Below are 144,179 nucleotides of genomic sequence, written 5' to 3'. Positions count from 1 at the left end.
AAACGCACATTGGAATTTAAATTCAATAAGTTAGTTTGCCTAAGATAGGGTTGGTCCGGTAACTGAAAACGCACATTGGAATTTAAATTTAATAAGTTGGTTTGCCTAAGATAGGGTTGGTCCGGTAACTGAAAACACACATTTCTATATGCGTAATGGGTGTATAAAAAAGGTCATATATTATGAGGATTAAACATTGTTTTTATTCAGTTTGTGAGCGGACAGTCCAATTAAAAAATAAACAACAACATACCGTTTAATCCTTATAATTCTATCTTTTGGAATATTGCGAGACTTCCGTATAGAAATGTTTAAAATTACACAGAATAAGTCAATAATAGTTATATAAATTATGTGTAAAGGAGCTACCATCATTTTAGCATGACTTTTTTTACATAAATTGTCATCCTGCCTTTTATTTTTTGCCCAAGTTGCTCATCATGCCTTTTTTTACTCAAAACTCCTGTTCTGTATATTTGTTTCAAATTTCAATCTATATTCCCCCCCCCCCCCCCAACATAAATTCAAATGGTAACTCCCTAATTTCAATCAGTCCTGTCTGTCTTAAAAGTCCGTCTGATGACGGAAACAATATCCGGACGCCTTTTTTTTCGTTTTTCTCACAAAATAACCCAAACGGAATATTCATATCCGAGGATGACAAATGCGACTATGCATGGTACCTATAGGACACAGAGGCATGACGATTAATTTATCGTGGAAGGAAGAGAAGCGACACACAAAATGAGGTCTTCTCATTTAATAGTATAGATTACTAGTATAAAATAGATTAAGTTAGCACTATGGTAAATTTAAATGGGTAATTATGGATGCAAACTCCATTAGAAATTTGAATTGAGATTATGACCATATCTTGAGGGAAAGAATTTTTTTGGGGAAAAAGGGGGGGGGGGGGGATAAAAAGAAATTGTGGGGGGTCAATTTTTTCTCATTTCAGATTTCAGAAATTAAAAAGAATTATTCTTCAAAAAATTTTTTTTTTTCAAATTTCAAAAATTGAAAAATTTCAAGAAGTAATCTTTAATTGCACAGTATGGCGCATTAGATTTGTAAAATCTTTGACCACATTTATTTATTTCTTATGCCGAATCTGACCGTGTATTTAGATTTTTAATTTTGGGTCCAGTTTTCAAATTGGTCTACATTAAGGTCCAAAGGGTCCAAAATTAAACTTTGCTTGATTTCATCAAAAATTGAATTATTGGGGTTCTTTGATATGCCAAATCTAACCATGTATTTTAGATTTTTAATTTTGGGTCCAGTTTTTTTAAATTGGTCTACATTAAGGTCCAAAGGGTCCAAAATTAAACTTAGTTTGATTTTAACAAAAATTGAATTCTTGGGGTTCTTTGATATGCTGAATCTAAACATGTGTTTAGATTTTTGATTATGGGCCCAGTTTTCAAGTTGGTCCAAGTTGGGGTCCAAAATTAAACTTTGTTTGATTTCAACAAACATTGAATATATGGGGTTTGATATGCTGAATCTAACCATGTATTTTGATTTTTTGGCCCCGTTATCAAATTGGTCCACATTGAGGTCAAAAGGGTCCAAAATTAAACTTTGTTTGATTTCATCAAAAATTGAATTCTTTGGATCTTTGATATGCTGAATCTAACCATGTATTTAGATTTTGGACATTGGACCATAATAGGTAAATTAAGAATTTTTAAGTTCTTAGACCACATTCATTCTGTGTCAGAAACCTATGCTGTGTCAAATATTTAATCACAATCCAAATTCAGAGCTGTATCAAGCTTGATTGTTGTGTCCATACTTGCCCCAACTGTTCAGGGTTCGACCTCTGCGTTCGTATCAAGATGCGCCCAGCCATTTTATTGTACATGTTATAACATGTACAGAATCGCAACTTGTACACGACATATATATATATATCTATATAGTTTTAAAATTATGTAAAATATTGTATATAATAAATTATTTAATAGTCTCTTATGGAACGCCATAGCTGCCTTATATGTACTTATTTCTATATATGCACACACTTGTCTATATATGCACATACTTTTTCTATATATGCACATACTTTTTCTATATATGCACATTCTTTTTCTATATATGCACATATTTTTTCTATATATGCACATACTTGTCTATATATGTACATACTTTATCTATATATGCACATACTTGTCTATATATGCACATACTTGTCTATATATGCACATACTTTTTCTATATATGCACATACTTTGTCTATATATGCACATACTTTGTCTATATATGCACATTCTTTATCTTTATACTTTGTCTATATATGCACATACTTTGTCTATATATGTACATACTTTGTCTATATATGCACATACTTTGTCTATATATGCACATACTTTTTCTTTATACTTTTTCTATATATACACATACTTTTCCTTTATACTTTTTCTTCATTCTTTTTCTACAACCGTTTTCTTATCGAGGGGGGGGGGGGGGGGCTGGGATTTTCAATGTGCTCTTAATTTTTTTTCGAAACCTTCCTTCGACAAAATATTTGCTTTCCTATGAGAAGGAAATCAAAAATTGTGTGTGTGTTTGATTTAAGCCTTTAATATCTCTACCTGTCAAATTGGTTAGCAGGACTTGGATCTTCATCATCATCATAATAATCGTAATCTTTATCTGTATCCTATGAAATACATACACTTGTGTTTTAAACACATAGGACCTTCCTCATTTCAGGAAAGCAGTATAGTATATCATTTTTTTTTAAATTGTATAGAGATTTTGACTGCCGAAACGCAGATTACGCGTTATCTATAGACATAAAAACTGCTTTTGAAGGTACATATAAATATCTAACTCATATGATTTATTATTATTAAGGCATTTACCAAAAATATACCCATCATTTATTCATTGAATAATAAGAAGATGTGGTATGTTTGCCAATGAGAAAACTCTCCACCAGAGATCAAATGACATAGAAGTTAACAACTATAGGTTACCGTACGACCTTCAACAATGAGCAAAACCCATACTGCACAGTAAGCTATAAAAGGCACCGAAATGACAATTGTAAAACAATTCAAACGAGAAAACTAACGGCCTGGTTTAAAAAAACAAATATGATATACACCAACAAACGACGACCACTAAATTACAGGCTCCTGACTTGGGAAGGCACGTGCAGAATGTGGTGGGGTTAAACATGTTTGCTGGCGCCAAACCTTCCCCTAACCCTTGGCAGTGGTGCAACAGTATGACATAAGAACAAACTATAAAAATCAGTTGTTGAAAAGGGCTTAGGTCATCAGATCAATACAAGGACATAAAGACCCTAACAAAAACACAAAAGACACAAAGTACAGATCTGAGAGACTCAGTACTCGCAGTTTCTGAAAGCTAGTTCAAAGCCAATAATAATACTAATAATCAAAGTACTGAAGTACTGAACATCGGATGACCGCAAGTTCTTGTGGATGGTCACAAGCACTTGTCTCAGAAAAAAAAATCACATCTCTATACCTGAAAGTGAGGTTACAGAGATATAATTTTTTCTGAGACAAGTTCGTGCGTGGATGATGAATAAGTGCATGACAGGGAATTCAACCTCACCGTAATAACTATTATATTGTAGTGATACAAATCAGCATACACTGGTTTGTTGTTGTATATTATACTCACATTTGTATATAACAGTTACATGTATGTATAATTTTCATCCATTTGTATATCATTCTATTGCAGTGCAAGTGCATGGTGGACACTCTTCTGTAATAATTCGATTTTTCTAATAGATTGGATTTGAGTAGGCATTCATATTTTCCCGCAAAACGTTCTTAAGATATTCTTCCGCATGCGTTAACACAATTTTTCTGTACGTGTGCATAGATATTAATGATGTTTTTACTTATATATATATTTCTAACGACAAACATTTTCATATTATTAATTTATGTTCTAAAAATATATATTTTTATGAGTATTCATTGAAGAAATGAATTTATAACAAGCGATAAGGAATGTTATTTTGCTCTCGATAATGTCCGCGTATTTATACGATCGGTTGCCAGTCAAAATTGAAAGTCAAATTTATGTGGCAACAATTCATCGGAATGCCATCACGGTCATCGTGATGTAAAAATCATGTGTCTAAGACTAAAATATCAATCAAAACCCAGGTGTACTTCTTAAGACAACAACGGGAACTGCAATCTTAAATAAAATCAGGAGCCTGCAATTCAGTGGTTGTCGTAGGTTGCTGTCGGTCATATTTGTTTTTCTAATCTTATGTATCTACTTTTTCTGATTGATAAATAACGATTATATACAATTTGAGTTTTAAATTGATAGGTGCATAATTAACCGTATTTGATGATATATTTTTGCATTACAATATTTGATAGGTATGTGCAAGATAATTTCAATGACATCAGTATTCACTGAGATTTTGTATTCACAGGAAGTGATAATTTGAAATCTCAAAACTGTTTAATTTGAAACATATTTGTGAATTTTGAAAGTCTAGATTTGGAGAACATCGTTTATATCAATCATAGAGATGTGAGTATTAGAAACAAGACAAGGGACTAACAATCTCCCACATCCCGCCCCGTATATTTTTTCTCTCTCAAAACGTATGTGTACCTGTGATTTACTTCGCTAATGTTACGGGCTATATAAAGCAATCCATGGAGTCGGAAAATGGGGTCCACGTTGTTCAATTATCTCTATATTATTAACTTCGACTCGTTTAGAACTTATGTTGTATGTTTCTTATGTACATGTAATGTTTTCATTTTAACCCGTCAGGGTTTTACTTTTTGCAATAAAAGCTTAAGGCCTGTTTGGTTTCCCTTTCAATAAATCTGTGTTCTACTTTTAATTATTATTTTGCAACTGAAACAAATCTAGGAAGTTCTCGGTAATTGTTAGTATATTAAAAAGTGATTTGAAGGAGTGAGGGTAATATACAACGTTATCATCATGCTTAAGTATTTAAGTAATTATTATTTAGTTTTGTAAATTTTTGAAATTATAATGACCTTCTGTTATAAATGTAACTATACCAAAATAAAACAGAGCTGGTTCTAGTTTATAGCCATAGATGGTATCACTTTTAACACTCTTACAATCTGGCAGTAACTGTATGAAGAATCTTCATGAACCTTTAGAACAGTTTCTAATAAATTAATCCTGTTCTACCCAAGTACTCTTTTTGACAGTTCTATCCTGAACTAATTTGACAGGTTTATCCTAAACTCTTAAGAAGTAAAATAACAAAAGTACCGAACTCCGAGGAAAATTCAAAACGGATAGTCCGTACTCAAATGGCAAAATAAAAAGCTCAAACATATCAAACGAATGGATAACAACTGTCATATTTAAACAAGTTTTGACAGTTCTACACTAGAATTAATCTGACTGTTTACCATAGACCCTAAAACAGATTCTGGTAGTTCTACACTAGAACTTATATGACAGGTTTACCATAGACCCTAAAACAGATTCTGACAGTTCTTCACTAGAACTAATCTGACAGGTGTACCCTCGGCCATAAAACAGATTCTGGTAGTTTTACCCCAGAAATAACCTAACAGGTTTACCCTCGACCATAAAATAGATACATATAGTTCTACCCTAGAACTAATCTGACATGTTTACCCTAAACCCCAAACCAGATTCTGACAGTTCTATCCTAGATCTTATCTGACAGCTCTACTCTAGACCCTAAAACAGATTCTGATAGTTCTACCCTAGAACTATTCTGACTGTTTACCCTAGACTAATATAAAACAGATTCTGATAGTTCTATCCTAACACAGGTTGAAATAGAACTGTTTTTGGCAGCTCTCCCAAGTTACAAACGAAGCGGTTTGGAGAATAATGATATGTTTCAAGACACATTTATGTATTCATTGATTGATTGGTTGATTGATTGATTGATTTATTATAATATATTCTAGGATATCGTAATTATTTTTTGTATGATAGATAAGTAAACTCACTACGAACAATATTTGATCATTGTGTAATACAAATATGCCATCTGTATAAGAAATTGCAAATAAAATTAGTTTGATAAAAAATCCGTATTACACTTTGAGAATTAATAGAACTAGCATACGTCATTCCGAGTCTTACACTGTTAAGTCCAATGAAAGCATTTTTAAACATTTTTATCTACTCTAGAACAGATCTCGACAGTTCTGCCCTAGAACAGATCTTGACAGTTCTGGCCTAGACCATATATCGACAGTTCTACCCTAAAACATAATTCGACAGTTCTACCCTAGACCAGATCTCGACAGTTCCACCATGGAGCAGATCTCGACAGTTTTGCCCTAGAACAGATCTCGACAGTTCTACCCTAGACCAGATATCGACAGTTCTATCCTAGAACATATCTCGACAGTTCTACCCTACAACAGATCTCGACAGTCCTACCCTAGACCAGATCTCGACAGTTCTATCCTAGAACATATCTCGACAGTTCTACCCTAAAACAGATCTTGACAGTTCTACCCTAAAACAGATCGCGACAGTTCTATAATAGAACATATCTCGACAGTTCTGCCCTAAAACAGATTTCGACAGTACTACCCTATAACAAATCTCTATAGTTCTACCCGAGAACAGATCTCGACAGGTCTACCCTAGAAATATTGTTTTATTTGCTATCTCTCCATCGTGTCAGTTAACTTAAAGATTTATAGCCGTAAAAACTCTCGAAATTTAATATTTGTGCTATAGATATTTTTTTCAATTATTGTCGAAAACCAATATTTAAAAGTATACCACATTATAATCGATATCTGGGTGACTGGTTTCCACTCCGTCGTCTACAACAGCTATGACCACTCCGTTTCCATTATATCCTGCTGACCATGCTCTGATATCTGGGTGACTGGTTTCCACTCCGTCGTCTACAACAGCTATGACCACTCCGTTTCCATTATATCCTGCTGACCATGCTATCGATATCTGGGAGACTGGTTTCCATTCCGTCATGTACAACAGCTATAACCACTCCGTCTCCATTATATCCTGCTGACCATGCTTTCGATATCCTCATCGATGGCACTCTCTCGTTATTCTGTCTAAAATTGAATAATCACATTACATGTATGTTTCACCAGAATCCGTAATTTTGATAGGCAGACAACAATTGTGAGACATTCCAAAATTCTTTCAAAATAGATGAACATTTGTGTAGAAAGCTCATCAAACCAGCGAAAAACGTTCTTAAATTTGTCTTAAAATCATTAAATCTCCAATTTCAAATCCCTTACTTAGAACATGATTTATATTCATTCTTTACTATCAAGGAACATCAAGTCCTATAATTTCATTGGTCGAGAGCACTTTGCTATATTCTAAAAAAATATAATTGCATCAGTTGTGTACTCTGGATTGACTCTGTAATCATGTATATTAAAAGGCTAGTAAGCTGGTCCTCGGCTGACTACTACATTTTGTTCATAGACAGCCGGTACGGCCCAATGTGGGAGGCAAAATTATGCCCTCAGGATTTTAACGAGATTTGACGTTTCGTTGTTACATGGCAACGCATCGGTGTAAATGGCGCCATTGAACATTCGGCTCTCATTGTGAAGTAATAAAATAAGCATTGTGACATTGAAAAAATTTGGGAAATGAACGAATGTGAAAGTTATGTATTTCTCCTTGTTAAGTACGCGTAATTTGATTGGACAAATATGTATCTGGATGTATTCTTCACCTCTAATATAGGAGATTGAAAACAAGTCTCTTGACTAATCAGATTCTACAATAGAACGGCTCTGACCGGCTGTCTATGAACAAAGTGTAGTAGTCAGTCGAGGACCAGCTTGATTAACTAGGTGTTCATTAAATATTGATAAGATAATAATATAGTGTTTACTATATTATTTCCGAATAATATTCAACATTCATGACTGTAGGTTGATCCCATGAAAACATAACAACAATGTATAGGAAAACAAAATAGTAATTCATAAAAATTTAATTATAAGAATTGAATGGCATGCTTCTATTTGTAATGGTATATTCTTGTTGCAAAGGCGTTGATCGTGCGCACATTTTTAGTATGAAGCACTTTCGTGTATAATACAAAATATACTTCGGTCAATGCTTTTACACCCTTAAAAAATTACAAAAAGAAGCATTCAATTCTTAAATAAAACTTTGACGTAGCGGATTTTGAGCTCCAGTTCTTATAGCGAAGCAATTTTTGTTAATTTAAGATATAATAGATATTAACTATCGATTTCTCCTTAAAGTTTATTTAATTTTGAATCCACTACAGATGTGTACAGACTGAGTATATTTTTACGAGACGATCTATTATTATTTATAGTATTTATATGTAAAATAAAGACGATGTCCACATAACATTTAGCAAATCTGTATTAAGAGGTCAATACTTAAAAACTCAAAATTTTTTTTTTCATTCTGCTTTTAAACTGGTGCGCATGACTTTGAAACTCGTGCAAATCTCTTTCATTCTATGCGGACGACTCCAAAAATAGCGCGAACAACTCTGAAACCCGTGCGCATTTCTTTTGACCTAATGCGCACGATTTTATATCTGGTGAGCATGAATTTCAATCTGGTGAGCAAACCATTTAAACTGGTATGCACGACTTTCAAACTCTCCCCATAACTTTTAATCCGGTTCAACAACATTTCAGACTTGTGCGCACGAGTGCAACTTTAAAACTTGAAAGAGCAATTTTCAATCTGGTCGTGTACACTAGTTTGAAAGGATTATGCATGAGTTTAAGTCAAATAAATAAAGATATTTATTTTTCATGGCACTAAACGGGCTCCGCTGCGTCCATTTTATAAACCATTACAGACGTAGGCATTTCTCCATTGAATAAAACAAAAATAAAAAAATGAGTAAGAAACAGTGTATGATTTTGTTTCAATGATTCGTGTATTGACCACCAGTAAGCGTTATTTGATTATGAAAAATAGATACTTTACATTAATCATTAAGCGATTAAGCAATTAAAGTGACAAAAAACAACAAAAAAAGAGACAATGGTGATACAAATCTAATTGTATAACATACAAACCGAATTAAGAAATACAATCTTCTTTTTACAATGTAGTTCAAAGTTCTTTTTTACCATTATGTAATATTTTCTAACTAGAAATCAAATATAGTATGATATTTTGACGTATAACTGAGTATAGTATGTTTCGGAGTTTAGTGTGACGTCCATTTTTGCTGAACTAGAATACATTATTGTTTAGAGGCCAGCTGAAGCCTGCCTCCGGGTGCGGGATTTTCTCGCTGTGTTGAAGACCCATTGGTGGTCTTGGGCTTTTTCAACTCTTTGGTCGTGTTGTTGTTTCTTTGACACATTTCCCGTTTCTATTCTAAATTGAATAACCAATTTTTAAGATAAAATTTGCATATGTATACTTTAAAGTATTTATGTAATTACAAATTATTTGTTTACAGTTAATGTGAAATTATAAATAAACCAAAAGCGTTTGAACAGTCTTTACAGTGGACAATTTTTCTTTGAATTCTAAGTTTGTACAGTCAAAAATATTTCTACATACTAAATGCCATGAACTGTTCCACTCTGGGTCATTACTCCTCTTAACTCTATCACGTCTGATTTGTTGTTCAATAGAAATAACCTGTCTGATATGATATGAAAAAATGCATTGAATACGTGAATCAAATCGGCACTAAAAATACAGAAGAACAGTTAACAAAATCAAAGAGGAAGTGCCCCGGGACAAAGTGGCGGGATTATAACATGCTTGCGAGTGAAAAAAAAAGGTGCTAACTTAATTAGTAAAAATCATTCTTTCTTCCAATAGTCTGTTGATTTTAAATACTGCATGACTGGTCTCTCTTTGAATTTATGAGGAAACTTCATTAAAACTGTTAAAGGCATTGCTTTTCATTAAACGTCAGTATTCAATCAACAGCCGTGGCTACCTTAATTAGTTTCCTATCTTTAGCGATAACATTTAGACCATGAAATCTGAATTATGGAAGTTGACCTGACTGGGATATATTTAAATACTATGGTAAATACTAACACCCCTGTACTTCTACATCCCGGAAGTACATGTAAAACCCGTGCTAAAATAGGGCATCGGTTTGGCTATACGCATGATGTATAGAGGGAGCCACGTCTCGTCGGAATAGGGAGTGTACGAAATAATACTTTGCCAATAAATCCTTAAATGTGTGATCAAATTTTGGAAGAGTAATCTTTTTGTACAATGTAATAATGATTTTTGATATGTCTTTGATCTTATCGTCCATTTATTTAATTATATTATATGAACTTGAAGTGAAATATATTTAGATGCACAAACCAATAAATCCTCCGTATATACACGTCAAGTTCTAAATCAAGTCATTCAATATCAAAATATGTGTTGGCGTTATCTTCTTGAGTCGTACTTTGATGGTGTTAATGGACATATTTTTTTTTCATTTACTAATATTTAGACTAAGAAATGTTTTTTTTATGTAAAAAGTACTTTACACCTTCAGATTTCTCAATGACTAAACGTGTGTAGGATCGTTTTTATATAATTATAGTAATACTTACATTTTTATCATTCTTTAAGCTTTTAAATGACTCCAATTGCCATAATGGCGTCTCCATACTTTGTACTTTTCTTTTTGTTAAAATATAGAACTGTTCATGGTTTATCTGAAACTGAACAAAACTAATCATTATACTTTGATCTGAAAAGTACTTTTATTGGAGTTCATACTGCAATGGTTTTAGTTGCACTGCTACCTGTTACTTACATTCATTGTGATTATTTATGCCGTAAAAGTAGTCCCGGGACTGATGTTGTCTTATGATTTTCCTGCATTGCATTTGTAGCTGTAAAACTCATAAAAAATACCAACTGACTTGAATTAGTAAAATAAGATGCAGATATAGCGTGCGCACTATACTTATCACAAATCTATATCGTAGTATCGACAAATATTTCATTCAGTGATAGTTGATCGCTAGCTAATTAATTTTCGAATTTGTTGCCGAAGTTTACCGGATCGTGACATTGATAAACAATCAATACAGAGCACGTGGAGCACGTGACAAATACGTTGATAGAGCCATGATATTTTGTTTTTTTTATTTTTTCCATGCGTTCCTATTTGTTAATTAAACTTTCCATTAACAGTGTTATATGATTTTTTTTTTAAATTAAATTTGTTCTTTAAGAATCAACTTCCAGTGCACGTTTGTTTACAGTCTTTCATCACGGTTTTCCCTCGATGTTGCTACTCTTGTTATTGACTTTTTTGTCAAATATTCGGAATCCTCTTGTTTTATCCATCTAGTGCCAATACAAATTTTGCCCGCTAACCCCTACTTTTCTTTTCATAATCTTATTACATATAGTTTAAAAAGCCATTTTTGAAAATCTTATAAAATCCTTGTTATTTTTTAGTAGTTTCTGAAAGAAAAGAAGGTCTCAATGTTTAATGTATGACAAATCTAGAGAGAATTATTTCCCGCTAAATTTTCAATTAACTATATGTAAAAAACAAGGGCGTAACCTTTCATTTTTTTCCCTACTTTTTAAGTTCCGTTATTTATATACTGTCAACTTATAACAGTCTTTTAAAAATCTTGTAATTGGTATTTTGAAACAGAGGAGCGAACTTCCCTAAGGTCACTTGCATACAGAAAAATATCGGCGAATTAGTGTACAGGAAGACAATAATTCCATAGCAGTACATTTATGAAGATTTTTATAATATATAGGATTTTCGTTTACAAGAAAGTTCAAGTACACTTGTTTATACTAAAACTTAGCCATTCAAGTATATATTTTTAAATACATTTTTTTTTTTAATTTGAAGTTTTGATATGACTTTAAACATTGTAAGAAAAAAAGTTACTACGCGCAACCAAATCTATATTACAGTTTTGTCTTATTTAGACGTAGGGAGTTAGTAATGAAATTCGTTAAATTCGGACGAGCATGGCGAGGGAGAATATTACTGATATAATCTGTGATTTTTGACGTAAATGGGGACTTAATAAAAATTAAATAACTTAAAATAAAATCATCAAATGACAACTTTTCAAAATCTCCATGGGGGATTTTAAGCACAAGAGGGCCTAATGCATACCTATAAATGTCATAAGTGTACTTAATTAGAACATCTATGGTTTTGAATGTGTTTAAATGTATTGTTTACTCCTCTGAATGCCTTTTTAAAAGTATTTATTCTAGATAATTGAGTTTTATAAGGGTCAGATAGGTCAACACCTCTCATGGGGGATATCCTCAATAAAGCTGACAGGTTTGTATTGTATATTATGTATCATTTTCTGAATGAGCTTCATGTATTAATATATGTTAGAATTTGTCAGGATGATGAAAGACAATTATAGAATACACACAAAAAAAATTACACAGAGGTAAAGCAAATCCCGTTCAGAACCCCATAATGTAAGTCACATTTTTTGCAATTACTTAGTCTAGTATTAAAAATTTTATAATATTAAGATACCGGTGTTTTCTTCTTTCTTTCTATTGTATTTGATTTTGAATTAAAATTTTAAATGTCAACGAATAAGGGAGAACGATGATTCTATTAACTTTATTTAATATATCAGGCAAAACTATGTGTTATCTTGAACAATCTTTTGTAGGTATAAATTATGAATTAGAATCGCATGATTAGTGAATAAAAACTATATTGGAGATGTCTATTGATATGTTGTATAAAGTGAAAATAACTCCATAGCTTTTGCTAGTCGAGTGATACATTGCTTCTCGAGCTTAAGCGAAGGTTCAATAACTCGGCAGATAATTTTATGATTAAAATATGTTTTTTAACTGCATTTTTATGCCCCCGCCGCAACGGTGTCGGCATTAAGTGTTACCCTTGTCCGTCTTTACGTCCGTCCGTCCGTACGTCCGTTCGTCTAAAAATTAGTTTCCGTTCTCTAACTTAAGTTTGTCTCAACCAAATGTTATGAAACTTATACACAATGCTTATTACCACAAAACACAAATCAAGTTGGAATTTGGGTTGCGTCACTCTTACAGTTCTTGAGTTATGTCCCTCTATAACGTTATATGCAAGCGGGGGCATCATCTGTGTCCAATGGACACATTCTCCATTTATTAATATAATATGTAGCCTATGTCAAAACATCCATTTAACAAACAAAAAAAATGTTATTTTAAGATTTCCAATACACTGTGAAATATAATTTTTATTACACCTATATTATGAGACAGCAAACCAGTAAAACAAAAAGCCAAAAGACAAGTACATGGTATAATTGAAGGGCAGTATAATCCTTAACTCATGGCGGGATGTCAAAAACTTAACTTCATCATTAATCAAAACATCACATTTTCTTAAAACCATTTTTGCACCTTGACGCATCAGTTTCTTAATGTTACATTATGAAAGAAATGCACAAGGCAAATATTATGCAATGTTTTTTAATAATTTAAAACATAAAACATGTGATTGTTCACCCGTAATACGTTTTACGGACGTGGTACCAAACTCCGTACAGTGATCGTTTCCGATCCGGAACTATTGTTCTGTGTAGAGTAGTATGCAGCCCGGACCTGGAACTGCCGGGGAGTTTGGTATTATACGTCAGTAAAACGTCCGTGATATGGATGTTTTACGGAAGTATTGTTCAACGTCCGTAGCTATTTTACCTGTGTATGCTCATTTGGTCTCTGATGGATAGTGGTCTCATTGGTAATCATACCACATTTTGTTATTTTTATGTCAATCCGATAACGGTATACGTTAATATTTTCCTTGATAAGTTCAATACTAACATTTATTTCCATGTTTACATGACATACATAAACATCACTTTCAAAACTTTTTAAATTCAAATGAAACTAGTTTCTTGTAATTTTAATGTTTTCGAAATTATTGAACCAATGCATGCATATATACTTAACTAAGTCCTGTATGCACGTTTTTTTTTTTTATTTATTACGAATCTATAACGTAATATAAATAACACTCCATTCAGTGAATGTTGATCGCAAGCTAATTAACTTTCGAGTTTGTTTCCGAAGTTTACCGGATTGCGACATTGATAAACAATCATCACAGAGCACGTGGAACATGTGAAAAATAAGTGAACTGATAGAGCCATGATTTTTTTATATATTCCATGCGTTCCCATTTGTGAATTTAACTTTAAATTTCCTTACAGTTGTTAAATGATTTGGTGTATTTAATTTGTCTTTTAAGAATCAGTTATTACTATATACTTTCCAGTTCACGTTTGTTTACATTCTGTCATGCCTGTTTTCCCCTCGCACTTTCGCTGTGCGATGGCTGTAGTTTTAATGAGAGGTCACGTAATTTTTTAAGGTCACTGCATATGGGAAATTATCGGCGAATTAGAGTACATTAAATGTTTTTTCCGGATGAGAATGGTATTACGGTATGTACTAAAAGGATGATTGATCTAACAGGGCTCTCTGTTTGTTGTCAATAAATGATTTAACATTAAGAATATACACTGGAGAGAATACTATGACCTAGAAATTACAATTGGGCTATTGATAACTTTAAGAAGGATACAGACAATGGTCAAAAGAAGAGAAAAAAGGTAAAAGGAAAACAAGTCAACAATATAAACATAAGAAGATGTGGTATTATTGCCAATGAGACAACTCTCCACCAGAGACATAGACGTTAACAACAATAGGTCACCGTTCGGCCTTCAACAATGGGCAAAACCCATACCGCATAGTCAGCCACAAGAAAATATACAGATAATTAGACATTTTACAAGAACAACCCAAACCCACTAAAACACGGGACATCGGGATGTTCTACGGAAAGGTGAGCAGTTTCTGCTCCACCAGAAACACCTGTCGTGTTGTGCAACATGACCCCAATGGAATCACTTACTTTAAACAGATTTTAACCTTCGTATATGTTTTTTCTTATTTTCAGTCTATTTTTTACCAATTTATTACGGTACCTCTCCTCGTTTATTATTAACGTGTAGTATACTTTCCACACCCATTTATCAAACAATTCGTTGGATTTTCATTTAACTGGATGGGGATAGTACACTGAAAGTAAACGTGTATATCTACAGAGACAATTGCCCCTGATGCAAAGTCGTATATTCGATAATGTATCTTCTTTTCCAGAGAGCGCTTAAAAGATAATTCGTGTCAGATACCGACAACTTAGATAAGTACCAAACTAGTATTTGGCAAGATGGAGCTACGGGATACATATAGCATAGTCATCGCCCGATACATAGATAAATGATTAACTTTTCTTTTAATTAAGTCAGTCGTTAATTCCGCTTGGATATACAATTTTTTGTGTGTATAGATTAACATGCAAACGTACCTACACCCAAACTCTCGTGTAATGCTTTGTATTCACGATTTACCATATATAGCAATACTTTTCATAGATAGATTTTTAATGGTTATATTAGGAACTTCTCGTATTTGGACACAAACGAACAAGCCATCCATGTTGATTTCACACATCTTTATGCTTTGATGATACATTTACATCGTTTTAATTGAAGATCACTGATGAAATATTGGCATCAGAATGAAAAGAATAAAATATTTACCCGAAAAAAAAAAAATTGAAGGATTAACCGATAAGATAAATGAAATGAACAAAATGAAAATTTATAGATATATTAGACACATAAACAGTCACAGCTATAAAAAAAACTTGAATGACAAATATTATAATTTGCGGTGACATTTTACAAATTCATTGATAAACATGAAAAGTAAAAGACTTTAAGTTAGCAGAATATATCAACTTACCACTAAGAATAAACCCCCTTCTATTCACATAAGATATACGTTAATAAGTAAATTCGATATGTGTACGTATAGGGTAAGCGTTTTTTTTTTTTTTATCAAACATTCATATACATTATGGAAAGTTATATTTTATATGCAAGTTGCCCGAGTAGTCTATGGCGCTGGGCTCAGTGCAGGTGGTATTGCCACGTGTTCAATCCCTAAGACGAAAGGTCAAACATTTTGCAATTTATAAATGCTGATCTATCATTTTTGGTGTTTAGTGTGATACTTGTAAAAAATCAATATATTTATCATATATGAAGCTCCGTAAGGGGGCGCAGGTCCCCTGCCCCCTAGATCCGCCCCTGGTTAGTATTTATAAAGATAAGAAGATGTTGTGTGATTGCCAATGAGACAAAGACAACTCCCCACAAGAGACCAAATGTCATAAATTATACCTACATGTATATAACCCTGGATTATCCGATCGATTACGTCTGTCGTCACTTATTTTGATATATATATATGTAGATATATATATTGTATGCATGATAAAAATGTCGTAAACATATTTAACCCCGCCACAGTCTGTATGTGCCTGTCCCAAGTCAGGAGTCTGTAATTCAATGGTTGTCGTTTGTTGCTGTATATCATATTTGTTTTTCGTTTATTGTTTTGTTCATAAATCAAGCCGTTTGTTTTCTCGTTTGAATTGTTTGATATTGTCAGTTCGGGGCCTTTTATAGCTTACTATACTGTATGGTTATCTATATAGTTGTTAACTTCTACGTCATTTGTTTTCCGGTTTCATTGACAATCATCCTACAACATCTTACTTCTATATGTACCACACAGACAGAAATTCTCCCTCGAAAACAGAAAAAAGACTAGTTAAAAAAAGTATTTCAAGAAATATCGAACTCAAAGATAAATTTAAAAAGGGGAAATCCATAAAACCTGACAAAATGAAACGCTCGACTACATCAATGGTAAACAACTATTCTTGCCTTCGTATAGGAATTCATGTGGAATTTGGCGAAGAAAATGGTGGGTTAAACCTGGTTTTATGGCTAGCTAAATCTACCACTTGTACATGTATGACAGTTGTTTATAGTTCCGTTATCTTCAAAAAGTTTGGTGAGTAACCAAAACAAGTGATACCAATCGGCCAATTAAATTGCCGTCTGTTATAGCTTGCTATACGGTATGAGTTTTTGCTCATTGTTGAAGGCCGTACGACGACCTATAATTGCCAATTTATTAGGGTACCGTTACTATCAAATTCTATAGGTTTAGGATAAAATGTAAATTAATAAAAATACCGAAAAATTCAAAACGGAAAGTCCCTTAAAAAAGGGCAAAATAAAAAGCTCAAACAAACCAAACGAATGGAAAACAACTGTCATATTCCTGACTTGGTACAGGCATTTCCTTATGTAGAAAATGGTAGATTAAACCCGGTTTTATAGCTAGCTAAACCTCTCACTTGTATGACAGTCGCATAGAATTCCATTATATTGACAACAATGTGTGAGCAAAACAAACAGACATACTTTGACCTATAATGGTTTACTTTTACAAATTGTGACTTGGATGGAGAGTTTTCTCATTGGCACTCATACCACATTTTCTTCTATCTATATAATAGGTAAATATGTCAAAAATTGGGGTACAGCAGTCAATATTGTTTAATAAACTTAATCACTATAAAAAACAACGTTCGTTTTATTTTCCACACCTATTTATCTAAAAACTCGTTGGTTTTTCATATAACTGGATGTGGATAGTACATAGTATACACTGAAAGTAAACGTGTATTTCTAAAGAGACAAATGCCCCTGATGCAAAGTCGTATATTCGATCATGTACGTATCTTCTTTTCCATACAGCGCTCATAAAGATAATTCGTGTCAGATACTGACTTTTAGATCGGACTTAGTACCAAACTAGTATTTGGCTAGATACAGTGTAGAGCTATGAATAGTGACGGGGGCCACCAATTCACCCACTCCAATTTAGAACGTATGTAAAAGTAGCCCTTCCCTGACAAAAATAGTACTTTTGTTTTCATTGTTAACTTAAACTAACCAACAAATTTACAGAAATGAAACTGTTGGTGAAAGAGAATTATATTTAGACCATTTTGAGCCCAAATTTACTTGTCTATGAGTTTGCATGAAACATTGAGGATTAATACTCTCCATAGTATACTTATTTAAGATTTCCAGAAAACCTGGTGTTAATTTTAGTAGTAGTTACTTTCGGAACATTGGTATTTTGCTACAAGACTTTTAACATTGGTTGAAAATTGGCTTACAGGAAAGTGATACATGCACAATTCAGGATATACCTGGTTTCTATGAAGTTAAATTTAAGGTAAAATATTTAGAAAGCTGTGCAAATTGAAACATTTGGTTGAATAGATAGGGATTTTGAATTCAATTTGGTGGTCTCACACCATATAGCAGTCATCGCCTGATACATGGATAACTGATGATCTTTTCTTAAGTCGGTCGTTCGTTAATTCCACATGGGTAATCATGCAATTCTTTGTTTGTATAATAGATTAACATGCAAACCTACCTACACCTTTTTTATGCTCCGTATCATTTTGAATTCACGACGTAAAAATAAAACATGTAGGTAGTCATTTTGTAAGGACATTAAATAAAACATCATTAGTTCCAAGCTTACAGTCACGAACTTCTCTTTTGTAACTCAGCTGGGTTAAGTTATTAACATTCTCTCTTTTCATTCCTATAAAACAGCGCCCACGTGTAATGATATGAACACTGCGATTAGAAATTTCGAGTGTCACTTCAATGGGTTTAATGGCATATCAAAGTCAATTTAGTATTGACATGATTATTGAATATTTTTAATAGATATAACTGTACTGTACTTTTAGAGGATACCCTCTATAAGGCTGGTAGTCAAGTATAATAGGGATCAAATTTACTCATTATAAATGTCATATGTGAATTTATTTTTAATGTACTAATAAGTGGTGGAATATATATTGTTTTCCTTTTGTGAAGTAGTGTTTTTACTATATGTTTAAAATAAGCCAGTCATTATTAAAAAAAAATTATATAATTGCCTCAGAGCGAGTTTTAAGTGGTCTGGTGTATACGTTAATGAGACAGCATTCCAACAAAACAAAAAAAAACATTACATGCATTACGTAGCGAATTTTGCAATTTGTCCAGAATATATTTTCTGCACTGTAATAAACTTCTAAAAGAACCTTATAATTACATTAACCCAAAACGTTGAAGAGCATATGCCGTAAGAGAGCTTGTTTGGTAATTTATATAGCAAATACACTATGGTAACGCTTCAGATTTTTAAAACTTAAAATGCCGAAAGTTTTTACTGTTGGCGATGTTCAAAAGAAGACAAAAAAATGAATCAATATATATTTGTTTACGAAATTAGATACAGAGTTTCAACGGTTTAACGGAGTTTGGTTTGTAGTACATTGGAAATTATAGTATACCTTATTACTCCTCTTAATTATATTTCAAATATCTGGCAATATTTCCGTGGAAAGGAGACATACCTCTTATCAAATCAACATTTAAAAGTCAAATGTTAGAGAATGATCACACGATTCTCTCCTGTGTTTTAATGCCCCACCTACGATAGTAGAGGGGCAATATGTTTTTCGGTCTGTCCGTCCGTCCGTCCGTCTGTCCCGCTTCAGGTTAAAGTTTTTGGTCAAGGTAGTTTCTGATGAAGTTGAAGTCCAATCAACTTGAAACTTAATACACATGTTCCCTATGATAAAAAATTATAATCTTTCTAATTTTAATGCCAAATTAGAGTTTTGACCCCAATTTCACGGTCCAATGAACATAGAAAATGATAGTGTGAGTGGGCATCCATGTACTATGGACACATTCTTGTTTTAAATCTGTTCTTCCCAGATGGACAGCATATTCTATTCCAAAATCTAAACACATGGGAGAGATGAACCATGAGACGGAAATTAACACATGAAATCAAATAAAACATCATGGATAGATAATTCCTCGTGGCTAGTGAATTCTTTATCACTAATTAGATTTTTATGACTTTTGTCAGTATAATATAATAGCATAACATTAGAGAAAATAATATGATATAAGAATCGAAGTGCATTTATGAGTCGACTTTAAAAGGAATATTAAAAAAATATCAGAAGAATTATAAATAACTTTAAAAGAAATTTGATTAAATCAGAAAGTCATTTTGCCTTTTGTTCTTTTTTACGGTATTGAACATTTTAAACAAAAGCTTTCTCGAATCTGATAAACCACGTTTGCAAAAATGTCTGAAAATGAGAAGAAAAAAAAATGAATCAATGAAAATATATCAGTGCACAAAAATAATGAGAGAGTCGTATGCTATTTCAATAGATAATATGTCCTTAAGATAGGGTAACCAAGCTCTGGTATTATGTGTCTCTGGTTTAAGAAATATTTTACTAAACAATAACCATGGCCACTTCAATGAAATTTGTTTTTATTTCTTCCACCATACTTAGACTTAATACGAGCTGTTCGAACAAATGATTAGTGCGCTGTGCATAAACAGACGGGCATGAGATATTGGCTAAATTAAAAAAAAAATCATTTTTGGTGAAAAGGGGGGAAAAAATCAAATTTGATAATTTGCTCTTTAAAAGAGTCGAGGGAAGGACAAACAGGGTATTGAAGTATTCTGTACGATCGTGCTTACCCTGGTTGTTGTTTGAATTCGTATTTATCAATCTTTAATATTCTGTACAATCGTGTTCCTCCCGGTTTTTTTTGAATTCGCAATTATCAATTTTTAGTATTTTGTACACACGTGTTTACCTTTGTTGTTGGTTGAAGTCGTATTTATTTATCTTTGTTCACTCATGTTTACCCTTGTTGTTGTTTGAATTCGTATTTATCAATCTTTAGTATTTAGTACACTCGTGTTTATCGAAGTTATTGGTTGAATTCGTATTTATCAGTCTTTAGTATTCTGTACAATCGTGTTTACGCTTGTTGTTGGTTGAAGTCGTATTTATCAATCTTTAGTATTCTGTACACTCTTGTTCACCCTGGATGTTGATTGAAGTCGTATTTATTTATCGTTAGTATTCTGTACACTCGTGTTTACCCTAATTGTTGGTTGAATTCGTATTTATCAATCTTTAGTATTTTGTACATTCGTGTTTACCCTGGTTGTTGGTTGAATTCGTATTTATTTATATTTAGTACTCTGTACACTCTTGTTCAACCAGGTTGTTGGTTGAATTCGTATTTATTTATCTTTAGTACTCTGTACACTCGTGTTTATCCTTGTTGGTGGTTGAAGTCGTATTTATTTATCTTTAGTACTCTGTACTTTCGTGTTTACCCTGGTTGTTTGTTGAATTCGTATTTATTTACTCGTGTTTACCCTGATTGTTGGTTGAATTCGTATTTATTTATCTGTAGTACTCTGTACACTCTGTTTACCCTGGTTGTTTGTTGAATTCGTATTTATTTACTCCTGTTTACCCTGATTGTTGGTTGAATTCGTATTTATTTATCTGTAGTACTCTGTACACTCTGTTTACCCATGTTGTTGGTTGAAGTCGTATTTATTTATCTTTAGTACACTGTACACTCTTGTTTACCCCTGTCGTTGGTTGAATTCGTATTTATTTATCTTTAGTACTCTGTACACTCGTGTTTACCCTGGTTGTTGGTTGAATTCGTATTTATCAATTTTTAGTATTTTGTACACTCGTTTTCACCCCGGTTGTTGGTTGAAATAGTATTTATTGATAGTATTCTGTTAAGTGTTTTGTCGATTGTTATTTGTATGTTCGTCTGTTTATATGTGGCCACAGCGTTGTTTGTGTTTGATTGCTGTCTTTGCATCTTCTTCCCCTATTAAAGCTTAAATCCAGGAAACTCTTTGAACGCAATGTATGTTTGATACGGAGTAGAAGAAATGTGTAGGGTGTACATGTGTACGTCAATGAGACAGCAATCAAACGACACAAATAACTAAATTATTGTATAGTGTCAGTGGTCAACACTGTCTTACACAAACAAAACAATTGTGCATAACACATACAAATTGAAACTCTAAAATTGTTCCGAGTCTTTAAAAGATGTGAACAAATTTAACAGACAATGAAATACCAATTTCCTCAAAAAATTTAAAAAAAGAGAGGAAAAGAACACATAAAAAACCCATAAGACATACAAGGGACAACCACTGACTTAAATCAGCTATATTGTGCATATTATATGGTTAGGTTAGATAAGTCATTTTTTTTTATAGTTCTCAATCATCCCCTTTCTTGAAAACTATTTGAGTAGATTAACAATAAAGGTATAGTATACATGTATGTTTTCTCTATTTGTTTTTGTTGGTTTATAGTTGTAGCATATATTTTTCCCTTTTGAATTGTTTCAGATTCTGGTTAGTATTTGTCTTATTGGCAATCCTACTACGTCTCCTTGATTTTACATAAAATATCATGCATTGTTTCGGTACATGCAGTAAAAACACATTACTCCTAAATAACGGTTTTATAAATTAACAAAAATATTTGTTCAAGTTAAAACAATGACGTATTACAGAACACTAACAGCTAATGAAAGAAAGACCAAAGTACTTATCCATTTGAAATCATGCCGTCATACACTCTGAACACTTATAAAATACTGTGAAACTGTTTACTCTCGTAGTGGTATTAACCATATGTGGATTCTAAAAACTCTAAAGAACTTCTGGATAATTTTTAAATCTCGATCTTCCTCTAAAATTAATTCTATCAAAACTTTTGATTTTTCAACCCTGTATACCCTCCAATCCCAATGTGAAATTGAAAAATCGTCTAAAAGAAATAATCTATAATGCTTTTCAATATAAAAATGGTAGCATACGCTATAAATTGTTGCTTTGGGATACCGTACGGCATATTTTGTTAATAGTGAACAAAAAGGTAAAACATGCTACACAGAGGAACAAGTGATCAATATAATGGAGTTTCTTATTAACAACATATTTGTTGAATTTGGAGGGAGACTTTTTGAACAAATTGTTGGCATTCCTATAGGAACGAACTGTGCGCCTCTCCTTGTCGACCTCTTCTTATTTTCAAATGAGTCGGAGTTCCTCCAGACACTAGTCAAAAACAAGAAGATCAAAGAGGCCAGATCATTTAATTTCACATTCAGATATATTGATGATGTTCTTTCCATTAACAATCCAAACTTTTCTGATTGGGTTCCATTAATATCCTCCAGAACTAGAAATAAAAGAAACAACAGACACGGCTTCCTCCGCCTCATTTTTTAAACTTATACCTCGAATTTGACATAAGCGTTCATCTCAGTACCAGAACCTATGACAAACGAGACGATTTTAATTTTGAAATTAAAAATTTCCCCCACCTTAGCAGCAATATACAAACTTCACCTGCACATGAGATATACATTTCCCAACTCACTCGGTATTCAAGAGCATGCAGCTGCTACTCAGACTTTATAAAACGTCACCAGTGTCTGAGCAGAAAGTTGATGAACCAGGGTTATATCAAAAAAACGCTCGTCCTTTATCTAAAAAAATCATCAAATACATGATGGTCTTGAAGTATACTAGATTCTAGGTACTGACGTTGTTTATCATCTTAATTTAAGAAATAATTCCTTCATGTCATGCTCTATGCTCATTTTAACATTGGCAGGCATTATATTTGTCGATATTTTACACTGAGCGTTAGCGAGGTGTAAAATATGGTCAAATATAATGCCTACCCATGTTAAAATGAGCATAGAGCATGACAAGAAGGAATTTTTTCGATTCTTAAGTGAGAGGTTTAGCTAGTTATGAAACTAGGTTTAATCCACCATTTTCTACATAAGGAAATGCCTGTACCAAGTCAGGAATATTACAGTTGTTTGATGTGTTTGAGCTTTTGATTGTGCATTTAGATTAATGACTTTTTATTTTGAATTTTCCTTGGAGTTCGGTATTTGCTATTTTACCGTTTTTTCACAGCTACTGAAAGATAGACCAAAGTACTTAACTTGCTCATTTGGCAGCTAATGAAAAAAAAAGACCAAAGTACTTAATATATGAAAATAAGGAGATATGGTATGATTAGCCTGCTGAAATCATGCCGTCCTAATGTCGCACACTTTATTGTCATATAATTGTAATATTATGCAATACTTTGTTTTCTAAAAACCAATAAAATCAAAGGTACAGAGAGTCGACTACATGGATGTCCAAATAGCAGCAAGTCCGTCCAATTATATCATTTTATGTCGCAGCCATCTTTGCTAAATAATGAACCAATGAGTATTAGGAATAGAACCACATTGATTAGACCTAACACTTAATGCACATATGAATAAATTTACGAGGGCCCATCATAGAATACCTGCCCAAACACCGTGTACGGTTTACTTATGCTATACTTATGATGGCAAAAAATATAATTTTAGATTTATAACTTAATCATTGAGCAAGATCTTTTTTCTTGACGTAGTTGTATGAAATAAACTCAGAAGTATGTTAAGCGGCCGATATTATAATATTAAAGAGTAGGACATTAGCAGGTAATTACTTTGAATGAGCTTTTTATTATAGTAACTACATACTTTTAATTGATTAAATGTAACGTTTAAGTAATAGCTTTTTTTTTGCCTAGTGTAGAGATATTAATATATCAACTGTCTTTTTGTGTTTGATCTGACTTTTATTGTTTTCTTTTTATTTCTCCTTTGTTATTGTATATACTAATTTAAAACATATTATTCTATAGTATATATAAGAATATTGAATTTGAACATCGACTTTTATTCATGATCCTAAGGAATAGGAATAGACAATATCAGAAACTTCGGTGTACCTAAAAGAAATTGAACATGACCCGGTCAATTTTTAACAAAAAATCGAACTATCGTCTATTTATATTTCTGGCTTGTTATGTGCACTTTCAATATGAGGGTAGCAGAACTTTTATTTAGACAGTCATGTTTGTTCCATACTTTCAGATACATCATATTCAACAAAATAACCCGCCAAAATCAGAGTCCCCGGTTTGCTAAGAGTAGTATTATAAACGGTTCACTGCTTCGTAGTCAAATTAATCTAGTTCAACATATATCATATGCACGACATTTATAATGTTTTGAACCCCTTGTTTCCGTTTTTTCATGAGCAGAAAGACAGCTTGAAATGTGGTCAATATTTTACAATTGCCTTGGTCAATATCTATTTAGATACGACAGTTTTTTACTCGGATAGCCGGTTTTGTCTCGCCTGCGACGAAATTTACAGAATGCGAGACATAGGGATGTTAATCTTGCGGCGGCGGCAACATAAACTATTTATATAAAGCTTTACATTTCAGAAGGTCGAAGACTTGGACGCTTCATATATTGTATACAGATGCCCTATTTTACGACATTTCCGTTGTCATGTGTCCATTAACCTTGACCCAATTTTCATGATTCAGCTAAAAAAAACAATATATTTTTTTGAAATATGATTTTCTCACTTATGAGTAATTGGATACATGTAACTATTCATATATTTTGTATGTGCGATCATTGAAAATTCTACATGTCCGTCAGACAGTTTTCTTCTGACCTCGATCTCATTTCATGGATCATTGATCTAGGTTAAAGTTTCATGATAGGGTCTGTTTCTCAAATACTTACTTAAAGTAGGTCGACTATATTTGGTGTATAGAATGACCTTCTGTTTTTTTTCTATAGATAAAAAATTATTTTCGACTAAAATTAAAACCAAACTATTTTTTTCAATTACGTACAGGAACAAGAATTTTATAGGAAACTCAATATTGTTTTTCTTTTTCCTATTTTTTATTAGTGAAAACAAACTATTTTTTTCACTTCCCTTCTGAAACAAATGATTTTTTTCAAGAAATTTATAATCAAACAATTTATTTAAACAAAAAACCATGCCTCCCCCCTCCCCCTCCCCCCCCCCCCCCCCCCCCCCCCGCACACACACAAAAGATATGAATGGTCGGTGCCTAATGAACATTTGTACGAAGTTTCAAATTGATGTGATGATATATCTTCATTTTGAAAAATATGCCAAAAAACATTAACCTGCTGCGGGACGGACGAACACACAGGCCAGAAAACACTAAATCCCCTTTAATCGTAATAAGGGGGGGGGGGATGATATAAGAAAAAACAATCTATTCTTAATTAACATTATATCACTATAAAAAAATGTATGATTGAATACAGGAAAGGTCAGTCGGAAAAAAATTTAGGAATAAAGTTATAGAATTACTGAATCTTGTCGATTGTATGGCAAATCCAATACAATTGAAACTGTTTAGGAATATGTTCTAAGAACATCAGTTTCTGGTTTGCTAGTAGTCTACTTTTTCTTTTATTCCTCTGAGAGTTGTTTATACCGCCTCGGTAGTCCCATAGAAGCGATCTCGTCGTGAGTGCGGGAGGTTGTTCGTTTATCCTATTCAGAGTCAAACAAGATTTGAAAAATAGCTGTTTAGTGCTTTTCACTCACAAGGTCAACACCTAAAAGTTGTCAAATTCTACTGGTAATTGAGTATTAAAGAGTCTATGCATATATCTAAATTTTTGCTTCACAAGTTCACATATTTCCATAAAATCAAAACGCCCTACATGCTGCTGAACAAGGCATTTTCATTACAAAATTGAATATTTACATGTTTTTGAAAATAAATACTTATTTTGCGCCATTTTTCAGGTAAAATAAATGTCGATTAAAGTTTCAATGTTAGTTGTGTCTTAAATTAAAAACAAGGCTCGTATAAGAAATTTTGTTAAAGTTTTCCTTGAGTTTTTATGCGAGTTCATAATCATTTCTCATACATTACTGAAAGTTACTTAGGTATAGAATTGAATAGTGTTCACATTCATTTTCGGTGTGACAAGATGGACATAATTCAATCTGAATCAAACAGAGAAAATAAGTCCGTTTATATGACAACACATACAGATTATCCAATGTATAGATGACTAGCTGTCAATAACTGCGAGTACTCTCAGAACTGTACTTTGTGTCTTTTTTTGTTGTGAGGGATGAATAAATACCCTGTCTGTGTTTTTGTTAGATGTTTTTCTGCTTTGTATCGATCAGATGAGTTAAGCCCTTTTCAACTGATTTTTATAATTTGTTCTTAATATGTTGTGCTGTTACACCGTTGTCCCAGGTTGGGGGAGGGTTGGCGCCTTCAAACATGTTTAACCCCGCCACATTCTTAATGTGCCTGTCCCAAGTCAGGAGCCTGTAGTTCAGTGGTTGTCGTTGGTTCCTGTCTGTCATATTTGTTTTTCGTAATTGTTTTGTTATAAATTAAGTCGTTAGTTTTCTCACTTGAATTGTTTCATATTTTTCATGTCGGGGCCTTTTATAGCCGACTTTACAATATGGGTTTTTCTCATTGTTGAAGGCCGTACGGTTGCCTATAATTGCTTACATCCACTTCATTTGAACTTTGCTGGATAGTTGTCTCATTGGCAATCATACCACATCACCTTATTTTTATAGTATAGATGCAAAAAAGAATTCTTGCGACAACAGATTAAGACGCACATAGTTTTATCATGCAAAAATAGCTGTAGATATTGTGTTTTAACTCACTATTTAAATTTTTTAGCACCTTATCCTGCTCCATACCCTACTTCTAACTACAGGTGGTGACGAGGGGTAGCATATAATGCGTGCGAACGGACGAGATTAATACAAGTAAATGATATAAACCGAATAGTAAAAATATTTTACTATTATTTATGCTATTTACCTGTTTTATTGTCACCAATGAATTTTATTTTTATTTTGGCGCAAATAAAATATGGTTTGTGGCGCGAATGAAATGCCGATTGAAGCAAATGCAAAGCGCCGATCGAAAGACATCCCTATCCATAACACATTTATTTGTATCCGAAAGACAATATATACCTTTACTTTCAACATATTTTTAGTATTGGTTAACATTTAAACATTTTATGGAAAAAAAAATACTAAAACTTTTTCTAAAATCTCTCAAATTTCGGTTTTAGGCCATCTCTGGCGTCTTGATGCCCGTTTTGGAATAAGCAATAACAGTGTAAGAACCTTAAAGTGCATACATTGGACTATGATTCTATGAATTTAGGTGAAGATTGAAAGACTTTTTGAAAATGGCAGTTGTGTTAATAATCTCAGGGGAATTTAGCCCTACTCCTTAAGAATATATTCTGTTGATTTACGCAATTAAACGAGTCTTATACAATACTTATTATAATAACGAGGTGTGTGGGAAGGGAAACCTGCCTGTAAATTTTTGGCACTGGACATTAAACACTTAAAGGGATATTGTCTATCAAAATTGTATTTTTTAAACATTGAAAACTGATGGGTATTGACTTAGATAAGAGTATAATAATGCTTCCAAATCGAAAAAATTAATAATATTGTGTAAAATCGGCGTTTTTGTCAAAAAAGATGGTGTTGTTATGCCAGTGGGATCTTATTAATTATGCACTGACCCAGATTCCGATGACGCTTCCGATAACTGCCGAATGTATTTAAAGACGCTGACCCAGATTCTAATCATGGATGCTGAGGTAGGTACTGTGTGACTATTGATTAAAATATCTGAATTATTTCTGCTAAAATATTATTCATTCTATATAAAAGTTAAGCTGTATGAAATTTATATGCATATCATGTGAAATGCCAATTTATTCTATGAATTTATATTTTATGGTAACATTCACTCTGATCAGTTTCATGCCTCACATATATAAACGAGGGTTCTCAAAAGCACGGCATTGGTTACTTTTACTTGAGTTTCTTTTTTAATATAGTTTTTTTTTTTAGAAAACATGTATGCAAATACATTACAGGAAGATTGCAACGTCTTTATAGTTTTAAAGATTATGCAAAAACGATATATACTTTTTTGTTTGTGTTTGATTATGTTTGTAAATTTAATGTAACAGGTGACCTTTCATATCTTTAAATAGGACGACAAACAACTAATTTTGAAAGTTAAGGAAAAATTATCATAATTTTTGCAATTTCTTTGCATATATAGTATACGAATGCAAACTTATCATCGCCGCATTTTTGCGCCTGTCCCAAGTCAGGAGCTTCTGGCCATTGTTAGTCTTGTATCATTTTTAATTTTAGTTTCTTGTGTATAATTTGGAGTTTAGTATGACGTCCATTATCACTGAACTAGTATACATATTTGTTTAGGGGCCAGCTGAAGGACGCCTCCGGGTGCGGGAGTTTCTCGCTGCATTGAAGACCCATTGGTGGCCTTCGGCTGTTGTCTGCTCTATGGTCGGGTTGTTGTCTCTTTGACACATTCCCCATTTCCATTCTCAATTTTATTATCATGAATTTATTCACCAAATAATGGGTATTGAGATATATGGTGCAGCAAGTTGCCTATCTTTGCTTTGCCTTTATATACACGAGTGAAAGAAATGCAAATCAACCTTTTCGTGCAGTGCTACACTCTATTTGGGTGTATTTCCACGTACATGTATTGCCATAAAAGCAACATCATATAAACGGAAAATAAGTTAGACACCATCTTGTGCAATGACCATGAAAAAATAAACGAATCGTTTTAATATTGCTTCAAACCATAAATAAGTTGATTTGATTACATTTTATGTAGATACATATACATCTACGACTATTGAACTAAAAAAAAAGTTTTAAAATTCACCAGCCAATGACACGGTAAAGTTTCTGAAGTGTATCAACAATATATATAGATATAAACTATTGATAAGATTAAAAAAAATTCTGGTCAAAGTAACACGTAGCTGTATTAATATTTTCAACGTGACATCTTCTGAAAAATATAGATTTATTAAATCACTAGCCTTTTGAATTGAAAAAAAAATGAAAGTTTATTTTGCGCTTTTTAGTTTATACTTGATCCATTCGGTTTTTGGTTTTAGAAGATCAGATGTCAGAGATGGAGAATTTACTGATAGGATAGTATTCACAACATCAAGAGAAGACGATCCAAAAATATGGTTTAATAAGGAACATCCGGGATTTGAGTATATTGAGCAGGTAGGATACTATAACTGTTAGACGAAGAACAACAATAAAAGCGTTTTTCCTTTTTTTTTGGGTTTTGTCAAGTGGGTGAAGGAGGACTTTTATGTTAGGAATGAATTGTCCATATCATGATAATTAAGATGAAATTATTTTATAGTAATTATTTATGTTTAACTTTCATCGTAGGTTATACAAATGTATTGAAAATTTTGAAGCATATAAGAGCAAAGAAATATTTTATAAACATATTCAACATATTACCCGATGTAATATTAGCTGTAAAGGGGACTCATATATAAAAAGGTTTAAGAAAAAATCTGCTAAGAATTAATAAACTATATTTTTCCATTGTTGAATTAAAATAAATAAATATCAAGGTTTTTGAAATGCTACATTCAATTAATATGAATGATATTGGACTTTTTGTTATTTGAATTTAAATTTGTTCATCTACTTTTGTTGCGGGAGGGGGAGGCATGTTTTTTTTTCAAAAAATAAATTCAGAGGTAAAATGAAAAAAATAGTTTTGTTTCCATTGAAATTGATAAAACAACATTGAGTTAAAAAAAACAAAAACTTCTTGTTCCTATATGTTATTGAAAAAAATAGTTTGTTTTTTATTAAAATCTTCCCGAGATAAAAAAAAACAAAACAAACAAAAACAAAAACAAAACAGAACAAAAACCGAACAAAAAACGCAATGACCCACACAAAGGATGAATGGTAGGTGCCTTAATAAGAAAGCATACAATTTAAAAAACAAATCAAACAGAATTAGTGTGAATTCGCTGTATATACGATTTATCAGTGATCAATCGAAAGCTATATATCTATCCACTCAAGTAAAGGGCAAGTTTGCCAACAAATAGTCGGCGGAAATTTTCCATTGAGGAAACCCTTTTCTGGCAGGGGGGGGGGGGGGGGGGGGGGCGTCATTTCCCTCGAACAAGAAAAAAATGTTTTAACGAAATTTATTGTTGAAGTTATAATTTTTGAAAAGGGAGTAAAGTGAAATTAGAGGTAGGTCTAGATACAATCTTATTTAAATCAGATATTTTCTTTTGTCCTGTTAGATTTGTGTGTCGTTCGGATACAAACGAATCTAACAGGGCAAAGTGAATTATCTGATTTTAATAAGACGGTCTAGATACACAGGTTTTTAAATGTTTCGGGTATCTGTTCCTTATTTTGTCAAGCTATTCTACACAATGTATGTAAGAATATTCAGTGTTTTATGATATACATTGAATGTCCTTAACTAATACTTATCAATAATAAATGTTTAAGCTATATCAAATGGAAATGGAACAAACTTGATAGATAGTAAGAATACTTGTATGGTCTCTATTAAAATTGCATGATACGCCAACCAGACTTCCGATGCGCTTTAGAGTTTTTACTTTTTTTTATTTATATTCATTATGATCATAGCCAAGGTTGGTGATCGTCTGCTGACCGAGTAAAATGTTGGGATATATTTAAAGGGAACTTTAAGTAGAGGCTCGTTTGACCTTAAATTGCTCATATGGCCAAACTACTTTATTATTCGAGGGAGATATATATATATATAAGTACGTCTGAACCAGCCTTGGTTTTAGCCCACGACCTCCCGCACTGGTGGCGAACACACTACCACGAGACCACCACCGAAGCAGTTGTTTCATCAGAGAAGATTTAATAAAAAAATGGCCAATCAGAATCCAAGAATGCCTTTGTTTGCCATCTTCTTCGTCCGATGGAAATAATTCAAAATAAATTGTACCAAATATTCTGTCGATACACCATTCCCTCGAGTTTATCTTAAATTGTTTGAAGTTTCTTTGTTTTATTTTCTGCATTAGGGTTCTGTAGAGAATTGCACCACATAATGTATTTCTGTACTGTTCATAAAGTTGCTGTATGAAATCTTCTACGAGGAAAGAAGCCCGGCATGATTTCATATCAGCAAGTAAAGTACTTTGAGCTGATTACATAAACTGCTATATAGAAATAAGAAGATGTGGTATGATTGCCAATGAGAAAACACTCAACCAATGACCAAAATGACGTAGAACTAAATAATTATAGGTCACTGCACAGTCTATAACAATGAGCAAAATCCATACCGCATAACAAACTATTTGAGGCCCCGAAAATAGCCAAATGATAAATGTAAGTCAATTCATACGAAAAAATAACGGCCTGATTTGGAGCATTGTTTGTATTATATTGTTTATTGTAGATATATTTTTTGTTATCTATTATACAGTCTGCCGTTATTTAAGGGTTAATATAAAAAAGAAGATGTGGTATGATTGCCAATGAGACAACTCTTCACAAGAGACCAAATGACACAGAAAATAACAACTATTATAGGTCACCGTACGGTCTTCAACAATGAGCAAAGCCCATACCGCATAGTCAGCTATATTAAAGTTTTCTTGTACTGATTTTTCTTGTAGGCTATTTTTTTGTATTTTTTATTAGTTAAATGATGGAGATTAAAAGCTTGAGTATTGATGTATAAATATAGTTTATCTGAAAACTAACTTGGTGATTTATGATAAAAACAGGTTTAACAATAACCTTCATTGTCAATAAATATATATAAAAAAAACCTGAAAATATTGGAAAATACACATTTCCGCAACTGTCAAAATGTTCACTGCATGACGTTGTTCGTATGTACAGACGAGTTTCTTATATGTTGCTTATGCACTCTTACGTGGCTAAATTGTGTATCACCGGTTTGTCCATGGCAGTTTTCTTTACAGGTTGGACAAGTAGCACAATGAGTCAAATTCATTTTTGCGTTCATTTTGAAAATATCACCGGACATAAATATAATAGCTTCTTCCTCGTCGATGCCATTCCATGTCCCTTATCTAGTGGTCAGCACATTTTTCTCTATATGTGAAATTAGCATTTACTTAGTTAACAGCTTTTTAGAATTCGGTGGTTGTCTTCAACTGTTAATTATAACAGTGAATCCGTCTTTTAGTTCCTTCATTTGGGAAGACTGATCTAAAATAGAGAGAAACATTTTTTGCGTGTTTAAAGTTTTACGACCCCTTTAGCTTGGATTATGCGTGATAACGAATGTAATGTTTGTGTCATTTTGATTGTTTCTTTCGGTGTTCTCAATTCCGCAATAGGCATGGAATTAGCTTTTGCAATTGTCGCATCGATGAGGATATGAGAGTAATTTTGTCTTGATAGATGTTCCTTCTTTATGCCTTTTGTCGCGAAGTGGTGTATTTATTAAGATAGTGCATATACATTGTACATCTCACAATATTAAACGGAATGTTTCTTTTTTGGTTTAGGATAGGTGGCAGGATATGAAATTAAGATATTAATTAGTATCGATGTTATTAGAGTTTAAGATCTGTGGTGAGTGTTTCATCTTCTTTTATGATCAAAATTTCGAAGAAAGGCAATTGATTCTCATCAAGATCCATAGTAAATTTTATTGATTCATGTAGATCATTGCTTATATCGTGGAATTTAATAAAATCCTCCATATTTATTCAAAAAGATGTAAACACTCGTCAAGGAAGCGCTTATAGTTTTCCTTGAGGTATATACTGAATTCTTCGTCAAATGAAATTTGTAAATGCTTGTGTAGCTTGTCTTTTAGATATCCCTAACTACTATAACTAAAGTTGCGTGCGTTATACGTTTTGACTTTTTATAGTAATAGACATATTAGTGTTCTCATATCTGAGTGGCGTCACTATATGACGGCTTACGTAATTCACATAGAAGAAATACATGTACATAATTATTTTATCTTTTCTCTTATTTTAAAAAGAGCCTTCTTTTAAAAACAAGAATAGGCACACTTTCAGAAGATGTTTTATAGTTTCGGATTTGGAATGAAATCTTAATTGTTTTTTTTGTTTGTTTCTGTCATCAAATTGATACCTTATCACTGCTTTTATGAATCGCTATTCTATTTAGTCTTTTTCTTGTTTAAATGCCAAAACCTGAAGTTTTTGCTCTTGTATGTAAGTATTATAATAGTTAAGTTTTACAGAGCACAACTAATATGCTTATTAACCGTAAAAATATGTTTCATCTCTGTATAAGACTGTGTCGTCTGTCAGGTTATCAATAAAATAAATTTATTTGTGACGTAGAGAAAATCAAACATGATTATAGAATTATCATGGACCTATAAAGATCTATAAACAGCTATAATTATTATCATCGACAATATGAACACATAATTATCAAATTACCTAGTATCATGGACTGGACATAACTTTATAAACAGCTATTATGTTCGACATATGAGTTGTTAATTATTGTTGAAAATAATAACTGAACATTTACTTGAATCTATGAAGTGTAAAGGTTAATTCATGATTGACTTTAGGTTGTTATATATATCATCGATATTTGACTGCGTCTAAAACCAACATGTTCAGGTTACTTTCAAATCTTACTGCGTCTAGATACAACATGTTGAGGTTATTTTCAAATCTTTCTGCGTCTAGATACAACATGTTAAATTTATTTTTAAATCTAAGTGCGACTAGATACAACATGTTGAAGTGATTTTTCAATTTGACTGCGTCTAAGTACAATATGTTGAGGTTAATTTTCAAATCTTACTGCGTCTAGATACAACATGTTGAGGTTACTTTCAAATCTTTCTGCGTCTAAATACAACATGTTGAGGTTACTTTCAAATTTTACTGCGTCTAGATAAAACATGTTGACATTATTTTCAAATCTTTATGCGTCTAGATACAACATGTTAAATTTATTTTCCAATCTTAGTGCGTCTAGATACAATTTAACATGTTAAATTTATTTTCAAATCTAAGTGCGACTAGATACAACATGTTGAGGTGATTTTTAAATCTTATTGCGTCTAAATACAACATGTTGAGGTTAATTTTCAAATCTTACTGCGTCTAGATACTGCATGTTGAGGTTACTTTCAAATCTTTCTGTGTCTAAATACAACATGTTGAGGTTTCTTTCAAATTTTACTGCGTCAAGATAAAACATGTTGAGATTATTTTCAAATCTTTATGCGTCTAGATACAACATGTTAAATTTATTTTCAAATCTTAGTGCGTCTAGATACAACATGTTGAGGTGATTTTTAAATCTTACTGGGTCTAGATACAACATGTTGAAGTTAATTTTCAAATCTTAGTGCGTCTAGATACAACATGTTTGGGTGATTTTCAAATCTTTCTGCGTCTAGATACAACATGTTTGGTGATTTTCAAATCTTACTGCGTCTAGGTACAACATGTTAAGGTTATTTTCCAATCTTACTGCTTCTAGATTAAACATGTTGGGGTGATTTTTTAAATCTTACTTCGTCTAGATACAGCATGTTGAGGTTAATTTTCAAATCTTACTTCGTCTAGATACAACATGTTAAGGTGATTTTAAAATTTTTCTGCGTCTAGATACAGCATGTTGAGGTTATTTTCAAATCTTGATTATCGCATTCTGTCACATAATTTTGTTTTTCGTATTATATTTATTTTATATATAAGAAATAATGCTTATATGTTTAGCTTTTTTAAAAGAACAAATGTTGGATTTAAACATCTTATGATATTATTTATACTTACATGTACTTAATATAAAAAGTTTCATACAGTTGGGTCCATCCTTGCACTGGTTACTTACTCTGTTATTCTAATGACAGATATATATTGGTAAAAGAAATACGCTTTACGTTAATCTGGGTTGATTAATTTGAAAAGATAATCATTAATCATTATTGACCAACATTTGTAAGAACTAAAAGCAAATATTTAATTTTCGTTAAAATTGTATACTAAAAAGTAAAATAAAAAAAATACCGAATTCCAAGGAAATTTCAAAAAGGAAAGTCCCTTATCAAATGGCAAATTCAAAAGCTCATTGACACATCAAACGAATGGAAAACAACTGCAATGTTCCTGACTTGGTACAGACATTTCCTTATGTAGAAAACGCTGGATTAGACCTGGTTTTATAGCTAGCTAAACCTCTCACTTGTATGACAGTGGCTATAACTACGTAACATATGTACTTGATTTCATGAATTCATTATATGTACATTACATGTAAATGTATATGGTTAATTATAATATATTTAGATTTAACGCGAACTATAAACGTACAAAAGTTGCTGAGTGCTGTTCAAGTGTGTGTTACACCACACTCCAGGGCCAACATACTTTGAGAGTATTTTGTATTCCATTCATGAAGAACTTATAATTCTGCATTCAATATTCTGTAATTGAAAGACTGTGTAGGTGTTTGATATCCCTGATTGACGTATGTTTTAATCCGTTTCTATTTTTTCATCTCCATCCTACTTTTAATCTCACATTTGACCGCACAATTCAATCAAAATCATAACACATGCCGAGGCTCTTCTTTTCAATACCAAACACATTAACTGTTAACTGTTCAAGTGCTTGAAAAGTACATTAAAAATATTTTTATACTAGGCTAATTGTAACTAGTAATACTACGCAATTTACTGTTAACTGTACTTTGGATATATATATCTATATATTGTTTGCATACCTCGTACAATCGTATCATCGGAATGTTGATTGCCATGAGATACACGAGGTGTGATACTGGTGGAGCAGGAAATGCTGACTCTTCCGAAGCAAATAACTGCACCACCCGGGGTTTGTTTGCTCTGGTTTTTCTGTGTAGTGTTTTGTGGACTCTTAGTTTGCCTGTTAGTTGTTTACATTTGGCGATGATATTGTCTGTTTTTCTATCATTCCGGATTTTTGATTGCTCTTGATGTTTTTTCGTCATTTCATCGCAGAGAGCGTAGTAATGGGTTTCATCGGAAAAAAATAATTTATTTAATCGACTGTGGGGTTGCGTGCAATCCATGATTGTCGTGTGTTTTCATTCGTTTCACTTTATCTTGAACCATACTTTTTTTTTTATTTTGACAAGATCAAAGAAAAGACAAATTTAGTCATTATCATAACGGATGCTATGTTTTTTTTTGAACTAGTATGTAACTGGTATACATACACATACCATTAACTGTTAACTTTTTAAGTTTATGACTTGATTTTTTGGTACAACGCAATTTACAGTTACCTGTACTTTTGGATATATATATATATGATATGACGCAGGTTTCTTCAAAAGTGATGATTTTCTAAAAATTGTTTGAAATTTCACAGTGATATCATACTTTAACTTTGTTTAAACCTGTTTATTTACTTTTTACTTTAATTATTTATCCCTTGTAATTTTTTTATTAACTGTGTATTTGCATTCAGGTGTCAAAGGTTAAATGTATTCGTTCATTGTGTGTTAAGTTACGTTTTTTGATTGAGTTAAGCCTTCCAATTGATATTTTATAGTTTTTTTTTCTATGTTGTGATGTTATACTATTGTTTCAGAAAAGGGGAAAGGTTTGGTACCATTAAAACGTTTAATCCCGCTGCAAATGTTTGCACCTGTCCTAAGTCAGGAATCTGATTACAGTAGTTGTCGTCTGTTTATGTAGTTCATACGTGTTTCTCGTTTCTCGTTTTTATATAGATTAGACCGTTGGTTTTTCCGTTTGAATGGTTTTATACTAGTAATTTTTTGGGGCCCTTTATAGCTTGCTGTTCGGTTTGAGCCAATGCTCCGTGTTGAAGGCCGTACCTTGACCTATAATGGTTTACTTTTATAAATTGTAACTTGGATTGAGAGTTGTCTCATTGGCACTCATACCACATCTTCCTATATCTATATATATACGGTTTGGATCCATCGTACTATATAATGCGACTTATCATCGCAATGTTGCTTGTCATGAACTACACGAGGTGTGCTACTGGTGGAGCAGGAAATGTTGACCCTTCCGGAGCAAATAAGTACACCACCCGGGTTTGTTTGCACTTTAGTTTTCTGTGTAGTGTTATGTGGACTGTTATTTGACTGTTCGTATTTTTAGCTCACCTGGCCCAAACGGCCAAGTGAGCTTTTCTCATCACTTGGCGTCCGTCGTCCGTCGTCGTCGTCGTTAACTTTTTACATTTTGAACTTCTTCTAGAGAACCACTGAATGGAAGAAACCAAACATGGCATGAATGTTCCTTATGAGGAGTTGACCAAGTGTTGTTACTTTGAAGCCGATCCATCATCTGAGATGGCCGCCAGCGGGGGACTTAGTTTAACATTGGACCCTATGGACAATACATACAAATGTCTTCTTTTAGAGAACCACTGAATAGAATAAAACTAAACATGGCATGAATGTTCCTTATGAGGTGATGACCAAGTGTTGTTACTTTGAAGCCGATCTATTATCCAAGATGGCCGTCAGAGGGGGACTTAGTTTAACATATGACCCTATGGGAAATACATACAAATGTCTTTTTTTAGAGAACCACTAAATGGAATGAAATAAAACAATGCATGAATGTTCCTTATGAGGTGCTGACCAAGTGTTGTAACTTTGTAGGCGATCAATTATCCAAGATGGCCGCCAGCGGGGGACTTCGTTTAACATAGGACCATATGGACAATACATACAAATGTTTTCTTTTAGAGAACCACTGAATGGAATGAAACCAAACATGGCATGAATGTTCCTAATGAGATGTTGGCCAAGTGTTGTTACTTTGTAGCCAATCAATCATCCAAGATGGCTGCCAGCGGGGAACTTTCTGTAGTTTTTACAAAAGTCTTCTGCTTTTGATTAAATTACGGGGCCAATATTAAACCAAATGTAGCCTCATTGTAAGGGTATCTGTAATGATTTTAATCTATTTTTACATGATTTCCAAAACCAAAGTAGAATCAGGTGAGCGACACAGGCTCTTGAGAGCTTCTAGTTTTCTTTTGGCCATCGTATTGTCTGTTTTTCTTCCAATTCTAGTTTTTGATTTCCGACGGAGGAAATTTTAGTGAATCGATAGGACATTTAGGCGAAAAATATCGAACATTTTAGCGCCAGATTTTAAAATTTTTTAGCGAAAACTTAAATTATCATTGCCTTTTTCGGAGACAGAAATTTTATCCATTTCTACATATTTATTACAAAAAACAGTAGAATGATTGATTTTAATGTCAACACAAAACAATATTAAAATGTCAAATTTCACTAAAAATACAGAACATCTTTCACAAGAAAAGCTTTCATCTAATTATTTTCCATCTGTGTCAAACTAAATATTAACAGTATCGTTTGCCGCTCATAGATGAGCAACTTTTATCATGTTTACCAAACATCTTGCATTCTATTTCTTGGCCTTTCAATACTTCGTCGATCTATGGAAGTACATGTACTTCAATATAGCACTTCTATGGCTATGCAGTATGAGTTTTGATAATTGTTAGCTGGCTATACGGTCACCTAGTATGCTCATTTTGTCTCTGATGCCTAGTGGTCTCATTGGCAATCATACCACATTTTGTTATTTTAATGTCGATGCGATAACGGTATATGTTAATATTTCCCTTGATAAGGTCTACAACATTTATTTCCATGTTTACATGACAAAAATAAACACAACTTATATACACAACTTGTATACACTTATATACAGGAATACTCATTATATAAGTGTGTTGAACATATATTATTCAACTCTGTTCAGTTTCTGCTATGTCTCAATTTCGGTGTGGCGTCGCACCTATTCGAATAGAAACAGGGAGATATGAAAATATATGTTAAGGGAAAAGGTTGTGTTTTAATTGTAATGCAATTAAAGATTCTCAATTGAAAAATCCAAAACTTAAGAGAGAGTAAAAAAGAAGTCTCCGTTTCAATGTTTTCGTTCTATTAATTATTTTGACATCATCTAAATTTCTACCATTTTTTTGCGCAAATTCCATTAATGAACAAATGAAATAATTAGTTTTCATAGATGGCAAGGTGAAATGTAAAAATTCGTAAAGAGTTTCGTGGAATCCTGTGTCTCGCCTGGAATTGCTGATGTCAGTGTAAAAGTGTAATGTTGACTGTAAAAAGTGAATCCATATATATTTATCAGTCAAATACAGGATTTAAGAAAAAAATCATTTTTTTTTAGATTTTAGATTCTTTTTCTTGATCTTCAAGATTAGCTTATTTCCAAATTTCATAACAATCTATTAAGGTTTACAAAGTTATGAAGTCAAAAAGAATTAATCTCAGATCGTCTGTTAAAGGGGCACTAGCTTCGAGATATAAAAAGATAAATAAAGTATGATTTGTTTTGTTCAATCATTAATGAAAGTGAAATAGTGAAATAATAATTCGCTTTTAGCAACCAATTTGATTCAATTTTGTCAAAATAGGCTAATAAACATCGCTGATGAATTATTCACTTGCGAGTGAATAATTCGACCTCATTGAGTCCGTATTCGTGTGACCTTCAATTTAACCTCTTAGCTAGAGATGGGTTACGCATGAATTAGGCGTGTTCAGTTATTAAAAGGAAAAGAATGTCAACATTGAAAGTGAAACAAGGGTAAACCATTTGATTGACTGATTCGATCCACAAAAACTCATTCATATACAGGTAAAAACGATGATTAACGTATAGTTTTAGCCTATAATATGGCATCAAACAGAACTAGAAAAATCCAATTGCACGAGTTCTCTATCTATCTATCTGTTTATATCTATATTTATGTTTATATATGGTTATATGACCGTCGGCAGTCTTCGGAGGTCATCTCGATGGTTAATAAGATGGCGTCTAGACTAAAATACACACGAAATCCGGATACATATTATCGAGCCCGTGCATTGTACATTGTTTATTTTATACTTTTTATAATTTGTATATACGTTTTAGTATGTTATAAATCAAATATGAGAATTTGAGTCAAATCGGTGAACAAGAATTTGACAGCTAATGCCCCTTTATCTGCCAAAAAAAAAATAAGTTAATAAAATCCTGAAAAATGAAAAAAAGTACGTTCAATGTTTTGCTTCAGACATAATCTGACAAAGTAATTGATGTTTTTTAAAAAAAAACTTTAACCACAGACTGAACCTAAATTTTGACGACGTCGATCGTATCTCAACAGATAGTAAATTGCATTAAACATTAGGAGAATTCACAGTAGATTCAGACTTTGACAGAAAATAAACAAATATTTAATATGAAACCATTTGATTTAAAAGTAAATTTCGCCATTTTTATCTTCGAAATCCATTATAAGTCATTGAAGAAAGAATAACAGGAATCGTGTGATTTTATCCAGTTCTTTTATGTATCTAGATTGCATTAATTTTTTCTCCTAAATTCATATGTATGCCCGGGCGTTTTGACGTAAACGTAGCTAAGCGCCTGGCTATATTGTCGTGCTAAAATGTCCACTACAGTTATTTTGATTGTTTTGCTAAGACGTCCTTCGACCTTCATTGACCACTTGGTATTTTTTTTTATATCGTAAAGTGAGTGGTAATGGGTTTATCGCCCAAAAAAGATAAATAAAGATAATTATCTGATCTTTCCCGAAGTAAAAAAAAAGATAACTCATATCTTATACAGTAAATTAAAAATAAAACTTTATACAATTGTTGCATCCAAAGCGCTGGTCTGGATTTACCAACATCAGGAACTCTCAGAGCCAAAATAGAAAAAAAAAGAAAGCAAAAGATATATAAATACTTGAAATAATAATTAAAATAACGAATAGAAGAATATCCGGTATGCATGAGGTGACCTAGTAAAACTAGTGGATGAAAAATGTTGTCCTGCCTTTTTATTTTTCCCTCTATTCGGTCCTGCCTTTTCATTTTTCACTCTATTCGGTCCGTCGTTTTTTTTTAGTTTATCCTGACTTTTTTTATTTAAGTAAATTGTCATCCTGCCTTTTTTTTTTGCAAATAATCTCATCCTGCCTTTTTTTTTACTCAAAACTCCTGTCCTGCCTATTTTTTTCAAATTTCATCCTAGCCCCCCCTTAGGCAGGACCGAATAGAGGGAAAAATAAAAAGGCAGGACAAAATTTTTCATCCTAGCACCCCCCCCCCCCCCCCCCCCCCCCATAAAAATCAAATGGTAGCTCCCTAAGTCTTTTATCTTGACAACTATAATAGTAAGATATACAGAAATTTAAAAAGCAAAAATAATCAGCAAGACAACATCTATTTTCTTTCTTTATGTTTTGGGCAAAAACTATGGAAAATAGAAACTGTCAACAATTCAAGAATAAAAAAGAGGTGGTAGTCATGAATTATATTGCAGTCTACAATGTTGGAGTAGAGCCATTGTTGAAGCTGCACTTAGATGTAGCGAGACACACTCGTTTGAGCCTCTAGTTTATAATGAGATTACCGAATTCAAACCAAGATTCTGTATTTTGTTATTTCATTGATAGAGATTTAAAGGAGAGGATTTGGGTACAAAAACCCTGATAAAACCAGGTATGTGTTATTACAGCGGTTGTCGTTGTTAGAATCTAGGTGTCAAGGTTGTTGTTCTTCAAGGATTTTGGTGATGACAGTAAAACTATTGTCTAGACTATAAAGCACTATATAAATAATATTTATATTTATTAAATATACACGGGACAACAATTCTATGAAAATCTTCATATTAATTGCCCACATGGTAGTGCAGTTTAAACAATAACCCTTCAGAGTGTAATTCGAAATCATCAGCCATCACTTTGCCGGAGTTTGAATGTACTTTCGGTCATTTTGGATTTTATGAACTCTTCAACGTTTGTATTAGGTTTGGGCTTTTTAATTCGTTTGAGCCTCGAGCATCACCTAAGAGAAATTAATTGTCGAAACGCGCAGCTTTTGCAGTAAAATTGGTTCCGTTAATGTTATTAATCTATTATTCACTCTACAAAAGCAAATATAATTGTTAACAGTATCACATCGTGTGTATTGAAGGTTTTTGTTGTTTTCCTCGTCTTTTCGACTTCTAGAGGTTCACCAACGGTGAGCCGTGGACCTCCAACTCTGAGACAAATTAAGACGTGCTTTTTATCATAAAAAAGTCATGGTATCTTTAATAATTATTGGTAACCAAATATAAAACTAAGGAAAAGAGGTAAAAAATCAGAGGCAACATCGATGTTCAAATATCGTTAATTTATTTTGAAGTGACAAATCAGGATAAACAAGTAAATAAATGAGGGAATCATATAAACTCTACATTGAGTAAGATCGGTTGCGTCGATTGCTTATGATTGCCAATGAGACAACAATTGACCATTGATCAAAGGACTAGAATATGATCTACTATATGTCAACGCTCGCGATCTTAACCAAAGAGCAAGCCCGGCTATAAAAGGCTCCGGGACAACACAATCTGAAAAAAACCAACGACCTTATTTTATATAAAAATAAGAAGATGTGGTATGATTGCCAATTAGACAACTCTCCACAAGAGACCAAATGACAGAGAAATTAACAACTATAGGTCACTGTACGGCCTTCAGCAATGAGCAAATCCCATACCACATAGTCAGCTATAAAAGGCCCCGAAATGACAAGTGTAAAAGAATTCAAACGAAAAAATTAATGGCCTGATTTATGTACAAAATAATGAATTAAGTTTGTTACATCAAACAAACAAAAAATATGACAGACGGCTATAAACGACTACCACTAGACTTGGTGGCTTTGAACAGGGACATACAATTGTAACGTGGTTATACATGGTTATGAGCGTTCCCCTACCCATAAACAGTGGTGTAACAGGACACAATTAGAACAAGCTGTAAATATCATGTTGAAAGACTTGGCTATTCAGATTGGTACAAAGCACAAACATCACTCACCCCATTACAAATTACACAAAATCACCGCTTTTAGTGAAAGCTAGTCCAAAGCACATTTTAAATAGTTCGTAGATCATGTTTCCTCAGATCAAAATATCAAGTACGCCTCAAAATGGATTAATTGTCTTTGAAAAGTGAGACTTTGTTTAATGCCTAAATTTAAGTATCGACAGGATGCAGGAAGTAATGTGTTGATAAAAATAAGTAAAAAAAATGATACATTGCATATAGTACTGGTGAATTCGTAATACAAATAACATTATTCGTTGGCAAAAAAAGGACTTTATAGCCACAACAACTAAAAACTACCATACATGCATTTATAAACAATGTTTTTACTTTTAGTCGAAACTATGAAATAGCATTAACTGTTTACAAAACTTAGCATTTTTCGAAATACTAAGGAGTTTCTATCCAGGAATAGATTACCATTCGCTGTATTTGTCAAAACCTTTCGGAACTTTGGGTCCTCAATGCTCTTCAACTTCGTATTTTATTTGGCCTTTTAACTTTTTGGATTCGAGCGTCACTGATGAGTGTTTTGTAGACGTAACGCGCGTCTGGCGTACACACTTTTAACCCTGGTATCTATAATGAGTTTATAGCATATTAGATGATCACAGCAAACACAGGTCGTCTTACATAATTCAATAGATATTTTTTTTTCAATTTGATTAAACTTTTAAACGAAGAACACACATATTTGCAATATTTTTGTTTGTGTATTAAATTAATCAAATCGTTGCAAATTAATAAAATAAAGTCTCTGTCTCTGCTTTAAATTATTAAGTACCAGGTTTTTATAAAAAATGAAATTGATATCATTTCAGAATGCACGAATGTCGATTGATGTTCACCCTTTTTTCGAATTATTTCAGTTTCGGATAGGACGAGAAGTATATATCAAAGCGCAGATCCGACAGACAAGAACAAAGGAAAAACTAAGTACTCTTAGAGAAGACACTGATGTAAATCTATTGAGACGTAGTCCAGGGGTAAGACTATTTATGTATTATAGTGTTATTTTTTCCTTTATCACGTGGTTACATTTACTACCCATGAAGCTGCGGTTCCATATCTGGTATACCCTTAATATAATTACTATATAGTTAACTAACTTTGACTGACATCGGTTAAATACTCTATAATAATTCACAGCTATTAGTAATTCACAGCTATAATAATTCATAGCTATTGATAACACACAGCTACAATAATTCACCTTTATAAGTATTTCACAGCTAAAATGATTCACAGCTATTAGTCATTTGCATGAGATCAATTTATAAGCTATATGAATATTCAATGAATTCATACACAAAGACAAGATTGCTTATTGGACATTGAAATCTTGTGTAGCAATGCAGGTTGCAACTTTATTGGGTGGCAAGACATTTTAAAGGCACACTGGTTGTAAAATAGTCACATTTTTGGTTTCAAGTTTTAAAATAGAAACTACTTTCTTATTTGGTGATACAATACAAATACAAATATCTTGTATTCCAAATTATAGGGCCCATAGAGGGCATTTCAATCAATATGAATAAAAAAAAAAGAAAATAATGATAATAAAAATGTATTAACAATACAGGCCTTAAACTTTCTTATTGTTTAGTATGGATGGGATAGGATTTTTTAATGTTATGGTGAAACTGTTAGTTGTAACACTTTTTCCTGTCTTTCTTAGTTTCTTCCTAACAAAAAAAAAATCAAAAATAAAAGTTGTCTCATTTTTTTTTCGTAGCTATTTATATTTTCCACAGAGTCAAGAGGGCGCCTTATTAGCATGGATCTAATTTCAGGCTGCAATAATTGTATACTTATTAAGTCACCTTTACGTCTGTTAAGTTTGATCTAGTGTCTTCCGTCATTTTAGATTGTAAAATAGCAGAACACAATCAGTAAAGATCATTTATGGAATATGCATATTTAAAGGCAGTATTGCAATTCATTTGTAAGACTGTTATTAATTGAAGTTATTTGTATGGTTTATTGTATTACTGCTTCGCATCAAAGCTATTAGTTTCATATGATAATCACGCCAAATTCGAAATTATTGCGTAACAAAAATCGGTCCTCATTGGTTGCTTTATGATGTTGATAAGATTTTAGTGGCTAGAATTAGATAAAGAATCGGAAACATGTCCCGGACAGAAGATATTGAATACGGTAAAAAAAATTACAGTAAGGGTATTCTAGATCCAATTATTAATTCATATTCGCTTTTGGATATACATTATTTTGGACGAGCGCTGAAAGTCAAAATTGAAACATTTTAATATTAATATATGAAAAATGAATTCCTTTATTTTTAATCAACTTGCATAATACGCAATTGGTATATAATTGGGATACAATTATTAGAATATCTAGTTGTTATTTTCAACTATTATATTTTACAATTTAGAAAGTATGGTTCTAAAAATGAACTAAAAAAATACAACAACACAACACGTAGGTGTTAAAATAGCGTCAACAATGTATATGTGATCCCCTAAACTTGGTAAATATTACTGAAAAAATGTATATCACGGAGTTTTCGATACCCGATGAATGAATAATTTTGCCTTTACTGGTTAAGCCAAATAAACAATGTCGCCTCAAATTCCTAATGTTAAAAAGTTTCGATTTGCTTGCAGTTCAGACTTTTTATGACGTCCTATTAAGGTAGATGGGGGGTCTTAATTTAAATCCATAGAATTTTATGATAATATGTCAAAATGAAGTTTATATCATACTTTTTTAAAAAATATAATAAAAAGTATGGGTCACCGCGCTATATTTCACGCTACTGGTTGAGCAAAATTGTCAGATTTTGTATAGATTATGCATGGAAATCCCAAATTTGGGTGATAAAAAGAAAACTACACCATAGAATTTTAAGATAAAATATGAGAATATAGCTCTAATAATATGCTTTCAGATAAGAAAAAGAAATAATGGGGTCACGGGACTCGTTTTCTTGCTACATAATAAAGTAGGTAATTCACAACACATTCTATTACAAAAGTTACTTTATCGAGTTATCTCCCCTTGTATCTGAGTTGTCTACCCTTATATGGCAAAATTTTAAAAAATGAATAAAACAAAAATAACCTGATTTTTGTAAAATACAGCCGTGAATATGATAAAACACATAATTTTCTATATTAAAATGAAAAGTCTTACACATGAATTACATACTACTCTCGAAATTTGCTAATTTCATTAAAGATCTAGACCGATTGTTATCTGCTTTTTCAAAATCCAAGATGGAGGAAGACACCCTATCTACCTTAACACGAAATCCGTTGGCTGTGTATTGATTTATTCATTAGTTGTTATTGGCTCTGAACTAACTTTCAGTAACTGCAAAGTACTCTTATATCGGTGCTTTGTGTCTATGATTGTTTTTATGTTAGTTGGATTATTTGTGTTACGTATCGATTTGCTGAGTTAAGCCATTAGCAACTGATTTTCAAAGTTTGATCTTATTTTGTGCTGTAACACCAGATTAGGATCTAACATTAAAATGGGTAGGAATATATATATGCCGATGGGTCGGAAATATTCATCTTCTGTTAAGTTGTCTGGCCGAGATTATAAAAGATTACTCATCAACGGTTCCTTGGTGAACGAAATTGCAAATTTTTAAAAACTAAACACGATAAAAAGTCGACAATTTAGATTTAAAATTATACAATAATTGCTCGACTATATCAACCAACGGATTGAAAAAAAATAATACAGTAATACTGTATAAATTGCTTTTGACCTTGAAACGTTTCTTCAATAAATCCAGATCAACGGACCAATACTACTCAGATCAGCGATTTTTTCTCCTATGTTACTCCATACAAATGTAGATCAACAGACTAAGTCCTCGATTAACCGAATTAAGCCATTGGGTTATGTTATGCATGTCTTTTTACAAAATTGAATTTCATTTACCATTTTACAACATTTTTTAAGTCCATCTCTACATATAACGGTATCATTTATACTTTTATGGGATGAAATGACATTTAAAAGAAGTTTATGTCATCGTCTCATGAATAAGATGTATATGCGTTGGTGTTTTAAATGTGTAAACGTTTTTTTTATGTTAAAAGGTGCCTTAGTATATAGGATTTACGATTGATGACCTTATCACGTACTACTTGAATGCAGTTTTCACGCTCTGGGATTTCTTTAATACTTTTTAAAGCATAAATGCTGGGGTTAAATATACTGATGACCAAAAATAGTTTAACTAGAGACAATAAAGCTATTCACCTTTTCCCATGAATTATAGGCAAATGAATAAAACAAATAAAAAATAAGCATTTGAATAAAAAAAAATATTCTATTGGACATCATTTTACTAAATGTTGTTTAAGACGACAACAAATTAATAAATCTTTACATGTGAAGGCATGGTATATATCTCAGTCATTACATGACTTTTGTATTTTATCCGGAATTATAACCCTTCACTGGGTTGAGCAAACGTCAATTAAGGTGGATCATCGGTATATATTTCCTCAGATAGAATTTTCTTATACTTTGCCAAAATGAAGATTTTACTATACTTTTTCCAAAAATATGATAAAAAGTTTGTGTCACCGTGCTGTTTTTCAAGCTACAAGTCGTGCAAAATTGCACAAATTTGCATAGATTGTTCATGAAAAAACACATTTTTGTGTAAAAAAAAAGAAGAAATCTATGAGATAGAATTTTGAAATAAAGTATAAGAAGTTAGGTTTTATAATATGCTTTAAGAAAATAAAAAAAAAAAAAAAAAAAAAACGGTGTCACCGAACTTGTTTTCTTGCTACCAGTAAAAAATGAAAATTTCACTATCATTCCAGTATAAGACTTTTACTTTAAGAGTTATCTCCCCTTAAATAGCAAAGTTGAAAAATTGGTTTTAAACATAAATATTTGGTTTTTGTTTAAACATTTTGGATAATGCAATTAATCACTTATTTTTCTTTATATAAATAAATAGTCTTACACATAAATTGCAAATCTGTCTCAAAATTTGCAGATTTAGGCAAACTAGACCGATTATGTACTGCTAATGTATAATCCAAGATGGCGGTTCTACACTGAATCTACCTTAACGTTAAACGTTGTACTTTCCATCTATGAGATAGAATTTTGAAATAAAGTATAAGAAGTAAGTTAGGTTTTAAAATATGCTTTAAGAAAAAAAAAAAAAAAAAAAAAAAAAAAAATAAACGGTGTCACCGAACTTATTTTCTTGCTACAAGTAAAAAATGAAAATTTCACTATCATTCCAGTATAAGACTTTTACTTTAAGAGTTATCTCCCCTTAAATAGCAAAGTTGAAAAATTGGTTTTAAACATAAATATTTGGTATTTGTTTAAATATTTTGGATAATGCAATTAATCACTTATTTTTCTTTATATAAATAAATAGTCTTACACATAAATTGCAAATCTGTCTCAAAAATTTGCAGATTTAGGCAAACTAGACCGATTATGTACTGCTAATGTATAATCCAAGATGGCGGTTCTACACTGAATCTACCTTAACGTTAAACGTTGTACTTTCATTTGTACTTAATGAAAATGTGAAAAACTTTTAAGAAAGCCCAAGGAATTATCGATTTTCAATAGCTACCAATGACTTCACGAAACCGTCAACTACAAAATGGCCGTATTGCACTTAATTAACAATCAATGTGTTAAATTGGGAGACAAAACATGTATGTATTAGGATCACAGATAGTTAGCTTTACTTCATAATTATGTTATCTCTATAGAACGGCAATGTCCAAGCAAGGACCGAAGCAACCAAAACGCAGGACTTCGAGAAAGTTCAGAGAGCCGACAACTTTGCTTCGGAAATTGTATAGAACGGGTGTCCGTCGCAATCTTGGATTGAAAAATAGAAGAACACAACCGGTCTAGATCATTAATACATTATGCAAACTGTGAGATAGGAATGCAGTTCATTTGTTAAACTTTTAGAGACATGAAGAAATGTGTAAAATTTGTTTTATTATAACGACTGTTTTTACAAATACATGATATTCATTGTTTGATTGGAATTGTTTTTAACTAAACGGTATACGAGGAGATAACTCAGATAATTTATGTTTTCTGAGGAATGTGCAGAAATTTTTTTTTTCTAGCAAGAAAACGAGTCCGGTGACCCCAATTTTTATTTTTTATTGTTGGATTCACACTGTAAGAGCTATCTTTTTTTTTATTATCATTTAGTTTTCCTACTAATCGCACAAAGGTGGTTTTTCAATGTATAATCTAAACGAAATCTGACAATATTGCACAACCTGAAGCTAGAAAAATAGCTCTGTGACCTATACTTTTTAGTATAAGGTTATTATAAAAAAACCTGCTTGATTATCGGTTTAATTGTTTTTGTCAATTTAATATGTAAATTTCAATTTCATAGTTTTAAATCAAAGTATACAACATGTGCAAGGTATTAATATATACCAATATTATACTTTTGTCAATTATTATCAATGTTTTTTTTGTTGATTAGTTGAAATATGATATTAAAAACGAAAATTGCATGGCCTTTGTGTTCATGTGCTTCATTTACTTTGATATTTTCTGCATATAGAATAGCTTTTTATAATGTTAAAGGGGATTCTATTTTTATTAGCAATATTCAAATTTTAAAATAACTCACTTTATATTGTGAACATTACGAACATATATCCCCACCCTAATTGAAATGCATGTTTGAACATGAATGCCCATCCTGTTACTTTAAACATGTTTCCGGAAAACCTCTCCTTTCTTAAAATTGGACGCTCTTGTGTAATGTCAATCAAGTAGAAATAGGGAAACATAAAAGGGGCAAACTTGAAAAAGTTTAATAATTAACATATACTTCAAGAATAGTAAAAACGTTGCTGAAATAATCGACAAAAACAGTAAAAATCTACAGTGTAAAATAATTCATTACCTTACGGTACAACGTTAACAGTTGAAAAAATAAAGTTCGTATTGAAAAACATGCTTTGATAATGGAATTTTAACTTGATTGGTGACAGGGTGGACATAACTGGTAACATTACTGTGAATGTTCGTTCTTGTTACTGCGAATGTAAGTTACTGTTATAGCAAATGTTAGTTCCTGTTACTGCGAATGTTCGTTCCTATTACTGTGAATATAAAAATAAGGAGACGTGGTATGATTGCCAATGAGACAACTATCCGACAAAGTTCAAATGAAGTGGATGTAAGCAATTATAGGCAATCATACGGCCTTCAACAATAAGAAAAAACCCATACAGTATAGTTGGCTATTAAAGGCCCCGGCATGAAAAATATGATCAATTCAATTGAGAAAACTAACGGCCTAATTTATAACAAAAAATTTACGAAAAACAAATATAATAGACATGAACCAACGAAAACCACTGAACTACAGGCTTCTGACTTGCGACAGAAACATAAAGAATGTGGCGGGTTTAACATGTTTGTAAGCGCTCAACCCTCCCCCTAACCTGGGACAGTGGTGTAACAACACAACATAAGAACAAACTATAAAAATTAGTTGAAAAAGGCTTAACTCATCAGATCGATACAAAGAAGAAAAAAACATCAAATAAAAACACAGACCGGACGTGGCAGGGTATTCATACCTGTTCGATTGTTCCTGTTCGTTCCTGTTTCTGTGAATGTTCATTTTTGTTACTGTGAATGTTCGTTCCTGTTACTGTGAATGTTAGTTCCTGTTACTGTGAATATTTGTTCTTGTAACTGCGAATGTTCGTTCTTGTTACTGCGAATGTTAGTTCCTATTACTGTGAATATTTGTTCCTGTTAGTGTGAATGGTCGTTCCTGTTACTATGAATGTTTGTTCTTGTAACTGCGAATGTTCGTTCTTGTTACTGTTAATGTTTGTTTCTGTTTCTGCGAATGTTCGTTCCTGTTACTTTGAAAGTTAGTTAATATTACTCATAATGTTTGTTTTCGTTACTGTGAATGTTTGTTTTCGTTACTGTGAATGTTCATTCCTGTTACTGTGAATGGTCGTTCCTGTTACTATGCATGTTCGTTCTTGTTACTGCGAATGTTCGTTCTTGTTACTGTTAATGTTTGTTTCTGTTACCGCGAATGTTCGTTCCTGTTACTGGGAATGTCAGTTAATATTACTGTGAATGTTTGTTTTCGTTACTGTGAATGTTCATTTCTATAACTGTGATTGTTCGTTCCTGATACTGTGAATGTTTGTTCCTGTTACTGTGAATGATCGTTCCTGTTACTGCGAATGTTCGTTCTTATTACTGTGAATGTTCGTTTCTGTTTCTGCGAATGTTCGTTCCTGTTACTGTGAATGTTAGTTATTATTACCATGAATTTTTGTTTTCGTTTCTGCGAATGTTCGTTCCTGTTACTGTGAATGGTCGTTCCTGTTACTATGAATTTTCGTTCTTGTTACTACGAATGTTCGTTCTTGTTACTGTAAATGTGGGTTTCTGTTTCTGCGAATGTTCGTTCCTGTTACTAGGAATGTTAGTTAATATTACTGTGAATGTTTGTTTCCGTTACTGTGAATGTTCGTTTCTATTACTGTGATTGTTTGTTCCTGATACTGTGAATGTTTGTTTCTGTTACTGTGAATGATCATTCCTGTTACTGCAAATGTTTGTTCGTATTACTATGAATGTTCGCTCCTGTTACTGTAAATGTTCGTTCCTGTTACTACGAATGTTCGTTCTTTGTTCCTGTTTCTGTGAATGTTCGCTCCTGTTACTGTGAATGTTTGTTCCTGTTACTTCAAATGGTCGTTCCTCGTGCCTGTTACTGCAAATGTTGATTACTTGTTCCTGTTACTGTGAATATTCGTTTCTGTTACTGTGAATGTTCGTTCCTTTTACTGCGAATGTTCGTTCCTTCGAATGCTAGTCCCCTTTACTGTGAATGTTTGTTCCTGTTTCTGTGAATGTTCGTTCCTATTACTGTGAATGTTCGTTTCTGTCAATGTGAATGTTCGTTCCTGTTACTGTGAATGTTCGTTCCTGTGACTGTGAATGTTCGTTCCTATTATTGTGAATGTTCGTTCCTGTTACCTTGAATGTTCGTTATAGTTACTGCGAATATTCGTTCCTGTTACTATGAATGTTCTTTCCTGTTATTGCGAATGTTCGTTTCTGTTACTGTGAATGTTCGTTCCTGTGACTGTGAATGTTCGTTCCTATTATTGTGAATGTTCGTTTCTGTTACCTTGAATGTTCGTTATAGTTACTGCAAATATTCGTTCCTGTTACTATGAATGTCCGTTCCTGTTATTGCAAATGTTTGTTTCTGTTTCTGTGAACGTTCGTTATCGTTACTGCGAATGTTCGTTCTTATTACTGTGAATGTTCGTTCCTGTTATTGCGAATGTTGGTTATCGTTACTGCAGATGTTCGTTCCAGTTGCTGTGAATGTTGGTTCCTGTTATTGCGAATGTTGGTTCCTGTTATTGCGAATGTTGGTTCCTGTTACTGTGGATGTTTGTTCCTGTTACTATCAATGTTCGTTCCTGTTACTGTGAATATTCGTTCCTGCTATTACGAATTTTCGTTCGTGTTACTTTTGTTTCATCAATACAAAAAAACATATATTCACCTTTTTTTCCACTGTTCTTGTTATCACATTTAAGTAACAGGATAGAAAAAATTTAACAACGTACATGTATAAGAAAATTCTATCTGAGAAAATATATACCGATGATCCACCTTTTTCTTTAAAGCATTATCCGACCAATATTAACTACTCGGCCATTCGCGAAAATGACCGAGTAGTAACATTTGATTCCCGAACACACAAAAGTTTGTATGTTCGATCTTGATTCTACTAAGTAATTGGGTTAATGTATATAATTAGTTCTTCCATGTAGTAGGTCTAGTACTCCGAAATGACTACGTTTGTATTTCAAAAACAATTAATATCTATTTGTAGATTAAATGGGTTCAACAAGAAATAGGCCATGTCAGAGTACCAAGAACTATAGATACAGAATGGAATAATCTTTGGTATTTGGTAGGTTCTTAAATTACAAATGTCGCAGAAGAGCTTATCACAGGCAAACTATTCGTGCAAAACTAATTTTTAAATTAAGATATAAGTGCATTTTTGTTGTCTTTTGAAAAAAGTACAAAGGCCAAACAATCAAGGCAATGGCATATATACATATTATCATCAAATTTGTATTTAGTACAATGTAGGTTGTAAAACTGGTTTCTTTTATTTTTGTTGATCAAATCAGAAATTTGGCATATAACGGGAATTTATTAGTGTTATTGCCTTTAGGAAATAATAAAAAATGGAGGGGATTTATTTATATTTCCTTGCCATTTTGCTAAATTTGCTCAATTTGGGTGATTTGTAATTATATTCACATTGATTATCTCCCCTCGAATTTATCTCAATTATTTATTGTGAGAAACGTTCATATCCAACGTTCTCACATCATGCACTTTTCTTGACAAGCTTAGTGATCAACTTATTTGAAGTCGTTTATGGAAAATAAGCTTCCTTCTGTCGCCAAAGTTTTATATGAATCGTACTAAATAAGACAGCAAATTGTCACTGTATCTCGCGAAATACTAAGTTTTGAATGCTCAAATGAAATTGAATATTTGGCTGTCATGTAAAGAGTCTTTAATAAAGATGAAACAAAGTCTTTCTAAAGTGTGATGACTGTCTCTGGTTATTTGACTCAACCAATGGTTAGACATCACGTTAAAGGAGATATACAATTACTGTTTTCGAATTATGTGTATCAAAACGATGCAATAAAAATTAGATTAAAAGTCCTCTCAATAAAAAAGGAAAGGTGAAAAATATATTAATATACACTCTATGTGTCATCTTTCTGCACTCAGTGAGATGAAATGTAAGTGTTATAAGATTGATTATTTTCTGGTGAAGAATGATAATCTCTGTCTTTTTGGGAATAGCAGTATTGAAAGTTCGGTATCAGTCTGGTATATGACAATCACAAAATTAATACAGTTATACACTCGGTGTAAATGACAATGCAATGTTTCTTTGTTGAAGATCGTTTACCAACATCAGGGGATCTTTTTCTGTTAATCTTGTTAAAGGAGTAAGTCCCAGTAAGACCCCTTTTTGGCCCCAAAATAAAGCAATTTTACAAAATTGTTAAAATTTAAACTTTTAGTTATTTATTGGAAAGTAGAATGCTTCTGCTACATAGATATGGGCTGTTTTTGACAATACAATGCACATGTATCGGGAACTAGCATCATTAAAACATGCTAAGTTACTGAAATCTTCACAATTTTAGCATTTTAGTTAAATTTTAGACGGTTTCCGTCTTAAATGAAAGTGGCCGCATTTGTGTTCATTCTTAATATTGAAATGTAAGTTGTATTTCATGATAACACATAACATATATAAAGGTTGAGGATGAACACGGATGCGGCCATTTTCATCTTTGGCAAAAACCATCTGAAAAGTGACATTTTTTGGCATATTTGATAGATTTTTCATATCTAAGCTTGAATCGGAGCGTTTTTAATGAGTAAATCAGTTAAAATATTTCACATAAACTAATAGAATCAACCAAAATAGACACTTAAGTGTTTAAAAAGTGTCCAAAATCTTTCGTCAGATGAACCTGAAATTTTAGGCCAAAATCAGCCCTTACCGGACCTACTCCCTTTTGCTTTTAAGGTTAATTGTCATTTTAGCTCATCTGGCCCAAAAGGTCTGTTTACTTTTAGAAAAATCTTATCCTCTGAAACTGTTAGGCCAAATTTAACCAAACTTGGCCACCATCATCAATGGGGTATCTAGTATCTAGAAAAAATGTGTCCGGTGGCCCCGCTTGCCAACCAAAAAAGCCGACAAGGCTTAAAATAGAACATAGGGATAAATTGCAAGTGTTGTCTATTATCTTTAAAAATGTTTATAAGATAAAAAAAAATATGACAAGGCTAAACATGTTCAGATTGTTGAGATCTACCTAATCTTTATTTTAAACATCAACATTGTCAGACGACTTCTTGCAGTAGTTATTGCCCTTAAATGACGAATATTACCAATTAAAAAAAATAATGGCTATTATCTTGAATGCTATTAAAGATAGAGGGAAACTTTGAACGTAAAACTGATCAACACGACAAGATCTACAAATAAGATTTTTGACCAAAATTGTGTGAAGACTCTTTATTGGAGTTGTTGCCCTTTAATCATATTTTTACCTATTATTTAGCGTTTTTGCGTTATATCTTGAAACCTATAAAAGATAGATAGACACTTTAAATAGCAAAAATGATAAGCAAGACAAAATCTACCAATAAGCCAACATTGTCGAAATCATCCGACGACTCCTTATTGGAGTTACTGCCTTTTAATGACGATTTTTACATTTTTTTGGCGGTTTTGCCTGATATCTTTAAAACTATAAATTAATACTTGAATAAGCAGAACAGATCAGCAAAACCAGATTTACATACAAGTCTTGTGGCCAGTTAATCGTCAGTCGACTTCTTATAGGGTTTATTGCTCTTTAATGACGATTTCTACCCATTTTTAGTGTTTTGATGCCTATTATCTTGAAAACTATAATGGGAAGATAGACACTTTTAATAGCAAAACATGATCAGCAAGATCTACACATGTCAAATTTTGCTTCAAGCGATAGTAGACACTTTACAGGGGTGATTGCTCTTAAATGACAATTATTTTACCCTTTGTTGTTTTTTTGGCAGAAACTAACTAGGTGAGCCTCTAGTTCGTTTTTCTCACATTTCCTTTATTTATATCAAACTCGTAAAAGATAGCTTAAATGTATTCCCTCTACACATATATTAAGTAAATAAGTATATAATGAAATTGAAAATGGAAACGGGGAATGTGTCAAAGAGACAGCAACCCGACCAAAGAGCAGAAAACAGCCCAAGGCCACCAATGGGTCTTGGACACAGCGAGAAAATCCCGCACCCTGAGGCGGGCTTTAGCTGCCCCTCCCCCCCCCCCAAAAAAAAAAATGTGTACTAGATACATAGATTCTATTACACTTAATTGTAAAATTTATCTAATTTAGATAGTTACATTTTTAAAATTTTATATGTGAAGTTTGCCGAGCATTTTAGAAAATTCATATATCGAAATATCATTTTTATTGGGTGAAAGTGGTAAAACCACTATAATCTTATAATTTACTGAAAGCCCCTGAATAATATTCCGAAATTATTTTTCGGAAAATCATATCCGAAATTTAATGAACGTTGGCACGTTCTTAAAAATGAATCCCAAATAATATGAATCGGTTAGAGCTATTTTCCTAATGCTTGTAGTTTAAAGGTTTGGTTGGCATGCTTGCTTTGTTTGTATAAATGATTGCTCGATCATTGTAATTAAGATTGACATCTGCAATCAAAAGATAGGTGGGGCTTCAGCTTGTATACACTATACTTAAATGTTGTTGGGTGTAAAGTATAATGCAGAGTATACTGTATACAGGCTGAAGCACCGCATATCTATTGGTTGCAGATATCAATCTTAATTACAATGCTTGAGCAAACATTTATACAGACAAAGCAAGAAAGCCAACCAAGCTGAAGCATTAGGAAAATAACTCTAAATGCACGAAAAATTGAAGAAATAAGAATCACAATTATCATTTTTAGAATGACGATGTTACTCCAACAATGAAAGTCGGAAGCGCCTGGTCAGCAGGTTACTCTGGTGCTGGTATCGTTATTGCAGTATTGGACGATGGATTACAAACCGACCATCCTGATCTAGCTGCAAATGTTGTAAGTATCAAATATGAAATTTCTGAATTAATCGCTCGGGGCAAAAAATTCAAAAAATATAAATAGAGAATATCAGATATCTTTTTCCATATCACACCTGTATGAAGCCGAAACCGCAATGTAATCCCCCGAGAGGTCTGCTCGAGGCATTACATTGGTCGAGGGCTGATACGGGGTGTTTTTGTAAAAAAAGTCATTCCATAAACACTTTATTATACTTGACACCGACATATTTCTGTTTCGGTGTGATAAAGCCTTTTGAGACCGTGACTGATATCGGTATCACCATGGATGGCTGATGCAGAACGATTGTCATTAATTCAATTATACATACAATTTACGTGTATTTACTAATAGGAATATATAAATAATATATTTTATCCTCAACATAGTCAAGGCTTCTCGTGAATTATTAGCCAAGTAAGGGGAAACAATGAAAATTGAAATAATGCTGGCGTGCTCGCCCTTTGCTTTTGCTTTTGCTGTAAAAGTAAAAAGAACAACATACATTTACTTATTTAGTTCGGTCTTGTGTTAACAACTACAAGTTCATTTACTAATCGCTTTCTTGAACAATGTATTGCAACCAGCACTTTATCATTCATAAGGAGACCAATATTACTCGAACTGAACAATGCCGAAATTCTAATAATATCTTCAACCTCAATAATACACAAACCATTCGATCGTGTTAAACTGCCTGATAATCCTTCCCATAATGCTGTGTTTCCTTCACAATTCTACAAAGCCCTGTTGGATCCCGGATTTGCTCTAAAAGAGGCACCCACGAGTTTGCCCTGCAATGCCGGTTTTACGTGAAAAAAAGAAAGGTCTTTTCAAGAAAACCAATTTCGTTACCTTCACTGTTTAGGACCGCAGAGTATAAGTTGGTTAAAAAAAATAGTCGAACAATGCCTTTTCTGTAGAAAGAAAGAGAGTACTCAGAATTTTGCTACTCACAAGTTACCTTAGATTTAAAGGCTAAAGGACAACCACATGTCTTTCACAATAAACAGGTGTTTAAAACCGTTTAAAAAGCTATGATCACCTGGCAGTACTGTCAACAAATTTGTAGCATAATAAGTAGAAACATGCCAGATGTTATGAGTTTGATGCTTTTCTGAATTAAATACCAGAAAAGTTGCCAGACATGAGAGTCGATATTTTTTCATATCAATTGGAGATTTTTAACTTAAAGATGTTATATTCATTAATAAATACTTTTGTGTTTCAGGATACTGCCAATGACAAAGACATTTATGGTTATGATGATGATCCATATCCACCTGTAGGCAACAGGTAAGAAACAACCTTCCTATATACTAAACAATATCCAGAAAAGCACTTCGGACGTACCAAATTAGTAAAGTGTTAATTTCTATATTTGATGTCGCAGTACTCTGTTGAATATCTATGAATACTGCAGATTACTGCAACATCAATAGATGACACCGTTTTGATGCTTGTTATGAAAAGCATGGAAGCCGTACTTTTTATCATCTTTTAAAAATAATATAACATAATAACCTATCCCCAAGGAATATTCAAAAAGGGGGAATATAAAAAAGAAGATGTGGTATGATTGTCAATGGGACAACTCTCCACAAGAGACAAAATGACACAGAAATTAACAGCTATAGGTCACCGTACGGTCTTCAACAATGAGCAAAGCCCATACCGCATAGTCAGCTATAAAAGGCCCCGAAGTCAATAAAAAATGACAATATCAAATGTTATCAACCAACGGAACGAGTGAAAAACAAGTAGCTTATATGAAATTAACCGGTCTTTAAAAGATTTTAACGACCATCGTTAGTGCTTATTTAAGACCTTTGATAGATTACACTTAAAAGCTTTTATATCCCTATGATTATGCCTAATTACTATGAATTACGAAAATTGGGGCAGAACGACACGGTGCGAACCCTTATTAGTGCAAAACTTCCCTTGGTGAACGTGAATTAGGGACTTCGGTTGAGATCAAGTAACGAGTCAAAACGACCATGGTTCCTTAAATGAACATGCAGTGTATACTTCAATGAAATGGTAACCCGGCTTAATAAAAAAAAAACCCAAGAATCCTTATTCTGTTCAAAATCAATAAATCAATTTCAGTTGAAACAGTAGCAGTACCATAATGGGGAAAAAGGGGGTTGAGGGTGGCATATACAATTCTACAAAACATGGAATTTTATAAACAACGAGTCAAAATTAAAAGCTCAATATAATGTTTGGTTAAGAGATTGTTATGGTGTTGAAACACTAATTCAGGCTCGGTCTGGGAAAATACCAGACTTTAGTACATATCTAAAACAAAATAGTTTATACTCATAGCTGTTACTTTTAAAATATTTAGTTATTTTGGTGCATTTGTATCAACCTTTTTTGTAAATAATTGTTTGTTTTGAAATTGTAACACAGTGATTACTGCTGTACCCATATTTTGACTATTTTATTTATAATATCTGTTTTGTTCACGCATCGTTGTAAATATAACGGAATTTGATAAGACTGTCGTACAAGTGAGAGGTTTAGCGCTATAAAACCAGGTTCAATCCACCATTTTCTACATTTGAAAATGCCTGTACCAAGTCAGGAATATGACAGTTGTTGTCCATTCGTTTGATGTGTTTTGTCATTTGATTTTGCCATGTGATTAGGGACTTTCCCATTGAATTGAATTTTCCTCGGAGTTCAGTATTTTTGTGATTTTACTTTTTTGTATCAAACGAAAGCTTTAGGACTGGGGATCACTATAAAACCCTTATTGAGTGTTTATTTTGAATTTAAAAAGTTATATGAAACAGAAATAGGAGGGCTCGATTTGCCTGTTTCTCAGATCCCGCTTTTGTACAAACGAACTTCCGGGAATCATTCCGATCTTATATCTCATTCACGGTATGTTGATTTTTCCATCACACGTCACCAGAAGGTTTGTCCTGGATAGATTTTCACTTAACTTGAAGGTAAGACATAAGAGCCATGTATGTTTCAAATTGCAGAATTTAACTTAGAAACCAACTAGATCATGAAATAGTGGTTCCTGCAATGTAAGGTAACGACCCGGAAGCCCTGTCCCATCAATAACATTACAATCGTATCGGAAAGAAGCTGGAATTTGTAAGACATCAGTATTTTTCAATTACACGGAATACAAAAGGATCAGTCCGGAAGGGGAAATTTTACCGACTAATTGTGTGTATAAGATATGATTTAATCAATATGTTGTCAATGTTAAGCAACGATCCTCAAAATGTGGACTTTATGTTATTTTATTAGTATAGATGTGAGGGAATTCTACCGAATATTCGATACAGTTTCAAAGAAGGTAACTTTCAGAGCGACTATTAACGTTCAATGTTCCGTTGTGGCCAGGTTTATAATGATAATATATAACATTGAGTAAACTTCCCATCTCATGAGTTACAAACACATGTTTTGTCCTGTTCATGTGAAAACAGAAGAAAACATTGTGTATTTTGCCAGACTTGTTGCTTACATGTATTCAGCATTTTGTATTTGGAGGGGAGATATATATTATTTTTTCCGAACGAAGGAAAGTGAATTACCCGTAAAATATGAGGCGACAATTAGGACATTCATTTTTGTAGGAACTTCTTCCAATGTTTTCAGTAAAAAAACACGGTAAAACTTTTCATAAAATATGAAATTAATCAAATTCTCAAATGAAATGCACACATATGAAATTAATCAAATTCTCAAATGAAATGCACATGTACATGTATGAAATTAATCAAATTCTCAAATGAAATGCACATGTATGAAATTAATCAAATTCTCTAATGAAATGCACATGTTATGAGTTTGAATGTCCCTCTGGTATCTTTCGCCCCTCTTTTATTGTATGACATTTTTTATATGCATATTTATTAATGCGATTAATATTAATATAACTGGATATTTCGCTGTTATGAATACCAGTTCTAAAAATTTTCATAGCTTAAAATGCAATGCGAAAAAAAAATAACTGTAATGTTTGTGTATTAGATAAATCAAATATTTTGTATTGAACTTTTTCATTTAAGTCACTAATGTATAACAAACCTATATGAATAATTTACTCAATTATTTCAATATAAAATTACAGAATAAAAAGTAAATGCTGTGCACTGCTATTCCTTAACAATAAGTGAACAAAGCAATAATATCGTTTGCTACTAAATAAGGATATAGCAGTTTAATTTTGTCAATTTATTGAAAAAAAGAAAAGAACAAAGAACAATATAATGATTCCTATATTACGATTTCTATATTATTGCAATGCAATGACATTCAATTTAAAGCAAGTAAACTTACCACAAATAGGTATCTTACAATATTCCCAGCGTTTGGTTGGATCATTCGTATAACACCATGGTTGTCCGCTGTTGTCAGGATTTCTACAGTAATTATGTTCCGTTTTAAGCTTTTTAAACCTGTGTTTTTGTGGATATTGCCGTTCCCAATACTGACAGGTACGCCCAGTTTGTGTCAAACTAATTCGACCTTTGTATTCCGTACCCTTTGTAGATTTTCGACATTCTGAAATATGTATGAATAACTTGAGATGAGCTTTATGCGTCGTTGAGTGAGCAATATATATACAATATATGTACATTGTCGGAAAATATAAATTTCATATTTTCCGACAATGTACATATATTGTTTTTATCCTGAAATTTACACCCAACACTTGAAACTTTAGTTGTTAAAATCTAAATCATTGTCTTTAATTTTTTCAAAGAAATCGACATAGTTTAAACGCGGACCGCAAAGAGGACCCCAACATTAACTGGTACGCAAAAAGAAATATCCACATTATCGCTTGCTCAACATGGAAGAGGGGTAACAGGAGACTTTATTTGTACAAGTACAAATAAAGCAAAAATTTATTTATGTACCTGTTATTTGTACAATAGTTGGCTGATTGCAGGATAAAACGACATAGCAAATAACATTAAGAGAACAAGACACTTTAAGGTTGTGTTCAACAATTGATCGATTTCATTTATATCTTTTTAAACTGAAAAAAAGGATTTTTTTATGCATCACAATCCTGATAATCACTTTGTCTTTCTTCAGACAAGCATGCTAGTTATACCTAGCATATCGCATAAAAGAAGACCCTGTCTTTACATATGGTACGGAGCCGATTCATATCGACATGTAGACTGCGGACTATAACTTTACGATTACTATACGATTTAAGAGGTAGTCTCGAGTCCTTCATAGAAGTTTCTGGTTTCTTTTACATATCTGTACCGATTTTTATAACAAGCTAATTAAAAAAATTAAAAAAGATGTGATATGAATGTCAATAAGACAAGTCTCCACCAGAGACCAAAATGACGTAGACGTTAGCAGCTAAAGGTCTTTAACCATGATCAACACAAAAACCGCATAGCAATCTACAAATGTATAAAAGACCCAGAAATGACAAAAGTAAAACGAATTCAAACTAGAAAAACTTGTACTCGTAAATGACGATGCATACAATTTGAAGGATGTATCAGGGTTTTTCAGTATAAAGAAAATACTCACCATCTACATCCCCTGGATCTTCAGGTGCTTTGAATAAAAATTATAAATACATATTATTTTAATTTCAATTTAAAAGAATACGCCCATATAGTTATTAAGCACATATTTTCCTTAGAAATGTGATAAGGATGATTTAAAAAGAAATATGTCGAAACCCAAACTAAAATTTCTAACATTATGAATTATGACTATTTCATGAAAATATCAGTCAGCATTTCAAAAAAAATTTAATAGTCGCTAAAAGATCAAATGTAGTGGTAATTGTGCACACCAGTATTTGATGCTCGAAAAACTGCATGGAAGTACAATCCGATGAGTTCCAGTTGCAGTCGTTATCAGAGTAGATTTAATACAATATACACAATGGACATTTTTACCTATCACAAAAATATGTGTTATGTATTTCGGTAACATGTCAATTAATTGGTAATTGGTTGATACTTTTCCTTGCATGAATAAGTAAACGTATCAGCTCATCAACTTTGATTTTATGGTTTTTGAAATTATGGATCGGTTTATACTTTTGATTCTTTTTGTTAATATCACCACAATTTTGTATTAGGTTCTGGATTTTCAAATAATTTTCAATAATTTCACCTTTATCATTCTTGAAGGAAAATCAATAATCAAAATACGCATCTGTTGCAGTGAAATAGGTGATCATAGGTAGGGTTTCTGGTTATCATTACACAATTTTGCACATGATTTGTCTAAACACCAAAAGGTTGAAAACGAACAAGAAAAGGTCAAGAATAAGGTCAACTCACCACATTTATGTATAGCACAATATTCTCTCTCAGTGTAAGGATCCTCTGTATAACACCAAGGTCTTTCAGAACCGTCAAAATTTCTACAGTAATTTTCAGAATCTTTTCCATCAAGATAGAAAGCATGTTGATGTGGATATTGTTGGTCCCATCTCTGACAATTCTTCCCAGTTTCGGTTTTACTCCATTTTCCAACATAGTCCTCCCCCTTTTCAGTATTGCGACATTCTAAAAGATGTAAAAAATATTGTGAAATTAAGAAAAAAGTACGATTATTAAATGAGCACAAAGTCAAAATATGTTCAACTATCTCCGATTTTCAGAAACAAACGTCGAATCTTTATACTTTAATAAGACATTGCAGTTTTGGTTAAAAATACACTATTGTCATTGATTATACAGCCATACCATGCCAGTAAATTAATTAAAACATAAGATATTAAGCAAAATCTTGACTTTTACAATTAAACGGTAACTTATCCAACATTTTTTTTTTAAATTAGGAAATTTTTGCTTAAATTTAAATGCATCACGATTATGGTGTCACCATACATAAAGACGCTACAGTCAAAGTGCATAGCCAAGGTTTGGCTAATATTCACATTTTGTGAATAACATATGCCAAACATTATGATTATTAATGGTATCATACATGATATAATTTCTAATGAATTTTCGTGGCCAAATCACTCCTAATTTATCCCTTCTTTTGCATTGTAATGTTACTTTTCAAGAAATAAGCACCAAATGGAGACATACAGGAACTTTAATTCTGCTTGTCAGACTATTCTACTTGTGTAGACAAAAATATACCACAGGTTTTTGCCGAACACATGAGCCTTTCAAATTATCATGCATTTCACCTTTTCAATATACAACTTTGGGAAACTTGCCCTACGTTGACATACCAAATAAATGTAAGAAACAAAGTGAGACTTACCTTCTGGAGGAGGAAGTATTGGAACACGATTCTCTGTAAAATAACAAAACATGTCATACAGTCATAACAAATTGTGTAAAGACTAGTTCATTTGTAGTTTACTGGTAATTATCAATAATAAATTACAAAAAAAAAATTGTGCTGATTTTACAAAAATTAACAGTTATTGATACACTTTAAAGTAAAAGATGTCTTCGAAAGATTAATGTTCGCAAATTTTGCGAATAAACTATATTCGATTGACTTATTTTTTAGTGTAAAACCCCTTTTTAGTCATTTTTAACTGAAGTTGTATCCAAACTGCATACACTTGTAGATATTTGCAGTATTTACATATGTTTGTCATCTCATTTCAACAGATACAAACTATAACATTCAAACAAGATGTACAATTATAAAGATTTTCAAATTTATATTACTGTTATTTACCAGGAAAACACACATTTTTGACGACTTTCGTCAACTATCTTGTAGCAAATTTGGTACATTTTACCTCGATTTGAATATGTATGTATGATTGGTTAACGATATATATGCTTGCATGAAACAATTAAAAAGTTACAGTGAAACTGATTGACATTGGTTTGATCAAATTTAGTACCTTAGCTCTATTTTTACTTTATTTGCTTTTCCAACGTTTTTTTATGGTTGATCTCGAGTTTACCAGAAGAAGGTTATTTTAAAACGCCAGTTGTGTATGCAAACTGGTATCATGTTTTTAAACAATCGCAATGAAGAAAATTCCTTTAAATTGTACTCTCCATGAAGTTTATTTAATATATTTCATAGATGTATGAATAAAGTAGAAAGTATATCAGAATTTTTTCAATCTTAGATCCTCAAATGACAACATACTTGGAGTAAAGCAAACTTTAAATTTTTCCCGGCAACTTTCTATTGACCATAACGTCACTCCGTAGAAACCATAGTTAACACCAAATGTGCAAGACGGATTATCCTCGCCACTTTTAAGTTCAATATAATTAATTCTCTCAGCGTTTGGAACACGACATTCCGTTCTGTGTTTACGATCTGAATGACATGCCATTATTACCACACTACCACATGGTGGTTTTGGTGCACCTGTAAAATATTCGAAAATCATTTATATAAACTACTGTTATCCTTAGAGGAAGTAGTACTCTGAAATTAATTCGGTAATGCGATTGTAATTGTAATTTTCATCTATTTTGATATACAAACAGAGGTTCTTGCATCTGTTACATACCTACCAGCTATAGAAGATTGGTACATAAAACTTTTATTTCACACATAAAATTCAGCCCGGTTCGATCTGGTAATATCCGGGAAAATATAATAAAAACGATGCCTCTGTTCGGTTTCCAGTAGTCATTTGTCATGTTGAGACTACGATCCCGTATACGACGTCCAGGAGTTCTTATGAAAATCCAGTTGTAACTAATCTCATGTAAAGAACACAAAAACCGAAATAAAAATTGTGACGTCACAATTTTTTGTCGAAATCAGTTTTTTGTATCATGATTGAAGGTAAAGGTAACAGAAGATGTCTTGTAGATACTTGATCCGTATTGTAGATTAAAACCATAAAATGAACACAGGACAAGCGCATCAGATAAAAAAAAAACATTTAAAAATAAGCCAGCCTTAGATAAGTGTAATGCAATATTTTGTTTCCCGAAATAAAGAGTAACACATACGTACATAAAGGCATAAGACCAAAATGTGCATTTCATTCATAACTATCTAAGACTACTTGCCACAAATAGGAATTCTACAAAATTCCCAACGTTTCCTCCTATCTGTTGTATAACACCATGGCCTTGGTTCGTTATCCGGATTCCTACAGTAGTTTTTAGCATCTCCAACATTCAATTTGCTGTGACGGTGCGGTGTTTGTTTATTCCATGCCTGACATGTTCTACCAGATTCTGTTGTACTCATTTTTCCAATGTAGTCATTTCCTTTTGCATTTTTGATACATTCTTTTACCTCTGAAATTGTATTTAGAGACTAATATTTCTCAAATAATATGATTTGACTGGTAAGACTTTAACATCATTATAATTATGGCACGTTCAATCAACAGATCAACTGCAAGGAAATGAGATGACCATTTGATATTTCATATTCTGGGGTGGCGGAGGTGACAAAAGGTTATGCAAAAGAATATTCTTCCAAACAAAATCCGTAACAATGCAGGAAATAGTTGCGTGCAAAAGTGAAAAGAAATAAGGCGTCCTAACAAAAGTAGAAAGTAAATATTCATTCTGCAAAAATCGCCCCCCCCCCCCCCTGTACTTCATATATGGTGATACTGAATATTTTGTACAAACCAATAGTGTAAAAACCTACAAATAATTACCAGCAGATAACATTTTTGTATGATTTAAGATTATAATTGCATTAATTACTGAACGTTATATAATACTGGTAGTCAGTTTTGCAACGCTTGGTTATTTAAAAATTTAGTTATAATATATGAAATACAAAAACAGTATTTGTATATGTTGAGATGGATATTTGGTATCCTTCGACTCTTTTTTAATGGCCCTTTATTGATTTGACGCTAGTACACTGTTAAGGGCAATACATTGTTGTTATATGAGTTTTCAATTTGGTATTCCTGTGCCACAGATTTTTGTCTCATTCAGATTTGACTCATGTTATTAATTATCTGCAATGTAATGTTGATTTGACCCACTAACAATTAATTCTTTACCTTCACATAATGTTTTTGGATGACCAGCATATCCCATTTTACATCTACAATATCTCCTTTTGACACAGACTGCGTTGATTCCACAACTATTAACATTACATCGCTCTTTGGAAATAGATACACATATTAAGTTTTTGTTATTTAGATTTTTAATAGTTCTTGTATAAGAAATGTATTCTATAACATATAACGGTAATAATTTCTGCTTGTAAATATTATATCACTCTATTCAAAAACACTCTGCAACAATTCAGATCTGTTTATCTTAAATCACATGGTAAAATAGTCAATGCTTACCCTTCTGGAGCAAATATATCACCCAAAGTTTTAAGTGGGGTTCGTAATGCTCAATCTTTAGTTTTTTATGTTGTGTTTTCTGTACTACTGTTTGTCTATTTGTCTTTTTCTTTTTTAGCCATGGTGTTGTCAGTTTTTTCGACTTATGATATTGAATGTCCCTTTGGTATCTTTCGTCTCACTTTTCATAAATATATAAGTCGTCATATTTCCAACGGTAATATAATATTATTGTTGTGAAAGATAAAAAAAAAAGTACCACATTTTTAAAATAAACTAATATGACAAAGCTTTTACATTAATCTCAGGTTGAAACACTTACTCTTACATGTTCCTAGTTTTGTCCTGAAGGTTCCTTTCTTGCATCGGCATTTTCCTTTAATACACCTTTCATTGATTCTACACTTTCGTTTACATCCTGCAAATACAATCATTATAGAAAATATACCAACAACCGTTTATCATCCTACAAAACGTTGCATTTTACCTGAATATTAGCCTGTAGATGAGATGTCATTATATATTTGATTTATCATATCAAATACACATGTCTGCTGTTTTCATAAAGTGTATAGTGAAAACAATATGTAGTATCTATAAATAATACAACATTTTGAAAGAAACAGTTAAACAATAACTCACAATGTACAGAGATGAAAACGTAAACTAGCGTACAAACAGAAAATTATGAATGTAACATTAAAAAACCAATAGGAAGTTTAATCTATTCAAGTTATATACATTAATGCCATCATCCCTCAAATAGAAAACAAAACGTACGTAAATTCATAATAAAATGTTGTCTTTTGGTCTGTGGATGATTCTCATTGAACAAACACCACTATGCCTTATTTTCTTTATCTATAGTGTTGTTGATGTATGTAGTCGTAGTTTTCTTTGTGCTCTCTGTTTAATAAAACAAACCCCAAACGCTAACATTTAAAACAAAATATTTCTTGAACATAACTATGTGTTTCTTATCGTGATTACTTTACCACGGTTTAAATGAAATCGTCCTTCTCAATGTCACTTTTAGTAACGAAATGTAAATATACCTTTTGGTCTGCATTTTCCAAGGAAGCTACAAACGAATCCACTCTTACATTTTGGTGTACACGGTATCTTTCCTGAAAAAGTATCAATTTAGTTTTAAAATATTCAAAAACATATCAACAACTAAACAGAGTAAACTGCATCAATAAGATACTTGAAAGAATTTTATAATATTTCAAATGAAGTTTTGATAGCATGTCGTTATATTGTTACAGGTCAAATGATATCATCAAATATGACGCATTTAGGAAAAACACATCATACAATTAAAAAAAAAGAAGATGACATAGCTGTTGACAATCATTTTGAGATTGAGACACTTACTCTTACATGTTCCCAGTTTTGTCCTGAAGGTACCTCGCTTGCATCGGCATTTTCCTTTAACACACCTTTCATTGATTCTACACTTTCGTTTACATCCTGCAAATGCAATCATTATAAAAAAATATACCATCAACCGTTTATCATCCTACAAAACATTGCATTTTACCTGAATATCAGCCTGTAGATGAAATGTCATTATATATTTGATTTATCATGTCAAATACACATGTCTGCTGTTTTCATAAAGAGTATAGTGAAAAAAATATGTAGTATCTATAAATAATACAACATTTTGAAAGAAACAGTTAAACAATAACTCACAATGTACAGAGATGAAAACGTAAACTAGCGTACAAACAGAAAAATTATGAATGAAACATTAAAAAACCAATACGAAGTTTAATCTATTCAAGTTATATACATTAATGCCATCATCCCTCAAATAGAAAACAAAACGTACGTAAATTCATAATAAAATGTTGTCTTTTGGTCTGTGGATGATTCTCATTGAACAAACACCACTATGCCTTATTTTCTTTATCTATAGTGTTGTTGATGTATGTAGTCGTAGTTTTCATTGTGCTCTATGTTTAATAAAACAAACCCCACACGCTAACATTTAAAACAAAATATTTCTTGAACATAACTATGTGCAACTTATCGTGATTACTTTACCACGGTTTAAATGAAATCGTCCTTCTCAATGTCACTTTTAGTAACGAAATGTAAATATACCTTTTGGTCTGCATTTTCCAAGGAAGCTACAAACGAATCCACTCTTACATTTTCGTGTACACGGTATCTTTCCTGAAAATGTATCAATTTAGTTTTAAATTATTCAAAAACATATCAACAACTAAACAGAGTAAACTGAATCAATAACATACTTGAATGAAACTTTATAATATTTCAAATGAAGTTTTGATAGCATGTCGTTATATTGTTACAGGTCAAATGATATCATTAAATATGACGCATTTAGGAAATACACATCATACAATTAAAAAAAAAGAAGGTGACATAGCTGTTGACAATTAATTTGAGGTTGAGACACTTACTCTTACATGTTCCTAGTTTTGTCCTGAAGGTACCTCGCTTGCATCGGCATTTTCCTTTAACACACCTTTCATTGATTCTACACTTTCGTTTACATCCTGCAAATACAATCATTTAAAAAAAATATACCATCAACCGTTTATCATCCTACAAAACGTTGCATTTTACCTGAATATCAGCCTCCAGATGAAATGTCATTATATATTTGATTTTTCATGTCAAATACACATGTCTGCTGTTTTCATAAAGTGTATAGTGAAAAAAATATGTAGTATCTATAAATAATACAACATTTTGAAAGAAACAGTTAAACAATAACTCACAATGTACAGAGATGAAAACGTAAACTAGCGTACAAACAGAAAAATTATGAATGAAACATTAAAAAACCAATAGGAAGTTTAATCTATTCAAGTTATATACATTAATGCCATCATCCCTCAAATAGAAAACAAAACGTACGTAAATTCATAATAAAATGTTGTCTTTTGGTCTGTGGATGATTCTCATTGAACAAACACCACTATGCCTTATTTTCTTTATCGATAGTGTTGTTTATGTATGTAGTCGTAGTTTTCATTGTGCTCTATGTTTAATAACACAAACCCCAAACGCTAACATTTAAAACAAAATATTTCTTGAACATAACTATGTGCAAATTATCGTGATTACTTTACCACGGTTTAAATGAAATCATCCTTCTCAATGTCACTTTTAGTAACGAAATGTAAATATACCTTTTGGTATGCATTTTCCAAGGAAGCTACAAACGAATCCATTCTTACATTTTCGTGTACACGGTATCTTTCCTGAAAATGTATCAATTTAGTTTTAAAATATTCAAAAACATATCAACAACTAAACAGAGTAAACTGCATTAATAAGATACTTGAAAGAATTTTATAAAATTTCAAATGAAGTTTTGATAGCATGTCGTTATATTGTTACAGGTCAATTGATATCATTGTATATGACGCATTTAGGAAATACACATCATACAATTAAGAAAAAAGAAGGTGACATAGCTGTTGACAATCAATTTGAGGTTGAGACACTTACTCTTACATGTTCCTAGTTTTGTCCTGAAGGTACCTCGCTTGCATCGGCATTTTCCTTTAACACACCTTTCATTGATTCTACACTTTCGTTTACATCCTGCAAATACAATCATTATAAAAAAATATACCATCAACCGTTTATCATCCTACAAAACGTTGCATTTAACCTGAATATCAGCCTGTAGATGAAATGTCATTATCTATTTGATTTATCATGTCAAATACACATGTCTGCTGTTTTCATAAAGTGTATAGTGAAAAAAATATGTAGTATCTATAAATAATACAACATTTTGAAAGAAACAGTTAAACAATAACTCACAATGTACAGAGATGAAAACGTAAACTAGCGTACAAACAGAAAAATTATGAATGTAACATTAAAAAACCAATAGGTAGTTTAATATATTCAAGTTATATACATTAATGCCATCATCCCTCAAATAGAAAACAAAACGTACGTAAATTCATAATAAAATGTTGTCTTTTGGTCTGTGGATGATTCTCATTGAACAAACACCACTATGCCTTATTTTCTTTATCTATAGTGTTGTTGATGTACGTAGTTGTAGTTTTCATTGTGCTCTATGTTTAATAAAACAAACACCAAACGCTAACATTTAAAACAAAATATTTCTTGAACATAACTATGTGCAACTTATCGTGATTACTTTACCACGGTTTAAATGAAATCGTCCTTCTCAATGTCACTTTTAGTAACGAAATGTAAATATACCTTTTGGTCTGCATTTTCCAAGGAAGCTACAAACGAATCCACTCTTACATTTTCGTGTACACGGTATCTTTCCTGAAAATGTATCAATTTAGTTTTAAAATATTCAAAAACATATCAACAACTAAACAGAGTAAACTGCATTAATAAGATACTTGAAAGAATTTTATAATATTTCAAATGAAGTTTTGATAGCATGTCGTTATATTGTTACAGGTCAAATGATATCATTAAATATGACGCATTTAGGAAATACACACCATACAATTAAAAAAAAAAAAAAGGTGACATAGCTGTTGACAATCAATTTGAGGTTGAGACACTTACTCTTACATGTTCCTAGTTTTGTCCTGAAGGTACCTCGCTTGCATCGGCATTTTCCTTTAACACACCTTTCATTGATTCTACACTTTTGTTTACATCCTGCAAATACAGTCATTATAGAAAATATACCATCAACCATTTATCATCCTACAAAACGTTGCATTTTACCTGAATATCAGCCTGCAGATGAAATGTCATTATATATTTGATTTATCATGTCAAAAACACATGTCTGCTGTTTTCATAAAGTGTATAGTGAAAACAATATGTAGTATCTATAAATAATACAACATTTTGAAAGAAACAGTTAAACAATAACTCACAATGTACAAAGATGAAAACATAAACTAGCGCACAAACAGAAAATTATGAATGTAACATTTAAAAACCAATAGGAAGTTTAATATATTCAAGTTATATACATTAATGCCATCATCCCTCAAATAGAAAGACAAAACGTACGTAAATTAATAATAAAATGTTGTCTTTTGGTCTGTGGATGATTCTCATTGAACAAACACCACTATGCCTTATTTTCTTTATCTATAGTGTTGTTGATGTATGTAGTCGTAGTTATATTGTGCTCTATGTTTAATAAAACAAACCCCAAACGCTAACATTTAAAACAAAATATTTCTTGAACATAACTATGTGCAACTTATCGTGATTACTTTACCACGGTTTAAATGAAATCATCCTTCTCAATGTCACTTTTAGTAACGAAATGTAAATATACCTTTTGGTCTGCATTTTCCAAGGAAGCTACAAACGAATCCACTCTTACATTTTCGTGTACACGGTATCTTTCCTGAAAATGTATCAATTTAGTTTTAAAATATTCAAAAACATATCAACAACTAAACAGAGTAAACTGCATTAATAAGATACTTGAAAGAATTTTATAATATTTCAAATGAAGTTTTGATAGCATGTCGTTATATTGTTACAGGTCAAATAATATCATTAAATATGACGCATTTAGGAAATACACACCAAACAATTAAAAAAAAGGTGACATAGCTGTTGACAATCAATTTGAGGTTGAGACACTTACTCTTACATGTTCCTAGTTTTGTCCTGAAGGTACCTCGCTTGCATCGGCATTTTCCTTTAACACACTTTTCATTGATTCTACACTTTCGTTTACATCCTGCAAATACAATCATTATAAAAAAAAATATACCGTCAACCGTTTATCATCCTACAAAACGTTGCATTTTACCTGAATATCAGCCTGTAGATGAAATGTCATTATATATTTGATTTATCATGTCAAATACACATGTCTGCTGTTTTCATAAAGTGTATAGTGAAAAAAATATGTAGTATCTATAAATAATACAACATTTTGAAAGAAACAGTTAAACAATAACTCACAATGTACAGAGATGAAAACGTAAACTAGCGTACAAACAGAAAAATTATGAATGTAACATTAAAAAACCAATAGGAAGTTTAATCTATTTAAGTTATATACATTAATGCCATCATCCCTCAAATAGAAAACAAAACGTACGTAAATTCATAATAAAATGTTGTCTTTTGGTCTGTGGATGATTCTCATTGAACAAACAACACTATGCCTTATTTTCTTTATCTATAGTGTTGTTGATGTACGTAGTCGTAGTTTTCATTGTGCTCTATGTTTAATAAAACAAACCCCAAACGCTAACATTTAAAACAAAATATTTCTTGAACATAACTATGTGCAACTTATCGTGATTACTTTACCACGGTTTAAATGAAATCGTCCTTCTCAATGTCACTTTTAGTAACGAAATGTAAATATACCTTTTGGTCTGCATTTTCCAAGGAAGCTACAAACGAATCCACTCTTACATTTTGGTGTACACGGTATCTTTCCTGAAAATGTATCAATTTAGTTTTAAAATATTCAAAAACATATCAACAACTAAACAGAGTAAACTGCATTAATAAGATACTTGAAAGAATTTTATAATATTTCAAATGAAGTTTTGATAGCATGTCGTTATATTGTTACAGGTCAAATGATATCATTAAATATGACGCATTTTGGAAATACACATCATACAATTAAAAAAAAAGAAGGTGACAAAGCTGTTGACAATCAATTTGAGGTTGAGACACTTACTCTTACATGTTCCTAGTTTTGTCCTGAAGGTACCTCGCTTGCATCGGCATTTTCCTTTAACACACTTTTCATTGATTCTACACTTTCGTTTACATCCTGCAAATACAATCATTATAAAAAAAAATATACCGTCAACCGTTTATCATCCTACAAAACGTTGCATTTTACCTGAATATCAGCCTGTAGATGAAATGTCATTATATATTTGATTTATCATGTCAAATACACATGTCTGCTGTTTTCATACAGTGTATAGTGAAAAAAAATATGTAGTATCTATAAATAATACAACATTTTGAAAGAAACAGTTAAACAATAACTCACAATGTACAGAGATGAAAACGTATACTAGCGTACAAACAGAAAAATTATGAATGAAACATTAAAAAACCAATAGGAAGTTTAATCTATTCAAGTTATATACATTAATGCCATCATCCCTCAAATAGAAAACAAAACGTACGTAAATTCATAATAAAATGTTGTCTTTTGGTCTGTGGGTGATTCTCATTGAACAAACACCACTATGCCTTATTTTCTTTATCGATAGTGTTGTTTATGTATGTAGTCGTAGTTTTCATTATGCTCTATGTTTAATAACACAAACCCCAAACGCTAACATTTAAAACAAAATATTTCTTGAACATAACTATGTGCAAATTATCGTGATTACTTTACCGCGGTTTAAAGGAAATCATCCTTCTCAATGTCACTTTTAGTAACGAAATGTAAATATACCTTTTGGTCTGCATTTTCCAAGGAAGCTACAAACGAATCCATTCTTACATTTTCGTGTACACGGTATCTTTCCTGAAAATGTATCAATTTAGTTTTAAAATATTCAAAAACATATCAACAACTAAACAGAGTAAACTGCATTAATAAGATACTTGAAAGAATTTTATAATATTTCAAATGAAGTTTTGATAGCATGTCGTTATATTGTTACAGGTCAATTGATATCATTGTATATGACGCATTTAGGAAATACACATCATACAATTAAGAAAAAAGAAGGTGACATAGCTGTTGACAATCAATTTGAGGTTGAGACACTTACTCTTACATGTTCCTAGTTTTGTCCTGAAGGTACCTCGCTTGCATCGGCATTTTCCTTTAACACACCTTTCATTGATTCTACACTTTCGTTTACATCCTGCAAATACAATCATTATAAAAAAATATACCATCAACCGTTTATCATCCTACAAAACGTTGCATTTAACCTGAATATCAGCCTGTAGATGAAATGTCATTATCTATTTGATTTATCATGTCAAATACACATGTCTGCTGTTTTCATAAAGTGTATAGTGAAAAAAATATGTAGTATCTATAAATAATACAACATTTTGAAAGAAACAGTTAAACAATAACTCACAATGTACAGAGATGAAAACGTAAACTAGCGTACAAACAGAAAAATTATGAATGTAACATTAAAAAACCAATAGGTAGTTTAATATATTCAAGTTATATACATTAATGCCATCATCCCTCAAATAGAAAACAAAACGTACGTAAATTCATAATAAAATGTTGTCTTTTGGTCTGTGGATGATTCTCATTGAACAAACACCACTATGCCTTATTTTCTTTATCTATAGTGTTGTTGATGTACGTAGTCGTAGTTTTCATTGTGCTCTATGTTTAATAAAACAAACCCCAAACGCTAACATTTAAAACAAAATATTTCTTGAACATAACTATGTGCAACTTATCGTGATTACTTTACCACGGTTTAAATGAAATCGTCCTTCTCAATGTCACTTTTAGTAACGAAATGTAAATATACCTTTTGGTCTGCATTTTCCAAGGAAGCTACAAACGAATCCACTCTTACATTTTCGTGTACACGGTATCTTTCCTGAAAATGTATCAATTTAGTTTTAAAATATTCAAAAACATATCAACAACTAAACAGAGTAAACTGCATTAATAAGATACTTGAAAGAATTTTATAATATTTCAAATGAAGTTTTGATAGCATGTCGTTATATTGTTACAGGTCAAATGATATCATTAAATATGACGCATTTAGGAAATACACACCATACAATTAAAAAAAAAAAAGGTGACATAGCTGTTGACAATCAATTTGAGGTTGAGACACTTACTCTTACATGTTCCTAGTTTTGTCCTGAAGGTACCTCGCTTGCATCGGCATTTTCCTTTAACACACCTTTCATTGATTCTACACTTTTGTTTACATCCTGCAAATACAGTCATTATAGAAAATATACCATCAACCATTTATCATCCTACAAAACGTTGCATTTTACCTGAATATCAGCCTGCAGATGAAATGTCATTATATATTTGATTTATCATGTCAAAAACACATGTCTGCTGTTTTCATAAAGTGTATAGTGAAAACAATATGTAGTATCTATAAATAATACAACATTTTGAAAGAAACAGTTAAACAATAACTCACAATGTACAAAGATGAAAACATAAACTAGCGCACAAACAGAAAATTATGAATGTAACATTAAAAAACCAATAGGAAGTTTAATATATTCAAGTTATATACATTAATGCCATCATCCCTCAAATAGAAAGACAAAACGTACGTAAATTAATAATAAAATGTTGTCTTTTGGTCTGTGGATGATTCTCATTGAACAAACACCACTATGCCTTATTTTCTTTATCTATAGTGTTGTTGATGTATGGAGTCGTAGTTATATTGTGCTCTATGTTTAATAAAACAAACCCCAAACGCTAACATTTAAAACAAAATATTTCTTGAACATAACTATGTGCAACTTATCGTGATTACTTTACCACGGTTTAAATGAAATCATCCTTCTCAATGTCACTTTTAGTAACGAAATGTAAATATACCTTTTGGTCTGCATTTTCCAAGGAAGCTACAAACGAATCCACTCTTACATTTTGGTGTACACGGTATCTTTCCTGAAAATGTATCAATTTAGTTTTAAAATATTCAAAAACATATCAACAACTAAACAGAGTAAACTGCATTAATAAGATACTTGAAAGAATTTTATAATATTTCAAATGAAGTTTTGATAGCATGTCGTTATATTGTTACAAGTCAAATGATGTCATTAAATATGACGCATTTAGGAAATACACATCATACAATTAAAAAAAAAAGAAGACATAGCTGTTGACAATCAATTTGAGGTTGAGACACTTACTCTTACATGTTCCTAGTTTTGTCCTGAAGGTACCTCGCTTGCATCGGCATTTTCCTTTAACACACCTTTCATTGATTCTACACTTTCGTTTACATCCTGCAAATACAATCATTTTAAAAAAATATACCATCAACCGTTTATCATCCTACAAAACGTTGCATTTTACCTGAATATCAGCCTGCAGATGAAATGTCATTATATATTTGATTTATCATGTCAAATACACATGTCTGCTGTTTTCATAAAGTGTATAGTGAAAAAAATATGTAGTATCTATAAATAATACAACATTTTGAAAGAAACAGTTAAACAATAACTCACAATGTACAGAGATGAAAACGTAAACTAGCGTACAAACAGAAAAAATATGAATGTAACATTAAAAAACCAATAGGAAGTTTAATATATTCAAGTTATATACATTAATGCCATCATCCCTCAAATAGAAAACAAAACGTACGTAAATTCATAATAAAATGTTGTCTTTTGGTCTGTGGATGATTTTCATTGAACAAACACCACTATGCCTTATTTTCTTTATCTATAGTGTTGTTGATGTATGTAGTCGTAGTTTTCATTGTGCTCTATGTTTAATAACACAAACCCCAAACGCTAACATTTAAAACAAAATATTTCTTGAACATAACTTTGTGCAACTTATCGTGATTACTTTACCACGGTTTAAATGAAATCGTCCTTCTCAATGTCACTTTTAGTAACGAAATGTAAATATACCTTTTGGTCTGCATTTTCCAAGGAAGCTACAAACGAATCCACTCTTACATTTTCGTGTACACGGTATCTTTCCTGAAAATGTATCAATTTAGTTTTAAAATATTCAAAAACATATCAACAACTAAACAGAGTAAACTGCATTAATAAGATACTTGAAAGAATTTTATAATATTTCAAATGAAGTTTTGATAGCATGTCGTTATATTGTTACAAGTCAAATGATATCATTAAATATGACGCATTTAGGAAATACACATCATACAATTAAAAAAAAAGGTGACATAGCTGTTGACAATCAATTTGAGGTTGAGACACTTACTCTTACATGTTCCTAGTTTTGTCCTGAAGGTACCTCGCTTGCATCGGCATTTTCCTTTAACACACTTTTCATTGATTCTACACTTTCGTTTACATCCTGCAAATACAATCATTATAAAAAAAAATATACCGTCAACCGTTTATCATCCTACAAAACGTTGCATTTTACCTGAATATCAGCCTGTAGATGAAATGTCATTATATATTTGATTTATCATGTCAAATACACATGTCTGCTGTTTTCATAAAGTGTATAGTGAAAAAAATATGTAGTATCTATAAATAATACAACATTTTGAAAGAAACAGTTAAACAATAACTCACAATGTACAGAGATGAAAACGTAAACTAGCGTACAAACAGAAAAATTATGAATGTAACATTAAAAAACCAATAGGAAGTTTAATATATTCAAGTTATATACATTAATGCCATCATCCCTCAAATAGAAAACAAAACGTACGTAAATTCATAATAAAATGTTGTCTTTTGGTCTGTGGATGATTCTCATTGAACAAACACCACTATGCCTTATTTTCTTTATCTATAGTGTTGTTGATGTACGTAGTCGTAGTTTTCATTGTGCTCTATGTTTAATAAAACAAACCCCAAACGCTAACATTTAAAACAAAATATTTCTTGAACATAACTATGTGCAACTTATCGTGATTACTTTACCACGGTTTAAATGAAATCGTCCTTCTCAATGTCACTTTTAGTAACGAAATGTAAATATACCTTTTGGTCTGCATTTTCCAAGGAAGCTACAAACGAATCCACTCTTACATTTTCGTGTACACGGTATCTTTCCTGAAAATGTATCAATTTAGTTTTAAAATATTCAAAAACATATCAACAACTAAACAGAGTAAACTGCATTAATAAGATACTTGAAAGAATTTTATAATATTTCAAATGAAGTTTTGATAGCATGTCGTTATATTGTTACAGGTCAAATGATATCATTAAATATGACGCATTTAGGAAATACACATCATACAATTCAAAAAAAAGGTGACATAGCTGTTGACAATCAATTTGAGGTTGAGACACTTACTCTTACATGTTCCTAGTTTTGTCCTGAAGGTACCTCGCTTGCATCGGCATTTTCCTTTAACACACTTTTCATTGATTCTACACTTTCGTTTACATCCTGCAAATACAATCATTATAAAACAAAAAATACCGTCAACCGTTTATCATCCTACAAAACGTTGCATTTTACCTGAATATCAGCCTGTAGATGAAATGTCATTATATATTTGATTTATCATGTCAAATACACATGTCTGCTGTTTTCATAAAGTGTATAGTGAAAAAAATATGTAGTATCTATAAATAATACAACATTTTGAAAGAAACAGTTAAACAATAACTCACAATGTACAGAGATGAAAACGTAAACTAGCGTACAAACAGAAAAAATATGAATGTAACATTAAAAAACCAATAGGAAGTTTAATATATTCAAGTTATATACATTAATGCCATCATCCCTCAAATAGAAAACAAAACGTACGTAAATTCATAATAAAATGTTGTCTTTTGGTCTGTGGATGATTTTCATTGAACAAACACCACTATGCCTTATTTTCTTTATCTATAGTGTTGTTGATGTATGTAGTCGTAGTTTTCATTGTGCTCTATGTTTAATAACACAAACCCCAAACGCTAACATTTAAAACAAAATATTTCTTGAACATAACTATGTGCAACTTATCGTGATTACTTTACCACGGTTTAAATGAAATCGTCCTTCTCAATGTCACTTTTAGTAACGAAATGTAAATATACCTTTTGGTCTGCATTTTCCAAGGAAGCTACAAACGAATCCACTCTTACATTTTGGTGTACACGGTATCTTTCCTGAAAATGTATCAATTTAGTTTTAATATTCAAAAACATATCAACAACTAAACAGAGTAAACTGCATTAATAAGATACTTGAAAGAATTTTATAATATTTCAAATGAAGTTTTGATAGCATGTCGTTATATTGTTACAGGTCAAATGATATCATTAAATATGACGCATTTAGGAAATACACATCATACAATTCAAAAAAAAGGTGACATAGCTGTTGACAATCAATTTGAGGTTGAGACACTTACTCTTACATGTTCCTAGTTTTGTCCTGAAGGTACCTCGCTTGCATCGGCATTTTCCTTTAACACACTTTTCATTGATTCTACACTTTCGTTTACATCCTGCAAATACAATCATTATAAAAAAAAAAATACCGTCAACCGTTTATCATCCTACAAAACGTTGCATTTTACCTGAATATCAGCCTGTAGATGAAATGTCATTATATATTTGATTTATCATGTCAAATACACATGTCTGCTGTTTTCATAAAGTGTATAGTGAAAAAAATATGTAGTATCTATAAATAATACAACATTTTGAAAGAAACAGTTAAACAATAACTCACAATGTACAGAGATGAAAACGTAAACTAGCGTACAAACAGAAAAAATATGAATGTAACATTAAAAAACCAATAGGAAGTTTAATATATTCAAGTTATATACATTAATGCCATCATCCCTCAAATAGAAAACAAAACGTACGTAAATTCATAATAAAATGTTGTCTTTTGGTCTGTGGATGATTTTCATTGAACAAACACCACTATGCCTTATTTTCTTTATCTATAGTGTTGTTGATGTATGTAGTCGTAGTTTTCATTGTGCTCTATGTTTAATAACACAAACCCCAAACGCTAACATTTAAAACAAAATATTTCTTGAACATAACTATGTGCAACTTATCGTGATTACTTTACCACGGTTTAAATGAAATCGTCCTTCTCAATGTCACTTTTAGTAACGAAATGTAAATATACCTTTTGGTCTGCATTTTCCAAGGAAGCTACAAACGAATCCACTCTTACATTTTGGTGTACACGGTATCTTTCCTGAAAATGTATCAATTTAGTTTTAATATTCAAAAACATATCAACAACTAAACAGAGTAAACTGCATTAATAAGATACTTGAAAGAATTTTATAATATTTCAAATGAAGTTTTGATAGCATGTCGTTATATTGTTACAGGTCAAATGATATCATTAAATATGACGCATTTTGGAAATACACATCATACAATTAAAAAAAAAGAAGGTGACAAAGCTGTTGACAATCAATTTGAGGTTGAGACACTTACTCTTACATGTTCCTAGTTTTGTCCTGAAGGTACCTCGCTTGCATCGGCATTTTCCTTTAACACACTTTTCATTGATTCTACACTTTCGTTTACATCCTGCAAATACAATCATTATAAAAAAAAATATACCGTCAACCGTTTATCATCCTACAAAACGTTGCATTTTACCTGAATATCAGCCTGTAGATGAAATGTCATTATATATTTGATTTATCATGTCAAATACACATGTCTGCTGTTTTCATACAGTGTATAGTGAAAACAATATGTAGTATCTATAAATAATACAACATTTTGAAAGAAACAGTTAAACAATAACCCACAATGTACAGAGATGAAAACGTAAACTAGCGTACAAACAGAAAAAATATGAATGTAACATTAAAAAACCAATAGGAAGTTTAATATATTCAAGTTATATACATTAATGCCATCATCCCTCAAATAGAAAACAAAACGTACGTAAATTCATAATAAAATGTTGTCTTTTGGTCTGTGGATGATTTTCATTGAACAAACACCACTATGCCTTATTTTCTTTATCTATAGTGTTGTTGATGTATGTAGTCGTAGTTTTCAATATGCTCTATGTTTAATAAAACAAACCCCAAACGCTAACATTTAAAACAAAATATTTCTTGAACATAACTATGTGCAACTTATCGTGATTACTTTACCACGGTTAAAATGAAATCGTCCTTCCCAATGTCACTTTTAGTAACGAAATGTAAATATACCTTTTGGTCTGCATTTTCCAAGGAAGCTACAAACGAATCCACTCTTACATTTTCGTGTACACGGTATCTTTCCTGAAAATGTATCAATTTAGTTTTAAAATATTCAAAAACATATCAACAACTAAACAGAGTAAACTGCATTAATAAGATACTTGAAATAATTTTATAATATTTCAAATGAAGTTTTGATAGCATGTCGTTATATTGTTACAGGTCAAATGATATCATTAAATATGACGCATTTAGGAAATACACACCATACAATTAAAAAAAAAAAAGAAGACATAGCTGTTGACAATCAATTTGAGGTTGAGACACTTACTCTTACATGTTCCTAGTTTTGTCCTGAAGGTACCTCGCTTGCATCGGCATTTTCCTTTAACACATCTTTCATTGATTCTACACTTTCGTTTACATCCTGCAAATACAATCATTTAAAAAAAATATACCATCAACCGTTTATCATCCTACAAAACGTTGCATTTTACTTGAATATCAGCCTGCAGATGAAATGTCATTATATATTTGATTTATCATGTCAAATACACATGTCTGCTGTTTTCATAAAGTGTATAGTGAAAACAATATGTAGTATCTATAAATAATACAACATTTTGAAAGACACAGTTAAACAATAACTCACAATGTACAGAGATGAAAGCGTAAACTAGCGTACAAACAGAAAAATTATGAATGTAACATTAAAAAACCAATAGGAAGTTTAATATATTCAAGTTATATACATTAATGCCATCATCCCTCAAATAGAAAACAAAACGTACGTAAATTCATAATAAAATGTTGTCTTTTGGTCTGTGGATGATTATCATTGAACAAACACCACTATGCCTTATTTTCTTTATCTATAGTGTTGTTGATGTATGTAGTCGTAGTTTTCATTGTGCTCTATGTTTAATAACACAAACCCCAAACGCTAACATTTAAAACAAAATATTTCTTGAACATAACTATGTGCAACTTATCGTGATTACATTACCACGGTTTAAATGAAATCATCCTTCTCAATTTCACTTTTAGTAACGAAATGTAAATATACCTTTTGGTCTGCATTTTCCAAGGAAGCTACAAACGAATCCACTCTTACATTTTCGTGTACACGGTATCTTTCCTGAAAATGTATCAATTTAGTTTTAAAATATTCAAAAACATATCAACAACTAAACAGAGTAAACTGCATTAATAAGATACTTGAAAGAATTTTATAATATTTCAAATGAAGTTTTGATAGCATGTCGTTATATTGTTACAGGTCAAATGATATCATTAAATATGACGCATTTAGGAAATACACATCATACAATTAAAAAAAGAGAAGGTGACATAGCTGTTGACAATCAATTTGAGGTTGAGACACTTACTCTTACATGTTCCTAGTTTTGTCCTGAAGGTACCTCGCTTGCATCGGCATTTTCCTTTAACACACCTTTCATTGATTCTACACTTTCGTTTACATCCTGCAAATACAATCAGTATAAAAAAATATACCATCAACCGTTTATCATCCTACAAAACGTTGCATTTTACCTGAATATCAGCCTGTAGATGAAATGTCATTATATTTTTGATTTATCATGTCAAATACACATGTCTGCTGTTTTCATAAAGTGTATAGTGAAAACAATATGTAGTATCTATAAATAATACAACATTTTGAAAGAAACAGTTAAACAATAACTCACAATGTACAAAGACGAAAACGTAAACTAGCGTACAAACAGAAAATTATGAATGTAACATTAAAAAACCAATAGGAAGTTTAATATATTCAAGTTATATACATTAATGCCATCATCCCTCAAATAGAAAACAAAACGTACGTAAATTAATAATAAAATGTTGTCTTTTGGTCTGTGGATGATTTTCATTGAACAAACACCACTATGCCTTATTTTCTTTATCTATAGTGTTGTTGATGTATGTAGTCGTAGTTTTCATTGTGCTCTATGTTTAATAAAACAAACACCAAACGCTAACATTTAAAACAAAATATTTCTTGAACATAACTATGTGCAACTTATCGTGATTACTTTACCACGGTTTAAATGAAATCATCCTTCTCAATGTCACTTTTAGTAACGAAATGTAAATATACCTTTCGGTCTGCATTTTCCAAGGAAGCTACAAACGAATCCACTCTTACATTTTCGTGTACACGGTATCTTTCCTGAAAATGTATCAATTTAGTTTTTAAAAATTCAAAAACATATCAACAACTAAACAGATTAAACTGCATTAATAAGATACTTGAAAGAATTTTATAATATTTCAAATGAAGTTTTGATAGCATGTCGTTATATTGTTACAGGTCAAATGATATCATTAAATATGACGCATTTAGGAAATACACATCATACAATTAAAAAAAAAGAAGGTGACATAGCTGTTGACAATCAATTTGAGGTTGAGACACTTACTCTTACATGTTCCTAGTTTTGTCCTGAAGGTATCTCGCTTGCATCGGCATTTTCCTTTAACACACCTTTCATTGATTCTACACTTTCGTTTACATCCTGCAAATACAATCATTATAAAAAAATATACCATCAACCGTTTATCATCCTACAAAACGTTGCGTTTTACCTGAATATCAGCCTGTAGATGAAATGTCATTATATATTTGATTTATCATGTCAAATACACATGTCTGCTGTTTTCATAAAGTGTATAGTGAAAACAATATGTAGTATCTATAAATAATACAACATTTTGAAAGAAACAGTTAAACAATAACTCACAATGTACAAAGATGAAAACGTAAACTAGCGTACAAACAGAAAATTATGAATGTAACATTAAAAAACCAATAGGAAGTTTAATATATTCAAGTTATATACATTAATGCCATCATCCCTCAAAGAAACAAAACGTACGTAAATTCATAATAAAATGTTGTCTTTTGGTCTGTGGATGATTCTCATTGAACAAACATTACTATGCCTTATTTTCTTTATCTATAGTGTTGTTGATGTATGTAGTCGTAGTTTTCATTGTGCTCTATGTTTAATAAAACAAACCCCAAACGCTAACATTTAAAACAAAATATTTCTTGAACATAACTATGTGCAACTTATCGTGATTACTTTACCACGGTTTAAATGAAATCGTCCTTCTCAATGTCACTATTAGTAACGAAATGTAAATATACCTTTTGGTCTGCATTTTCCAAGGAAGCTACAAACGAATCCATTCTTACATTTTCGTGTACACGGTATCTTTCCTGAAAATGTATCAATTTAGTTTTAAAATATTCAAAAACATATCAACAACTAAACAGAGTAAACTGCATTAATAAGATACTTGAAAGAATTTTATAATATTTAAAATGAAGTTTTGATAGCATGTCGTTATATTGTTACAGGTCAAATGATATCATTAAATATGACGCATTTAGGAAATACACATCATACAATTAAAAAAAAAGAAGGTGACATAGCTGTTGACAATCAATTTGAGGTTGAGACACTTACTCTTACATGTTCCTAGTTTTGTCCTGAAGGTATCTCGCTTGCATCGGCATTTTCCTTTAACACACCTTTCATTGATTCTACACTTTCGTTTACATCCTGCAAATACAATCATTATAGAAAATATACCATTAACCATTTATCATACTACAAAACGTTGCATTTTACCTGAATATCAGCCTGCAGATGAAATGTCATTATATATTTGATTTATCATGTCAAATACACATGTCTGCTGTTTTCATAAAGTGTATAGTGAAAAAAATATGTAGTATCTATAAATAATACAACATTTTGATAGAAACAGTTAAACAATAACTCACAATGTACAGAGATGAAAACGTAAACTTGCGTACAAACAGAAAAATTATGAATGTAACATTAAAAAACCAATAGGAAGTTTAATATATTCAAGTTATATACATTAATGCCATCATCCCTCAAATAGAAAACAAAACGTACGTAAATTCATAATAAAATGTTGTCTTTTGGTCTGTGGGTGATTCTCATTGAACAAACACCACTATGCCTTATTTTCTTTATCTATAATGTTGCTGATGTATGTAGTCGTAGTTTTCATTGTGCTCTATGTTTAATAACACAAACCCGAACGCTAACATTTAAAACAAAATATTTCTTGAACATAACTATGTGCAACTTATCGTGATTACTTTACCACGGTTTAAATGAAATCATCCTTCTCAATGTCACTTTTAGTAACGAAATGTAAATATACCTTTTGGTCTGCATTTTCCAAGGAAGCTACAAACGAATCCACTCTTACATTTTGGTGTACACGGTATCTTTCCTGAAAATGTATTAATTTAGTTTTAAAATATTCAAAAACATATTAAAAACTAAACAGAGTTAACTGCATCAATAACATACTTGAAAGAATTTTATAATATTTCAAATGAAGTTTTGATAGCATGTCGTTATATTCTTACAGGTCAAATGATATCATTAAATATGACGCATTTAGGAAATACACATCATACAATTTACAAAAAAGAAGGTGACATAGCTGTTGACAATCAATTTGAGGTTGAGACACTTACTCTTACATGTTCCTAGTTTTGTCCTGAAGGTACCTCGCTTGCATCGGCATTTTCCTTTAACACACCTTTCATTGATTCTACACTTTCGTTTACATCCTTCAAATACAATCATTTAAAAAAAATATACCATCAACCGTTTATCATCCTACAAAACGTTGCATTTTAACCTGAATATCAGTCTGCAGATGAAATGTCATTATATATTTGATTTATCATGTCAAATACACATGTCTGCTGTTTTCATAAAGTGTATAGTGAAAAAAATATGTAGTATCTATAAATATTACAACATTTTGAAAGAAACAGTTAAACAATAACTCACAATGTACAGAGATGAAAACGTAAACTAGCGTACAAACAGAAAAAATATGAATGTAACATTAAAAAACCAATAGGAAGTTTAATATATTCAAGTTATATACATTAATGCCATCATCCCTCAAATAGAAAACAAAACGTACGTAAATTCATAATAAAATGTTGTCTTTTGGTCTGTGGATGATTCTCATTGAACAAACACCACTATGCCTTATTTTCTTTATCTATAGTGTTGTTGATGTATGTAGTCGTAGTTTTCATTGTGCTCTATGTTTAATAACACAAACCCCAAACGCTAACACTTAAAACAAAATATTTCTTAAACATAACTATGTGCAACTTATCGTGATTACTTTACCACGGTTTAAATGAAATCGTCCTTCCCAATGTCACTTTTAGTAACGAAATGTAAATATACCTTTTGGTCTGCATTTTCCAAGGAAGCTACAAACGAATCCACTCTTACATTTTGGTGTACACGGTATCTTTCCTGAAAATGTATCAATTTAGTTTTAAAATATTCAAAAACATATCAACAACTAAACAGAGTAAACTGCATTAATAAGATACTTGAAAGAATTTTATAATATTTCAAATGAAGTTTTGATAGCATGTCGTTATATTGTTACAGGTCAAATGATATCATTAAATATGACGCATTAAGGAAATACACACCATACAATTAAAAAAAAAAGGTGACATAGCTGTTGACAATCAATTTGAGGTTGAGACACTTACTCTTACATGTTCCTAGTTTTGTCCTGAAGGTACCTCGCTTGCATCGGCATTTTCCTTTAACACACCTTTCATTGATTCTACACTTTCGTTTACATCCTGCAAATACAATCATTTAAAAAAAATATACCATCAACCGTTTATCATCCTACAAAACGTTGCATTTTACTTGAATATCAGCCTGCAGATGAAATGTCATTATATATTTGATTTATCATGTCAAATACACATGTCTGCTGTTTTCATAAAGTGTATAGTGAAAACAATATGTAGTATCTATAAATAATACAACATTTTGAAAGAAACAGTTAAACAATAACTCACAATGTACAGAGATGAAAACGTAAACTAGCGTACAAACAGAAAAATTATGAATGTAACATTAAAAAACCAATAGGAAGTTAAATATATTCAAGTTATATACATTAATGCCATCATCCCTCAAATAGAAAACAAAACGTACGTAAATTCATAATAAAATGTTGTCTTTTGGTCTGTGGATGATTCTCATTGAACAAACACCACTATGCCTTATTTTCTTTATCTATAGTGTTGTTGATGTATGTAGTCGTAGTTTTCATTGTGCTCTATGTTTAATAACACAAACCCCAAACGCTAACCTTTAAAACAAAATATTTCTTGAACATAACTATGTGCAACTTATCGTAATTACTTTACCACGGTTTAAATGAAATCATCCTTCTCAATTTCACTTTTAGTAACGAAATGTAAATATACCTTTTGGTCTGCATTTTCCAAGGAAGCTACAAACGAATCCACTCTTACATTTTCGTGTACACGGTATCTTTCCTGAAAATATATCAATTTAGTTTTAAAATATTCAAAAACATATCAACAACTAAACAGAGTAAACTGCATTAATAAGATACTTGAAAGAATTTTATAATATTTGAAATGAAGTTTTGATAGCATGTCGTTATATTGTTACAGGTCAAATGATATCATTAAATATGACGCATTTAGGAAATACACATCATACAATTAAAAAAAAAGAAGGTGACATAGCTGTTGACAATCAATTTGAGGTTGAGACACTTACTCTTACATGTTCCTAGTTTTGTCCTGAAGGTACCTCGCTTGCATCGGCATTTTCCTTTAACACACCTTTCATTGATTCTACACTTTCGTTTACATCCTGCAAATACAATCATTATAAAAAAATATACCATCAACCGTTTATCATCCTACAAAACGTTGCATTTTACCTGAATATCAGCCTGTAGATGAAATGTCATTATATATTTGATTTATCATGTCAAATACACATGTCTGCTGTTTTCATAAAGTGTATAGTGAAAGCAATATGTAGTATCTATAAATAATACAACATTTTGAAAGAAACAGTTAAACAATAACTCACAATGTACAAAGATGAAAACGTAAACTAGCGTACAAACAGAAAATTATGAATGTAACATTTAAAAACCAAAAGGAAGTTTAATCTATTCAAATTATATACATTAATGCCATCATCCCTCAAATAGAAAACAAAACGTACGTAAATTCATAATAAAATGTTGTCTTTTGGTCTGTGAATGATTCTCATTGAACAAACACCACTATGCCTTATTTCCTTTATCTATAGTGTTGTTGATGTATGTAGTTGTAGTTTTCATTGTGCTCTATGTTTAATAAAACAAACCCCAAATGCTAACATTTAAAACAAAATATTTCTTGAACATAACTATGTGCAACTTATCGTAATTACTTTACCACGGTTTAAATGAAATCATCCTTCTCAATGTCACTTTTAGTAACGAAATGTAAATATACCTTTTGGTCTGCATTTTCCAATGAGGAATTATTTAATGAACACGAGATGCAGTATGCATAATTGCAAATAAGATGTAAACATTCATACGTCACCATATGACAATATAGATCTGTTAACTTAAGTACAAAAATCAAATCTTACTTTCATACGTAGAGCGAATGATAATTCTAATAAATTCTAAATAAAGAATATCACTCTCCACTTATTAAGGAAAAACACAAAAAGTACAAAAACTGCTTTACATACATATAATTTTTTTTTGTCTATGGATAGTTGTCTAATAGGCAATCATGAAACGTTTGCCTTTTTTGTAAATATGGTATTGTAAACTTAAGTGGTTGCAGGTCATAATGCTTATCTCTAAATATTCATTAAATGCAAAACAGTTAAAAGAAAAATGCCTTTTTTTAACATGACTCTGTTCAACCTATCCTGATTTCTTTTCAACAACTTGACCGAACCCATCTTTTATGTATGTCACTTTCAGTAATATTCAATCATGCAATATAAATAAATACCTTTTGGTCTGCATTTTCCGAGCAGGCTACATACAAATCCATTCTTACACTTTGGCTTACAAGGTATCTTTTCTGAAAAAGAAATCGATAATATTAAAAAAAAATAAAGAATATGGCAACACCTCAATGGAGGAAATGTATGTTATCAAAACAGTTGTTAGAAACTTGATTAACTTTTTCGACTTTGTACTGACAATATCAATCGTGTTTTATATTTCAGAAAAAAAAATGATATGGATTATATTTTACATTTTGAACGTACACTTCCTGCAAACGCAAAAACAAAAAAAGAAAAGTTATAAACATTGTTTTTTTCCTACAATAAGTTTATTTGTTTCTAAATGATTCCCGTGGTGAAAACGTCCTTCTATTTTGATGTATCATAACGAATACGTATGTATGTTGTTTATGTAAGATGTTAATGCAGAGAAATAATATATATATATAATCAGATGAAGCATAACAGATGAAGCTTAATTGCCAATAAGAGAACATTTTAGAAGGAAATGTGTGCAGATTCATGTCACTATATGACAGTCATATCTGCAAAGATCCGTATCGTTTACTGGATAACAGTCACACCAAAAGATAAATCTACATATCATATTCAAAACTACTAATGTGATGTTTTCAGATCTAAAATATGTAAGAACCAATTCCTGTCCACGTTCGAATAGAAATAATAAGAAAAATATAAGAAAAAAAAGGAAAATTCTACAAAGACAACGGGTGTTGACTATTTATTGAATCTGATCATAGTTCATTATGCTGTGTTCAAAGAAACACTTACAAATAGTTAAAAGAATTATACACATGCTGAAAAAAGAGGGACGAAAGATACCAGAGGGACAGTCAAACTCATAGATCAAAAACAAACTGACAACGCCATGGCCAAAAATAAAAAGACAAACAGACAAATAATAGTACAGTTGACAAAACATAGGAAACTAAAGACTAAGCAACACGAACCCCACCAAAAACTGGGGGTGATCTCAGGTGCTCCGGAAGGGTAAGCAGATCATCCTCCACATGTGGCACCCGTCGTGTTGCTTATGTTATTACAAATCCGGTAAATAGTCTAATTCGGTAGGTCACATTCGTGAAAAGGGAAGGGTACTGTAGTTAAGACATAAGGAACATATCCGATATCATCTGTGAAACGGTTATTATATAACGGTCAACCAACTCGTGATGGCGTCCATAACATTTACGAAGGGATGATTTCAACTTCACCATTTGGAACTCTTGGTTTAATAGCTTCCTTGTGAGCAGCAAATCATGATAGGAAATACAAGCCGGGAATATCGTATCCATTGGGAGATATATACTCCGTATGCAGGCGCTGCTGGAATGTTGCTACATAGAAATGGAAAGTTCACAATTGGGAAGCTGAAATCGTCTCTTTTGTCGTAATGTTTTGGTTTCAATCTACCCTCATTGTCAATTTCGAGATGTAAGTCAAGATATGAGGCAGACTTAACTGTATCTGTAGTATCCTTTATCTCTAGTTCGATGGGATAGATTCGTTCAACATAGTCACCAAATGTTGTATTATTTAGTGAGATAATATCATCTATATAGCGGAATGTCAAGTTAAAGGATATTGCTAACTTCTTATCTTTCTTCCTGTATGAAGTCAGCCTCATAATAATAATGAAACAAGTCGGCAAGAATAGGGGCACAATTGGTTCCCATTGGGATTGATCCTGTTCAACTGATCTTCAAAATACGATTTAACATAAACATCCTTTTAATGCATTTTTCAATAACGAAATTTAGATATATCTTTTGGTCTGAATGTTCCGAGAAGACTACAAAATAATCCATTCTCACATTTTGTTACCCTTATTTTTCTTTAAATTTGATTCATGAGATTTAAACATCGTTAACCTACAGTTGGTTTGAATTGTGTACTAGCGGAACTCAAGTAACAACTTTTTTGCATACATGCTGAATAAAAAAAGTAAAGGTTAAGACACTTACTTTTGCATGTTCCCAGTTTTGTCCTGACTAAACCTTTCTCGCATCTGCAGTTTCCTTTGACACACTTTTCATTGATTTTACACTTTCGTTTACATTTAGCTACAAACAAAATAGGAATGCAAGTGTTTATTAATCACAACATTTTTTGTTTTGCAATTTGGTAAGGGAAGAAATATGTCAAAAGCATACTGACAAAAAAAACGGTATTTGAAAACTTAAACAGAGTTTTATGAGGAAAACAAGAAAAACCAGAAAACCAGAAAAAAAGTGATAGAAAGTAAAAACCTAAAAGTGGATGGATAAACTTGCAAACATGTTTTAAATGCATATTAATCAGCTAGACAAATGAAGTTCTTCATTCACATTATTTTAACTTTCCAACATATACTCTTTAAAATTTCCATATTTATGTAGTAACATTCCCACAACACATTATTATGGGGTGTACAGCACACAGCTGATAAGATATCTAAGAAACTGCATTTTTATTCAAGATTTATGTATAAATGTTTGAGCTACTTTTCTGATATACCAGCTATTACTAATGCTATAAAAAAATTAACTTAAAAAAACAATGATGCAACTAAGTCAAGACACATTTATTATAAATTTGAAGTAAAAGTGTTATAGAAGCTATCACGACTTGGTTGATTGTTTTGGAAAATCCATGTTACTAATAATCTCTTGTACTTATTCTGTAGAAACAACTTTACTAATGCTTATGACACATACATTTCTGATTAATAATTTATTTAACAATTATTCTATTATAATGATACTACAGCTCCAATTTGGTAATTCCCTGTAATTTCTCTGTCGATCAACCGGTCTCAATCCTTTTGGCGTTCATACAAATTCCCAGTTTTGTTTCTTATCTTGGTTTTTCCCATTTTATTCAATTTACGAGATTTAATCATCGGTAAACCACTACTCCTGATTTCACGAGTTCCCGAGGATTACTTATTACATAGGCGAAATAGTTTTAAATAAAGACAACAGTAGTAAACAGCTGTTCAAAAGTCATAAATCGATTGAGAGAAAACAAATCCGGGTTACAAACCAAAACCGAGGGAAACACATCAGCTATAAGAGGAAAACAATGGAACAACAGAAACACTGAAGTGCAACAAAAACAAACGCCAACATACATAGAAACGAACTATTTGATAACAACTACCATATTCCTGACTTGGTACAGGACATTTTAAGAACAAATGGTGGGTTGAACCTGGTTTTATGGCTAACCAAACCTCCCGCTTATATGGCAATGTTAACAAGAATGTGTCAATAGTACACAGATGCCCAATCGCACTATCATTTTCTATGTTCAGTGGACCATGAAATTAGGATTAAAATTAGAAAGATCATATCATAGGTAACATATGTATTAAGTTTCAAGTTATTTGAACTTCAATTTCATCAAAAACTACCTTGACAAAAAGCTTTAACCTGAAGCAGAACAGACGAACGAACGGACAGACGAACGGACAGGCGGACGGACGAATGGACGGAGGTACAGACTAATAAACATAATGCCCCTAGGTGGGGCATAAAAAAAATCGCTAAAATGACAACACTACGTGACAGAAATACAGCACAAACAAACGCAAGAACACTCAGCACAGAGAAACGCACAAATAAATAATATAATAGTCGTTACAACATGTTAACCGCAGAATAATAACGAACATCTACTTTCTAAAAGTGTTAATGAAACATTTGATTTGATAATAATTATAAGTGAATTTTATTGGAATTGTAAGTACTATGGTATATCTAACAAAGTTTTGTTTTGTGTGTAATCATAATAAGCAGATTGTTTTATTTTTGTTGTGTTTACTTTACTTTATCTAACATTGATCAAGTTCAATAAGTCTCATGTATATCGAATGTGTATTACGATAGACTTAAAAAAAAGCTACCTTAAAAATGTTTTCAATGTAAAGTAATGTGACATACCGGTAAAAGAAATTAATTTTTGATGCATTTTCTGCGTCCAAAGCGCGTTTCATGATTGATCCTCATCAGGAACGCTCATACTCATCTTTTAGAAGTGCAGGAAAAAATCACTATATAAAACAGTTAATTTACTTACGTGTGCATACATCAACACCATTTCCATTGAACTTCTTTCTACAGATACATCTATATTGGCCTCTTCTAAGACGACATTTAGCATTTTTATGACAAATTTGATTTTTAACAACTGTCATAGTCGGTTTCCCGTTTTCACTGGAACACTTGGTTACAATTGTGCAGTCTGATGAAGTAAATTGTTTTCCAAGCTAAGGAAAATGATAATTTAAGAAAGTTGACAACAAGAAAATCTGATTGAATGGGAAGATTATCAGCTTCTTTTCTGTTAGTACCAAAAACTACAAGTCAGTTTGATCGAAACAAAATTGTACTTTGCTAAAGTTAACATTTTCTCTGAACTTAAGTATGCGGGTGTTTGTTTTCAGTCATTACTTGATAACTAGTACAGAATACAGTATGCTCATTTGTAGATTTTTTTCGGATGTTGGTTTTGCTTGTTTATTAAGGTGAACTCCACATCTTCTTTGCTTGATGTCAGGTTCTGTTTGATTTTTAAAATATTGATTATGATTTATAAGTTTATTAGTCAGATGTTATCGTAAATATAAGTCCCTCCCTATAAAATTAACTTTTGAGAAACAGACTTTAAAAATATAAAGTTCTAATTCTTAATAGTGTTGCTAGTTTAAGAGTTTGCAAGATATGGCCCTGTCCTAAACAATTTTGATTTTGTTAACAAAGTGAGGCAGTAATCAATCTTCATGTCATATAAAAATAAGAAAATGTGGTATGATTGCCAATGAGACAACTCACCACAAGAGACCAAATGACACACAAATTAACAAATATAGGTCACCGTACGGCCTGCAACAACGGGTAAAGCCTATACCGCATAGTCAGCTATAAAAGGCCCCGAAATGACAAATGTAAATTCAAACAAGAAAACTAACGGCCTGATTTATGTACAAAATAATGAACGAAAAACAAATATAATATACAGCCACAAACGACACCCACTGAATTACAAGTTCCTGACTTGGGACAGGCACATACAGAATCTGGCGGGGTTAAAATAATATGTTTAATTTAATCAGGTGAAAGACGTAAAATATCATCGCAGTTATATTATAATTGCCTGGCAAGATATAAACAGAAGATATTGTTGTGGAAAAAATCGAAATTTTATGCACTTATAAACTGGAGACCAGGGAATGCAGTTTTTGCTATGTATGCATAACCTGTTACATGATTTTATTATACCTCAGACACATGTGAAAACTATCAAAGAATCCCAGCTTTTGATTAAATATGCCACAAGCGCCTTTTTCTACACAAGACTTTTCACCGAAACTCGAATCAAAATAGGTGAAAGTCAAATTCAAGAATGAGGTTAAGAACATGCAGTGAAAACCCATTTGCGTACATTCGTAATAATGTTTAATAGTCCCCAGTGTGAAATGTAACCATATTGTAAAATTGCAAGACAGATATATACCAAGTTCAATCCATCATTTTTTCTTAAAATGTCCTGTTCCATATCAGGAATATGGCAGTTGTTATCAAAATGTCCGTTTCTATGTATGTTGACGTTTGTTTTTGTTGCAGTTCAGTGTTTCAGTTGTTCCGTTGTTTTCCTCTTATAGTTGATGTGTTTCCCTCGGTTTTGGTTTGTGACCCGGATTTGTTTTCGCTTAATCGATTTATGACTATTGAACAGCGGTGTACTGCTGTTGGCTTTTTTAACAATCAAGCAATTAGTGATGCGAAATTATTCCTCATACATACATTGCTACTTTGTCGGGAGCAGTTTTATCTAAAGTATATAACTGATAGTGAAATATCCATTTTGAGAAGCTTTGACGTATTACATTACATGAAAATCGAAAACTTCTGTTAAACTTCTGTGATACTAAATTTTACTAAATGGCCATTGTTATATTACAGTTCGTTTCTGTGTGTGTTACATTTTAATGTTGTGTTTCTGTTGTGTCGTAGTTCTCCTCTTATATTTGATGTGTTTCCCTCAGTTTTATTTTGTAACCCGGATTTGTTTTTTTCTCAATCGATTTATGAATTTCGAACAGCGATATACTACTGTTGCCTTTATTTAAGCAACTTGTGAGAAGCATTAAAAAATATATGCTTTGTAATATTAATGCATTAGAACAGTAGAGATTTTATTCTGTATTTTGATTATTTCAGGACTTCACATAAATCTTGATATTCCTTCTAAACGAGAATTAAACGTGCCTTAAGCGTTAACATGAATTGATTCAACAAAAGTAAACAGTGTTAGTTCCAGCATGTTAAAAAAGGGAGCAACATTTTCAATTGCTATACTTAAATGTAACTTTGCACTGTTTCCGTTTTATTTACCATGTCAATTTCCTCTTCATAAATTCACAAAGGGAAAGGCAGACATACTGCTATTAATTGGGAGCCTAAAAAGGCATCTCGTTGATGTGATCACTTCTAATAACTCACCAGTCATAAAATCCTCAAATCATTTGAAAGCACTACGATGTTTACACCACAAAGTATAAATCGGCTAAGAAAAATGTGGCGTTACATTTTAAAAATTTTGCTTTCTAGTGCTCTTCATCGTAATTGATTTTTATCTTACACACGTTTTGATACCAGGGCCATTTAGGGAGCTACCATTTGATATTTATGGGGGGCTAGGATGAAATTTGAAAAAAATAGGCAGGACAGGAGTTTTGAGTAAAAAAAAGGCAGGATGAGCAACTTGGCAAAAAAAAAGGCAGGATGACAATTCATGTAAAACAAGAAAGGATAAACTAATAAAAAAAATGCAGGACCGAATAGAGTGAAAAAAAAAAAGGCAGGACAGAGATTTAAACTAAAAAAAAATGCAGGACAAAATTTTTCATCCTAGCCCCCCCCTTAAAAATCAAATGGTAGATTCCTTATGAGTCTGTTGTTGAGAAAAACACGTCTAGCATATTGAATGATAAGCCAGATATCTTTGATATTGTTTTTCTTTATCAAGAATTAATCGTAATACACATTTATATATATGTTTACATACGGGATAGTATTCTCCTTCTGGTCCACGGCATCCACATTGTTCTTTGGGCACACATTTATTTCCACTCAGGAGAAATCCTTTTTTACATTGACAGCCTTCAGTATTTGGTAATCTGCATGTTAGTGGAGCATCTGGGTCAACACAAGTTGCTGGACATCCACTCCCAGAAGAAGTATAGTCCATGTTCACTGGGCATGTGAGTCCTAAAAAAGGAAAATGACTTTTTTTATTTTTTTTGACTGAAATGTTATATTTCCATCTCGATTCAGGTCCACAGAATCGAAAAACTATATTAGCATTAGAATTTTGCACACAGCTTGGCACACTTGATTACAGTGTATATCGGCGTTTAAATAAGTAACTATTTTCAATAATTGTTCACTTTCCTTCTGAAAACATATTGGGTAGAAAAAAATGAGATTAAAACAATTTACTTTAAGAAACACTATTAATCCCTCCTCAATTGATAAATAATCGTTGCCTTAAAACAACTTGAATACTATTCATTAATACAACAGATTATATGTATTTTGGTCAATGTGTACCCAAATACACTAAGCATAAACTGACAGGTCTTCCGGAAAGGTGTATACAATGCAACATCTTTTTGGGTTTCGGTATTTTGATGAAGAAAATACACTTTTATATACGTTTGTAAAGTCATTAAAACTGATTTCCTCATGTCGTCTCTCGAAAATATTTTGTAATCTGTCGACAGCGATGAAGGAACGAAAATAGTATTAAAATATTTGTGAATATGATACATACGACACAAATCTTTTTTCCGCCAAGTTATTGATAATCCCATGTCTTCGCATTGTTCTTCGAATCCCTCCAAAAATTCACAAATAAATTGTTCCAGATAAGGCGACCCTTCTATACTACAGTAATCATATAAACAGGACTCATATAAATCCTTGGCCATATCCATATCTTTGTTCGCACAAGACATGAATGGACTTTTTACATTTTTAGGATTCAATAAACCACAGTATTTGTCGTCAGCGGCTTTTCCAGACTGTTCGGGAGAACATGGTTCTTCCATTACAGGACCAACAACACACCTGCAATATCATTCGATTATTTATTAGTTTAATCCTAAAAACTATTAACTCTCATTTTGTGTAAATGTAATAGAAAAACAAAAAAAAATTAAAAACAAAAAAAGGATATCTTCAGAAATAACAAATCGCCACAAACATGACAAAGAAGAGAAAGATCCCCCAATGCTCTCTTTATCTAAAAATTTCTTTTTATTCAACAGATACGTCTAGCTAATGATAATATAACACATTATACTTTTTATAATCGAGCAACGACAGCTTATCTATTCGAACGTTTAAAACATGTAGGTAAGTTATCTTGTTTGCTTAGTGAACCATGAAATCAAAACTACCTTTGTTTATGTCGCTGTCAATGACTAGCAAGGAAAAGATAATCAATATTCTGTTGTTTACTTCCTATTCAATGAGAGTATTTATTACAGATTATATCCAATTAAATCAAATAATAGGTAATAAAAGGACGTATAAGCTGTTTGAATTATTTGTTGGCAACTGCAAATTTAAATAATTTTTACTAGAACCACATGGCTGCTTGTCTATATAGTATTTATAGAAGTTAACTTTAGCCTGGACAGTATGTCTTTTGTCTTCCATGTAATGTTTTTTTATGTTGTTTGTCCCTTCTTCATTTCTATTTTAACCATGGCATTGTCGGTTTAAATCTAACTGAGTTTTAAATGCCTCCTTTGGTTTTTTGCTTTCTTTTCTTCATATCAATTGTAGTAAAGAAGTGTAATTTTTAAAGTTTTACCTCAATAGTAGGCTCATAACATTATAACTTAAAGAGTGCTTTTACAAAAATGCATACGTTGCATTTACTTTTCACCTTTACACCAGTACGGGGAACTTTGCAAAAATGAAATTGTTAATTTTGCATTTACTTACTTGTTATCCTGTATTTCATAGATTCCTGGAACTGTGTAGCTTTTTCCAATAAGTTCGAATTTATCTTTCTTCAGACTAACATCCTCACCAGTTGCTGTTCTGAAATCATCTTTCTTTCCGTTGCAATCACCACAAAGACCAGTTACAATTCCCGAATATGTCTTTGGAATGGAGACTGCCACAGTACCGACACCATTCCATGTTATCAATATGTTACATTTTGTTTGCAGCCGTACATATCTACCAGAAGTCCTTATTTCAAAGTTTGTACCAGAATATGGAGTATAAACTTGAACGTCATTTACCTAAAAATGATAGGTAGAAACATTATAACATCATAAACATATGGTTAGCGAAAGATTAACACAAGATATATTTGCAGTCATGAAAATAACACCATAACAGCATATGGAACAAAACATGTTTTAATTGTTACTGGTACTGCGACTAAAACATTGACCATTAACTGATTTCCTGTATTTTTCATAAATTGAAAACGTTTTTAAATTCAAGTATTGCAAACATAGTCACAGCATAACAAAAAAAATCTGTAGATTTTTTATTCTTTACTTGAAAGTTGTATTTTTAAAATAAATATATATGTATCAGAACGATAATGGTTCTAAAAGTTGTTTTAATAAGTTATTATTCTATCACTTCAAAATATTGATTACTGAATTTTTCGGCTACGTCATTTGATCCCTGTTAGATGTGTGTCTTATTGGCAATCATATCACTTCTACTGATTGTTATATTAGTATATGATGTAAAGCACTGTGTATTTTCTAATTTGACCGAATATTTGGTATTGTACATGTCTTTTTATGCGTCACACAATTATCGCTCGACCGTTTTGTTTTCAAAATTAAACACAATATTTAACGGATAAGTTTATTCTAGTTATAGTACAATTTTCCTTTAATAGAGCTATTATGCTTTGGCAATAAGATATGTACCCGAAAAACAAAACTTAACATTTGCATGATCGAAAAAATAGGAGGTGACTGATATAAATTATTTGATCTTGTTTCGTCAATTTTTGTTTTTATTTACATACAATCAGTTACTTACAAAAACGACGTTATTTTTATCTAGCCGAATTGTAGCATCTGCTAACTTGACCAAAACATATTGCGTAAAGGAGACTTTTGTGTTTGATCCACGGTGTTCATTTTGCACTTGAACTTCAAAACCACCACATTTATCAATGGATGTTGATTTGACCATGGTATAAGTACATATTCCCATAAAGTGAATGACTTGGCCATCAAAACTCTTATAATGTGGATCTCCACTAGCAACACAGGTACAGGTCCCTGCAGTCAAATAAAATAAGTTAAAACAAATCTTCTGTCATTGCATTACCTTTGATACCATAAACACAAACAATAAATTATTGTATGGTGTATCTGTATGTTTTTGGTCTTTTGTTTGGGATGCAAAGCATGTATAAATTCATTAAGATATTAGGATAAAAGGACATGTTATCTGCGGAAGTTATACCTTAATTTAGGTCCAGTTACATAACTCACAATCAAACCATTCGTAATAGCACTGTGTAATTAAAATCCTGTCAGAGCCTGAGCACCAACTTATTTGCAAATTGTATTTACGGTAAAGTAATGTATGCATTTGAACGAATTTTGAAAATATAAATGTTCCTCTATTTGTAGTTTTTCTTCATACGCTTTAAGCCTGTGTAAGAACTGGGTCAATAAAAATATATTTGATACAACTTTAAGGAAAGGTGGTCAGTATAACTGTAACTTCAATATCTCGAAAGATTGATTTATATCCTTCATCTTTTATTTCTATCTTTGTTATAATAAAAAAATGTTGTATTTATATGTAGTTTATAGATTTTTTAGCTTTTAACGATATATAAAAAAATGAAGCACTCAAACAACAAACATTATACCTGTGCAGCTATTGATACCATCCCCGACAAACCCCTTTTTGCATACACATCGACCTCTGTGACATTTTGCATCTGGATGACAAACCGTTGATCCACACTTGGGTCCTGTTTCTATAGAAAACATAAGTTCCTACCAGTAGCTATACACATTTATTACGTTAATGATACTCCATTTAACTATTCTAAAAATTAAGTAATATTAATACAGTTAAATGTTTTGTTTATCAATTACATAACGCTTACACTGTATTAACGTTCAACACATAATTACAGTTAAACATGTGAAATATGGACTCAAAGATGTGCATGTACTATTTTACCCTCTTTTAATGAAATGTGTGTTTTGAGAATTAAGTGTGTTTTTCATTATTACTAATCACTTCTCATTTTCATAGATGATTGTTTAAAAGTCATTATAATTAAAAAAAATAATCAGTAACCGATTCCAGTGTACTGATTTTACATCCACTACCAATGCTTAGATTAACTTTGTTTTTAAACTAAAATTAAGTTTTGAAATTTTGCCTAAAGTTTATTAAAAAAATATGACAATATTGCTGGTGTTTGCGTTGGGCTGTCTGTTTTTTCGGATTTTTTCCTCATGCCATTGACAGTTTATCTTCGAGTTGTGAATGTCACACTGGTATCTTCCGCCGTTTTTTGTTTGAAAACAAACTGAAATAGATATGCATATCAAAACATGTGAAGTACATTACCAAATAATTGTGACTATGTGCATTCAGTTTAAGAAATACCTTCGCAGACGTATCGAACAGTAACGTATTTGTAGGTTCCTCCACAAGGATCGCCGTACAAACCGTTATTTGCTGATACCATGCATGATTTTATTCCTTCGCAGTTTTTTCTTATTATAGGTAATGGTTTGTTAGAGGAACATGATGTCGTTTTCACTCTTGGGTCTTTGCATGTGCTCATGTCAGTTCTCCCATATGTTGCTTCTATAATTCGTATTGTTTTCTTCCCTGGACATGTAATTCTACTTTTTGAACCCTCGCATATCACTTTTTCTGTTCCAGGTGCTGGCCTCCCTATGAATACAGATTTTTCTATTATTTCAATATACAAAGTATAAATCACAAGAGTTTGGTGTCTTTATTTGTATTTTTAGCAAATGATTTACATGATTTAGAAGAAATAAAACTTTAGCTATTGGCGTTGCGTCTGTTTGGTCTAAACGAGCTATAAAACTAGATTAAACGCACTATTGTCTTTGGAATATGTCTGTACAAGTCAGGATTACGAGAGTTGTTTTTTTTTACTAATTCTGTTAGTTGATGACGTTCGATTTGAACTTCCCCTTTTTGAATTTACCTTGGAGTTCAGTATTTTTGTTATTCTTTTTTTCTAGTAAGAAATAGTTCAAAGACAAAATTTTCAGCCAATAATCACGTTACGATATAAATGTGATACAAGTTTAGCAGATTCAATATATGCTGGGAGTAAAATATCTCAGTCTAAAAAAAAAAAAAACATGAAAAACCGAAAAAAAAATATGATCTGAAAGGAAAATAGTTGCAGTTTGCAGCTTTTTAAAATTAGAAAAAACAAAGATGAACCCAATTTTGCTTTGCATCAAAAGATTTCGTTTAGATCAAAATGTATATTGCGAGGTTTAATTTATTTACTTTTTTTTTAGCATATCCATATTTTAACCTTAACTTCACATTCTCTTTAATCCTAAACAATAGGAAGGTAGAAACACACAACAATTAACATATTTACACTTTTGGTATTTTGTCACCGAATAACCTTTTGACTTCATGCAACAATCAAATCTAAATTATGACGTCAAATGTTTTGAATTGTGATGTAATATAATGCGGGAACTAATGTGGTTTTTAAAAGAGAGGCAAAAAATATCAAAGATATATTCAAACTCATAAGTCGAAAATAAACTGACAACGCAAGGGCTAAAAAAGTAAAACAGAGAAAGTTTCTCGTTTTTTATTTATTAAAATTAGATTAGACCGTTGGTTTTCCTGTTTGAAGTGTTTTACACTAGTCATTTTAGGGCCCTTTATAGCTTGCTGTTCGGTGTGAGTCAAGGATCCGTGTTGAAGGCCGTACTTTGACCTATAATTGTTTACTTTTACACATTGTGACTTGGATGGATAGTTGTCTCATTGGCAATCATATCACATCTTCTTATTTATATAAACAATAGTACACAAAACACAACATAGAAAACTAAAAACTGAGCAACACGAACCCCACCAAAAACTAAGGGTGATCCCAGGTGCTCCGGAAGGGTGTAGATCCTGCTCCACATGTTGCACTCGTCGTGTTGCTTATGTTAGTACAACCCTGTAATAAGTCTAATTCGGAAGGTCACATTTGAGAAAAAGGGGACGGGATTGAAGTTACGAAGTTTGGAACATATTCGCGATCATCTATGAAACGGATATTCCATAACGGTCAACCAACTCGTGATGGCGTCCGTAAAATTTAAGAAGGGATGATTTCAACTACACCACTTGGAACTCTTTTAAGTAATGCAGAACACATTTGTATACAAGGTTAAATACGTCTATTCAGAAATAAAAGTTGTCAATACCTTTGCATTGTTTGATTCCGTCTCCTTTGAAACCTTCTTCGCAAGCACAATCAAAAACGCCATTGAGTAATTTACATTGTGCATTCCTGTGACATTTTTGCCGTCTAATGACTTGCATTTTTGCGTTACCCGATTTTGTAGCAATGCATCTGGACACCGTCCTACAATCTCTGGATGTAATTTCTGAATCAATCTAATTGCAAAAAGACAACATTGTATTATACATGTTATACAACTGACTATGGAAGTATCAAGCAAACACTCATATGAGTTTCGAATCTCAATTAAAGATGAAAAAAATATAGTCAATGTTCAGCTTCTTTGAATATATCATTCTTGAATCGATTCAATCGTTGTTAAGAGCAGTAAACTAAACTAAACTGTGTACAACCATAAAAAAAAAAGTAGGATGCCTATATGGTCGCCTGCAAAACCGAAATGAGAGTAACACATCTTTCCATTTAAATAATATGAATACAATGTTTCATTAAATTTCTTATTTTGAAATGTTGAATTATTCAATACACTTAAGGATGAACTTAGGTCAGGTTAAGGAATTTTCATCAAATGTTCGGACTCCTAGGTTTTTTTCCTACGATACAGGGTAACATATTTTGCCCCATAACACCCATTTTTCTTTTCATATAAGACTTCACTTGCTCATAAAAGGTCATTTACCAAAATTTAAGCAGATTCTAGATTTCCTTTCTTTTGATTTGAGACCCAAATAGTACCTATGCAAATGTAAGTAACAGTCCAAGTCAGCCTTTTCCATCCATTTAAAAAAATATCTCGAAAAGGAGCTCCATAACCTATCAATATTTTAAGCTTATTTTGTTCCTTAACTAATGCTCTTCTGACTTATAGTATCAATTTTAAATTCTAGATTTTTTTTATTTCACCTAAGTACATCCTTAAGACATGAATTGTTTTAGCCTTATTTGGCAAACTATTTAGATTTCTGAATGCTCTTTATCTTCGTATTTGATTTGGCCTTCCAACTGTTCCAGCGCCAGTGATGAGTCTGGTGGGCGTACATCGCGCGTCTTGCGTTCCAAATTATAAGCTTGATATCTTTTATGAGTTTATAAATTTAATAACTTACTGGATAGTATTCACCGGTAGGTAGCCTACAACCACACTGAGCTTTTGGTATACATGTGTTGTCACTGAGTACAAATCCTTTTTTACACTGACATCCTTCTGATGGGGGCAGTTTGCATGTTTTGGGGGCATCTAGATCAACACATGTGGCTGGACATCCGCTTACTGCACTACTGTATCTCATGTTGTCTTCACATATTAAAGCTATTCAAAATAAATAAATGTAGTCGTAATTTCAGATATAATGCATGCCATGTCAATACTTATAGATTAAATCAAAACAAACGGAACTGGGGGCGTAGTGACATTTGTAGACTGCATAACCTTCATACACAATTAGAGACGTCTTGGTATCTACATACCTAGTATGAACATTTTACGAATTCTTGAATTTTCAAAATACATTTGTAATTGACCTACAGGAAAGTATTTGCCTCTGAAAGTGTATATGAAAATGTCAGACCAACCTTCGTAATATACACTAAATCTTTTTCAGTCGGAGCCACGCGTTTTCCTGAAAATTCGACAAATTTAGTCCTCAAGTTTTATAGATTTTTTAAAGAATATGCATAAGCATTCAGAGATGTTAATAAGGTTAAAACCAACAAACACTTAGTAAAAAGTTAGTTTCCCTGTATTAAAATGCAATTTTATATCGTTGTCGTTTAAACAATAACAAGATACATGTAATTTAAAACATGGATTATTGGAAATATTGTTTAACTCATAGTGAGGAGGTTTCTAAATTAGTAGAGGATTTTTTTTCACAGTAAACTATTGAAAACCAATCTATTTTCACGTAAAAAAACGTTACAAATAGAGTTATAGGCTATTTATTTTTTCAAACATTAATTGTTGTTATTTTCATTTAAGAGAAGATAAAAGTTTCACATATTCGCAACGATGTGTTTTTTGCGTTATATTTCACCTTCCGATAATCGATTAAAACATCGTTCCCAAAATTTGTTGTATGTTCATTATTCATATTTTTGGCATTGACAGTGAGATTATCAACTTTGGGATTTTTAAATAGAAAATCCTAACAGGATGATTTATCGTTTACACTAGATATAAATTTGAAACAGCATACTTACGACAAAATCGTTTTGTTCTCCATGATATATCAAAACCCATGTTTTCACATCTTTCCTCTAGGCCTTCAGCAGCTTCGCAAACAACTGTATTTAATATATCTGGTTGATCACTGTATGCACAGTAGTCATATACACAAGTGTCATATATGTCTTGAACTAATGCCGTGTTTTCTTGTGAGCAGTCTTTGAACGGGCTGCTTGGGTTAGCTGGATTCAACTGCCCACAGGCGGAGTTTCTACTCGCTTTGTTTCTCAGTGCTGAAGTACAAGGATCCGGCGGGGATGTTACGCCACACCTGAATTGAGTAAAGAAAATTCATGTCGACAAACGATTTATAATTTTTATCATGTTTTTTGTTTGCTTAACGGCAACACAACTTGAGACACGAACTAATAACAGATTTTAAAGTTAATGACAAAAAAAAAATATCAATAAAAAAAATGTAAAATAACAAAAATACTGAACTCCAAGGAAAATTCAAAACGAAAAGAACATTATCAAATGGAAAAATCAAAAGCTCAAATACATCAAACGAATGGAAAACAACTGTCTTGGTACAGACATTTCCTTATGTAGAAAACGATGCATTAAACCTGGTTTTATAGCTAGCTAAACCTCTCAATTGTTTGCCAAATAGAGTTCAGTAATCATAAATTTTATATTGATACACTTAATCCTATTAATTAATTAAAAAATTCCACGATCTATTCTGATGATTAAATATTTATGTAATACGCAATGGTATAAACGTCAATGATAAAATAATATGCTCAAAAAGAACAGAAGAAAAAAAGAAACGCAGAAAAAAAAAATAAGGAAAAAACAGTTTCCAATCCTTTGATTAAGCAAAATGTTTTGAGATCATGAACATTTTTTATAACGCTCATTCTTTCATCATTGTGAAAAACTATTCAACTACAAGGCACTCATAAAGGCCAAATATAAATCTTTTTCCCCCCAAATTCTTTATCTTGGTTGAGAGCGCTTTCGGTCTTATCAGTCTGTATAGATATTTATTATGGTTTCGTTTTAATATATTAAGTTCTGAATTTATTATTTTATGTTTTTCTTGTATTGATATTGACTAGAGTCCAAATCTCTTTTGTATATAACTGTACGTCTCGTATGCTTACTTTTTGCCATTGCCCTCTTGAATCATGTAACTTTCACCAATAAGCGTAAACTTGTTCGGTTTTCTGCGCACGTCCAAACCATCTTTTGTTTTAAAATCATCTTTAATGCCATTACAATTTCCACACAAGCCAATTAAATTCTGGCTGAAATGACTTGGTACCGATATGGTTACTGCGCTTTTCCCGTCCCATGTAATTAAGACGTTACATGTAGTTTTTAGTCTCACATAACGTCCTGAAGTTATGATACTGAAATATCCAGTTTTATATGGTAAATATCTTTTAATTCCATCCACCTGCAAAATGAGCAAGACAACGTGAAAAACCAATCATATTTGTATTTGATTATAGTACTATATTAATGATTGAAGGAGTGACAACGTCTTTGCATAAAGTTTTGTTCTAGGTCAGCCCTGTTTTAACTCATTGTAAACCATAAAACATTATGAAAAAAGTGAGATTACAAAGAGTTATTTTTGTTCTTGTAGAGGGTTCCATTTATATGCATTTAGTGTCAGTGGACTGTTTCTGAGTTGTTTGAGTTTGGTTTAAGAAATGAAATTTGTATACAATTCACCGAAAAATTTGGTAAGGCAATAATACTTAAATGTTAGGAAGATAGTCTTATAATTGTTGCCTTTTTGAGACATATTATTTGATCATTGTCCCACCATATTTCATCGTTCTCTTATTTTCCTTAATATTTTTTTATCGAACTTCTATGACACTTTTGATATCAACGATTCTTAAATAATACAAAAGAGATGATTTCAGCTTTCTAATTAGAAGCTTTCCATTTCTATTCCATCAGCGCCTGTATATGGAGTATGTTCCGATATTCCAAAGCTTGAATTTTCTACCATGATTTCTTCGATAGAGGGTTACAGCTCATGGGGAAGATGCTGAACCAAGGCTTCTAAATGGTGAAGTTGAGGTCACCCTTTCGACATTTTTACGGACGCTATCACAATTTGGTGAACCTTATTGCATATCTGTGTAACAGATGACCACGGATATATTCCAATTGTCGTAACCAAAATCCTGTCTTATTTTTCTCGATTGTGCCCTTCCGGAGCACATGAGTTCATCCCTGCTTTACAGTTGGATTCGTGTTTCACAATCTTCAGTTTTTTTATGCAGTGTTTAGTGGACTTCTCCGTCTCGTTTTTCATTTTTTCCATGGCGTTGCCTGTCTTTCTTCAACTTGTGAGTTTTGAATGTTCCCTGGATATATCCACCTCTTTTTGTTTATGATTCATAAAGGTTTTCTTGATTATGTTCGTATCTCAGATACTTCTAGGGGGGCCTCGGTGGCGTAGTGATCTAAGTAGTCAAATTACTATATCACAGCTTGTCAACACTGAGGTTGTGAGTTCGAATCCCGCAAAGGCAGGTGCGCTCGACTCCAATCTTATTTAACTAGGAATATCAGTTTTCCCACCGAAGGTCGGTGGCTCTCTACGGGTACTTATAATTTTTCCAATATCGTTTCAATATATATTTATAGCTCGGGTCAGTTCAGGTTTATTACTCTAGAATGATGCATTATTCTTGATTGTAAAGGATTGCTTTGAAAGGATTCATTCATTTATTTTACAATTTAAAACGATGGGTACCTCATGTTGAACATGATATTCTGGTTCTTCAGGGCACATTAGAGTACTCCGGGTTATTGGAGATAACGGTGTTCAGTTTAATAGTTTTATGCAGACTGTTGTTTGGGTATTCGTTGTTTTTTGTTGTTTTTTGTTTTGTTTTGCCATGGCTTTTGTTGGTTTCCCATCGACATGAATGTTGATTGTCCCTTTTTGCTACCTTTCGCCTCTTTTTATCTCAAATTGCATGTGGTTCATATTGATCTGGAATATCATAGCGAAGTTATTCGGGATTTGTTTATAGTTCACAGAGTCTCAGATACAATGAGATTGTTACTGTTTAAATTCGGCTAATATGTTTTTTGTTTTTTTTTTAAAATGCATGAATTATTGTTATGATGTTATTTGTATGTACTGATTATAGTGTGAACTTGTTTGTATTTTTGTCGACTTTTGTGTTTTGTCATAATGTTGTCAGTTTATCTTCAATATTTCCTTTGTATCTTAACTTCCGCCTCTTTTTATGAGAGTGTGTATTTACTCATTTGTTATCTTTTCTCTGAAATCTCGATTCAAGATCGTCTTGTCTTTTAATCGTTTTTGTTTTTTGCTATGGCATTGTAAGTTTATTTTCGATTTATGAGTTTGAATATCCCTCAAGTATCTGTCGGCTCTTTTCTTCAAAAAGCAAATTATACCACTATTGAATTATAAGAGTTTACCTTGACAAATCTATTCTTTAACAAGTCAATCTTTGTGTTTCTGACGACAACATGAACAGATCTTGTAAAGGAGACTCGTTTGTTTCCTCTGTTTTCATTCTTGACTTGAACATGAAATCTGCATGTACTGATTGGATTAACATATTGAGACAAAGTATATTTACATGTTCCCATGAAATGTAATAATTGTCCGTCGAAAGATCTGTAATGTGGATCGCCGGTCGCTGAACATGTACAGCTTTCTGGTGGTAGAAAATGTACAGACCATATCAAGTTTTAAAGAAACAACAATTTATACAGCTGTTAGAATGACGTTACACAATTTAACTTTAATAACTAAACTAGATTTAAACGAGTCTTTTTAACCTTTACTACGTGTATATGCAAATGCTCTACTAGAATTTATTATCCACAAATAATATAATATAATATAAAAGTATATATGGTGTGTATTTCCAACTCGTTTAAGTCTTCAATAATACTCTGATAACGATTTAAATCGTGCACCAAAATCAAGACATTTATCTTTCTTTCTCATACTCTGCACTTCATTTTGCTTAATTTTCACCGCCGTCATATGATCTGTTCTAAACCCGGAATTATAAAATATTTACTAAAAAACGTACATTACAACGTTTGGTTCGATACAGGACTAAATCGAACGACACTTGGAAATAGGCTGACCATTGTTGCCTTGAATAACGACACAAAGCAAATAAAATCCAAACTTTGGTCGATAGGCTGGTGGTGTGTCAAGCTTAAACGATGGCATAAAAGCTTAGATGTTTTCCGACCATGTGTGATAACTCAAATGACAAAAACACTTCCGAAGAAAAGACAAAAGTAGCAACAAGGGGTTAATATATCAACCCTTGAATACATAAAATAACAGTACGAGCAATTGCAAGGTTCATATATTTAGATATTACAACCACGCAATGTAATAAATGCGGAGAATTGAAACATAACCCGAAGGTGAAATGATACTTAACTGGTCGGTCTTTTATTGGCAATCAAACCTGATCATTTTTTAATCTTACAACCTTTGGTTTAAGTCCAATACAAATTTAAAGATCATACTGCATTAAATACACCATAGTCCAATATATTGAAATTGATCTTCAGATGTGAACAAATTCATAATATCTTTAGCTAAAATACACATAGCATGATGCCTTTTTTCATTTTAGTAAACGGTACTTACTGGAACAAACGTTAACGCCATCGCCTGTGTATCCTCTTTTACATCTACATCGTCCTTTTTTGCATTGACCATTTTTGTGACATTTTTTGTTACAATTATTTGGTTTGCCTGCATAAACGAACAAATTGTTATTCATCTATTATTAAATATTAGTTAGTCCATTCAAAGCCACCATAGATCGAAACTGTTCTTAACATTTAGAAATTAAACTGTAACACCACTTACAGATCGAGAAGACGGCTACTGAACTTGCTGTCTGACATTTGTTTTCGTCAATTTTTTCATAAAGAAATCAGGGCGTTTTAATTGTTTTTGCATTTTGCCATGCTTGAATAGCTTACTATACGGTATATGTGTTGTTTATTGTTGAAGGCCGTACGGTCACTTCTAGTTCGTATTATCAACGTTATTTGAACTGAGGGGATTGTAAAGATTTAATAGATGTTAAGGATGGTCTCTGACACTGTTTAGTCTCAAGTTTATGGTCCTTAAACAGGCTTTGGTAATATTGAAGGCTATATTATAAAGGATAGGTGTAAATTAATAAATAGGTTTAAGAGTTTTATTAAGCGATATCATACACAAGTTACTTTATAAATAAATAGGGATAGTAGGGAGTAAAAAGAGTTTTTTTATTATTCATAATAGACGCCATAAAGAAATACTTTTTCGTTGCAAAACTTATGTAGAAGCGAAAAGAATTTGCATAGCTAAATGGATAGAAAAAGGATCCTTTGATATTTTACAGCGAAATCACATATCCTTAAAACAATTCTTCCTTAATTTTACAAAACAATCTACCATCAATTCAATTATTAAGATATAAATATAATTTATGTCAGTAGAAAAAAAAGGCAAAAGGGACAGTCAAAAGCATTACTTGAAGAAAAAACTGAAAACAGTATACTCCCCTCTAATACAAAAGACATTCAAGTCTTCAAACCACTACTAAGAAAATTAAAGACCGCGCTTTATACACATCAACCCTTTATTGAGGACAGAATGACAGGAAACACAACCTCCTGTATATCGTATCAACTGAATGAGTGTCTTGATGGGGGTCCTTTATTTCTGTTTTCTTTCTTTTTTTATGTAATTTTTCCGTATTTTCTATATCTTTTGTCCATTATTCTCTATTCTTGATATTTAAGCACCCCATTTTTCTGTATTTCTTTTTTTTTTAGTTTGCTATTTATTCTGCGCATTTTGTCCATTATTCTCTACGCTGTAAACCCCATCCGAACCCTCCTTAAAGTGTCAAATTTGTTTTGAAGGAGATTTGTTATCAACGACCACAACAGGAAATCGTATTTCTTTAAGAGAAATTATATTTTGATAAATATAAAACAAAACGCAGATACCTTGACATGGAAATGAAAATAGAAGAACAATGTGTGTGAAGACATGAATGCCCCTGCTCAATCTTCAAACAGACTGAAATGGGTTGGACAGACGGACGGTCAAGGGTAACCCTTAGTGCCTACGGCGGGGGCATAAAAACAATGTTAGTTGTGTTTTGTAACAAGATCAATAATATAAAGAAATTGTATCGTTAATAGATTCCATAATGACCGATATAAATACAAATTATCGTTTAAATCTTGAAAGATAGTGTTGTTTGTTTTGCTTCATTTAATGCACAAATGACATTATGCAGCGATGAGATCTAGAAATAAATTGACTCTCAACATAACCAAGAAGTATAAAATTGAACCCTGTTTGTTCCGTCTCTGTGTATTCACTTCCTAGCAACGGACAATCACCTTTGCCATTGAGATATATAAATAAGTATCCACGAGCAGCTAGAGATTGCATTATAAAAGGCAAAATTTGACCATTTTCGAAAAAGGTTGACAATGATAATGTTTTGTACAACTTTCCATAAATATTTTACACAATACAATTCTTTCAACATACAAATATACCTCAACTTTTTTTAAACAAAGACACAACATGCGTTATAAGAATAATAGGTTGTTATTTTTGCAGTATAATATATCGACCTTTCATCTTTTGTGAGGGGGAAAGGTGGCAACTCAACAATTCATTTAGATTTGAAAACAAATACAAAATCATCAAACCATTCTGAAAGTTTGTTAAATGTACTTAACATATTTGTTTCGGAAGCATGGATTGCTTCTATTGAAAACCTAGTAATAAAATGAAAACAACATTGATTAAAACAGAACGAATATTGTTCCTACCTTATTTAAAAGTTTGTTTTTGATGAACATTGATTAAATGTGTTACAAAAAACATTGCATTCCACCCTCACCTTAAAGGAGTTGGTTGGTTCTAACAAATGTAGATCAACGAAATCATTACTGAATGAGCAACACTTATATCAGCACGTATATATCTTTGAATAAACATATGTTAATCAGTTGTCAATATCACGTTATATTGGTACTGATATTGATTTTGGTATGAATAATTTCATAATCTGTGACTAAAACAGTTATACGTCCAACCCTTAGCCATCTCTTTAAATACTACAAAACCCAAATGTTGAGAAGATTAAGAAAATCAATGATGCTGTTTTCTCTTTTTGTGGAACTCACCTATATACAAAGATTGAAAAAAAAGTGTTACAGATAAATTTTATATTATTTTCCTTAAACCGTGGATATCTCATTTGTGTATCTCAACCTGGCAATTAAATAAAGATCACTATCTCATTATAAAGTAATCGGTGTAGAGGAAGGGGAAATATATACAAACAACCTATTACCTGTATAAATAGAAATCCTCCATGTACCACCACATATCTGTTGTTTATTCCCTGAGCATGGCGTTTTACAGTCACGTTCCTTTCTTTTTCTGCCCTTTCGTATAGAATCCCCACAAAAGCATTCGTATCCATACTATAAAAGTATTATCATCTTTGTTATATCTATCACCCATCATGTATTATAAGCCAATAAATAAAAACAGTGCAAGGTATTTCTCCATGTTATGAAGATTATATTTCATTTTTTTTCCTTATCATTTGAAAAAGACTCAAGTAAATGTGGAAGGCATGTACATTACGACTCAGACAGTGGTTTGTCTTGGATATTTTTTTAAATAAACGCGCCTTAGGCAAAGATTAGTAATACATCTGGGACCATATTTGTAAAAATAATAACCAGGTTTGCGAAACATTACGGTCGACCGAAATAAAAAGACGTGGGGTACACATCCACGAGCCGAAAAGCACACAAAATAAACAAATAAAGGATAAAATTGAGAATGTAAATTGGAAATGTGTCAAAGAGACAACAATCCGACCATAGAGCAGACAACAGCCGAAGGCCACCAATGGGTCTTCAATGCAGCGAGAAACTCCCGCACCCGAAGGCGTCGTTCAGCTGGCCCCTAAACAAATATGTATACTAGTTCAGTGATAATGGACGTCATACTAAACTCAAAATTATACACAGGAAACTAAAATTAAAAATGATACAAGACTAACAAAGGCCAGAGGCTCCTGACTTGGGACAGGCGCAAAAATGAGGCGGGGTTAAACACGTTATTTGAGATCTCAACCCTCCCCTTTACCTCTAGCCAACGCTTTTTGGATCTCAACCTTCCCCTATACCTCTAGACTATATCTGTGTAAAGGGATTTGAAGTACATCTTAAAAACAAGTTTAGAATCAACTTTCTTTTCGTTATGACGAATAAAAAAAAAAAATATTACATTTTATTTATTCATGACCACAAGCTTCTAAATTTTCATTGACTTACTTCAACACCTGCAAACTTGAATCCTTTTTGTCCACAAAACTGTTGGCATTTTTGAACTGTCATACCTTTGTCCTTCAGTACTTTTTTGGGTAATATTCTTTTTCTGTCATCCTGATAACAACCAATATATCCTGATTCTTTAATAAATAGAAAAAAAACTATAGATTGAATATTTTCAAAATAATCTATGTTAATTTTCCTGTTTCTTTAATGTGTCAGCTGTCAAAGATGGTTTAAGAAAACCATCGTTTTATTTTTCGATAATCGTTTTAATTAATCGATAAACAACGTTATACAAGTTTTCTTGACAGTCCGCGTACCAAATCAATTTCAAAGGAGAAGGTATTACAATGGCATTTTTTCAGCCTTTTAATTTGAAACTCAAAAAGTATAAAAAAAAAAAAAAAACTAAATAATGTCCTTCAGATATTTATAAGACATTATCTCTTGAACAGCAGTAGTTTTTATTCTGTTCGATGCCTTTTATAGCTTACTTTATGGTATGGGTTTTACACATTTGTTGCGCAAGGTCGTACGGGAACATAAAGCTGCTTACAACTACCTCAATTGGTCTATTGCGGATATTTGTCTCGTTCATATTAATACCACATCTTTTTATTTGGATATTTATGTTGATCTATTAGCTTGTTTGATAGTTTAATGTTCGATTCCATGTTAATTCGATACAGATGACGTTTACCGGGGTTTTGGAGCATTTTTATAGTAGAAGTTTTTTGGAAAATTGTTAAAAAAAAAATAATGATTCTGATTTGTCATATATTGGTGTTGTTGCTGGTATTTGTCTACATTGGCATTTAAAACTCAAAAAAAAAAAAACAATACATACGTTTGCCTTTTTTACAAGATCTTACTCCGTCACCTTGGTATTTTGATTTACAAACACATTTCCCTTTTATACACTTTGCCTTTTTATGACATTTTTTCCTGCACTTGTATACAAAAAATATACTATTGTTTAAATTATGAGATACTAGTTGTAACTGTTGAAATTAGTCGATTTGTAGTTGTTTCTTGTCTAATCTAAGTCTAGTTGCTGAAAAAACCACTTTTGCAAAATTGTGGACTTGAATTTCAACTTTTATAGCTTTCTTAATGTTATTGGTTTTGCACATTGTTGTCTCAAATCCGTTCCGGTGCATATAGCTGCTTACAATACTTCATTTGGTCTATTTGTGATATTTGTCTCACTGATGATAATACAGCATTTTCCTATTTGCATATTTATGTTGATCAATTAGCTTTTGTGATAGTTTAATGTTTGATTCCTTACTATTGTGATACATATAACGTTTACCGGAGTTTTGGAGCATTTCTATAGTTACTGTAGAAGTATATAAAAAAAAACAGTATACAGAAAAACATTCAATAATCCTAATTTGACATATATTGGTGTCGTTGCTGATAGTTTCGTACATTGATAAAAAATGCATAAACTTGTACAAAATAAAAATACGTACGCTTGTCTTTTTTACAAGATCTAACTCCGTCACCTTGGTATCTTGATTTACAGACGCATTTTCCTTTTATACACTTTGCTTTTTTATGACATTTTTTCCTGCACTTTGTTGTCTTGACTAAAAAAATCACGGTAACTGTTAACATTGATACAGTCATGTTCTGTTTAATTTGACCCTTAGATATTTAGATCTACTCTATTTGTTTTCGTCTTTATATAATATATCTTATTTTTGTTAAATTGGAAAGTATTTATTAAAATATCAGAGTATATTGTATTAAAAGAACTACACGTTTTACACTTCATGATTTAACACTATAGATTTTAAATAGACTCATGTGGTTAATACAAATAACATCGTAATGAAAAAAATCCTTGCATAAAAATAATTGTAAATTCAAAGTAATTAGTAAGTTAGCTGCGCCATTTCCTTTACTAAAACATTCAGACTTTAAAATTATTTTTGTGGCATAATGTGATATATCTATCTTATATTTTTATCATAATACAGTGAATAATGGCCACTTATTTTCAAATTCCGAACCCTTTTCAAAACGACTGATGAAGTAATAGTTATATCAAATGAGAATTGAAATTTGAAATAGCTTGGTAATAAGATGAACCCGGAATATTTCAATCTTGTATCTCATCGTTGTAATTAAATAAAGATCGTCATTTCATGATATAGTTAATAGGTGTTAAGGCGGGAGAAATGTATACAAAAAACTGTTACCTAAGTAAATAGAAATTCTCCATGTACCACCACATATCTGTTGTTTATTCCCTGAGCATGGGGTTTTACAGTCACGCTCCTTTCTTTTTCTGCCTTTTCGTATAGAATCCCCGCAAAAGCATTCGTATCCATACTATAAAAGTATTATCATCTTTTTTATATCTATTTCCTATCATGTATCATAAGCCAATAAATAAAAGGCAGTGCAAGGTATTTGTCCATGTTATGAAGATTATATTTCATTTTTCCTCCTTATCATTTGAAAAAAAATCAAGTAAAAGTCAAAGGCATGTACATTATGACTCAGACATCGGTTTGTCTTGGATAGTTTTTACAGAAACGCGCCTTAGGCAAAGATTTGTAATACCTCTGGGACCATATTGGTAAAAATAATAACCAGATTTGCGAAATAATACGGTTGACTGAATTAAAAAGACGTGGGATACACCCCAACGAGCCGAAAAGCTTACAAATGAAAAAAAGGACTATATCTGTGTAAAGCGAATTGAAGTACATTTTAAAAACAAGTTGAGAATCAACTTTCTGTTCATAATGACGAATAAAAAAATATAATACATTTTATTTATTCATGAACACAAGCTTTTAAATTTTCATTGACTTACCTCAACACCTGCAAACTTGAATCCTTTTTTACCACAAAACTGTTTGCATTTTTGAACTGTCATACCTTTGTCCTTCAGTACTTTTTTGGGTAATATTCTTTTTCTGTCATCCTGATAACAACCAATATATCCTGATTCTTTAATAAATAGAAAAAAACAATAGATTGAATATTTTCAAGATAATCTATGCTAATTTTCCTGTTTGTTTAATGTGTAAGCTGTCAAAGATGGTTTAAGAAAACCATCGTTTTATTTTTCGATCATCGTTTTAATTAATCGATCAACAACGTTATACAGGTTTTCTTGACAGTCCGCGTACCAAATCAAATTTCAATGGAGAAGGTATTATAATGCCATTTTTTGAGCCATTGAATTTGAAAATCAAAAAGTATAAAAAAAAAAAAAACTAAATAATGTCCTTCAGATATTTATAAGACATCATCTCTTGGACAGCAGTATTTTTTATTCTTTTCGATGCCTTTTATAGCTTACTTTATGGTATGGGTTTTACACATTTGTTGCGCAAGGTCGTACAGGAATATAAAGCTTCTTACAACTACCTCTATTGGTCTATTGTGGATATTTGTCTCGTTCATATCAATACCACATCTTTTTATTTGGATATTTATTTTTGATCTATTAGCTTGTTTGATAGTTTAATGTTCGATTCCATGTTAATGTGATACAGATGACGTTTCCCGGGGTTTTGGAGCATTTTTATAGAAGAAGTTTATTGGAAAATTGTTAAAAAAAAAATAATGATTCTGATTTGTCATATATTGGTGTTGTTGCTGGTATTTGTCTACATTGGCATTTAAAACTAAAAAAAAAAAAAAATACATACGTTTGCCTTTTTTACAAGATCTAACTCCGTCACCTTGGTATCTTGATTTACAGACGCATTTTCCTTTTATACACTTTGCTTTTTTATGACATTTTTTCCTGCACTTTGTTGTCTTGACTAAAAAAAATCACGGTAACTGTTAACATTGATACATGTTCTGTTTAATTTGACCCTTAGATATTGAGATCTACTCTATTTGTTTTCGTCTTTATATAATATATCTTATTTTTGTTAAATTGGACAGTATTTATTAAAATATCAGAGCATATTATATTAAAAGAACTACACGTTTTACACTTCATGATTTAACACTATAGATTTTAAATAGACCCATGTGGTTAATACAAATAACATCGTAATGAAAAAAATCCTTGCATAAAAATAATTGTAAATTCAAAGTAATTAGTAAGTTAGCTGCGCCATTTCCTTTACTAAAACATTCAGACTTTAAAATTATTTTTGTGGCATAATGTGATATATCTATCTTATATTTTTATCATAACACAGTGAATAATGGCCACTTATTTTCAAATTCCGAACCCTTTTCTAAACGACTGATGAAGTAATAGTTATATCAAATGAGAATTGAAATTTGAAATAGCTTGGAAATAAGATGAAACCGGAATATTTCAATCTTGTATCTCATCGTTGTAATTAAATAAAGATCGTCATTTCATGATATAGTTAATAGGTGATAAGGCGGGAGAAATATATACAAAAAAACTGTTACCTAAGTAAATAGAAATCCTCCATGTACCACCACATATCTGTTGTTTATTCCCTGAGCATGGGGTTTTACAGTCATGCTCCTTTCTTTTTCTGCCCTTTCGTATAGAATCCCCGCAAAAGCATTCGTATCCATACTATAAAAGTATTATCATCTTTTTTATATCTATCACCTATCATGTATCATAAGCCAATAAATAAAAGGCAGTGCAAGATGTTTTTCCATGTTATGAAGATTATATTTCATTTTTCCTCCTTATCATTTGAAAAAAAATCAAGTAAAAGTCAAAGGCATGTACATTATGACTCAGACAACGGTTTGTCTTGGATAGTTTTTACAGAAACGTGCCTTAGGCAAAGATTTGTAATACCTCTGGGACCATATTGGTAAAAATAATAATCAGATTTGCGAAATGATACGGTTGACTGAATTAAAAAGACGTGGGACACACCCCAACGAGCCCAAAAGCTCACAAATGAAAAAAAGGACTATATCTGTGTAAAGCAATTTGAAGTACATTTTAAAAACAAGTTGAGAATCAACTTTCTGTTCATAATGACATTTAAAAAAAATATAATACATTTTATTTATTCATGAACACAAGCTTTTAAATTTTCATTGACTTACCTCAACACCTGCAAACTTGAATCCTTTTTGACCACAAAACTGTTTGCATTTTTGAACTGTCATACCTTTGTCCTTCAGTACTTTTTTGGGTAATATTCTTTTTCTATCATCCTGATAACAACCAATATATCCTGATTCTTTAATAAATAGAAAAAAAACTATAGATTGAATATTTTCAAGATAATCTATGCTAATTTTCCTGTTTCCTTAATGTATAAGCTGTCAAAGATGGTTTAAGAAAACCATCGTTTTATTTTTCGATAATCGTTTTAATTAATCGATAAACAACGTTAAACAAGTTTTCTTGTCAGTCCACGTCCCAAATCAAATTTCAAAGGAGAAGGTATTACAATGGCATTTTTTCAGCCTTTGAATTTGAAAATCAAAAAGTATAAAAAAAAATACTAAATAATGTCCTTCAGATATTTATAAGACATGATCTCTTGGACAGCAGTATTTTTATTCTTTTCGATGCCTTTTATAGCTTACTTTATGGTATGGGTTTTACACATTTGTTGCGCAAGGTCGTACGGGAATATAAAGCTGCTTACAACTACCTCAATTGGTCTATTGCGGATATTTGTCTCGTTCATATTAATACCACATCTTTTTATTTGGATATTTATGTTGATCTATTAGCTTGTTTGATAGTTTAATGTTCGATTCCATGTTAATGTGATACAGATGACGTTTACCGGGGTTTTGGAGCATTTTTATAGAAGAAGTTTATTGAAAATTGTTTAAAAAGAAATAATGATTCTGATTTGTCATATATTGGTGTTGTTGCTGGTATTTGTCTACATTGGCATTTAAAACTACAAAAAAAAACAATACATACGTTTGCCTTTTTTACAAGATCTAACTCCGTCACCTTGGTATTTTGATTTACAAACACATTTCCCTTTCATACACTTTGCCTTTTTATGACATTTTTTCCTGCACTTGTCTACAAAAAATATACAATTGTTTAAATTATGAGATACTAGTTGTAACTGTTGAAATTAGTCGATTTGTAGTTGTTTCTTGTCTAATCTAAATCTAGTTGCTGAAAGAACCACTTCTGCAAAATTGTGGCCTTGAATTTCAACCTTTATAGCTTACTTAAAGTTATTGGTTTTGCACATTGTTGTCTCAAATCCGTTCCGGGGCATATAGCTGCTTACAATACTTCATTTGGTCTATTTGTGATATTTGTCTCACTGATGATAATACAGCATTTTCCTGTTTGCATATCTATGTTGATCAATTAGCTTTAGTGATAGTTTAATTTTTGATTCCTTACTATTGTGATACATATAACGTTTACCGGAGTTTTGGAGCATTTCTATAGTTACTGTAGAAGTTTATAAAAAAAAACAGTATACAGAAAAACATTCAATAATCCTAATTTGACATATATTGGTGTCGTTGCTGATAGTTTCGTACATTGATAATAAAAGCATAAACTTGTACAAATTAAAAATACGTAAACTTGTACAAAATAAAAATACGTACGCTTGTCTTTTTTACAAGATCTAACTCCGTCACCTTGGTATCTTGATTTACAGACGCATTTTCCTTTTATACACTTTGCTTTTTTATGACATTTTTTCCTGCACTTTGTTGTCTTGACTAAAAAAAATCACGGTAACTGTTAACATTGATACATGTTCTGTTTAATTTGACCCTTAGATATTGAGATCTACTCTATTTGTTTTCGTCTTTATATAGTATATCTTATTTTTATTAAATTGGACAATATTTATTACAATATCAGAGCATATTGTATTAAAAGAACTACACGTTTTACACTTCATGATTTAACACTATAGATTTTAAATAGACCCATGTGGTTAATACAAATAACATCGTAATGAAAAAAATCCTTGCATAAAAATAATTGTAAATTCAAAGTAATTAGTAAGTTAGCTGCGCCATTTCCTTCACTAAAACATTCAGACTTTAAAATGATTTTTGTGGCATAATGTGATATATCTATCTTATATTTTTATCATAATACAGTGAATAATGGCCTCTTATTTTCAAATTCCGAACCCTTTTCTAAACGACTGATGAAGTAATAGTTATATCAAATGAGAATTGAAATTTGAAATAGCTTGGAAATAAGATGAACCCGGAATATTTCAATCTTGTATCTCATCGTTGTAATTAGATAAAGATCGTCATTTCATGATATGGTTAATAGGGGTTAAGGCGGGAGAAATGTATACAAAAAAACTGTTACCTAAGTAAATAGAAATCCTCCATGTACCACCACATATCTGTTGTTTATTCCCTGAGCATGGGGTTTTACAGTCACGCTCCTTTCTTTTTCCGCCCTTTCGTATAGAATCCCCGCAAAAGCATTCGTATCCATACTATAAAAGTATTATCATCTTTATTATATCTATCACCTATCATGTATCATAAGCCAATAAATAAAAGGCAGTGCAAGGTATTTGTCCATGTTATGAAGATTATATTTCATTTCTCCTCCATATCATTTGAAAAAAAATCAAGTAAAAGTCAAAGGCATGTACATTATGACTCAGACAACGGTTTGTCTTGGATAGTTTTTACAGAAACGCGCCTTAGGCAAAGATTTGTAATACCTCTGGGAACATATTGGTAAAAATAATAGCCAGATTTGCGAAATAATACGGTTGACTGAATTAAAAAGACGTGGGATACACCCCAACGAGCCCAAAAGCTCACAAATGAAAAAAAGGACTATATCTGTGTAAAGCGATTTGAAGTACATTTTAAAAACAAGTTGAGAATCAACTTTCTGTTCATAATGACGAATAAAAAAAATATAATACATTTTATTTATTCATGAACACAAGCTTTTAAATTTTCATTGACTTACCTCAACACCTGCAAACTTGAATCCTTTTTGACCACAAAACTGTTTGCATTTTTGAACTGTCATACCTTTGTCCTTCAGTACTTTTTGGGGTAATATTCTTTTTCTGTCATCCTGATAACAACCAATATATCCTGATTCTTTAATAAATAGAAAAAAACTATAGATTGAATATTTTCAAGATAATCTATGCTAATTTTCCTGTTTCTTTAATGTGTAAGCTGTCAAAGATGGTTTAAGAAAACCATTGTTTTATTTTTTTTCGATAATCGTTTTAATTAATCGATCAACAACGTTATACAAGTTTTCTTGACAGTCCGCGTACCAAATCAAATTTCAAAGGAGAAGGTATTATAATGCCATTTTTTCAGCCATTGAATTTGAAAATCAAAAAGTATAATAAAAAAATACTAAATAATGTCCTTCAGATATTTATAAGACATTATCTCTTGGACAGCAGTATTTTTTATTCTTTTCGATGCCTTTTATAGCTTACTTTATGGTATGGGTTTTACACATTTGTTGCGCAAGGTCGTACAGGAATATAAAGCTGCTTACAACTACCTCAATTGGTCTATTGCGGATATTTGTCTCGTTCATATTAATACCACATCTTTTTATTTGGATATTTATGTTGATCTATTAGCTTGTTTGATAGTTTAATGTTCGATTCCATGTTAATGTGATACAGATGACGTTTACCGGGGTTTTGGAGCATTTTTATAGAAGAAGTTTATTGGAAAATTGTTAAAAAAAAATAATGATTCTGATTTGTCATATATTGGTGTTGTTGCTGGTATTTGTCTACATTGGCATTTAAAACTAAAAAAAAAAAAACAATACATACGTTTGCCTTTTTTACAAGATCTAACTCCGTCACCTTGGTATGTTGATTTACAAACACATTTCCCTTTTATACACTTTGCCTTTTTATGACATTTTTTCCTGCACTTGTCTACAAAAAATATACAATTGTTTAAATTCTGAGATACTAGTTGTAACTGTTGAAATTAGTCGATTTGTAGTTGTTTCTTGTCTAATCTAAGTCTAGTTGCTGAAAGAACCACTTTTGCAAAATTGTGGCCTTGAATTTCAACTTTTATAGCTTACTTAATGTTATTGGTTTTGCACATTGTTGTCTCAAATCCGTTCCGGGGCATATAGCTGCTTACAATACTTCATTTGGTCTATTTGTGATATTTGTCTCACTGATGATAATACAGCATTTTCTTAAGTGCATATTTATGTTGATCAATTAGCTTTTGTGATAGTTCAATGTTTGATTCCTTACTATGGTGATACATATAACGTTTACCGGAGTTTTGGAGCATTTCTATAGTTACTGTAGAAGTAAAAAAAAAAACAGTATACAGAAAAACATTCAATAATCCTAATTTGACATATATTGGTGTCGTTGCTGATAGTTTCGTACATTGATAATAAAAGCATAAACTTGTACAAAATAAAAATACGTACGCTTGTCTTTTTTACAAGATCTAACTCCGTCACCTTGGTATCTTGATTTACAGACGCATTTTCCTTTTATACACTTTGCTTTTTTATGACATTTTTTCCTGCACTTTGTTGTCTTGACTAAAAAAAATCACGGTAACTGTTAACATTGATACAGTCATGTTCTGTTTAATTTGACCCTTAGATATTGAGATCTACTCTATTTGTTTTCGTCTTTATATAATATATCTTATTTTTGTTGAATTGGACAGTATTAATTAAAATATCAGAGCATATTATATTAAAAGAACTACACGTTTTACACTTCATGATTTAACACTATAGATTTTAAATAGACTCATGTGGTTAATACAAATAACATCGTAATGAAAAAAATCCTTGCATAAAAATAATTGTAAATTCAAAGTAATTAGTAAGTTAGCTGCGCCATTTCCATTACTAAAACATTCAGACTTTAAAATTATTTTTGTGGCATAATGTGATATATCTATCTTATATTTTTATCATAATACAGTGAATAATGGCCACTTATTTTCAAATTCCGAACCCTTTTCTAAACGACTGATGAAGTAATAGTTATATCAAATGAGAATTGAAATTTGAAATAGCTTGGAAATAAGATGAAACCGGAATATTTCAATCTTGTATCTCATCGTTGTAATTAAATAAAGATCGTCATTTCATGATATAGTTAATAGGTGATAAGGCGGGAGAAATATATACAAAAAAACTGTTACCTAAGTAAATAGAAATCCTCCATGTACCACCACATATCTGTTGTTTATTCCCTGAGCATGGGGTTTTACAGTCACGCTCCTTTCTTTTGCTGCCCTTTCGTATAGAATCCCCGCAAAAGCATTCGTATCCATACTATAAAAGTATTATCATCTTTATTATATCTATCACCTATCATGTATCATAAGCCAATAAATAAAAGGCAGTGTAAGGTATTTGTCCATGTTATGAAGATTATATTTCATTTTTCCTCCTTATCATTTGAAAAAAAATCAAGTAAAAGTCAAAGGCATGTACATTATGACTCAGACAACGGTTTGTCTTGGATAGTTTTTACAGAAACGCGCCTTAGGCAAAGATTTGTAATACCTCTGGGACCAATTTAGTAAAAATAATAACCAGATTTGCGAAATAATACGGTTGACTGAATTAAAAAGACGTGGGATACACCCCAACGAGCCCAAAAGCTCACAAATGAAAAAAAGGACTATATCTGTGTAAAGCGAATTGAAGTACATTTTAAAAACAAGTTGAGAATCAACTTTCTGTTCATAATGCCGAATGAAAAAATATAATACATTTTATTTATTCATCAACACAAGCTTTTAAATTTTCATTGACTTACCTCAACACCTGCAAACTTGAATCCTTTTTTACCACAAAACTGTTTGCATTTTTGTACTGTCATACCTTTGTCCTTCAGTACTTTTTTGGGTAATATTCTTTTTCTGTCATCCTGATAACAACCAATATATCCTGATTCTTTAATAAATAGAAAAAAACTATAGATTGAATATTTTCAAGATAATCTATGCTAATTTTCCTGTTTCTCTAATGTGTAAGCTGTCAAAGATGGTTTAAGAAATCCATCGTTTTATTTTTCGATAATCGTTTTAATTAATCGATAAACAACGTTACACAAGTTTTCTTGACAGTCCGCGTCCCAAATCAAATTTCAAAGGAGAAGGTATTACAATGGCATTTTTTCAGCCTTTGAATTTGAAAATCAAAAAGTATAAAAAAAAATACTAAATAATGTCCTTCAGATATTTATAAGACATTATCTCTTGGACAGCAGTATTTTTTATTCTTTTCGATGCCTTTTATAGCTTACTTTATAGTATGGGTTTTACACATTTATTGCGCAAGGTCGTACGGGAATATAAAGCTGCTTACAACTACCTCAATTGGTCTATTGCGGATATTTGTCTCGTTCATATTAATACCACATCTTTTTATTTGGATATTTATGTTGTTGATTTATTAGCTTGTTTGATAGTTAAATGTTCGATTCCATGTTAATGTGATACAGATGACGTTTACCGGGGTTTTGGAGCATTTTTATAGAAGTTTATTGGAAAATTGTAAAAAAAATAATAATGATTCTGATTTGTCATATATTGGTGTTGTTGCTGGTATTTGTCTACATTGGCATTTAAAACTAAAAAAAAAACAATACATACGTTTGCCTTTTTTACAAGATCTAACTCTGTCACCTTGGTATTTTGATTTACAAACACATTTCCCTTTTATACACTTTGCCTTTTTATGACATTTTTTCCTGCACTTGTATACAAAAAATATACTATTGTTTAAATTATGAGATACTAGTTGTAACTGTTGAAATTAGTCGATTTGTAGTTGTTTCTTGTCTAATCTAAATCTAGTTGCTGAAAGAACCACTTTTGCAAAATTGTGGCCTTGAATTTCAACTTTTATAGCTTACTTAATGTTATTGGTTTTGCACATTGTTGTCTCAAATCCGTTCCGGGGCATATAGCTGCTTACAAAACTTCATTTGGTCTATTTGTGATATTTGTCTCACTGATGATAATACAGCATTTTCCTATTTGCATATTTATGATGATCAATTAGCTTTTGTGATAGTTTTATGTTTGATTCGTTACTATTGTGATACATATAACGTTTACCGGAGTTTTGGAGCATTTCTATAGTTACTGTATATAAAGTATATAAAAAAAAACAGTATACAGAAAAACATTCAATAATTCTAATTTGACATATATTGGTGTCGTTGCTGATAGTTTCGTACATTGATAATAAAAGTATAAACTTGTACAAAATAAAAATACGTACGCTTGTCTTTTTTACAAGATCTAACTCCGTCACCTTGGTATCTTGATTTACAGACGCATTTCCCTTTTATACACTTTGCTTTTTTATGACATTTTTTCCTGCACTTTGTTGTCTTGACTAAAAAAAATCACGGTAACTGTTAACATTGAAACATGTTCTGTTTAATTTAACCCTAAGATATTGAGATCTACTCTATTTGTTTTCGTCTTTATATAATATATCTTATTTTTGTTAAATTGGACAGTATTTATTAAAATATCAGAGCATATTGTATTAAAAGAACTACACGTTTTACACTTCATGATTTAACACTTTAGATTTTAAATAGACTCATGTGGTTTATACAAATAACATCGTAATGAAAAAAATCCTTGCATAAAAATAATTGTAAATTCAAAGTAAATAGTAAGTTAGCTGCGCCATTTTCTTTACTAAAACATTCAGACTTTAAAATTATTTTTGTGGCATAATGTGATATATCTATCTTATATTTTTATCATAATACAGTGAATAATGGCCACTTATTTTCAAATTCCGAACCCTTTTCTAAACGACTGATGAAATAATAGTTATATAAAATGAGAATTGAAATTTGAAATAGCTTGGAAATAAGATATTGAGATCTACTCCATTTTTTTTCGTCTTTATATAATATATCTTATTTTTGTTAAATTGGACAGTATTTATTAAAATATCAGAGCATATTGTATTAAAAGAACTACACGTTTTACACTTCATGATTTAACACTTTAGATTTTAAATAGACTCATGTGGTTTATACAAATAACATCGTAATGAAAAAATCCTTGCATAAAAATAATTGTAAATTCAAAGTAAATAGTAAGTTAGCTGCGCCATTTTATTTACTAAAACATTCAGACTTTAAAATTATTTTTGTTGCATAATGTGATATATCTATCTTATATTTTTATCATAATACAGTGAATAATGGCCACTTATTTTCAAATTCCGAACCCTTTTCTAAACGACTGATGAAGTAATAGTTATATCAAATGAGAATTGAAATTTGAAATAGCTTGGAAATAAGATGAAACCGGAATATTTCAATCTTGTATCTCATCGTTGTAATTAAATAAAGATCGTCATTTCATGATATAGTTAATAGTTGTTAAGACGGGAGAAATGTATACAAAAAAACTGTTACCTAAGTAAATAGAAATCCTCCATGTACCACCACATATCTGTTGTTTATTCCCTGAGCATGGGGTTTTACAGTCACGCTCCTTTCTTTTTCTGCCCTTTCGTATAGAATCCCCGCAAAAGCATTCGTATCCATACTATAAAAGTATTATCATCTTTATTATATCTATCACCTATCATGTATCATAAGCCAATAAATAAAAGGCAGAGCAAGGTATTTGTCCATGTTATGAAGATTATATTTCATTTTTCCTCCTTATTATTTGAAAAAAAATCAAGTAAAAGTCAAAGGCATGTACATTATGACTCAGACAACGGTTTGTTTTGGATAGTTTTTACAGAAACGCGCCTTAGGCAAATATTTGAATACCTCTGGGACCATATTGGTAAAAATAATAACCAGATTTGCGAAATAATACGGTTGACTGAATTAAAAAGACGTGGGATACACCCAAACGAGCCGAAAAGCTCACAAATAAAAAAAAGGACTATATCTGTGTAAAGCGAATTGAAGTACATTTTAAAAACAAGTTGAGAATCAACTTTCTGTTCATAATGCCGAATAAAAAAATATAATACATTTTATTTATTCATGAACACAAGCTTTTAAATTTTCATTGACTTACCTCAACACCTGCAAACTTGAATCCTTTTTGTCCACAAAACTGTTTGCATTTTTGAACTGTCATACCTTTGTCCTTCAGTACTTTTTTGGATAATATTCTTTTTCTGTCATCCTGATAACAACCAATATATCCTGATTCTTTAATAAATAGAAAAAAACTATAGATTGAATATTTTCAATATAATCTATGCTAATTTTCCTGTTTCTTTAATGTGTAAGCTGTCAAAGATGGTTTAAGAAAACCATCGTTTTATTTTTTGATAATCGTTTTAATTAATCGATAAACAACGTTACACAAGTTTTCTTGACAGTCCGCGTCCCAAATCAAATTTCAAAGGAGCAGGTATTACAATGGCATTTTTTCAGCCTTTGAATTTGAAAATCAAAAAGTATAAAAAAAAACACTAAATAATGTCCTTCAGATATTTATAAGACATTATCTCTTGGACAGCAGTATTTTTTATTCTTTTCGATGCCTTTTATAGCTTACTTTATGGTATGGGTTTTACACATTTGTTGCGCAAGGTCGTACAGGAATATAAAGCTGCTTACAACTACCTCAATTGGTCTATTGCGGATATTTGTCTCGTTCATATTAATACCACATCTTTTTATTTGGATATATATTATGATCTATTAGCTTGTTTGATAGTTTAATGTTCGATTCGTTGCTAAGGTCACAATTTTGTTTTATATCCATCTTTTTCCACAGCCTTAAGTAGAACTGGTATACCTTTATCAGAATATACTGTAAGTTCAAAAACAAATTCTTTGGAGATACTATCAAGACATGAGCATCTATCGAGCCTAAAAGCTTAAGAAAACCTTAGTTAAGAGTCAATTACCAGTCCGGTATTACGTGATCCCTTATCACCATAACATATCAACGTATTTTATAGGAGTAACACAACGGATGTCATTGATCGAGTTGGATCTGCTAACATTTCCGGAGCACCAGTGACTACTCTGTGTTTTGGTGATTTTCGCGTTGCTCAAACTTTATTCTAGTTTTCTGTGTAGTGTTTTGTGAACTTGTTTGTCTATTTGTCGTCTTTCGTTTTAAGCGCTGGTATTGTCAGTATATCTCGTCTGGATCGAAGTTATGGCCTATTCTAACTTTTTTCAAAACTGTTCTGTTTTTTTTTTTTTTTTTTTTTTTTTTGTCGTTATTTTGATTTTGTGTTGTCAGATTCTCTTTGAAATGTGAGCTCCGAATGTTCCTTTGATATCTTTCGCCTCTTTTTTTCAATCGCAAATAATAGGTTCACAGATTATTTCGTCTGGTATTAGTAGATTTCTATAGTATATATTTGAATTATAGTGTTGATTGATATGAAATCATTGTAGCAGGAGATAGACTCAAACTAATAATAGCTCTCAGTGTTCGCTAACATATGCATATTCAAAAGAAAAAAAACCATATGATACCGTTATAGTAATAAGATAAGCAACCAAACAAAGATGCCGGTGCTCAGTAGGATGCTTACATAACTGACTGGTAATATAACAGATCACCTAACATAAATTAACATAATTGCCCCGAGGCCAAGGGATATTAATAAAATACCACACGTTTCCTTAGACGAAATAATATTGATGAAATATTCGAAGTGATTTAAAATCTGTCTTTTTTGTTTTAAAGATGGTGTACCTTTTGGCTTCTAACAGCACCAGCAAGTTCCACAGCCTGGATAGTTTTTATGTATTACTTTCGTGAACTTCCGTCCATATTTTTCACATATCGATTTTTCTCCAAATAGTGTCATTTGCCAATTTGTTTGCGAATGTATAATGATAGCATTTCCATTTACTTGAAGTTGAAAAATATTTTCCGTTTCTTGAAGTATTTTTTCTTTATATTACTTAAGCAAAATACTGGTTAAGTTAGTTTTTGTTACTGGTGAAATCAACATCAGGCCGTTACCTTTCTGGTTTGAATTGTTTTACATTTGTCATTTCGGGGCCGTTTATGGCTGACTATGCGGTATGCGATCATACCACATCTTCTTATCTTTATATAATTATACAGACATCTTGCATATCAACAATGAACAATGATAATTGTAATGAAAATAAAACATTTGACCTTTATAATGAAACCAAATTCAGCATCTGAAAACTATTTGATATTAAATTAACTACATTGTCCTAATGGTTTTTGACCTGATATTTATTTCACAAATGAAGAAATAAATCTCGTATCCCACTGAACGGGAGTTTATACGATTAAATGATACCACAAAAGCAATGTGATTTGATATTGTGACATTTAAATAGGATGTTCATGGGGTCAATGATGACTAGCAAAGGTCCCGATGGAGTAATTTTCTATTAATTCTCCTTGGCAAGGGCTTGGCTATTTTCGAATTTCACGATGTTGTCTACATTATAACTAAATTTGATAATAAAAAAGAAAAGAAAATTGAGAGTCCATGCTGAAACGGTACACAGAGATGCATAATTAAAGAAATGTAGAATTCCCCTAATTGAAGTCTCCTCTTATTGAAATAAGAAAGTGCGGAAAGATTGTCAAAGAGACGACTATCCATCAGAGTCCGAACGACGTGGATGTAAGCAACTATGAGTAACCGTACGTTCTTCAACAAATGAGCAAGCCCATATCTTAATTTCAGCTAGAAATGGGTTGACTTGAGAAAATGCGAATCAATTCAAACGAGAAAACCAACGACAACCACTGAATTACAAAGTTGACGATAAGATAAATCAAAACAAAATTTTGTGATACGATTGCTACCTATGCAGTTACAAATCAAAAGCTAAAGAACATGCAATTTAAGAATTATTCAACGCAACACAGTTTGAGTTCCCTTTATCTAAAGAAAGTGTACCTTTAATGGATGGTGTAATCACAAGAAATAAAACATTTCTAGAAAGAAATAAACAAAAAAATGCTAACTTCTATGTATGAATTTAATTTTTTATGGACAGCTATAAATTGTGGTTTGGCTTCATTTGCATCTGACATGACACAGTACGAATGGTGTCAATTATTTTTGACACTTTAGGATACCTAGGTTATAGAACTTTGACGATCTGAGTTCTGTATGGGAGTATTGAAAAAAAAATGTTTTTACTGATATAGAAACCAATGCGTGTGTCTAGCAAAGAACTCCTAATCCATACGCCCCCTAACAAATGTGGTTGGTATTTTCATTTTAACCCTTCAGTTTGAAATGTATTCTGAATATCAATAAATTGTTAAGCATACAATTTTATAAAGATTTTATTGACTTATATTATAGAACAATCGTTTGCCCTGTTTACTTCGTAATTTTGGTATCCTGATTTACAGACACATTTTCACTACACATACTTGGATTTTTAATGACATTTTTTTCATTCATTGATGTAATGCCTATAGAGTAGACATTTGTAGACAATAGTTCAATTATGGGGTAATGTATCTGTCAATACTTCATTATTGACAATGATAAAATTTTATTTGACACTGGAGATTAAAAATCTGCTGGACATCTAATTTTGTCAATTACTTCATTCAGCCATTAGGGATAAGAAAAATTTTAGTTTAATGAATATAATACAATATTACATACCTTTGCCTTTTGTACAAGATCTAACTCCGTCGCCTTGATATCTGGCTTTACAGACGCATTTTCCTTTTATACATCTGGCTTTCTTATGACATTTTCTCATGCATTTCTGTGTCTTGTCTGCAAGCGAACAATAATAAAAATATAATGGTTGTAATTTCATTTCTTAAATTCGTAAATTTTAAACGATCTATCTTCTTTTGTCGAAGAATACGTGCGTCGTAATGGAAAAGTGAATAAAAAAAAACGTTTTAAGTATTAACTTGAATAATATTAGAGTACATAATTTGTCTTTTGAACAAGATTTTACTTCGTCGCTGGGGTAATTTGTTTGTCTGCAAAATGGACAATTATTCGAATTATAAGGTATAATTGTTGTGATTTCATTTCTGACATTGATGAATACCTATTTTTTTTTACCATAAATTTTAACGATCTGCTCGACATTTACTTTTGTCGATGACTAAGTCAGTCCTAATGGAAAAGGGGATAAAAAACATGTTAATAATGAACTTGAATGATATATAAGTATATATCGTTGCCTTTTATACAAGATCTTACTAGACACTGAGAAACGTGTTTTGTTTTCTTTTGACTCTGAAGGTAAAGAATCGGCTCGACAACTTCTTTTTCTGCTGACTTCAGTCAGTCACAATGAATATGTTAATAAAAGCATGCTAAACATTATCATGTATACTATAAATTTACGTACCTTTGCGGATTACACAAGATCTAATTCCGTCGCCTTGGTATCCTGATTTACAGACGCATTTTCGTTTTATACACTTGGCTTTTCTGTGACATTTTCTCAAGCATCTGGAGGTCTTAACTACAAACAAGACAATTGTTTCAATTGTGAGGTACTGGAATTGTTATTATTGCATTGCTGACAATTGTGACTATTTCGTTTTATTCGACCATGAATTTTAAGATCTACTTTACAACTGCATTTACTGCTGACTATAGTCAGTAATAATAAAAGAGCTAATAAAAAGATAATAAGTATAATCATAATCGGCTCGAAAAGTTCTTTTGCTGCTGATTTTATTCAATCACATTGAATACGTTAATAATAGCATGCTAAACATTATCATGTATACTATAAATTTACGTACCTTTGCGGATTACACAAGATCTAATTCCGTCGCCTTGGTATCCTGATTTACAGACGCATTTTCGATTTATACACTTGGCTTTTCCGTGACATTTTTTCAAGCATCTTGATGTCTTAACTACAAACAAGACAATTGTTTCAATTGTGAGGTACTGGAATTGTTATTATTGCATTGCTGACAATTGTGACTATTTAGTTTTATTCGACCATGAATTTTAAGATCTACTTTACAACTGCTTTTGCTGCTGACTATAGTCAGTAATAATACAAGATTTGATAAAAAGATAATCAGTATAATCATGTTTACTATAAATATGTATACCTTTGATGTTTGTACACGATCTAATTCCGTCGCCTCGGTATCCTGACTTACAGATACATTTTCCTCTTATACACTTGGCTTTCTTATGACATTTTGTCCTGCACTTGGGTGTCATGTCTGCAAAATGGACAGTTATTCGAATTACAAGGTATGATTATTATGATTTCATTTCTGACATTGATGAATACCTATTTTTTTTTACGATAAAATATCGATTTCTACTTTTGTCGATGCCTAAGTCAGTCCTAATGGAAAAAGGAATAAAAATTTGTCAAGAAAGAACTTGAATGATATAAAAGTACATACATTTGACCTTTGTACAACATTTTACTTTGTCGCCTTGGTATCCGGTTTCACAGACGCATTAACGTTTCATACACTTAGCTCTTTTATGACATTTACTCATTACAGATTTACAAATTACGATGTACTGTATTCGTTGTAATTTTTTTGTTGACACTGAGAAACGATTTTGTTTTATTCTGACTCTTATGTTTAAAAATCGCCTCAACAACTTGGTTTAACTGCTGACTTTAGTCAGTCATAATGAAAAGAAGAGAGACAAAAGATACCAAAGATATTCAAATTCATAAGTCGAAATCAAACTGACAATGCCATGGCAAAAAAAAAAAAAAAAAAAGACCAATAGGCAAACAACAGTACACATAACACAACATAGAAAACTAAAGACTGTGCAACACGGAACCTACCAAAAAACCGAGAAATAAGATAATAAAACATGTTAATCATAATAAAATATACTATTAATATGCATACCATTCTTGATTTTACAAGATCTAACTCCGTCACCTTGGTATCTTGATTTACATACGCATTTTCCATTTATACACTTGGCTTTTTTGTGACATTTTCTCCTGCACTTGCGTGTAGTGCCTGCAAAATGGACAATTGATCGAACAATGGGTATTGTAATTGTTGTTGTTTCATGGCTGACATTGATATATATTTACAGAATAACTAATAAAAAATGCAATTAATGAAAAATATTCAACGAGTGATCCAACATTACATGCATTCATAAATGCGCGTAGCGCACACGTGTGTTATCAGTACTGTTCAGTCACTAGTTTAATATTATACAGTAATATCTTTTGATGGGTAAATATGTGTTTTCTGTTGACTTTTTGAAAGCTGATAGCACTGAGGCCAACAACCAGTTTTTCAAAAGTCAATTAGGACATACATTCACCGAAACAAAAGACTAATTGCTTTATTCCATATTCCGAAAGAGACAAACATGTATTAAATGACAGTAATTTATCAAAAGCAATTGTATATCAAACATTTTACCATAGTTTTACCTGTAAAAGCAAGTGACGTTAAAGACGGAGAATATTACTTTTCTTCGAATGAATATGTTGTCTTATTCAAAATCCAATTCATATAGAAAGACTTCGAAAATGCAACTTAAGATTATACAGCACACATCTCGGTTCAACAATGCAGAGATGAACTCAAAGAAATGCCAATCGATTGTTGTTGTTTTGTTATTTGCCAGTGACATATCATTTTATGCTACTGAACGTCAAGGTCTAAAGGGTACCTCTGCAAAGTGGTTCGACATGAATAAAGGTCGCAATGACTGACACTGTTTTACGAGGGTACATATATGTTGTATAGGAACAGAAATTTTCATTACAACTAACCACTTATGGACTGTTTCATTATAAAAAGGTGTTGCACGGGTTCTTTCATGTTAAACAAGAATGGCTATCTCCCTAGACAAGGAAATATTTAATGGTTATACCTAATACCGTGATTTCCCACCAAAAAAAACAATTATTTCTCTCCTCTGATATCACACAGAATTGGTGTTGTTAAAAAGTGTAGGAAAAGATAAAGTTCCTTGCATTTTCTGTGTTATTCCTATTTAAAAGTCAGTGGTCAATGTAATGAAAATAAATAACTAATCCACGAATTCAATATAGAAAAAAATATTCAGCTCGTGACCGTACAAAACTGAAAATTAACACATGCTACGCGCATGCGTGAATTAATGTGCTATTTAGTCACTCGTTGAATAATTTACTAGATTTCAATTTTAAGGTTAGTCATTCAGTAAGTTTTTAATAACATTATGTAGAAAACTTCATATTTTGACTGTTTATAGTTTCATAGACAATGGTAGTTTGGTGGCAAATTAAAACAGTGATAGACTTGATACTCGGTTAACAGCTGGAGTTGACAATCAAACTGAAAATATTGTCCTCAGCCTTCGGTTTGGAGCATCAGTTCAGTTTTCGGGTCAAATAAAACATCTGGTGACCGAGAATCCTGTCTATTTATAACTGTTTAGCAAAATGTTTTTTGTTTGACCTTCAGTTTGAACTGCCACCTTCAACCTTAGTATTTTTGCATTAGTTCTGTTTTCGGGCCAAGTAAAATGGTTGTTGGCTTCAAACCCAGTCAATAACTTTCGAATTCCGGACGGACGTGTCTTCTTATTTAAACATTTTGCAGGCTAAACAGACGCCTTCGTCAGTAAATTTTGTTTTTCAGTTTTGAATTTATACGGCTCTTAAATAATTGCAAACAATACTGAAAGGAGCTGTTGTCTTGGTATCGAACAACTAATTTGGGCTCTGTCTGAGAGAAAATACCTAAAAAGTAGTACATATTTACAAAACAATAGTTCCTACTCGTGTAATGTCTCAATAAGTACAATATTTGAGTAATTTTGATATATAATAATAGCTGATGGTCTTTGGATTACTGTAAAAACTCATGGTGAAAGTTTAACTTATAAATAATAATAAAATATTTATATTATATCATTGAAATAGGAGGGCATATTTGCCAGTTGTTCAGATCAGAAGTACTTGTTTTTGTACTACCAAACTTTCGAGAATCAGTACGCTCTAATATACAATGACAGGTATGTTGATTTTTTTAGCACAAGTCATGATAATGTATAGTTTTGACATGAAATGACTATCACTTTATTTGAACTTACGACGAAATAGCTATGAATGCTTGATATTGCAAAATTTAACATGAAAAGCAATATGATTGTGAATAGGTGGTTTTAATCCTCTTAAGCATATCATTGTCCAGGCAAATTATCAACTTAAAGGTTGGTGTATTTTCAGATTTTCAGAAGCAGTTATAGTAAGATGACAGAAAGTAAGTTATTTTGGACTATTTTATAGAGAAAAAAACACTACCAAAAACTTCAGAAGAAATATTACGAAAAATTTATACATTTGGACATATGGCATATAACGTGGGATTCCATTTTGTTATGATTTGGTGGGTAAAGATCAGCACAAAGTGAATTATTCCACAAAACGAAAATAAAAAAAAAACCCAATAAGTTGAGCTCCACAAACATATTTTTTTTCTACAATCCACTTTAATTGCTAGCATTGAAAAAAAAGAAATCTACAGTAGGCTGAATAAACTCATCATAGATACCATGATTAAAATTTTGTATTTGCGCCAGACGCGCGTTTAGTCTCCAAGAGACTCATCAGTGACGCTCGAATAAAAAAAAGTTAAAAAGGCCAATTTAAGTACAAAGTTGAAGAGCATTTAGGACCAAAAATTCCAAAACGTTTTGCCAAATTTAGCTAAGGTAATCTATTTCTGAGGTAGAAAAGCCTTAGTATTACAAAAATTAAAATTGTAAACATGTAATTTATAATTATGACCATATCAATGACAATTCATGTCAACACAGAAGTGCTAAAAGGGTTTTTATGTAATTGCATACACGGAATATTATAATTGGGTTGTAAGTCTTACTATTTCTATATCTTTGTTCATGAGTGATTTGCACTTTTAGTTTTGTAAAACCTAGTCATGACACCAATATATAAACACAACAATACCTCTGCAGAAATAGGAAACAAAGACGTATTTGTATGTTCCAGGACAAGGATCACCATACAACCCGTTATTTGCAGCAACAGTACATGATTTTCGCCCATTACAATTCTTCCTTGTGATGCCCATGGGTTTCTTCGTAGAACAACGAGTTGTTTTTATATGTTGATGTTTGCACGTTCTTCTATTAGATCTACCATATATTGCCTGCTGTATCTTGATTACTTTGTTTGATGGGCAGGACAATGTTTTTTTGGAGTTTTCGCAAATTATTTCTTTTTTGCTCGCTAAAAAAAAATATATATTCATAATAGATGATGAAACTATTACTAGTACGTTTAAATGTGCATTAGCTGTCAAATGTATTACCAACAAATATATATAAACTCGCAAATATCATTTAATAAATATAAAAACGAAAGCAATGCACATGTCTGGAATCTTATATGCTTATGTGCTTTGTCTATATGCCATTTTGTTTTTCTTTGTTGACATATTTGTTTGCTTTTATAGTGATTAAGATAATAACACAATGTTGACCCCTATTTTTGACATTTTTGCCCATTGTGACTGTTAGTTTTGTTCAAACATTGTTGTCAATATAATGGAACTTTATCTGACTGTCATGCAAGTGAAAAGTTTAGCTAGCTATAAAACAAGGTTTAATCCACCATTTTCTACATAAGGAAATGCCTGTACCAAGTCAGGAATATGACAGTTGTTTCCCATTCGTTTGATGTGTTCGAGCTTTTGATCTTGTCATTTGATAAGGGACTTTCCGTTTTGAGTTTTCCTTGGAGTTAGGTATTTTTGTTATTATACTCTATAAAATCAACATTTCGATGTATTCCTGACGAGATGCAACGTAATTAACTTTCGACATGATCCATTAACACCGTCGAAGGGCATGTTACCCCATTATCATCATAAATATAAACAGATGGGTAAACAAATAAACAGGTAAACATAAAATACAAATAGACATGCAGGCACGTTTAACGGTATACGGTCTGTTTTCATAGTTCTGTTTCATCTTATTTCATGAATATATCAATGATAATTCATGTCAACGCAGAAATGCTAACTACTGGGCTTGTGATACTCTTGGGAAGTAACCTCTACCAGTAGTGGCATCGACCCAGTGGTTGTAAATAAATTTGGAATTGATAATAGGGGCGGTTGGGAATAAAGATTTACGACAAAAAAAAGATTATTTGATCATTCCAATTATGAACTTTTCATTTCCATGTAGCAACATTCCAGCAGCGAATGCAAATGGAGATCATATCTCCCACTTGATACGATAGTCCAGAGCTTGTATTTCCTATCATGATTTCCTTGTTTGTGGATTGCTGCTCACAAGGAAACGTTTAAGCCAAGTTTAAGCTATCCCTTCAAAAATTGTACGGACGCCATCATGAGCAACATGAGGGAGCCACATGTTGAACAGGATCTGCATACCTTTCCGGAGCACCTGTGATCACCCCCGGTGTTGTTTAGTCTTTAGTTTTCTATGTTGTGTTCTCTATATTTTTGTTAGTCTTTTAGTCGTATTTCAGTTATTGCCATGACGTTGACAGTTTGTCATCGAATTTGAATATCTCTTTGGTTTGCTGCTCACAAGGAATCTTTTAAACCAAGGGTTCCAAGTGGTGACGTTTTAGTCATCTCGTCAAAAATTGTACGAACGACATCACGAGCAACACGACGGGTGCCACATGTGGAACATGCATACTTTTTTGGAGCACCTGTGATCACCTCCGGTTTTTTTTTTTTTTGAGGGATTTGTTTTGTTAAGTCTTTAGTTGTATATGTTGTGTTTTGTATACTTTTTTTGTCTATTTGTCGTATTTCAGTTTTTCATCGACTTAAGAATTTGAATATCCCTTTGGTAAGTATTCCGTGTCTCTTTTTAGTATTGTTGGTTTGCAACTCTTCAGTTCGTTATTGATTTGGCCTTCTTGAACGACACTGATAATTCTTATACATCAAAAATGTACGTCCGACGAACGAAATTATTAGCCTGGTATCTCTGATACCTTTAATGTATTCGTTTAAGGATGTTCGATTCTCTTGTTTTAGAATTTTTGCCAGATATTCGGAATCCTCTGGTTTTATCCATGTAGTGCCATTAAAAAATTTTGCTCACTAACCCCTACTTTTCTTTTCATAATATCATTACAAAAAGTTTAAAAAGCCATATTTCAAAATCTTATAAAATCCTTGTTATTTTTTTCATAGTTTTTGAAAGAAAAAAGGTGCCAATGTTAAATGTATGAAAAATCTAGAGAGAATCATTTCCCGCCAAATTTTCAATGGCTTATATCTCGAAAACAAGCACATGGACCCTTAATTTTTATTTGCTTTTTAAGTTCCTTTATGTAAATACTATCAATTTATTATGGTCTTTCAAAAAGCTTGTTATTTTGAAACAGAGTAGTGAACATCCTTAAGCTGTATTGCACGTGGGACGACTGTTTCTTACAAATGTACATGTACAGGCCGTTACTTTTCTCGTTTGAATTGTTTTCCATTTGTCATTTCGGGGTCTTTTATAGCTGACTACGCGGTATGGACTTTGTGATTGTTGAAGGCCGTACGGTGACTTATAGTTGTTAATTTTTGTATCATTTGGTTTCTTTTGGAGAGTTGTCTCATTGGCAATCATACCACATCTTCTTATTTTTATATGTAACTACATCTGTTGTCATAAACACTTACACAATTTTACCGCGATATACGTGTGCTTAAACATACTAAATAGTAATGTTACTCCTTTTGCAGACAATGGGCTTTTTTAATAAGATTGAGAATGGAAATGGCGAATGTGTCAAAGAGACAACAACCCTACCAAAGAGCAGAATTGAATAAAGTAAAAACACAGTTGACCATTAATGGCCAAACAAGTACCAGTAGCATTGCAATTTCCTATTACAATTAAAAACGCGTGTCGTTTTATTTTATCATAATGTGTGAACTTACTAATAGGAAGATTTTCTTTTTCAGTTTATGACTATAGAATAGACTTTGATTTAACTTAATCAAAGTCTTTAATAAAAACAAATTTGCAAAATGTACAGAATTATCTTTACCCTCATACACCGTTGAATACAAAGTTTAATACAAACGAAAGATTGAAATACTGTCGTTGCTTCTTTTTCAAAGTACATTTAATAACCATACACATATTCCATGTAAGCTCTTTAAAAGTTTAAGTAGTTTGTGTTGATGTTAAAAAGATAAAAAAAAATTGATGTTGATGTTAAAATTTCCGAAAAAAAAATATATATAATTGTGAAAAATTTTATTATATTTTGACAAAAATATACAGTCAGTAGGAAAAGAAAACTATTAATAGAACGTTAGAACTTTGTTTATAATAGTAACGTGATACACCTTTTTTACACGAAACATTATAACCTCTTTAAAACTGAAAGCTGTATATTTTATGCATTATTTTTTTCAACCTGAATATGTATGAAATATATTCTGTTAGACTGTAAACCAATATTGTTGACTATGATCAACAACCCCAACCCTAACCCATTTTTCAAACGAAAAAAAACCTATAATACAATCAAATTAAAGAATTAAAAACCAATTGTTCAGAGAACAATTGAAGGACTTCCACAGCGATTTTAAGATTTATTGAAAAGAAGCTAGTTCGTGTTTACTCAAGTTAAAATTGGCATCTTATCATCTTCATACTGATGCGATAAATAAGTGGTTTCTATATACTTCTGAGTGAAATAAGGGAGATAATTAGCTACTACCGGTGAAGTAAATGTCAATTCCGGTCTCATATAATAGTTTCTTTCACACTGATTCCAAAAATATATAGTTTCTATATACTTTTGCTTGTAAACCAGGAGATAATTCTCCACTTCTGGTTTATCGAACGTCATTTCTAGTCTTCAGTGATAAGTTAATGTATTAAAATTACAAAATATATGGATTCCGAGTACTTTTCCATGAAGAAAGTGCAAAAATGGCTACTTCCGGTTTTCTCGAGGTCACTTCCGCATGTCATTTTTCAATGTCATATGTTATCCAACCTTTTGTATAAGGTCATATGGCTTTATAATGAACCAAGTTGAAGAAATAATCAATAAACCTTATAATTGGACATTTCAGGGGCACTAACTCCTATATTATGCCATTAGATTGTTTCAGACCAAATGATATTACATTACAATAAAGCAAACATTTTGCACTTGTTGTTTCATATATTTCTTCAAAAGTGTTTGAGAAAATGCAAAAACAAGGAAAAGTCAAAATTGAGAACTTGACCTTGACCTCATTTTCTAAGTTAGGACCTAGGGACCTCAAATAAAAAGATTCCAGGGTTATACGGTTAACGGTTTATGAGTTAAAAAAACATACCGACAAATTTATTTGGTAAAGGTAGATAACTCCTTTAAAATATCGCTTTGATCCAAATTAGCCAAAAATTTCTGAGGATGTAACGAACAATTTAGAAAAAAGATTTTTTTCGATATCTTTTTTTGTTACGAAGGAGATGCACACACTTGATAAACAGTGAATAGGGAGTTAACTCTTACAAAGAAAATTTGTTCGGCTTAGAATGGGTGAAAATAAAAAGCGCATATACTGTATGATACTATTTAAGAAATATCTTAGCGACATATTGCGAAACAAAAATTTTACGCGATAACAAAATTTGGCGGAAGAAAAAAAATAATAATCAGAACAAATACAATAGGTCTTACCACAGAAAAGTGGAAAGACATAATAAAAAACAATTAATAATTAGAAGTCAGCATATATCGATCTATGCAACAATACATTACCTATGTTCAAATTTCATACACCCTCTATTCTATTTTAAGTTAAATGTTCCGCTGGTTATCTTAATTTTATAATTAGAATGATCATTAAATGTAAATGCACAAATTTTCAAAAGTATTTAATTTTAAAAGGGAAGTTACTCCAACAAACCTTTCAAATGTCTACATACAGATAATTTTACGTAACATCTTTAAAATTTCATCTTACCAACTACTGCTTGTAGGACTGTCACAAGCAACAAGAGGAAAACTCCCGGTCGTGCCTCCATGACTCCGGCTGCTTGAGTGTCATGTGATGAAAAGTTGCTTATGTACCCATAATAAACCCACGTGTGGACACGTACATTGATCAGATATATTGACGAATTTGGGTACGTATCTGCCAATCTTAGTCAATATTATATTGTCCTTCCAATTTCAAAAAGGTTTTATAAGAATTTGTGAAACAGGTTGTGTTATTTACGCACTAGAGATGAAAAACATATGACAATAATTAGATTTAAAGATTTTGAGAATTTAAAAAATAGCTTTTATTAATATTTTTTCTAATATGTTATACAAAATCATCAGTAAATTAAATGAAGTAACATAAGTTGGAACAGGTTATGGTGACTGTATCTATTAGTAGGTTATAGGCTATCTATATTAAAATGCTACTTTTGTCCTTCCGTCAATAACAATTTAAACATACATGTCTAGTACCTTCTCATATATCTGAAATTATCATTACTTATTGTAAACCGCTATAAGTAATTGTTACTAATATTGCATCTCCTTGTTTTAGATACGTAACACATGTTTTAATTATATTAGATACAATTATATTTCACCGATGTGATAACTGACACCGACGCATGTTGAATTTAAATTTTGTATTGCTTCTTTTTTTCGAAAAATACTTTTTGCCATGGAAATTACACATGTAGAATAAAGCAAATTGAAAATTTTTGATAGGTCTAAGCTTGAGAATATTGTTCGAAAATGAAAATCCAAGCATTTTCTAAAAAATGAAGACTTCTTTTATTAATCTGTATGAACTGTGTTATACTTAAGTGCCAGTCTTTGTAAAAATCTGGCGATTTAGAAAAATTTCAAAACATGACCGAAAAAAAAACCCAACCGACTTAACTATCCAATTTGAAGTTACGTTCACCATGAGGTAGGAATGTTAGGTCTTTCGTTTCTGTGTGTCTAGTAATTCGAGTAATCTTTATATTCTTTTGGTTATAATGATTGCAAATTACGTAGTTAGCTCCCCTCAACTGGTAATTTCTAGTGCATTTCAATCAAATTATTTCTTGAATTACTAGAACAGGAAAAGGAAACGAATGTTATATTTGTGCACGTCTATTATACATTTTAAACTTAAATTAATGTAAACTTGAGTGGGTTTTTTATTCATTTTTTATGTTTTCACCATTGCTTGATTCTTAGTTAGATTGGCACTTAAAATTCATTCATTTTGTATTTGAACAACAGACAATGTTTCGGTATTGTTTGAATCTTTAAATGATTAAAGTGAGGCAACATGATTTTGAGAGAATTGAATAAAGTGCTAATTCAGACGTTTGGAGCAGGAGCATATTTAACTCAACAAAAATCTGGGAGGTTTAATTTTAGATTAAGAAGTAATCGTCAGGAATCTGATGTGCAGTAGTTGTCGTCCGTTGATGTGGTTCATAAGTGTTTCTCGTTTCTCGTTTTTTTATATAGATTAGACCGTTGGTTTTCCCGTTTCATTGGTTTTACACTAGTACTTTTTTGGGCCCTTTATAGCTTGCTGTTCGGTGTGAGCCAAGGCTCCGGGTTGAAGACCGTACTTTGACCTATAATGGTTTACTTTTATGAATTTTGACTTGGATGGAGAGTTGTCTCATTGGCACTCATACCACATCTTCTTATATCTATGTACATTCCAGAATCAATCATATTGGATCAAAGCACTTTGTCTTCTTTCATGAGTGTAATGAGAGCAACATTTAAAACGTCTGGGTTTTTCAACAAATGATCCGGTTTGTTTTTATGAAAATGTGAATAAAATAGAAGACATTCTTGGGCTTAAAAGCCTACTTATTCTAGTTTATAACTGTAATTTTGCAAAGGACAACATTATATATCCTTAATAATTCACAAAAACATATTACTATGTTGATCAAATATAACTCTTTTCTATTTAACGATAACCCCCTATTCTGAAAACATTTTGCCATAACCTTGCAGTATTACG

The 144,179-nt window shown here is 31.7% G+C and overlaps 1 protein-coding gene across 1 annotated transcript; it reads right to left on the bottom strand.

Moving 5' to 3' along the window:
- Nucleotides 1–59,583: 59,583 nt before the first annotated feature.
- On the bottom strand, nucleotides 59,584–142,272 carry LOC127737130 (zonadhesin-like). Its single transcript, XM_052247664.1, has 89 exons — nucleotides 142,161–142,272; nucleotides 137,150–137,431; nucleotides 134,076–134,192; nucleotides 132,978–133,094; nucleotides 132,575–132,691; nucleotides 131,866–131,982; nucleotides 128,292–128,428; nucleotides 127,670–127,802; nucleotides 126,505–126,621; nucleotides 125,033–125,169; nucleotides 124,410–124,542; nucleotides 123,676–123,792; nucleotides 123,047–123,154; nucleotides 122,203–122,339; nucleotides 121,579–121,711; nucleotides 120,849–120,965; nucleotides 120,193–120,300; nucleotides 119,355–119,491; nucleotides 118,731–118,863; nucleotides 118,001–118,117; nucleotides 117,157–117,293; nucleotides 116,534–116,666; nucleotides 115,802–115,918; nucleotides 114,324–114,460; nucleotides 113,327–113,459; nucleotides 110,596–110,703; nucleotides 109,392–109,633; nucleotides 107,075–107,370; nucleotides 105,941–106,236; nucleotides 104,848–105,050; nucleotides 103,743–103,935; nucleotides 101,923–102,216; nucleotides 101,168–101,278; nucleotides 100,321–100,565; nucleotides 99,250–99,554; nucleotides 98,069–98,364; nucleotides 97,301–97,503; nucleotides 94,310–94,499; nucleotides 92,215–92,313; nucleotides 90,232–90,303; nucleotides 88,979–89,074; nucleotides 88,657–88,728; nucleotides 87,922–88,017; nucleotides 87,602–87,673; nucleotides 86,866–86,961; nucleotides 86,544–86,615; nucleotides 85,811–85,906; nucleotides 85,489–85,560; nucleotides 84,758–84,853; nucleotides 84,436–84,507; nucleotides 83,702–83,797; nucleotides 83,380–83,451; nucleotides 82,645–82,740; nucleotides 82,323–82,394; nucleotides 81,586–81,681; nucleotides 81,266–81,337; nucleotides 80,529–80,624; nucleotides 80,212–80,283; nucleotides 79,475–79,570; nucleotides 79,156–79,227; nucleotides 78,419–78,514; nucleotides 78,100–78,171; nucleotides 77,365–77,460; nucleotides 77,045–77,116; nucleotides 76,312–76,407; nucleotides 75,990–76,061; nucleotides 75,255–75,350; nucleotides 74,933–75,004; nucleotides 74,195–74,290; nucleotides 73,873–73,944; nucleotides 73,136–73,231; nucleotides 72,818–72,889; nucleotides 72,085–72,180; nucleotides 71,761–71,832; nucleotides 71,026–71,121; nucleotides 70,704–70,775; nucleotides 69,969–70,064; nucleotides 69,646–69,717; nucleotides 68,911–69,006; nucleotides 68,589–68,660; nucleotides 67,856–67,951; nucleotides 67,237–67,341; nucleotides 66,275–66,508; nucleotides 65,391–65,618; nucleotides 64,536–64,568; nucleotides 63,596–63,823; nucleotides 62,829–62,855; nucleotides 61,605–61,829; nucleotides 59,584–59,594 (listed from the first exon to the last, which is right to left on the bottom strand). The coding sequence occupies exons 1-89, from the start codon at nucleotides 142,219–142,221 to the stop codon at nucleotides 59,584–59,586; spliced, it is 10,932 nt and encodes a 3,643-aa protein (XP_052103624.1). The 5' UTR covers nucleotides 142,222–142,272.
- Between the last annotated feature and the right edge of the window lie 1,907 nt (nucleotides 142,273–144,179).

This window comes from Mytilus californianus, unplaced genomic scaffold (assembly GCF_021869535.1).
Source record: "Mytilus californianus isolate M0D057914Y unplaced genomic scaffold, xbMytCali1.0.p SCAF_4, whole genome shotgun sequence".
Classification (NCBI taxonomy): domain Eukaryota; kingdom Metazoa; phylum Mollusca; class Bivalvia; order Mytilida; family Mytilidae; genus Mytilus; species Mytilus californianus.
Note: the sequence above shows the minus strand (reverse complement) of the source record. Positions and strands in the feature narration are given on the sequence as shown.

Coding starts and splice junctions, on each gene's coding strand:
- LOC127737130 (XM_052247664.1), bottom strand. CDS start 142,221: ATGGAGGCACGACCGGGAGTTTTCCTCTTGTTGCTTGTGACAGTCCTA. Junction 123,155..123,675: donor ATCTTGTAAAAAAGACAAGC/GTACGTATTTTT, acceptor TATTTTTTGTAG/ACAAGTGCAGGAAAAAATGT. Junction 90,304..92,214: donor AAAACTGGGAACATGCAAAA/GTAAGTGTCTTA, acceptor TTTCTTTTTCAG/AAAAGATACCTTGTAAGCCA.